The following is a 132,732-nucleotide window of genomic DNA, read 5'->3' as shown; positions in this document are numbered from 1 at the left end:
AAAAACATCGAATCGCCTTTGGTAACGTATCTGGTAAAATATAAGTAATAATTTTAGTTGTGTATGAATTAATGAATATCACCTGTTTAATTATTTACCTTATGAATTGATGTAAAAATGAATGATGTATAAGCCCAAATTAACCATTTTAAACATTGTACGTAATATTTAAACTATGAAATGTAGTCGAAAAGAGCCCAAAATGTGAAAGCTGAGTTCTTCATTCACAGAATAATCTCATCTTACGTCTAAATGTATTTATCCATCTGAATATAAATATTCATTAAGTTTTGATGGATAATGCAAACAAGGTTTAAAAAATATATTTTTGCAGGCACATAGAAGGAAGTAGGTACAGTCTCTATGAGCTCGATATACTAAAAAGTTGTTTGGCCTATGGTAACGTATTTGGCTCACCCCTTTTAATGAAAATGAATAAATAATTGTTCAACTTATCAATGAATCTTGAGTAGTTCTTCATATATGCTGAAAAACACTAGAATAAATATGCATCAGAACACTGAAACTTTTCTCGGAAGCTTTTCATAAACTACTTTTTACTCTTTCAAAGTTTGGTAACGTATCTGGCGTACCGTAAATGAATCTGTCGGTGAAGTTACAGAGCAATTTCTACTGAATATTCTTCATTTGAACATAACTTTAATTTTTTATGGAAGTGTCATTCTATGCAGAATATTTTTATGAACACGTTGTTTTACATAACATTATTTGTCACCGTGGGTGCCCTGAATTATACGTAACGTATCTGCTAAATCTGAAAAGCAAAAAACTGATATGCTGAATCATAGCTTCGTCTTGTAAAATAAACGTTCAAAGTTGTTGCATAGAATATGAAAGTGGCTGGGTTTTATAGAATAGAACTTTGGAGTTTGTGAGCACACAACGATTTGTTTGTCAAAACATTTACAATTTTTTTTCAGCATTTTGATTATGTGGTAACGTATCTGTCGGAAAACTTGGCATTAAGTTGTGAGACACTGACGCAGAAAGAAAAATCATGTGGAAGCGTTGCTCCTTTTCACCTCTATGTCCTTTTGGTGTAAGAATATAATCCTGAGGTCCAACAAAACGAAGCATGTAATGTGTAGGGATGAATTTTGACCAGATTTGATCCCCTGAAAGCACAAGACCAATGAGCAAAATTCGGTCACGTATCTGCGGTAACGTATCTGTGGTAACGTATATGGTCGATCATATTATGAGAGCGATATCTACCAAATATTTCTCACTTGTACTAAACTTTAATGTTGAATCGATGCGTCATTCCGTGGAGTAATGTATAACATACAATTTGTCTGACATTTCAATATCTGTCACAGTGGGTGGCGTGAAATGTATGTAATGTATCTGTCCAAATAAAAATGTAGAAAACCGATATTTCAAACATTGTACCGTATTCTCAATAAATAGCTGTTGCACATAAATCTAAGTACTTGCAATGTACGAAGCATATCCTCAGGGTTTCATATACACAGGGTCATTGCATAGCCTTGTTAATTTCGCAATGCTGTAACACTAAAGAAACTGGTAACGTATCTGGCGGTGAACTTTGCGACAGGTTTCAAACGGCTATAAAAGAAGAAGTCAATAAAAATTTTGGAACTTTTCGAGTATTGTGATTAGCACATATGATATGCTCATCGTCCATGAAAATGATATTTGGAAAGTGTGTTTGTAGATGGAGAGGAGCAATTAAACATAATTCTAAAATAGCCGGCGACACTGCGTTTTGGGGGTCTTAACGAAGTTCAACAGCAAAATTTTATACAAAAAGGCAGACAACCGCATTTGATCGGGTTTACTTTTAACAAATAAGGTCCTCGTGATATATTATAAACATTTAAATAGTATCTAGAGCTAATGGGTTTCAGGGAACCGCAAACTGTCATGGAATGTCGGCGACACCAAAATTCTGTATTTGAACGCTTTTACTGAGAATGGGCCATGTATCAATGGTGTCTGTCTAAGAAGCGAAAAACTGACCCAGCAAATGTCATTACTATAAATGACAAGTTTTTCGCGGGATTAGACATACTTGTCGGTCAAATAGCGCCCTTATTGTACTTTGTAGCTGCGCCACTTTGTTCAGGCCAGCTGACTGGTGATGACCCGGGCCGGGCTGTGTATGACATGACTGCAGGTGCACCATGTTCACTGCACCAATCATCCGAGTTTAGTCTATCCAGCAAGCTACAGCTTGTAACAATAGGAACAACACATTCAACTCCAAGTTCAAGATTCATTATTTTGTTTGTGACGAGAGTACATCGCACCGTCATGGCAAATACGTACAAATGTACTAATTTAAGTTAACAAGTTATTAGTATTATTTTCATCTACACTACTGCACACGCCAGACAAAATAGAAGTCGGACACGCTTGACCCCTTATTCCGCATGAAACCATACACAACAAGCTGCTACGAAGTATCATCAACACAGTCACGAATATAATCGTAAAACCAACCAGAATTAGCATTTCTAACGCAAGGATCTTACCTTTCTTCTTGGCATGGTGATACCTTTTCTAAAATACCTGGATTGCACGTGTAATCTGTAAGGAACAAACCGAAGAGCGAGAGGGAGATCTCGATTTATATGACGTACGTTGGAACAAAGAATTCTTGTCACTGCTTGTCTGATCATTGGGCTGTAAGCTGTGCTGGATGAATATGCGACCGTATATCAAAGCGCTGTGCAACCAAGGAGGTATGAGAGTGTGCAACTAGAGCAAGCGTAGCACGTGCAGTTACTGCACCGAGAAATTGACATAGAGCTAGAGCTGTATTTACGTATAATACAGCTCTATGGAAATTGACTAGTCTTAAAATAAACTTTTAATATGAAAATTCATTTAAAAGTGTTAAAATTTGGTACAAATGTTCATATTTTGACTCAAAAAAACTTTTAATATTTATTAAAAATATTTTGCTAAATCTCCTTTATTTGACGCTACAAAAAAGGTAGAAAATACGAAATATTTCTAGTAGATTCATAAGTGTAATCTAAGTATTCCCAGGGCACGGACTTCCTGTAGTTGTTTCACGTACAACGTGGATCCGAATCATTCACCTCCCTGGGTACACGGATTGAGACCACTCGCGAGACACAACATGAGCCTACACAGATAATTATCTAAAATATACAACTATGCTTATGACGTCACATACTGTTCTTTTATTTAGAAATCCAGGGAAAAAGACAGGGGGAGGGGGGTATGCATCCCCCCAGCTCACAAGGTGGGGATGATGTAATGTATAATCATCCCCCACCCGCCCCCCCCCCCCGTTTCGAAAGAATATATAGGGCATATTATGTATTATGTATTACCTCAGTATGTATGTATATACTGTATATATATATATATATATATATATATATATATATATACTGTATATATATATATATATATATATATATATATATATATATATATATATATATTCTATTTAGAAATCCAGGGGAATAGACAGGAGGGGGGGGGGGGGTATGCATCCCCCAGCTCACAATGTGGAGATGATGTCATAGTGTATAATCATCCCACCCACCCGCCCCCTCCCCCCGTTTCGGAAGAATATATAGGGCATATTATGTTTTATGTATTACTTCAGTATGTGTGTATATATATATATATATATATATATATATATATATATATATACCTATATAGTGAGTTTTTTTAAAAAAAAAAAAAAAAAAAAGGTAATGTCAGGTTCAAAAGGGACCTGAGCTTTCGATCATCCAACTTTGGAAGGCCACTAGGTCAGCTATGGAGAGCGCAGTGTTGGTTGTGAGGAAAGAGAAACTCGTTCTCTTTTCATTGATGCCTATAATTATGTTGACAAATGTCATGCATGATATCCGTTTTCCTTCAGTTATATATCCCAGTTGTATTGTATCATTGTTGTTTTTGTGATTTTACGGTGAATAAATAAACAAACAAACAAACAAACTGAGCACATGAACTTTAAAAAACAACAATGACAATGCACTTTTTCCAAGTTTGAGTGTTATCGTGAAGGAGCAATGAATGTCTCACTGAATGGATGAGATATGTCAATGAAAGTGGTCAAATGACTAGGCCAGCCTGCACGACTGCAGCTTATCTTTTTATGGTCATATACTCCAGCATGGCCATCAGCACGTTGTCGATAACTTCGTCACTCCCATAACCCTAACCCATGAACCATTTTTCTCTCTGCATGTTCAAGACATGATCTGTTGCTGCAAGCTGTGTTGAATATGAACAGATAAAAATGCACCGTGTGGGTTGGCCTTTGTGGGAGTGCTCAAGTTATCAGACAGGTGGCCATGTTAAAGGTTATAGGGATCATAAAATGTTAGAAGAAACCCTAAACACAAATCCTAATATAAACACAAATCTGCATTCGTATAGGCAGGTCTATTCATTTGGACACTTTCATCGACAGATCTCATCCATTCAGTGAGACATTCATTGTTCCTTCATGTGACTTTCAACTGACACAACTTGGAGAAAGTGCAATTTGTCATTGTATGTCTTTAAAGTTAATGTGCTCAGTCATGCATGACATTTGTCAACATATAACTAGGCACAAGACGAAGAGTTTTTCTTTCCTCAGAACTAACACTCTCCTGTCCATTGCAAACAATAATGAAATAGTAACCCTCCAAAGTTGGATTACTTTTTTTTTTTATATACTCACTGTATTTATATTTTAGTGCGGTATTTTTTTTTTGCGTGATTATGATTATCACTCTTCTTTCTCTTCCTCTTAACATTTTCACTTTGATAACCATCATCATCATCATTATCATCATCATCATCATCATCATCATCACCATCATCATTATCATCATCATCATCATTATCATCACCATCATCATCATCATCATCATTATCATCATCATTAGTTTTATAGTTATTATTATCGTTGTAATATTTGTCACCTCGTCTTTATTTCCATATTTAATCCCTATAAACAATAATATTTCTTCTGCCTCTAATGGGACGGTGTCATTAAATATTCATCAAGAGGATAGATTCATACAACGAGGATAGAGTAAATACATAAATCTTACTGTAACAGTAACAATAACAGTTATTGTTACCATTAGGATCTTTGTCTTGTAATCTTGAAACTAGAACATATTGCCAATGGGATCGCCTTTGTCAATGTTCAGGGCGTGTCAGCGCTTGCTCTTAAACGGCATTGCACAACACTGAGCAGTTTGGTTGCCATATCACTACTATTTCTTATACTTTCTTCATTGAAAACTTTATCGAAATTCCATCGAAAGAGTGCACCATATCATTGAATTACAATTCTAAAAACGCAAAATTTCCCTAGTGCGGGAGGAGGGATGTTGAATATGTTATTCCCCTCCCCCCCCCCCCATAAAATAAAATGAATAAAAGCTGGACTGCCACTTTTTCTATGGATACGCATGTTCATGTGTGTGCGCGCGTGTGTGTGCGTGTGTGTCGTTATTATTTGAAGAAACAATGTTGTGATCTTTGGGCCGCAAATCATACCCCCCCCCCCAGGTCTGAGGACCTGAAAGTTGGTGGAAGTTAAAAAACAACAACAACAAGAACATTTTCATTATTAGTCGAGTTTGGGGGGGGGGGGGACAGCCTTAAAGTCCTCTAGATAAAGTGCCAGCAGCTAAGAGTCATACCCATCCAGGTAGATATCAACGGGCGCCACGAGATACAAGAGTTTTACAAAGGGAGTTAACAAATTTAAGTCTCCATTATGTGCCTATTACTGCATGAGGCGGACAAACCGAGTATGAACACGAAGCAAATAAAACACACAAGTTATGTTCTCATCCATGACATAAAATGATACAGCTGGAGTTATACAATGCAAGTGTCAAGACAATAGTTAATAGAAAAAAGAGTTAAAGTTTCTTATTATTATATTTTTGTCGACTTTCAATTAAAGGAGCTCTGGAATCCAAATGCATGTTGATTTGTGTTGATTTATGATACCCTCTACAGCACTTTTGCAGTGAAACAAACATCTAAAAACATTCCATATATGAAGAGTTTGTTTGCAAAAACCGATAAGTCCATATTTGCCAAATGGAGATGTTTGCGATTAAAGGTCAAGAAAAATAAAGAGAATAATAAGAAAATTTTTGCTTCTTTTGACCATATCTTCAAAAATATAGCTTTATATGTAGTAACCAATATATCATTTAAAAGGTATTATTTTGTACTTTATGACAGAGATCTTACTTCAAAATCTTCAAAAATGGACTTATCGGTTTTTGCAAACAAACTCTTCATATTTTCAACGATTTTTTCTTCTATTTTTCTTCAGATTACTTGGGAACGCCCACAAAAGATCCTTCCAAACCAATATTCTGGCGATGACCTCATCTCTCAATCATTGCTAAAGTACTGAAATGTTTAACAAAAGACAATGGAATGCACCTTCCCTCGACTCAGCATAACTTGCATGTTCCCTCGCCATGTCTTTTGTTAGTCACATTAATATCACAGAAACATGCAAGTTATGCTAAGTCCAGAGGAAGTTGCATTCCAAGGTCTTTTGTGAAACATTTCAGTACTTTAGCAATGATTGAGAGATGAGGTCATCGCCAGAATATTGGTTTGGAAGGATTTTTTTTTTTTTTTTTTTTTGTGAGCGTTCCCAAGTAATCTGAAGAAAAATAGAAAAAAAAATCGTTGAAAATATATGGAATGTTTCTAGATGTTTGTTTCACTGCAAAAGTGCTGTTGAGGGTATCATAAATCAACACAAATCAACATGCATTTGGATTCCTGAGCTCCTTTAATGGCTCTTCATTTTGGTTCTTCCTGCGGTGGCAGAACTTATTTTCAATTCTTTAGTCAGTCAAACAGGTGTTTGGAAAGCGCCATCACCGCTCATTTTGGCTCCTAAATGCTCACACGCTTTGTGTGATTTGAGAAAAAAAAATAAATCTTGAGTGTTTGACTGGTGTTGTTACTGGACTGTGTGTTTGTGTATGTATGTACGTTATTACGAGCTGTGCTGCATAGACCAGTCTGAACACAAACTAACTGACTAGCACAGGTCGACAATGGCTTCATGAAATTCTTGAACTTATTTGTGGAGACATGTAATTCAAAGTGGGCCACTTTTTTCCATTCTGATATTTACTTTTTACTTCTAAGTATAAATCGACATTTTGGTTATTTTAGGAAATTGCATGTACCCTCTAGTTTATCATACTTCATGATAATTCAATTATGGTTTTTTGGTGTGTTTTTTGGTTTTTTGGTTTTTTTTTTTTTTTTTTTTTTTTTTTTTTTTTTTTACAAAATAACAAAATAATATTGTGTAATGTATAGGCCTGCTTTGATTTCTGCTACGGTCCTTGTGGATGAATAGAAATAAATTTCAATTCAACAATTTGAACAAATCTTGAAAGAAAAATTGTAAATTAAGCAAAAAACAAAAACAAAAACGGTTAGAATATACCAAAATACACAGAGCCTTCAGGAAGACCAGAAAAGCTCTGTATTAATGTGCCAACCATTAAAGCAGCAAATCCAAAAATGTAAGATATTCACGGAAATTGGAGGAAATAATCTCATAATATAGAAGAGTGCTATTCATTCTTTATATCTGGGTGGGTAGTCATTTAATCTCGCCATAGTGCAGTGAAGGGCAGGTGCTGAACTGAAGTGAAAATACCACATTGGTTTGTGACAATAGCACCATTTTAATGAAATTACTCCAGATGGCAGATGTCTCTATTTATTCAGAAAATATTATATCTGTGAATGCTTCATCGCATATTGACCCTAAATAATCGGACAACGAAATGTTGGCTGAAAGCACATGGATGCATTGTGTCCACACGAAATGATGGGAAATACCACTTATTGGCTTGAACGCAGGCTATTCTCAATCCACCCAAATTTAGTGACCATACGTGTGTACAATGCTGGGCATCGGTACAATACAAATAATAAAGACTCCAATCACTGACAATGACTTATTCTTACAACGTATAGACGTATATTTTCCTTAAGTCTGTCTTTCTTGGAGTATAGATCACGCATAGTGTGTTACAAGAGCTAAGTGGAGGCATTTACTGTGTACGAACGAGACACATTAAGTTATCATTTCACCAAAGAAACGGTTTTTATCACCTAATAAGATGAGATTTGATGATATTCTTTCGACTCTAGGGAACTTTGGGCGTTATCAACGGCAAGTATATGCCTTGGTTTGTATCGTCGTTTTCACCAACTCATGGATGTCGATGATCCAGGTCTTTATAAGTGCGGATGTCGACCACTGGTGTGCCGTAAGTAACAAAACATAATGCCTTTATCAGATAATTTCTTTTGAAGGTAATTCTGCGATTCATGGAAAACATGTTCGAAGTGTTTTGTTTTTTGTTTTTTTTTTTTACGGAACGATGAGAATGTCTCCATTCTACGCTTTGATAATGATAGGAGTTTTCTGCGTGCTGTTGTCTTTTCTGATTTTCATATATCTAAATGTCAACTTAAAAGAAAAGTTTTCGAAAATATAATTGATGTAGAGATTGCACAAGGATTGGGACACACCCAGTAAAAGTTTGAGGCTGATATAACAGTCCTTACGATGATAATGAACTCGTAAAGTTTTGGTTAATATTGTATTATGCCGCTCTATCTAGACTGAAACACTTTTTGTGACGACAAAGTAGAGAACATATGAAGAAAATAACGAAATACTTTCGACAACCACCCCCCCCCCCTCATTCAAATAATTGTAGAGACATTAATGATCCTATGGAATGGTCAGTGCCCATAGGTAAATAACTATCATAGTATTTGAATATGCTATGAGCTAGATAAACTTTCCATCTATAACACTATGTAGAATGTACCAGTCACCTATTACACTGGTCAGAAGCAAGCATACAATGCCCAAAAGGAAAGATAAAACACACAAACACACACACACACACACACACACACACACACATGCAATACTAAATCATACACACAGAATTATTGTAGATATTGATAACAAACTATTAGACAAATCAAAGTTCATATGTTTGCAGACCATTGTAAGGCACGGGAAGATATAACATCGCATCAGCAACAGTTTGTTATACGACCAGCATGGTCAAATCTATCAGATTAATCACTTGTTTTGTTTTGTCTTGTTTTATTTTTATTATTTTTTTTTGGTATTTTTCCCCATTTTTTCCTTAAGGATAAAAGTTGATAGATGCATTACTTGCAGTGTTTAATTCTCAAAACCCAAGAAATAAAATATGCTTTTGCTCCTAGGTTTCTATGAAACTTTGTCAGAGATAAGCTTAAATGTGTGATCCTATAATTATTATGCAGTTTAATCTGCTTCATGCATTAAATTGATTGTCTTTGTTGAATGTAAGAAATATACATCAATTGGACATAATGATTGGATAGTAATTGGAGGGAGCAAATTGGAAATATGGAGAGAACTCTCTAAATTCCATACATTGGAAATCAATCTATAAGATTGTATAGTTAGGGAAAAATCCAAATTTAAATTGAGAAAAATAAATTGACTTCAAACTCTATAAGAGTGAGATTTTCAATCTGATTTTTCATTTGTTCCTCACCTCAGTCTAAGAAATTTAAAAGAAAATAAATGATATTCAACCAGTTTTAAGAGTTAGAAGGGACATGTCAAAGTTGTGATTAAAAGTATAAGTCAGCTTTTCAAATGCTGCACCTATAGGCCCTGCCACATGCACTACACGAGTAAAATCATTAAAATCTTCTGCTGCAGGGATCTGTTTTACGCGATAAAACACAGCAAAAAGATGTACAATACGAAATCTTCACGAAACATTCAAAGCAAAAACCTAATTCTGTGATTATGATGTGCACATTAAATCTGTTGTAATTTAACACGCATCAGGTGAAGTCTTGTCGCAACACGGAAGAAATCTCAAACGGTTCCTATTTGGCCATCAGCTTTGCAATGTCTCTATGAAAGAGGGTGTAACCTGTTTTAAAACCAATTGATCTCTTCGGCTCTGTTTTGTTGTGGTGGTTATTTTGCGTTAGTATAAGTAAGTAATTTCTGTTTCGATATCTATCCGTGAAAAAAAAAAACCAACAAACGCCTTCTAGCTCGCCTGACTTTACAATCATGATATAAGTATATCTAACGATGAATTCCACTACTCTTATAGTGTGATTTATGTAATAATCACACTAACGATTTCATTTTTTTTTTCGATTAAAAAATGCCTGTCTGTAACTCCTGTTTTATATGAATTCGGTTAATGTAAGTCAATTTGATGTTTCACCTGTGACTTTAAAGTGTTTTGGTTGTTGACCAACAGTGGATCTTTGTGTTCAAAGATTCTTCCTCTGATAATACTGGTTATTAGTATGATTAGCAACCAGCTTATCTCCATCGATACTACTTGGCCTCTGGAGATTTTCTGCTGTTCTCCCTAGATTAAGGACGACGATAAACTCCCCCATAACTTCATTCATTATTTTTTCTATACACAACTAGAACATGATCATCGCATGTAACGTCTCGATCATAGTTGACGTTGTCATTTGTCTGCATTTAGCACATAGTCTCGCAATGTTGTTGTTGTTGATGATGTTTTCTTTTTAGTTTGGTTGGTTAGGTCAAGGGTCAGTGTTTTTCTCCTCCCCTTCAATGGGAATACGTCGTTTTGTTCTTGTTTATGTTTTCTAAGAGCCATGCAATCGTGGAGGGGAGGGACCTGCATGACTGCACTCCCCGGTCCCGTGGTCTCAGCCGGACCTTCGATTGAGAGTCTAATCAGAGCTCATTGCTAATTATCCGTACTTTACACTGTGATTAGAACTCTCCTGATATCTCTGGGTGATTATAGTAGTTCACTTCGAACCATATCAGACAACGCTTCAGCACAGATAATGACGAAGACCAATAGGCTGACCGACGATGGTTTAACCATATGGATTAGTAGCAAACTGGTCTTTTCAAAGTTTTCCATTTTCATAGAATATTCAAGTTTGATTTGAATAAGAGAGCAACCTCGAACGTAATATTACAGGCTTCATGAAAGATATGTTATGGCAACTTATCGTATAGAAATGTGATGGTAGTAATTAAAAACCACTCTCATATCACAGAAGATGAGGTGATTAATAGTCTCACAAGAAAAAAAAAAGAAGGGGAAATAAAAAGAAAACCTATGTATTTCGCACCATTTGTTGTTGTTGTCGTCGTCGTTTTTTGCTTGTTTGTTTGGATTGTTTTTTGTTTTTTTTGCACTAACGATGATTCTATACCACGTTGCTTGCAACCAAAATTATCACGCTGTGAAAAACTCGACAAGCTATAGAATTCCATAACATTATTAGGTTAGTTCTGATTTTGAACTTTTACGGTTCTGTTCTTCTGACTTTCTGTTCTTCTGACTGTACTCCTGATCTTATACTCAATTATAGCATGGAGGGATTTCACTTAAAGACACTCTACTTTGAGAGAACTTTGAACTCCGAGGAGAGCATGCACCCCATTATGATTACTGATTGATTACAAACCATAAACCTTGCATAGAATTGGGGATAGGTGAGCAATACAGAAGACAACTGTGGTTTGTCCTTGACCTGTGGGTTAACTTAGTAACATTACATAAGGAGCTTATTTATTCTCAGTTCTCACATATTATACAGACCAACATGCTGGACTACGGCTGACTGGCAACTGTCGTAGCCCCGAAGACATCGCTTAGGAATATCCAAATTGATTTGGCGTACGACATAGTAGCATACACATTATGTCATGTATGCCCCAACAAGTACTTGGGGGAGTTTACATGTATGCATTGTAAAATGCAAATTTGGATTTGAAGTTTGACGGGTAGAGAAGTGAGTCAACTGAGTCTCTCTCACTCAGTCTGCATTCATGCTGCTCCATTACTATCAGTACGTCTGGTGAAATGACAGACCGAGAGATTGGAAATATTGCAATAATTACGGCCAAGACTAAGATGCACCATGCAGTTCGAGGACTTACTCAAGATCTTGGGGGAGTTTGGACGCTACCAGCGATTGGTGTACTCCCTCGTCTGTTTCCTGATGTTCTTTACACCCTGGGAGGACTACATCCTCGTCTTCCAGAGCGCACCTGTTGACCACTGGTGTGCGGTATGGTCCGATTTTCTTCTCTTAACATAGTAGGCCTATGACACTGCTCGTTCGTGGGTCCAAATGAAAATATTGCTATCTACTACTTCCTCCACAAAATCTGGTACTGCTAAAGTGCTGTGGGGTTTTGCGGTCCAAGTTAAATTGATATTGCATTCATTCAATAAGGAAGGTTCTGATCATATCGCTGTTAACACAGCGGTTTTTGTCTTATGAATTATGCTTTCAATTCGTGTTATTTGTATTCATGTCAATTAGATGTAAAAAAAAAAATGCCATTCAATTAGAAAAAGAAATACTCCGGCTTCACGAAGTGGCCATTCTATCTAGCGAGAGACGGTATGATATTGCGCAATATCTCAGCATTCAAATTTGTTTCGGATCAATCTAAAGCAATCAAATCAGCTGTTTGGTGTGTTCTCATTGTTATCATATAATTGTTTTTGTTATTACCCTCATTGTGTGCTTTATCATTTCCTTGTCGTGTCGTTAAGTCGCATTTCAGCCTTTACAATCATTACATGGAAACTCACAATTACAATAAAATGCTCATTTTCTTTTGCGACCACACGAAATGGATCGAAAACCCCATCCTCATACACTGTAACTCTACAAATGCCAATATCGAAGTAGTTTTTTTTTTTTTTTTTTTTTTTAAGCCCAGTTTCGTCAAAATTGTATCCGATTTAACGAAGCTATCTTTCAATTTCAAATGAAATTGAAAGATTACCACAACCAAAATTCAAAAAGCCAGGTAGATCATCAAATTTTATTTTATTAGCGTGCGATTTCATGATTTTTTTTTTCATAATTTTAAACATTAATGTATAAAGCGCGATCAAATTAAAGATTGATTAATTTCGAAAGATTTGGTTTTTTTTATTTTTGGATTAACGATTAACGTGCCTTCGGAATTAGGAACCTTGGAAATAACGAACTGTAGTCTGTTATTCCGAATGTTCATAAGTAAGTAAGGTTCGTTAGTATGCAGATTCTTTCATTTTGGGACTATCGAACCTTAATTATTTCTTTTTCAGTTTAGCAAACCTTCGGAATAACGAACTTTGGATACACGTAACTAAACAAATGTTCGGATTTTTCTGATTAAGAAACAAAGGGAACCTTATTTCATTTTCGTATCAACAAACCTCCGAAAGTAACGAACATCACCCTTTTATTTCATATCTTTCGGCAAGCATGCTCGAATTGTTTCCTCGAAAAATCTGCAAGCCAACATCAAAGGAAAAATATTCAGTTGAAATGGGAAAACCACCGATGTAAGGGCATGGGTTAGCAATTCGACCATCGAACACGTTGTCAAAGGGCGGTGTGATCGCAAAGATGTACTAATCCAAATACTAAGTAGTCTACACTTTCTGCCCCATGCGTCTTGGAAGATGAATATTGCACCAAAATTTGAGATTTTTTTTTCTTGTACATGTTGGACAGTATAGCTGAAATGATGTGTAGGAGAAAAACTTTTAACTTTTTATCAAATATACGGCCAATTTTTTAATCGCCAAACTGTGCGATCACAAAATAATGACAGTACAATTTACATGATTTACCGCATGGAAACATTCTACCAATAAGGTCTTGCTCATTTGCAACATCTATGTACATTGCTCGAATGACAGCTTGAATCCCACCGATATACCACTGACGGTTTTGTGTGACGAAATGATAAAATTTGAAAGACAAACTTTCTGATGGGGTTTGTTGACTGATAAAGAAGAGACTGGTACAAGGAAGCACAACATAAACTCCTCCCACAGGGGGAAAAAGAACTTGACAGCGATAAAATAATAATTTACGATCGTTTTTTTTACGACGTGTGCTAACAGTCGTGTACTAAATGATCTTGCATAAGTATGACAACTTTGAGTGTCAAAGTTTGACTTCAGAATGAATCAAAGATTTCCAATGAATGACGATATACGTGTGTGGTAGGAACATAAGATTGAGCTATAGGCCTATACCTATAAGGATGGGTGGGGAGCTAGTGGGTACATCAGAAGTGAGAGCTATTTAGCTAATCCCCTACCCTGATAAACTAAGATAAGAATTTAAAATGATATAATTTTTCTTGCTCGGACACTGCTTTGCCGGGGATGAGACAGGAGAATATAGGCGGAATTCATGACTCATATATCTAAAACTGACTTATTATGATCCCATGTCTAAGACTGTCACTCAATTCATTTGTCAGTGCAAAGGTAAATGACATGCAGTATATATGGCTATGGGTTCCCTTGAAATAAAATGGCACTCCATGTTCATATATATCATGGCATCACGTTACAACTCCCCTTTTCGGCTTTATTCCCCCCCCCCCTCCCCCTCCCCATCCTACACATAAAGAAAAGAGGAAGAAAGGTTTATTATGAGACATAACTTTTTGTCAGTTTTATATTACTCGACGATTACAGTCAATGTGAACACGGAGTTCATTAATATTAGGGAGGCATGTTTACTCAAACGCATGGTGTGTTTAGCGATGTCACACTTTGTCTGTAATTTCGTTGTAATTTAGACGCGATTCCATGAGTCTGTTTTAAGGAGAGATATGGGTATTAAACAGATAAAAAACGACCTTACTAAAACATCTTCCACAGGTGTACAGGGTAATGGAACAGTGATGCTATAGTGGACTTCAGACTTAAGATTCCAATGATTAGTATCAGATGTAGTATTATTCCCAGTTTGTCCCACACAAATAAAAACGAACGCAATACAAGCATGACATGTATGAAAAACAATACCAGTACGAGCTGAGCAAACTTTGTATCACTATCCTTGAATATCGCTTGAAAGACAATAATGTATAATCACATAACTATGTTGTCCCCCGCTAAATCCAGAGACAACTTCGGCAGCATGGTGAATACTTCACAATATTACGATTTTGCATTATCAAAAAGTGATTATCAAAAAGTGATTATCAAAAAGTATGAATTGAACTAGCCAATTTCGAAGCGCACAGCAATCCCGCACCGCCCCATAACGAATTTTGTTATGAATGTGTTGACACGTCATCTTAAATTATGAAGAATTAAATACTTTGCATAAAAAGTGGTAAAGCGATGATTTTAGGGGTAAAGGACATGGATAATACAGTTGCCCCCTCCCCTCCCCGCACTAGAGAAAATTCCCTCCCCCGTACGATGTATTTGCTGACATTTATGAGGTCATAATGCCACATAAATAATAAAGTGTATATCATTTCTTTTCCATTCACTAAGCAGTGTAACCTCCTCCCCCTTTACGAACCATAAAAGTTGCTCAAATCAATTAAGTTTTAACGATAGATTCGATAACTTAAACCATAAATGGAGCGTTATGATTTTACCACAAATCAGTCAAAGCGATCATAAATGAAATAACTGTAAACGTAATAAATTCTTTAAAGAGTTAACTTCGGTTACCTAAGTATAGCATTAATTGGTCGTATAGAGGTTACACCTCGAAAAGCTTTGTCAGTAACTTTTTGTCCGACCTTATCAATCTTTGCCGTCAAAACCTTTCCTACTGGCATGACTGGTCACGAAGTGGTGGAGTGTATTGGCTCCTAGTGCTCTCCCGTTGTAAAGAAGTCCTCGGGACCGGTGATTATCTTTCGATATATCGAAATTTCGTTACAGCCGAACAGTATAAAAAGTACATAAAAAAATATATAGATGATAATATTGAGACCTGAATTCTTACTTCGTTGAAACTAGAGTTTCGCTATAACCATGTCCGTTGTAACGGGAGTGCACTGTATCCGTATTATTGGGTTAGTGTGTGTTTTTATTTGTGTTTTTGTTTCGAACCACCCTCGGACTTCGAACTCGGAGAGTGATGACTTGTATTCGACACAGATCAGGATGAGATTATGGAGTCGAATCTAACGCTAATATGACAAATTAAATAACAGCAATGACAATGACAATATATTGCCGGGCTGTGACCTGTATACTTATGAACTGCCCATGATAGGAGAGCCAAATCTATTCCTTTTACGTGTACTTAGTAATTGATTGTTCAACAATCCTGGTTGATTTCGATTTTCACACTTTGGGTTTGATAATATTTCATTTCTGGATGAAATGTTCGTTTCATATATTTTCATAGTTTTCACTTCTCTGCTTATAAATTACTTGCCTATAAACATCACACTTGTCATGCTTATGCTTTTGGATTACATTCTTATGAGGCAGGTTGTGGAAGACACACCCCATTCACGCCATAAGAGCTTTTTGGTCAAATGTTAATCATATTGCGACGTCATTTAATCCATGTCTTGTGGAATTCCGTGAGAATTTTACCTTTTTCCCCTTTTTGGTATGCAAGTATAGGCATGCACGGCTTACATTGAATGACTCAATGAGCCTCATTACGCCGTATCTCGTATTCTTTTGACTTCAGTAAAATTTAAAAGAAGATTTGGCAAGACCAGTGGCGTATGGGGGGGGGGGGGCAAGGGGGGCACGTGCCCCGGGCGCCACTCCTTAGGGGCGCCAAAAAACGAAAAAATCGGAGAAAAAAAAACGAAGAAGAAGAAGAAGAAGAAGAAGAAGAAGAAGAAGAAGAAAACCTGACCCAGACGGGGGGAGGGAGAATGGGGGGGGGGGGGGGGCAGAAAACCAAATCAAACAAGATATAAACAAAACATGATGATGACGCGGACAAAATGACAATGTCTATTGTGTTCACACATGTCATTTTATATTTAGCAGGCAAAATGTTACACGGAGCAGCGGCTGCAATTTCATTCCTTTTGAAGCGATCGCCGATTGGATCAAAAGAGGGCGTCAATGGTTTCGAACATACGGGAGGGGGGCGCAAAAAAAAAACCCCCAACCAATCAAACAAGCTAAGAACAAAACGTAATGATGACGCGGAAATATACAAATTTCGGCTCACTCGCTCGTACTAATTTAGAGTATTTTTTCAAGTCCTCAGTTTGTTGGTATAAATCGTTATCTATAAGGCCATCACTATTGATTAGAATTGTAAGATTCTAATAAGTAAAAAATGACAAGAATTCCATGTTTTGTAAGCTGAAATACAAAAATTTTCGGCTCGCTCGCTGCGCTCGCTCGCCAAGATTTATCCAAAAAAAAAAAAAAGAAGAAGATAAGAACAAAGAGGGCGCCAATGGTTTCGAACATATACGGGGGGGGGGGGGGCGCCAAAAAAACCCCCCACAAGATAAGAACAAAACGTAATGGTGGCGCGGAAATATACAAATTTCGGCTCACTCGCTCGTATGATTTAGAGTATTTTTTCAAGTCCTCGGTTTGTTGGTATAAATCGTTATCTATAAGGCCGTCACTATATATCTTGATTAGAATTGTAAATTTGATAAGCAAAAAATGACAAGAATTCCATGTTTTGTAAGCTGAAATACAAAAATGTTCGGCTCGCTCGCCAAAATTTATCAAAAGAAAAAATATATAAGAACAAAACGTGATGATGACGCGGATAAAAATTAATGACAATGTCTATTATGTTCACTCATGTCATTTTATATTTAGCAGGCAAAATGTTACACGGAGCAGCGGCTGCAATTTCTTTCGTTCTGGAGCGATCGCCGATTGGATCAAAAGAGGGCGTCAATGGTTTCGAACATACAGGGGGGGGGGGGGGGGGGCGCAAAAAACAACAAATCAAACAAGATAAGAACAAAACGTAATGATGACGCGGAAATATACAAATTTCGGCTCACTCGCTCGTACTAATTAGGTGATACGCTATCAGCGTATCACCTATTGTGATTGTCAAAATCTCTCTTTATTAGGTGATACGCTATCAGCGTATCACCTATTGTAATTGTCAAAATTTCTCTTTTTAGGTGATACGCTATCAGCGTATCACCTATTGTAATTGTCAAAATTTCTCTTTTTTTTTATTCTTCTTTCTTTCTGCCACATTTTGTGTCGTCAATATCTCAACAATGACATCACGGAATGACATGACATTTTCAGTCAACATGTCTCATAACAATATCTAGCCACAATAAGGTTTTCATGACAGTAACGTATCTATGACGTCATCTAGGCGCCATTTTGTGATTTTCGGACCTTGTCACATGATCAATCATAACTTCATAACTAGATGTCATTTCTGTATCATTTTCGCTGGACATAAAGTTCAGGTCACGCTCTATCTTACTTTCTAACGCTAGTTACCCAGGTCATCATTAGGCGCGCGTAAGCGCGCGTCAAAATTTTAAAAGGCTCAAAACGACTTCCCAATGGGAAATCTCGAAGTTTCAGACAATTATAAGCGTTTCAAACATTTTCTCGCGTGCGCGTCCGTCCGCGCAATTTCGCGCGCAGAGCGCTTAAGAAACATGGAAATGCAATTTTTTTGACTGATTTGGATTCCTGATACTTTGAGTAACAGTATCCATTGATTTCCGATCGATTTCGACCCATAACAAAGGAATGCACAGGCGTCAAAGTTGAAATTCCGCACGCGCGTCTTTCTGCAAATATAGTGAAAAAACATGTCTTTGTTTATTTCGTCATAGCTCTTTAAATCGTCCGTTGACCCTATATTTCTATTGCATATTACAAAAGCATATGAATTGTAAATAACATTCCAAGTATCAATATTGCCAGAGAAACGCGATGACGTCATCAAATCGTCATTTTATATAAAAAAAGTGGAATTGATTTTTTTGAGGTACTGTTTCTGACATTCATTTGCTCGTATCTCTGTTGTTTAAGCTCAATATTATCCCAAATTCAGATATGTTGTACTTTGAACATTTGCCTCTCAAGTCCATGTGATGGTTTTGATATATGATGACGTCATCATACTAGAAATTGTGATTAAAGGTAAAGACTCAAAATCAGACAAGTTTACGTGTTATGTCTATGGGAGGTGATTTTTTTTCAAACCATGCATTGACTTGACAACGTTTAAGCACCTTTACCTCATCTGATTTTGCTCCATTTCCTCTGAAACATAAATATGTTGTAGCTGAGACAATAAGCTGCAGTCATCATGCATTTTATATTTTCAAATCTCCTCGTCAGGTCGACAATTTTGTAGTTAAAAACTGAAAATGAGAATGCAATCTGTACGGAATGATTCCCGATTGTTCTTTGCAACTGTATATTGGTCGAATCCACGCGGCCACTTGTGGGAAGTTGAATAGCGCCATCTCAGTCAGCACTGTCACGACAGTATAATCATACATTTAAGTTTCGCATAGAATCTCCAGGACAGCCATATGGCGTAATCGCTTAGCGCGCTGGGTGTTCATAACGCCATACCGGAAGGCGAGAAGTTCGACTCCCGCGGAAGTTTTCTCTTTCTTTTTTTTTTTTTTTCCGGCTATTCAGCTTTACTCCGATGTCATTTATCGTATTATTTTACCAAGTATACGTAACCCATGAACACGGCTGCTCTATTTCCCTCGTTTTGTATTGGAGTTTGGAGATTGGGTTTGCTTCATTAATTTTGTCACACTTAATGTTGTAAATTGCCCCTTGTTACAGTGTCCCGCTTGCCACCTTTCGTTTGCTCTTTCCTTTTCTCTTCATTGGTTCTTGTAATATTGTAACAGGATAGGTAGGAACATGTACGTTTAGATAACTGGCAGGAATGGGAGCTGAATTGATTAACTCTAGTCCAGGTGTATGGCGTCTCGCTCATCTCTTTGAAATTCCAGGTTGTTATTGTTTGACCCAATAACGGAGTTGTAGACAGGTTTTATGTTGCTATAGAGGTATCTTGTGCCACATGAATGGAAGGCATCACTGTTTAGTAGTAGTAATGAACTTTTTCATGTTGTAAATGATATAAAGATATGAATTTCACATCCAATCTTCGGGACAGCCGTGTGGCTTTATAGTCGCTTAGCGCGCTGCATGGTCATTATGCACTACCTTAGGACGAGATGTTCGGGACCCGCAGGACGCTATTATTTTTTTTCTCTCTCTCTCTTTCTTTGTTTTTCTTTTGGCAGTTCAGCCTCATTCCGATGTCATTACCCCACGACACACAGTCACTCAAGTTCCCTTTTTTTTTTTTTTTTTGGTCGGAGGCCGGAGGTTGGATTTGCTTCATTTATCATACGTAATGTTGTAAATTGCCCTTGATATACAGTGCCCCGCTTGCCACCTTTCGTTTTCTCTTTCCTTTTCTCTACGTTTGTTCCTGTTACACTGCACAAGACAGGTCGGAAAATAATTTACATAACTCAACTGGAGCAGGAATGGCAACTGAATAAATTAACTCTAGGACAGGTGTATGGCGTCTCGCTCGTCTCTTTGAAATTCCAGGTTGCTATTGTTTGACCCAATAACGGAATTGTAGACAGGTTTTATGCTGCTATAGAGGTATCTTGTGCCACATGAGTAGAAGGCATCACTGTTTAGTAGTAGTAATGAACTTTTTCATGTCCCTCCATGTCAATTATAGTGTGTTCAAAGGGGTTGTGTGTCTATCTGCCAAAGAAAAGGAAAACCTTATTTTCGCCATGGCTATTTCTCTATACGTAACCGTAGGTGATGAGTGTTGTTGGTATCTGAGCAGTGAATAACACAACATCAGGCTAAAATCCCCCTTTTATACGCGCTAAGCGTTCAATTTGATATATCTTTATTTATGTAGTCAATCACTGCTAATGGCGTTACAGAATTATGTTATAACACCTTTCACTGAAAGTTTATAAAGCAAAGTTTATGGACAAGCAAGCAATTGTGCATGAATAATACCAATGATTTCAGAGGGAAATTATGGTATACCTAAATGTAAGGGTATCATTGCTTTGGAATTGCTGAAACAATATCTTGGCACGAGGTCTTCCACCTCTAATAACTGATCCCTTTAAAGATGTGTCGGTCACGGGTGATCGTCATGATTCATCTTTCACGTAGAAGCTTCCGTTCCACACTCTTAGTTCGAGAAGACTTACCATCATACTTCAAATTGTGATTAAAGGTAAAGACTCAAAATCAGACAAGTTGACGTGTTATGTCTAAGGGAGGTGATTTTTTTTTTTAAACCATGCATTGACTTGACAACGTTTCACCACCTTTATTTCAGCTGATTTTCCTCTGAAACTTAAGTATGTGGTAGCTCAGACAATAAGCTGCAGTAATCATGCATTTTATTTTTTCAAATCTCCTCATCAGGTTGATAATTTTGCAGCTAAAAACTGAAAATGCGAATGGAATGTGGACGAAACGATTCCTGATTCATCTTTCACATACATAAGTTTACATTCCTCATATTTTCTCGTCGAGACGTATGGCCGAGAGGATAAAGGCGACGTCACAAGATACGTGAGGTTGCACACGTACGGGTTCGAACCCCATAAGAACACGAAACAAAATACTTACATCTTTTGCTTTTTTTCTTTTATGGAGTATTCACCTTCGTCCATGTAGAAATCACGTTTTCATGTAAACGTACACACACACACACACACACACACACACACACACACAATATCCCTTTGTTTTGTGTTGGAGACCACATTGCTTTGACTGGCAACTTGGACTTGAAATTACAAATGTTAAAGTGAAAATGGCTCTTAAAAGACCGCATGGCCATGTTTGACTTTTTTTTTTTTACAATATAAAGACCTATTGGTAAATATTCATTCACATATCCTTTCCAATCAACTTACTTGGACACGCCGACACCACACGAAATTTTCAATTGGTTGCATGACAGAAACAATTTCATCTGAATTATGTAGGACTGCATAAAGAATTGGACTTCACGAATATTTCTCAATATTATATTATACTTCAAGTCGCTACTTAACATTATTTTCGTTGTCGATCACTGAAAATGAGAATGGAATCTGGTCGAAACGATTCCCGATTTATCTTTGTAACTGTATATTGATCGAATCCACGCGGCCACTCGTGGGAAGTTGAACAGCGCTATCAGTCACTTGACGTATATCGCCAAAAAACTGAATATCAATGTAAATTTGTGTTGTGTATAGCATACATAGATAGATTTAAGTTTCGCACAGGATCTTCGGATCTTCCGTGTGGCAGAATCGCTTAGCACGCTGCGTGTTTATAATGCCCGACCGGAAGGAGAGAAGTTAATCGAGTCCCGCAGGACTTTTTCCTTTTATTTCTTTTTTCTTTTCTTTTTTTCAGCAGTTCAGCTTCACTCTGATGTCATGAACACAGCTACTCTATTTCCCTTGTTTTGTATTGGAGTTTGGAGGTTGGGTTTGCTTCATTAATTTTGTCACGCGTAATGTTGTAAATTGCCCCTTGAAACAGTGCCACGCTTGCTACCATTCTTTTTCTCTTTCCTTTTCTCTTCATTTAGATTTTGTTCTTGTTATACTGTAGCAGGATATTTAGGAACGTGTACGTTTACATAACTAACAGGAATGGGAACTGAATTAATTAACTCTAGTCCAGGTGTATGGCGTCTCGCTTATCTGTTTAGAATTCCAGGTTGTTATTGTTTGACAAAAACGGAGTTAAAGACAGGCAGGGAAGGAAGTGACTTGATATTGCTTCATATTATATGAGGAATTTCGGGCAATACCTTTCCAATTAGTGTAGTGATTTTGACAGGGTTCTCTGTCGTTTATTTTCGTCATGGCTGTTTCACTAGTTTAGCCATAGGTGATATGTGTTGTTGGCATCTGGGAGAATAGAACAGATCAGTACCAAACTGGAATAGCCCTATAGCAATGTGGTAAGCATTCAATTTGTTGCATTATCTTTCTTCTTTAAAGTCAATCACTACTGATCGAATTACACCATATAATATGGCACGTTTCACTGGTAGTTTAGGAAAAGGGAGCTAATTCAATGCAAGATACAATGATATGTGCTACCATTGATTTTAGAGACGTCATTGTGGTGTGGTGCTGGTGGTGGTAAGGGAATCATTGCTTTTAAATTAATGAGACAATCCTTGGAACTTTGCATCAAGAATATAATGCATGTTCGTGCGGCGTTTTTTTTTTTTAATCCTGACGTGGACATTATTTTTCTTTATCTTGTTTTTAATTCAAGAATGTTATATCTGAATATGTTCGATTTAGTTACGGTTTCAATGCATCTTGTTTACCATCTTCTCTGACATTAAATTGATGGTTTTTAAATTTGACATTGTCTGTCTATTTGTCTGTTTATGCTCATAAAACACTGCTATAACAACTAAAACATTTGTTTCACTTGTCACACGCAATGCTATGGATTGCAGTTGTGCATGCAGTTTTCCTTTTGCCACCTCTCGTTTTTCTCTCCCCTTTTCCCTCACTTTGGTTTTGTTATACTGCAGATGGGAATGATTACAATAACATAACCCAACTTGAAGTAGGAATGAGAACTGAATAAATTAACTCTAGGCCAGGTGTATATAGCGTCTCGCTCATCTCTTTGAAATTTCAGGTTGTCATTGTTCTATCAACGGAGTTGAAGACAGGCTTTATGTTGCTATAGAGGTATCTAGCTCCACATGAATGGAATGCATACGCTGTTTAGTATTAGTAATGAACTTTTTCATGTCCATCCCTGCCAAGAAAAGTGTGTTTGACGGGGTTCTGTGTCATTGTGCCTATGAGAAAGCAAAGTTTTATTTTCGCCATGGCTGTTTCTCTATGCGTAGCCGTGAGTGATGGATGTTGTTGGCATCTAGCTGGGCAGTAAAAAACCGAGTATCATGCTATAATACCCCCCCCCCCCGTTAGGTTCTAAGCGTTCAATGTGATATATATTTCTTCTTCATTATGTCAATCACTGCTGATGGAATTACAGAATTATGCTATGACACGTTTCACTCAAAGCTTAAAAAGCAAAGTTTATGCACTATACAAGTAATGGTGCATGAATCCTATAGACCATTGATTTTAGATGAGAAATTATGATATGCCTATAGTAGGGATGTCATTGATTGGGAATTAATGACACGATTAAGCATTTTCATAATCCTTATCCTTCACTCTAACCTCCGTGAAAATATCATATTTGAATTCAACCAATAAGATGGTAAAAAATGCATGCATTCATGTTTTATCAATATACAATGTATGGACTTTCCAAACATTCAACAGCGATTATCTCAAAATGAACATTGTGTGGGTTAGCACTATATTGCATCGACCCCTTCAATTGTCTATCAAGTTCATGTCGATGTTTTCTAATTTGATGACGTCATCATACTAGAAGTTGTGATTAAAGGCAAGATATCAAAATCAGCGAAGATTACTAATCGCTGCCTCATGTTCCTGTGTTTGATCGTCCAGTCAATACCAAACTGACGACATACGTTGAATATGTTATACTTTGAACAATTGTCTATCAAGTCCATGTCGATGTTTTCTAATTTGATGACGTCATCATACTAGAAGTTGTGATTAAAGGCAAGATATCAAAATCAGCGAAGATTATGTGTTATGTCTATGGGGGGATTTTTTTTTTTTTTAACCATGCATAGACGATAACGCTCAAGCACTTTTACCTCACTTGATTTTGCTTCATTTCCTCTGAAACTTAAGTATGTTGTAGCTGAGACAATAAGCTGCAGTAATCATACATTTTATTTTTTTTCAAATCTTCTCATCAGGTTGACAATTTTGCAGCTTAAAACTGAAAATGAGAATGGAAGGTGGACGAAACGATTCCTGATTCATCTTTCACATACATAAGTTTACGTTCCTCATATTTTCTCGTCGAGACGTATGGCCGAGTGGTTAAAGGCGACGTCTCAGAGACGTGAGGTTGCACACATTCATTCATTCATTCATTTTCATTTTCATTTCATTTATTTCATTCCTTCTTTCTTTTTCGTCAAACATAACACGAAATGTATCAGAAGATATAACATAGGCATGTATTCGACTTTACATGGTAGATAATGGTTAACAAATACGAAATTATACATGCATACCGGCAAAATACAAAGTTATGTTTGGAGGATAAAAAAAAAAGAAAGAACTGAGAGGTTCACTGAAAAGCATGCTTGTAAATTGTGAACCACTCAAAAGGATTCTTGTGAATACATTAAACTTTTTTTTTTTTTTTTTTTTTTTTTTTTTTTTTTTTTACAAAGACAGGAGAGAACAAGACAGTAGAAACACAACGACATTACATGACTTTACAGTAGGGTATACCATGACACATGCGGGTTCGAACCCCACAAGATCACGAAACAAAATACTTAGCCATTTTACTTTTTTTTTCTTCAGTGGTGTATTACATATTCGTCCATGTAGAAATCACGTTCGTATAGAAACGCACCTATACACACACACACACACACAATATCCCTCTTTCTTGTGTTGGAGACCACATTGCTTCGATTGCTGCAAAATTTTGCAGGCTGACTTTATCAAACCGATTATAGTATAAGTAATGACGACTACGGAGGTGTTGTACTTTGAACAATTGTCTTTCAAGACCATGTCATTGTTTTGTACTTTGATGACGTCATCACACTGAAAATTGTGATTAGAGGTAAAGACGCAAAATTGGACAAGTTTACGTGTTATGTCTATGGGAGGTGATTTTTCTTTTAAACCATGCATTGACTTGACAACGTTTAAGCACCTTTATCTCAGCTGATTTTGCTTCGTTTCCTCTGAAACTAAAGTATGTTGTAGCTGAGACAATAAGCTGCAGTAATCATGCATTTTATTCTTTGAAATCTCCTCATCAGGTTGACAATTTTGCAGTTTAAAACTGAAAATGAGAATGGAATGTGGACGAAACGATTCCTGATTCATCTTTCACACACATAAGTTTACGTTCGTCATATTTTCTCGTCGAGACGTATGGCCGAGTGATTAAAGGCGACGTCTCAGAGAAGTGAGGTTGCATACGTGCGGGTTCGAACCCCACAAGATGACGAAACAAAATACTTTGCTATTTTACTTTTTTTTCTTCAATGGTGTATTACATATTCGTCCATGTAGAAGTCAAGTTCGTATATAAACGCACCTATACACACACACACACACACACACACACACACACACAATATCCCTCTTTTTTGTGTTGGAGACCACATTGCTTCGACTGCTGCAAACTTTTGCAGGCTGACTTTGTCAAACCGATCATAGTATGTAATGACGACGACGGAGGTGTTGTACTTTGAAAAATTGTCTTTCAAGACCATGTCAATAAGCCAGTTCGGGGTTAGCTCATGGGCACATGGGTACAAATGACCTTTCTTCTTTCTCAGTTGATTAGGCACTCCACTAGTTTCAAGCGACAGAAGGCATGAGCTTGCCCAACGTAACAATTTATGGAATTCATCAGTCATGTTCAAACAAAGGATGAACTTGCATAGACCAGGTGACCAGAATGATCCTTCCATTGACATTTTGGAAAGCATCCATTTCATTATTTTGCACTGAATGTATTAACAATCTCTTTCTATTGATATTGTCAGACACCGCTTTTGCTGTCATGTGGATGTGCTGGCAAGCACCACTTATAGGGATCAGTTGAATAATCATTACATTACAGATGCTTATCTCAGTGAATTTAAAAACCACCATGCTCTGCTGGTACAGATGACCTTTTTCTGCTCATGCTCAAAGTGGAACCCCGAACTGGCTTATTGTTTCGTACTTTGATGACGTCATCACACTGAAAATTGTGATTAAAGGCAAGGTATCAAAACCAGCCGATTATAGGTTTTATGTCTACGGCACGTATTTTTCCCAAGTCGCCAGAAATGGCATAGCGACATCAGTCGTTACAAGGCCGCATTTCCGTCTAGCAATGCAATACATGTTCACGCGGCCCCGTTTGTTGAGTGGGCATTGACTTTTTCCCCCTGTAATATCTATACATTTTTTTTTTTTTGCCTAACCATTTCCGTGGATGTCCCGTGGCCGAGTGGTTAGAGAAACGGATTTGCATGCACGCTGAATAATTTCAAGGTGCCTATATCACATTCTTTTCTTTGTCGATCACAGATGACCGACATCTGATAACCCCAAGCGTATCACCTAACTCGTCAGTCTGACGAGTTTCATATCTCGTTTTTTATTCTTCTTTCTTTCTGCCACATTTTGTGTCGTCAATATCTCAACAATGACATCACGGAATGACATGACATTTTCAGTCAACATGTCTCATAACAATATCTAGCCACAATAAGGTTTTCATGACAGTAACATATCTATGACGTCATCTAGGCGCCATTTTGTGATTTTCGGACCTTGTCACATGATCAATCATAACTTCATAACTAGATGTCATTTCTGTATCATTTTCGCTGGACATAAAGTTCAGGTCACGCTCTATCTTACTTTCTAACGCTAGTTACCCAGGTCATCATTAGGCGCGCGTAAGCGCGCGTCAAAATTTTAAAAGGCTCAAAACGACTTCCCAATGGGAAATCTCGAAGTTTCAGACAATTATAAGCGTTTCAAACATTTTCTCGCGTGCGCGTCCGTCCGCGCAATTTCGCGCGCAGAGCGCTTAAGAAACATGGAAATGCAATTTTTTTGACTGATTTGGATTCCTGATACTTTAAGTAACAGTATCCATTGATTTCCGATCGATTTCGACCCATAAAAAAGGAATGCACAGGCGTCAAAGTTGAAATTCCGCACGCGCGTCTTTCTGCAAATATAGTGAAAAAACATGTCTTTGTTTATTTCGTCATAGCTCTTTAAATCGTCCGTTGACCCTATATTTCTATTGCATATTACAAAAGCATATGAATTGTAAATAACATTCCAAGTATCAATATTGCCAGAGAAACGCGATGACGTCATCAAATCGTCATTTTATATAAAAAAAGTGGAATTGATTTTTTTGAGGTACTGTTTCTGACATTCATTTGCTCGTATCTCTGTTGTTTAGGCTCAATATTATCCCAAATTCAGATATGTTGTACTTTGAACATTTACCTCTCAAGTCCATGTGATGGTTTTGATATATGATGACGTCATCATACTAGAAATTGTGATTAAAGGTAAAGACTCAAAATCAGACAAGTTTACGTGTTATGTCTATGGGAGGTGATTTTTTTTCAAACCATGCATTGACTTGACAACGTTTAAGCACCTTTACCTCATCTGATTTTGCTCCATTTCCTCTGAAACATAAATATGTTGTAGCTGAAACAATAAGCTGCAGTCATCATGCATTTTATATTTTCAAATCTCCTCATCAGGTCGACAATTTTGTAGTTAAAAACTGAAAATGAGAATGCAATCTGTACGGAATGATTCCCGATTGTTCTTTGCAACTGTATATTGGTCGAATCCACGCGGCCACTTGTGGGAAGTTGAATAGCGCCATCTCAGTCAGCACTGTCACGACAGTATAATCATACATTTAAGTTTCGCATAGAATCTCCAGGACAGCCATATGGCGTAATCGCTTAGCGCGCTGGGTGTTCATAACGCCATACCGGAAGGCGAGAAGTTCGACTCCCGCGGAAGTTTTCTCTTTTTTTTTTTTTTTTTTTCCGGCAATTCAGCTTTACTCCGATGTCATTTATCGTATTATTTTACCAAGTATACGTAACCCGTGAACACGGCTGCTCTATTTCCCTCGTTTTGTATTGGAGTTTGGAGATTGGGTTTGCTTCATTAATTTTGTCACACTTAATGTTGTAAATTGCCCCTTGTTACAGTGTCCCGCTTGCCACCTTTCGTTTGCTCTTTCCTTTTCTCTTCATTGGTTCTTGTAATATTGTAACAGGATAGGTAGGAACATGTCTGTACGTTTAGATAACTGGCAGGAATGGGAGCTGAATTGATTAACTCTAGTCCAGGTGTATGGCGTCTCGCTCATCTCTTTGAAATTCCAGGTTGTTATTGTTTGACCCAATAACGGAGTTGTAGACAGGTTTTATGTTGCTATAGAGGTATCTTGTGCCACATGAATGGAAGGCATCACTGTTTAGTAGTAGTAATGAACTTTTTCATGTTGTAAATGATATAAAGATATGAATTTCACATCCAATCTTCGGGACAGCCGTGTGGCTTTATAGTCGCTTAGCGCGCTGCATGGTCATTATGCACTACCTTAGGACGAGATGTTCGGGACCCGCAGGACGCTATTATTTTTTTTTCTCTCTCTCTCTTTCTTTGTTTTTCTTTTGGCAGTTCAGCCTCATTCCGATGTCATTACCCCACGACACACAGTCACTCAAGTTCCCTTTTTTTTTTTTTGTCGGAGGCTGGAGGTTGGATTTGCTTCATTTATCATACGTAATGTTGTAAATTGCCCTTGATATACAGTGCCCCGCTTGCCACCTTTCGTTTTCTCTTTCCTTTTCTCTACGTTTGTTCCTGTTACACTGCACAAGACAGGTCGGAAAATAATTTACATAACTCAACTGGAGCAGGAATGGCAACTGAATAAATTAACTCTAGGACAGGTGTATGGCGTCTCGCTCGTCTCTTTGAAATTCCAGGTTGCTATTGTTTGACCCAATAACGGAATTGTAGACAGGTTTTATGCTGCTATAGAGGTATCTTGTGCCACATGAGTAGAAGGCATCACTGTTTAGTAGTAGTAATGAACTTTTTCATGTCCCTCCATGTCAATTATAGTGTGTTCAAAGGGGTTGTGTGTCTATCTGCCAAAGAAAAGGAAAACCTTATTTTCGCCATGGCTATTTCTCTATACGTAACCGTAGGTGATGAGTGTTGTTGGTATCTGAGCAGTGAATAACACAACATCAGGCTAAAATCCCCCTTTTATACGCGCTAAGCGTTCAATTTGATATATCTTTATTTATGTAGTCAATCACTGCTAATGGCGTTACAGAATTATGTTATAACACCTTTCACTGAAAGTTTATAAAGCAAAGTTTATGGACAAGGCAAGCAATTGTACATGAATAATACCAATGATTTCAGAGGGAAATTATGGTATACCTAAATGTAAGGGTATCATTGCTTTAGAATTGCTGAAACAATATCTTGGCACGAGGTCTTCCACCTCTAATAACTGATCCCTTTAAAGATGTGTCGGTCACGGGTGATCGTCATGATTCATCTTTCACGTAGAAGCTTCCGTTCCACACTCTTAGTTCGAGAAGACTTACCATCATACTTCAAATTGTGATTAAAGGTAAAGACTCAAAATCAGACAAGTTGACGTGTTATGTCTAAGGGAGGTGATTTTTTTTTTTAAAACCATGCATTGACTTGACAACGTTTCACCACCTTTATTTCAGCTGATTTTGCTCCATTTCCTCTGACAATAAGCTGCAGTAATCATGCATTTTATTTTTTCAAATCTCCTCATCAGGTTGATAATTTTGCAGCTAAAAACTGAAAATGCGAATGGAATGTGGACGAAACGATTCCTGATTCATCTTTCACATACATAAGTTTACATTCCTCATATTTTCTCGTCGAGACGTATGGCCGAGAGGATAAAGGCGACGTCACAAGATACGTGAGGTGGCACACGTACGGGTTCGAACCCCATAAGAACACGAAACAAAATACTTACATCTTTTGCTTTTTTTCTTTTGTGGAGTATTCACCTTCGTCCATGTAGAAATCACGTTTTCATGTAAACGTACACACACACACACACACACACACACACACAATATCCCTTTGTTTTGTGTTGGAGACCACATTGCTTTGACTGGCAACTTGGACTTGAAATTACAAATGTTAAAGTGAAGATGGCTCTTAAAAGACCGCATGGCCATGTTTGATTTTTTTTTTTTACAATATAAAGACCTATTGGTAAATATTCATTCACATATCCTTTCCAATCAACTTACTTGGACACGCCGACACCACACGAAATTTTCAATTGGTTGCATGACAGAAACAATTTCATCTGAATTATGTAGGACTGCATAAAGAATTGGACTTCACGAATATTTCTCAATATTATATTATACTTCAAGTCGCTACTTAACATTATTTTCGTTGTCGATCACTGAAAATGAGAATGGAATCTGGTCGAAACGATTCCCGATTTATCTTTGTAACTGTATATTGATCGAATCCACGCGGCCACTCGTGGGAAGTTGAACAGCGCTATCAGTCACTTGACGTATATCGCCAAAAAACTGAATATCAATGTAAATTTGTGTTGTGTATAGCATACATAGATAGATTTAAGTTTCGCACAGGATCTTCGGATCTTCCGTGTGGCAGAATCGCTTAGCACGCTGCGTGTTTATAATGCCCGACCGGAAGGAGAGAAGTTAATCGAGTCCCGCAGGACTTTTTCCTTTTATTTCTTTTTTCTTTTCTTTTTTTCAGCAGTTCAGCTTCACTCTGATGTCATGAACACAGCTACTCTATTTCCCTTGTTTTGTATTGGAGTTTGGAGGTTGGGTTTGCTTCATTAATTTTGTCACGCGTAATGTTGTAAATTGCCCCTTGAAACAGTGCCACGCTTGCTACCATTCTTTTTCTCTTTCCTTTTCTCTTCATTTAGATTTTGTTCTTGTTATACTGTAGCAGGATATTTAGGAACGTGTACGTTTACATAACTAACAGGAATGGGAACTGAATTAATTAACTCTAGTCCAGGTGTATGGCGTCTCGCTTATCTGTTTAGAATTCCAGGTTGTTATTGTTTGACAAAAACGGAGTTAAAGACAGGCAGGGAAGGAAGTGACTTGATATTGCTTCATATTATATGAGGAATTTCGGGCAATACCTTTCCAATTAGTGTAGTGATTTTGACAGGGTTCTCTGTCGTTTATTTTCGTCATGGCTGTTTCACTAGTTTAGCCATAGGTGATATGTGTTGTTGGCATCTGGGAGAATAGAACAGATCAGTACCAAACTGGAATAGCCCTATAAGCAATGTGGTAAGCATTCAATTTGTTGCATTATCTTTCTTCTTTAAAGTCAATCACTACTGATCGAATTACACCATATAATATGGCACGTTTCACTGGTAGTTTAGGAAAAGGGAGCTAATTCAATGCAAGATACAATGATATGTGCTACCATTGATTTTAGAGACGTCATTGTGGTGTGGTGCTGGTGGTGGTAAGGGAATCATTGCTTTTAAATTAATGAGACAATCCTTGGAACTTTGCATCAAGAATATAATGCATGTTCGTGCGGAGTTTTTTTTTTTTTAATCCTGACGTGGACATTATTTTTCTTTATCTTGTTTTTAATTCAAGAATGTTATATCTGAATATGTTCGATTTAGTTACGGTTTCAATGCATCTTGTTTACCATCTTCTCTGACATTAAATTGATGGTTTTTAAATTTGACATTGTCTGTCTATTTGTCTGTTTATGCTCATAAAACACTGCTATAACAACTAAAACATTTGTTTCACTTGTCACACGCAATGCTATGGATTGCAGTTGTGCATGCAGTTTTCCTTTTGCCACCTCTCGTTTTTCTCTCCCCTTTTCCCTCACTTTGGTTTTGTTATACTGCAGATGGGAATGATTACAATAACATAACCCAACTTGAAGTAGGAATGAGAACTGAATAAATTAACTCTAGGCCAGGTGTATATAGCGTCTCGCTCATCTCTTTGAAATTTCAGGTTGTCATTGTTCTATCAACGGAGTTGAAGACAGGCTTTATGTTGCTATAGAGGTATCTAGCTCCACATGAATGGAATGCATACGCTGTTTAGTATTAGTAATGAACTTTTTCATGTCCATCCCTGCCAAGAAAAGTGTGTTTGACGGGGTTCTGTGTCATTGTGCCTATGAGAAAGCAAAGTTTTATTTTCGCCATGGCTGTTTCTCTATGCGTAGCCGTGAGTGATGGATGTTGTTGGCATCTAGCTGGGCAGTAAAAAACCGAGTATCATGCTATAATACCCCCCCCCCCCGTTAGGTTCTAAGCGTTCAATGTGATATATATTTCTTCTTCATTATGTCAATCACTGCTGATGGAATTACAGAATTATGCTATGACACGTTTCACTCAAAGCTTAAAAAGCAAAGTTTATGCACTATACAAGTAATGGTGCATGAATCCTATAGACCATTGATTTTAGATGAGAAATTATGATATGCCTATAGTAGGGATGTCATTGATTGGGAATTAATGACACGATTAAGCATTTTCATAATCCTTATCCTTCACTCTAACCTCCGTGAAAATATCATATTTGAATTCAACCAATAAGATGGTAAAAAATGCATGCATTCATGTTTTATCAATATACAATGTATGGACTTTCCAAACATTCAACAGCGATTATCTCAAAATGAACATTGTGTGGGTTAGCACTATATTGCATCGACCCCTTCAATTGTCTATCAAGTTCATGTCGATGTTTTCTAATTTGATGACGTCATCATACTAGAAGTTGTGATTAAAGGCAAGATATCAAAATCAGCGAAGATTACTAATCGCTGCCTCATGTTCCTGTGTTTGATCGTCCAGTCAATACCAAACTGACGACATACGTTGAATATGTTATACTTTGAACAATTGTCTATCAAGTCCATGTCGATGTTTTCTAATTTGATGACGTCATCATACTAGAAGTTGTGATTAAAGGCAAGATATCAAAATCAGCGAAGATTATGTGTTATGTCTATGGGGGGATTTTTTTTTTTTTAACCATGCATAAACGATAACGCTCAAGCACTTTTACCTCACTTGATTTTGCTTCATTTCCTCTGAAACTTAAGTATGTTGTAGCTGAGACAATAAGCTGCAGTAATCATACATTTTATTTTTTTTTCAAATCTTCTCATCAGGTTGACAATTTTGCAGCTTAAAACTGAAAATGAGAATGGAAGGTGGACGAAACGATTCCTGATTCATCTTTCACATACATAAGTTTACGTTCCTCATATTTTCTCGTCGAGACGTATGGCCGAGTGGTTAAAGGCGACGTCTCAGAGACGTGAGGTTGCACACATTCATTCATTCATTCATTTTCATTTTCATTTCATTTATTTCATTCCTTCTTTCTTTTTCGTCAAACATAACACGAAATGTATCAGAAGATATAACATAGGCATGTATTCGACTTTACATGGTAGATAATGGTTAACAAATACGAAATTATACATGCATACCGGCAAAATACAAAGTTATGTTTGGAGGATAAAAAAAAAAAGAAAGAACTGAGAGGTTCACTGAAAAGCATGCTTGTAAATTGTGAACCACTCAAAAGGATTCTTGTGAATACATTAAACTTTTTTTTTTTTTTTTTTTTTTTTTTTTTTTTTTTTTTTTTTTTTTTTTTACAAAGACAGGAGAGAACAAGACAGTAGAAACACAACGACATTACATGACTTTACAGTAGGGTATACCATGACACATGCGGGTTCGAACCCCACAAGATCACGAAACAAAATACTTAGCCATTTTACTTTTTTTTTTCTTCAGTGGTGTATTACATATTCGTCCATGTAGAAATCACGTTCGTATAGAAACGCACCTATACACACACACACACAATATCCCTCTTTCTTGTGTTGGAGACCACATTGCTTCGATTGCTGCAAAATTTTGCAGGCTGACTTTATCAAACCGATTATAGTATAAGTAATGACGACTACGGAGGTGTTGTACTTTGAACAATTGTCTTTCAAGACCATGTCATTGTTTTGTACTTTGATGACGTCATCACACTGAAAATTGTGATTAGAGGTAAAGACGCAAAATCGGACAAGTTTACGTGTTATGTCTATGGGAGGTGATTTTTCTTTTAAACCATGCATTGACTTGACAACGTTTAAGCACCTTTATCTCAGCTGATTTTGCTTCGTTTCCTCTGAAACTAAAGTATGTTGTAGCTGAGACAATACAGTCAGTCCGCAGCACCCGATAATTCGCTCGTATTTATTCAACTCGTATGCAAGCCCGCTCTAGGCTTGCATACGTAATAAGCTGCGTAAGGGGATTTTGTCCTTGGGCTTTCGGCCTCAAAAATACACCTTATGTTCACAAATTTGATATCAAATTCAAGGAAAATATGTAAACTATCGTCACATGTTACTCAAATTATTGTAAATGAAAAATATCATAGCGTAATTTGAGCTTGAAAAATGATGAAAAAAGTAATTCGTGCAGTACACGTTCAAGACGTCAAAAAAATACCAAATTCACCTTGCGTCTCAATGAAAATGCTTTATTTGGTAGTCCATCTCCTAATCTTTGTATCCATGTAAATATCTTGACAATTTGTTGCTTAATCCGGTCAGGAACCAGTAAAATATACATCGATGTCAGTGCTGATCAGCTTGAAACCGTGCAATCTCAAGAGTAAGCTCTCTCATTGGACAGCGCTTGCATTCAGCGCTTGCATTACGTCATTACACTGCTACATAACGGTTTCATGCCACTTGCGGTTTCTTGGCACGCGTGTAGTTCAAGCGCTGAATGCAAGCACTGTCCAATGAGAGAGCTCTTTCGCGCCACTGTACACTTTGTGTGGAGCATACTTCCGGCTTAGGAGTGAATTTTACAGACATTTCAAAACGGAAAAACTAGTATAAATCATGCTTGCGTCTCCTTGACTCCAATATATGATGAGCATCTAAGTTTCCTCTCTACGAAAAAGCCAGAATTAGAAACAACAGTTTCTTAATCCGGTCAGGAACCAAAAAAGAACTTTAGACGACAAAATCTCCCGTGAAAAGCAGGTAAAATTTAGGCAAATTCAACTGATTATATAGTCATGATAAGATCCGATGTTATACGCAAATTTAGTATCAAAATAAAGATCAAAGTCTGGAGAACAATATTTACCGTGACTTGTAGCCATGACGAATGTATGTACAAGTCGCTACAATGTGAAAACCATAGCCCTATCAAAGTCTCGCAAAATCTCGCTCGACGAGACACCTTTCGAACGCAAAGATCGTCAACGAGAGTGCTGAATAAATCTTGCCGGATCGGCTCATTAGCATACGTGCTGCGGACTGACTGAATAAGCTGCAGTAATCATGCATTTTATTCTTTGAAATCTCCTCATCAGGTTGACAATTTTGCAGTTTAAAACTGAAAATGAGAATGGAATGTGGACGAAACGATTCCTGATTCATCTTTCACACACATAAGTTTACGTTCGTCATATTTTCTCGTCGAGACGTATGGCCGAGTGATTAAAGGCGACGTCTCAGAGAAGTGAGGTTGCATACGTGCGGGTTCGAACCCCACAAGATCACGAAACAAAATACTTTGCTATTTTACTTTTTTTTTCTTCAATGGTGTATTACATATTCGTCCATGTAGAAGTCAAGTTCGTATATAAACGCACCTATACACACACACACACACACACACACACAATATCCCTCTTTTTTGTGTTGGAGACCACATTGCTTCGACTGCTGCAAACTTTTGCAGGCTGACTTTGTCAAACCGATCATAGTATGTAATGACGACGACGGAGGTGTTGTACTTTGAAAAATTGTCTTTCAAGACCATGTCAATAAGCCAGTTCGGGGTTAGCTCATGGGCACATGGGTACAAATGACCTTTCTTCTTTCTCAGTTGATTAGGCACTCCACTAGTTTCAAGCGACAGAAGGCATGAGCTTGCCCAACGTAACAATTTATGGAATTCATCAGTCATGTTCAAACAAAGGATGAACTTGCATAGACCAGGTGACCAGAATGATCCTTCCATTGACATTTTGGAAAGCATCCATTTCATTATTTTGCATTGAATGTATTAACAATCTCTTTCTATTGATATTGTCAGACACCGCTTTTGCTGTCATGTGGATGTGCTGGCAAGCACCACTTATAGGGATCAGTTGAATAATCATTACATTACAGATGCTTATCTCAGTGAATTTAAAAACCACCATGCTCTGCTGGTACAGATGACCCTTTTCTGCTCATGCTCAAAGTGGAACCCCGAACTGGCTTATTGTTTCGTACTTTGATGACGTCATCACACTGAAAATTGTGATTAAAGGCAAGGTATCAAAACCAGCCGATTGTAGGTTTTATGTCTACGGCACGTATTTTTCCCAAGTCGCCAGAAATGGCATAGCGACATCAGTCGTTACAAGGCCGCATTTCCGTCTAGCAATGCAATACATGTTCACGCGGCCCCGTTTGTTGAGTGGGCATTGACTTTTTCCCCCTGTAATATCTATACATTTTTTTTTTTTTGCCTAACCATTTCCGTGGATGTCCCGTGGCCGAGTGGTTAGAGAAACGGATTTGCATGCACGCTGAATAATTTCAAGGTGCCTATATCACATTCTTTTCTTTGTCGATCACGGATGACCGACATCTGATGACCCCAAGCGTATCACCTAACTCGTCCTTAGTGTGACGAGTTTCATATCTCGTTTTTTTTTATTCTTCTTTCTTTCTGGACAATTTTGTGTCGTCAATATCTCAACAATGACATTACGGAATAACATGACATTTTCAGTCAACATGTCTCATGACAAAATCTAGCCACAATAAGGTTTTCATGACAGTAACATATCTATGACGTCATCTAGGCGCCATTTTGTGATTTTCGGACCTTGTCACATGATCGATCATAACTTCCTAACTAGATGTCATTTCTGTATCATTTTCGCTGGACATAAAGTTCAGGTCACGCTCTATCTTACTTTTTAACGCTAGTTACCCAGGTCATCATTAGGCGCGCGTAAGCGCGCGTCAAAATTTTAAAAGGCTCAAAACGACTTCCCAATGGGAAATCTCGAAGTTTCAGACAATTTTAAGCGTTTCAAACATTTTCTCGCGTGCGCGTCCGTCCGCGCAATTTCGCGCGCAGAGCGCGTCAGCAACATGAAAATGCAATTTTTTTGACTGATTTGGATTCCTGATACTTTGAGTAACAATATCCATTGATTTCCGATCGATTTCGACCCATAACAAAGGAATGCACAGGCGTCAAAGTTGAAATTCCGCACGCGCGTCTTTCTGCAAATATAGTGAAAAAACATGTCTTTGTTTATTTCGTCATTGCTCTTTAAATCGTCCGTTGACCCTATATTTCTATTACATATTACAAAAGCATATGAATTGTAAATAACATTCCAAGTATCAATATTGCCAGGAAAACGCGATGACGTCATCATATCGTCATTTTATATAAAAAAAATGGAATTGATTTTTTTGAGGTACTGTTTCTGACATTCATTTGCTCGTATCTCTGTTGTTTAACCTCAATATTATCCCAAATTCAGATATGTTGTACTTTGAACATTTGCCTCTCAAGTCCATGTGATGGTTTTGAAATATGATGACGTCATCATACTAGAAATTGTGATTAAAGGTAAAGACTCAAAATCGGACAAGTTTACGTGTTATGTCTATGGGAGGTGATATTTTTTTCAAACCATGCATTGACTTGACAACGTTTAAGCACCTTTACCTCATCTGATTTTGCTCCATTTCCTCTGAAACATGAATATGTTGTAGCTGAGACAAGAAGCTTTAGTAATCATGCATTTTATGTTTTCAAATCTCCTCATCAGGTTGATAATTTTGTAGTTTAAAACTGAAAATGAGAATGCAATCTGTACGGAACGATTCCCAATTTTTCTTTGCAACTGTATATTGATCGAATCCACGCTGCCACTTGTAGGAAGTTGAATAGCGCCATCACAAGTCAACACTGTCACGATAGTATTTAGATTTAAGTTTCGCACTCGATCTTCAGGACAGCCATGTGGCATAATCAGTTAGCGCGCTGGTTGTTCATAACGCCATACCGGAAGGCGAGAGGTTCGACTCCCGCAGGACTGTTATCCGTTCTTTTTTTTTCTCTCTCTTTTTTTCGGCAGTTCAGCTTTACTCCGATGTCATTTATCGTATTATTTTATCAAGTGTACGTAACCCGTGAACACAGCTGCTCTATTTCATTTGTTTTGTATTGGAGTTTGGAGATTGGGTTTGCTTCATTAATTTTGTCACACTTAATGTTGTAAATTGCCCCTTGTTACAGTGTCCCGCTTGCCACCTTTCGTTTGCTCTTTCCTTTTCTCTTCATTGGTTATTGTTATACTGTAACAGGATAGGTAGGACATGTACGTTTAAATAACTTGCAGGAATGGGAGCTGAATTGATTAACTCTAGTCCAGGTGTATGGGGTCTCGCTCATCTCTTTGAAATTCCAGGTTGTTATTGTTTGACCCAACAACGGAGTTGTAGACAGGTTATATGTTGCTATAGAGGTATCTTGTGCCACATGAGTGGAAAGCATCACTGTTTAGTAGTAGTAGTAATGAACTTTTTCATGTTGTAAATGGTATAAAGATTTAAGATAAATATATATATATAAATAAAAAATATCAAAGATACATTTCACATCCAATCTTCGGTACAGCCGTGTGGCTTTATAGTCGCTTATCGCGCTGCATGGTCATTATGCACTACCTTATAAGGTCTCGAACATCTCGTCCTATAGGACGAGATGTTCGAGACCCGAAGGACGCTATCATTTTTTCTCTCTCTCTTTCTTTGTTTTTCTTTTGGCAGTTCAGCTTTATTCCGATCGATGTCATTTATCGTATTATCTTATCAATTATACTACCCCACGACACACAGTCACTCAAGTTCCTTTTTTTTTTGTCGGAGGCTGGAGGTTGGATTTGCTTCATTTATCATACGTAATGTTGTAAATTGCCCTTGGTATACAGTGCCCCGCTTGCCACCTTTCCTTTTCTCTTTCCTTTTCTCTAATTACGTTTGTTCCTGTTACACTGTCACAAGACAGGTCGGAAAATAATTTACATAACTCAACTGGAGCAGGAATGGCAACTGAATGAATTAACTCTAGGCCAGGTGTATGGCGTCTCGCTAATCTCTTTGAAATTCCAGGATGTTATTGTTTGACGCAATAACGGAGTTGTAGACAGGTTTTATGTTGCTATAGAGGTATCTTGTGCCACATGAGTAGAAGGCATCACTGTTTAGTAGTAGTAATGAACTTTTTCATGTCCCTCCATGTCAATTATAGTGTGGTTTAAAGGGGTTGTGTGTCTATCTGCCAAAGAAAAGGAAAAACTTATTTTCGTCATAGCTGTTTCTTTATACGTAGCCGTAGGTAATGAGTGTTGTTGGTATCTGAGCAGTGAAGAACAGAGCATCAGGCTAAAATCCCCCTTAGTTATACGCGCTAAGCGTTCAATTTGATATATCTTTCTTTATGTAGTCAATCACTGCTAATGGAGTTACAGAATTGTGTTATGACACGTTTCACTGAAAGTTTGTAAAGCAAAGTTTATGGACAAGGCAAGCAATTGTACATGAATAATACCTACCATTGATTTCAGAGGGAAATTATGGTATGCCTAAATGTAAGGGTATCATTGCTTTGGAATTGCTGAGACAATATGCTTGGCAAGAGGGCTTCCACTTCTAATAACTGATCCCTTTGAAGATGTGTCGGTCACGGGTGATCGTCATGATTCATCTTTCACGTAGAAGCTTACGTTTCACACCCTTGGTTCGAGAAGACTTACCATCATACTTCAAATTGTTATTAAAGGTAAAGACTCTAAATCAGACAAGTTTACGTGTTATGTCTATGGGAGGTGATTTTTTTTTATGTGCATTGACTTGACAACGTTTAAGCACCTTTATCTCAGCTGATTTTGCTCCATTTCCTCTGTAACTTAAGTATGTGGTAACTGAGACAATAAGCTGCAGTAATCATGCATTTTATTCTTTGAAATCTCATCAGTTTGACAATTTTGCAGTTTAAAACTGAAAATGAGAATGGAATGTGGACAAAACGATTCCTGATTCATCTTTCACATACATAAGTTTACGTTCCTCATATTTTCTCGTCGAGACGTATGGCCGAGTGGTTAAAGGCGACGTCTCAGAGACGTGAGGTTGCACACGTGCGGGTTCGAACCCCACAAGATCACGAAACAAAATACCTAGCTATTTTACTTTTTTTCTTCAATTTTGTATTACATGTTCGTCCATGTAGAAATCACATTCGTATATAAACGCACCTATACACACACACAGACACACACACACACACACACACACACACACACACACACACCATATCCCTCTTTTTTGTGTTGGAGACCATATTGCTTCGACTGCTGCAAAATTTTGCAGGCTGACTTTGTCAAACCGATCATAGTATGTAATGACGACGACGGAGGTGTTGTGCTTTGAACAATTGTCTTTCAAGACCATGTCATTGTTTTGTACTTTGATGACGTCATCACACTGAAAATTGTGATCAAAGCCTAAAGGCAAGGTATCAAATCCAGCCGATTATAGGTTTTATGTTTACGGCACGTATTTTGCCAGAAATGGCATAGCGACATCAGTAGTTACAAGGCCGCATTTCCGTCTAGCAATGCAATACATGTTCACGCGGCCACGTTGGTTGAGTGGGCATTGACTTTTCTCCCTGTAATATCTATACATTTCTTTTTTGCCTTACCATTTCCGTGGATGTCCCGTGGCCGAGAGGTTAGAGAAACGGTTTTGCATGCACGCTCAATATAACTTCAATGTGCCTATATCACATTCTTTTCTTTGTCGATCGCAGATGACCGACATCTGATGACCCCAAGCGTATCACCTAACTCGTCAGTCTGACGAGTTTCATCTCTCGTTCAGAGTATTTTTTAAGTCCTCAGTTTGTTGGTATAAATCGTTATCTATAAGGCCGTCACTATATCTTGATTAGAATTGTAAGATTTAATAAGCAAAAAATGACAAGAATTCCATGTTTTTTAAGCTGAAATACAAAAATTTTCGGATCACTCGCTGCGCTCGCTCGCCAAAATTTATCAAAATTTATTACATTTAAATCACCCTCAAAAGATCCCTTTTAAGTGCTTGAAAAAGCATATCATAAAGTCCCTACCGGCATGGGGTTGGGGTTGAACACTTTTTCAGAAATTAGGGGCGCAATTTTCGCGCTTGCCCCGGAGGCCGTTTTCCCTAGATACGTCACTGGGCAAGACGCCGGAGAAAAATCTTGCAAACATTCCATTGTTTACATGAAAAGAGGAATCCCAAAGTAACACGCACGCAAGTAGGGATTACGTTGACTGAATATACATAAAAACCACTTTATCTATACTGTCAAATGTTTCAATAGAGAAAATCGATATCATTTTTCTCTATTGTTATCCCCTCTTGCGTTTATTCTAAATGCGCAGTAAAAAAAAAAAAAAACAAAAAAAAACACCGAATTTGTCCCATACTTGGACTGTCCATGCGCGTCCTGTGCTTGTATTCGGGTCACAATCACCTTATATCGGGCAGACTTTGTTAAATTATTCTTTATAATCGTTCATTAGATAATTTGCTTAACTGAAGTCTCCCAACATTTAAGATTACTCATATAGTGATTACATTCTAAATTTATTTTCTACAATGGTATCAGATCGTATGTCAAGGTGGTATCTCAGTGGGTAAAAATGTGAGGAAGAAAACATCTCTCATTCTCTCTAGTCCCCTTTGATCTTTTCCTCGACTACCCCAGACACCAGAGTGGGATGCGGGATGTGCAGACTACCACCTGTCGGAGGACGCCTGTGAGATGGCCCAGAAGGAGGGAAGTATTCCTGCAAACTACTCCACCAGCGGTGAGCTCGAGTACCAACAGTGTGCTAAGTATAACGTGACAGGAGTCCCCTTTTGGCCGGGTATCGACCCTTCGAACTACACCGATGGAGACATGGAGACCATTCCATGTGACCAGGGTTGGGTTTACGACGACAGTCAGTATGAATCCACTACAGTGACAAGCGTGAGAATCTTCCTTCATATATAATATTTTCTTCCTTTACACTATATACAACCTATAGTAGTAATGTATAGAGTGCACGTGCCCTGACAAACAAATACCACAATGGATTGAAATGGATGTGGCGCTATAGCACACAAGCACTTAAGTTGACCATGTTGAGACATGATCACGTTCTAACTAATTGTTTATTCTTGATATTGATGTGTTTCTACTATTCATTGATTTAGTCTTTTTTTACACGAAAATTATATTATATGTTATTAATTTTTTAGCTCTAATCTTCAAATTTTGTAATCTACGATGCGCTAATACGTTGAATATATTGAATATTTATTTTAGTGACTTTTCCTATTTCCTGGTTTGATGACACTGGTGTCCGAACCTATAGATAACTACTGGCATGCGATAACAATTACCACGATTTTTCTGTCACGACAACATCAAAATTCAGTTCGTTTCTTCCTTTCAAGTATAATTCCACACCATGTTGGTTCTATGTTGGTTTAAGATCAGAGAATAAAATGGTATATAGAATATTGAACTTGAAGGTTTAAATTTTGCCTTTTCTCTTCTCTTTAAAGATAGTCTTACCATAGTTATACATGCACGCCTCTTTGACTGCATAACATATTTTCGTGATGCTCCAGTGCTTATCATATTTTTGTGATATATCACGTGATAATTCATTAGAATAGTCAAATAATCAGTCTCTCTTCTGCTAAATCTTAACAAGGTGATAGTAATATGCGCAATATTGAGTAATCTTAGTATATGTTTCTTTTCAAAATATCTAAAAGTTTACGGATAAAACTGTGTTTGAAAGAAAAGAAAAGAAAAGGAAAAGGAAAACAATTTATGCAAATTATGGATCTACTCATGTAGTTGTGTAAATATTGCATCACGAACATTGAGAAGAGTTGTAGAATCCTTTAAAGATTTGTGCAAACTTATGCATAGGTTTTGTAATTTGGCAATACGCTTCATATTCCGCTGGCTTCAAGTCACTCTTCCATAGAGTTTGATTACGGTGACCAAAGAAATCGTTCTAAAATGAAATAGTTGACATTCAATCATCCTGCGCACATATTTGCGCATAATTCTGTTCACCAGAACTTAAGTGTTAAATTTGCTGAATTAAGTAAAATGTTGTATTGAATGGGACAGGGACATATACTGTCTACGTCTGGTGTGAGTTAAGAAAATAATATGCATGCTAAAAGAGAAGTACTCACTTAACTGCGACAGAGCGCATAACTATGGTTTCTGGTTTCTTCTCCGGCTATATCTATAACACCTCCCTGAACAAATTATTCTGTTGTTTGTGTACATACATATTGCCTACTGTGTATTTTTGATAAGGTTGATATAAAAGTTTGTTTTACTTGACCCTAGTTCAATTTAGTGTGTGGCAAGGATGATCTTTCGGACGTGTCTCAGACAGTCTTCTACGGTGGCTATCTCGTTGGCTCACTCGTCTTTGGCATCTTGTCAGATATGTATGTATATGTATGTATTTACACTACTTCTCTCGCTCTCTTCTCTCAATGTAAAAAAAAACAAACAAACACACACACACACACACACACACACACACACACACATAGATATATATATATATATATATATATATATATATATTGTATGATTCTGTTTGTAGTCCACGTGTTGGTACCAGCACAGAAAAGATGATGAAGTAGGATAGTAATGTATTTTAGTCCATCAGTGCTATTTATTCAAACCAAAATTTTGACGCATATAGTTCACTTTCATACATTTTTGCTCTCTCCATCTCTCTAATATTCATCTCTTTATCATCTCTTTGTCTGACCTTATCATGCTTATAGCATAGCATTCAGTCTGACTTCTGTCTGTCTGTCTATCATGTCCGTCTCTTGTCATTTACATAATTTTCCTGTTATCTTATTCATCTTGTTGATTGTGAAACCATTAAGATTCTTTTGAATTGTTCTCTTAGCTTGCGTTCATACTGCATTCTATTCCCAACATCACGCGACAGTAATTGAAGTTATACATTTTTGTTTGTTTCTCAACCCTAGGATCGGTCGATGGTGGACACTTCTGATATGTATCGTCTTCAGACTCCTGTTTGGGATGCTCCTTGCTTTCTCCCCAAGCTGGTGGGTCTTCACTGTCGTGCGATTCTTCCAAGGGATGGGATCCATAGCAACGTACATCATCCTCTTTATCATCGGTACGTGACGTCACAGGCTCGAACTTACAGTGAACCGAAATATACATTAGGAACATGCTAACAAACAAGCTCTGAGCTATAATAAATTAATGCAGTGTATTACAGAAAGCAAAAATACAGCGTAGCCATTGATAACTGTTTATATATATATATATATATATATATATATATATATATATATATTAATTTCCATGGATTTAGGTGCTTCGGGTTGGTATATGATGTGATTGCGCTTGATGTCGAGGTCCATTATCAAGTTCTGTACATCTCTAAGAATAGCTAAGCATCCTCTCATAAGAATAACAATAAATATGATTCAAAAAGCGTTTATTACTAAAGTTTCTAAGCGCTAGCGTCATGTGATGGAGAAGAATTTAGGAGAAATTTAAATTAAGAAGGAAAAGTAGCAAGCATAACTGAAAACTGACTACCCATAAACATAAGGAGATGTTTGTTTTATTGTGTAAAAAAAAAGAGAAACTTTACATACACCAGAGCTGGCCTGTATACTTCCAAAGTGGTTATACCAAACATCGTTACCATGGTTACAGTATCATGAGCCATAAGATACAGCAACTTACAACGATTTGCTGATAGGAGGATGCGAGTTGAAATAACTTAATGTGTTCGTCAGAGATAACGAGACATTATTATTGTATTCACCCAATCTAATAACATAACATCACCTTCAAGCTGCTGTTATGATTAAGATTGATTCTGACAGGCGCGTTCTTTTCCTCTCTATTTATTTTGATCAAGGTACCGAGTACGTGGGACCTACCAAGAGAAATATCGCAGGGATTTTGTTTTGTATTCCCTTCTCACTTGGCTACATGTTCCTGGCGCTCATTGCATTCTTTGTGCGGGAATGGAGAACCTTACAAATAGTAGTGACGGCACCAACCGCCATCTTCTTTTTAGTCTTGTGGTGAGCATTGAAACATCGGTAATCGTATATAGACAGCAGAGCTTATTAGCAAAACCAAAAAAAAAAAAAAAAAAAAAAAAAAAACCAACACTGATATGACAAGCTAAAATGAATGCCGTAATAGTTTGACTTTATCATATTGATAAAATGAAATTCACTTCGTGTCTGCCCTATGTATGTCCCGTATCACTGTAACTTCTGAAACTCAGAAGATGGTATCCATGTGGTATCGATACCTTGTTGCATAATATTTAACACAACTTAACAGGGTTACTTAGATGTCCACACCAGCGGTATTGCAATAATGTAAACACGAAACTATGAGAAGTCTGGCATGAATAAATAAAATGTGAAGTTATGTAAGACGCCGACTATGATACGTTACTTTCAGTTGTCATGGATACTATCATGACTATACTCATCCATCTCACCACTGCAATATTCATTATAACCATTGTCAATCTATTGGACACCTTGAACAAAACATCCCATCCCGGTTCATCCCAAACTTATGACTTCTCAGAATATTCTCCTATATTTTATGTGACAATGTCACTTGCAGATATCTAATCATCATCTCTCTTTGGTGTCATTGCAGGTTCATGCCAGAATCAGCAAGATGGCTCATTTCTGTTGGAAGGTACGATAAAGCTGAGAAAATCATTGCTCGCATTGCCAAGGTTAACAAAGTAGCAGCACCGGATCCTATATTCACTGAGGAATTCAAGAAGGAGCAGGTTGGTGAATACAAGTCCAGCAAGGTCAATTCAGAATATGCTAATTACATAACAATATTTGATATCATAAACAGCGCTGTCTCATCGTTGCACAAAAAGATAAAAAACCTGAAATATTCAGAAATAATCATTTATAAGTCAGCGGCATAGTGTGAGGTTATAGGTAGCCTAGCACAGATATGAATGGTTATTGTAACAATAATAATTGATTCTGAACGTACCGACAAACAGCTCATGCTCTTATTAATCAGTAATCAGCAATACATTACATAATATGCAATTTAGTCGATATCGATTTAATGAAAAGGTTCTACCTTTTGTGTCCACAGAGATGGCGCTTAAGTCTTATTAAGAAATTGTTACAAAAAACAACAACAACAACAGCAATAACAACAACAACATATATTAATGCAACGTTGCATAGAATATAGAAGTATAGTGCTTCAGTGGGGCTGGTATCTGTTACACCCTGAAGACTAATAGGCGTAAATGGTAATCATTGATGTGTCTCAACCCCTTTATTTGCGCATCTTTGATAACACCAGAGATTTATTGAAGGGTAACAACTTGGTATGTAACTTGCTTATCATAACTTTATCCTGTAGGAAGCGATACGACAGGAGAATAAGCCAACAGCTTTAGATCTCTTTAGAACCAGGTCTATGTGTCTACGAACCCTGAATCTAATCTTCAACTGGTAAGTCAACTCCCCCTCCATCCCCATCTCTCCCGCAATAGATGTATCTGTGACGGAAACACTAATCTGAAAACAGTGACAATCTTTGTTTATTATGAATATAATATTTCCAATACTCGTATTGCCATCTTTCCCCGTCAGAAAATGAGTGAATTGAAGGAAGTCTGCTGAGAGTTGAGAGATTTGACAAGTATCATAATTCCTTTGTGGAATCAACAGATAAACAGGCATTTTTTAGCAAGAATTATTACTTTGCATGAAATCGATAACGTTAAACATATACTGGTGTAAAGAAAGTTAAAGAGTATGAATATCAATGATTTCTTTAAAATTGCAAGTTGGGGAACCAGACATGAGCCTTTTGGAGATTTCTCTCTCTCTCTCTCTCTCTCTCTCTCTCTCGGTGAGCTTGCTTTTTTGCTTGTATCGAAATCCTTGCATAACTCAAATACAAAAAGGACCAAAATGTATGATCATAACGCAGAAGAAAATAAATCAAATCAAATCAAATCAAATTAAATCAAATGAAAAATCAAATAAAAATTGTTATCCACGGTTGTGTAGGATGGTGAACACGATGGTCTACAGTGGTCTGTCTCTAAACTCGTCCAACCTTGGATCCAATGACTACGTGGCGTTTGCCATCTCTGGTGCCGTAGAGATCCCAGCCTACCTCCTCAGTATCTTCACACTGGAGTACTTCGGCCGGAAACCATCACTGTGTGCCTTGCTCCTACTCGGGGGCGTCGCCTGCTTGTGCACGGCTGTAATTCGTAAGGGACTTTACGGTTATAATTCGTAAGGGGCTAGATTCTATGCGGCTGTAATTCGTAAGGGGATATCTGGAGTCTAGCATCATCATTTAAATTGATGATCGCATTCTTGTTGATGATAATGATGATAACAATGACAAACAGAAGGAATAAAAAAAAAATGCCCAACTCCACCCATCAAAATACCAACCGGACAAGGATCTGATACTGTAGGGAAAATTAGTCTACCAATGATATCCCACATGTACCCAAAATACGTTGCCATTCCTGACTGATAATGCTTGAGAGGATGAACACCACTAGAACAACAGCATCCGTATTACTGTACATTAAGAAGAGATTTATTTGGTGCACTTACTAACTTAAAATGAAAATAAAACAAATTGTTGATTCCCCGTGTACTCGAGTTATCTTTGAACTTATTTCACGGTTTTAAGAATGCTCATGAACGATTTCTTTGATTAGCCTCGGGCGTGTGGCTAACAACGGTTGCTATGGTCGGGAAATTCGGCATTTCTGGATCACTTGCCGTACTGTACCTCTATACAGCTGAACTTTATCCAACAAACATCAGGTAAGACTCATAAAAACATATCATAAACGTACATGTATATAATGGGTGAGTGTATCACAGTACATCACCCAATTCAATCAGTCGTAGGGGAAGATGGTGTTTGTAACGTACCTTTGTAATGACTTTGTGCTGCTTTTTTAGAATAAGGATAGGATGGAAGGACAGAATTGATGGCACTTGTATTATCCACTCAGACGACATGTGCTTTCCTTAACTCTTATTGGTGCTGTCACCATGGTTACAACGTGTCTGTGTTACCGTTACCGGACAGAATGCTATACTTTGTGAGCCTATTTTAGCAGGGATCTATAATACGCTGATGTTGTATTTACGTTTTCCTGGTTTTTTTTTTAACGTTCATATGAATCAACAATCATGATGAAATTTTTATGGACATGCAATGATGTTTCCGATCAAACGCCATCTATTGTTTCCTATACATTAAAACAGAGAGTTGTTCCTGTTCCGTCACACCCCGATCATCCTATCTTTGTTTTATGTCTTCCAAGGACCGTGGCAGTGGGGACGTGTTCTATGTTTGCTCGAGTAGCTACTATGTTGGCTCCACTCATCCTCACATTGGATAAGTTCTGGACACCAATGCCGCTGGTCATCTTTGGGTCAGTGGCCGTCCTAGCCGGCTTCTTCACACTCTTCCTTCCAGAGACTCGAGGCCAACATTTACCCGAGACAAGAGCTGACAGCGAAAACGTCGGAAAGTAAGCAATTTACTGTCTTGTTTTGGGGGAAATCAAAGACACAGTGAGAGTGAAATAGTAATATTGGGATGATAGCTTTACAATCATAATCATTGTCTAAGTTTGAGTCAGGTCGATGTAGATTAGGTCTGGCATCACAATGGTATAGGCGCTACCAGCCCTTTTAGTCAGCTTTTTACCTAAAGGAAGAAAAATTAAATGATAATAAAAGAAGGAAATTAATAGAACATTAGGTCTGCGTGATAATGAAAATGAAAACGATAATGAAATGAATAAGAAAATGTTTGCACGGAGAGCAAGATTGCATAATTTTTATGGAAATCGGGTTTTAATACCGGTCTCATATAAGGACATTGGTTAGTCATGGTTTGTGATGGCACCTAACACAGGTAACTTTTAATAGTGTAATTCTGCGTTCTATGTGCTATACATTCTTTTGCGAAATGTACCTCACTTGTTTTGGAGAATTAAGGGTCTTCCCAATGTTAGCGTACAGGAGTTACAGCCTTACCTTATAATCTGGCAGCAATGCGATATATTTGAAGTTTTTGCCAATTCTCCATTGTTTGTAAATCTTCGAAGTTGTTGGAGATAAAGGAGACGATACATTCTTGTCCCACCTATTCCTTTTTCTGTAGGGTGACTAATCCATCCGAGGACTATGAGCAAAACAATGCAGAGAAAACCGAGAAGAGACTCCCAGAAGGAGAATGCTTCTCGAATTCTGCGTATACCAACGTCGCCTACAGCTCCTGTGAATAGATCCATTGCTTTGTGATGCTGATATCACCACGAAGCGTTTGTCTGATAGAGAACTCTCTTAGGGATCAGTCTGTTGTGACTTTAAAGAATAATTTTAGTCAAGAATTTCATGCACGCCGAGACAATCCGATGTTTACAATTAACATTTAAACAATAAAGAGTGCAGAAATGTCTGACCATTGTGTTAATAAGATGTATGGAAATACCGTTGTTTATGAGCGTTGATAACGAATCTATATTTAACTGCAGCTGAGATTTTGTAGAGAGTGTACCTTGATACAAACCCATATTCGAGGGCATTTACGCCATAGTATACCATGTCAGTATCACGAACAGTCCAAAGTGGACATGGTGGACGTAAATGAATTAGCATAATTAATTTTATTTGTATGTTTTATATAGGTACTTAAATCTATAGATATAGATATAAGTTGAAAATGTAGAGTGTAAAAGGGAAAGACGAAATCTAACATTTTCTGATAAGTGCGTATTTTACACAGAATTCCATTCGAAGTAGTACGCTATCAGCAGCCCTTTTTGGCAAAATGCCGTAAATCTCTACATTCGTTGATAACAGTGACAAAATGTGTAAGCAAAACAAATGATAGCTGTTTTTGATAACAATAAGAAGCTACATGCTTTTCGTCCGTCTTATTCATTTTAATCGGTGTCTGTAACCTACATATCTATTGAAAGTTTGCCAGAAATGTTGATAGGTATTCGACAAATCAAGTATGCTTGCGCCCTCTTTTGACTAATAAAAGATATTTTTATCCATCTGTCTGTTGTGACTTTAAAGAATGATTTTAGTCAAGAGAAAAAAAAAAAAAGATCAGCTTTATAGCTTTATTTCCTTCAAAAGATATTTCCTCGTCACGTTGTACTGCCGCCATGATGACTCAGTCAAATAGTTTGTGTGTCTGCATGTTTACAAATACAATGTATAAACATTATTTTTCGTGTAAGAAATGTAGTTGCAACAGTGATCCAGCTATATACAGGATGCAGTGTTGCTTACCTATTCAAGAAAGCAATGTTTGTTATGTAATGCCATTTTCTCATTCAAAGTTTTTACGCCATGTTTCCGTCAGAATTGTTAGTCAGTAATTCGCTTTTATAATGAAAAGAAAATCGTCAAACGGGTTAAGCGCCATGTTTGCATATTTTGGAGTAAGTCCATTATTAGAACATTTCAAAACCTTTCCCATGATACCTCACTTTTTGCATATAGGACATTCTTTATCGAAAATATCTCATAATTATGTTCTTATTATGTTCTTTGATTTGTAGCAGCTTTGATCGCGAGTATCTCATGTTAACGAGAACGGAGTTAATTCGATTTGTGGTCTTCATTTATAAATTTGGCTCTATCATGTCTATTAATGGCAAAACTCTTTGCTTTCCGCACTGCAGCACAACATCTAAAAACATGAAAAAGATTCGCATTTATACTATCGGACAATCTATTAGAAAGCCATCAGGCCATGGCACGTTCGTATGCTGTTTTACAGTTCTGTATGTCATATCAATAAAGACTAACAGTTATACAAGTTAATTTTAGCCAACATTCTTTGCCATCCATGCAAGTCAATCAACCAAGTTGAACCATTATTCACTCCCCCAAATAACGTTTTCTGCTCAAACTATAGAATTTGGAGTGAAACCGATCAAACCAATCGCATTGATGCCAAACGTGATGATTTGGTAAAGACCCTTACTAGGATAAGTTGATGATGTAAGATGAAAAGAGGATTAAGTGATGCCATAAATACCTCATTGTCAATGTCCTGAACTAGGTATTGAAAAAGAAAGTGTGAGTGAGCCGAAGAGTTGAAAAAACTCTGCAAAAGTGAAACTCTTGAAGTCCGGATATGAACGTGGAAGTCATTGAGTGCCATTCATGGTTCATGCGAGTAAAAGAGAATAACATTTTCTATACACGTGTTTTACTTTGATTCCACTTGGACTATTTTGTTTTTCTTTCTCATCTTCCTCAGTGTGCTTGGTGACAAAATAGCATTATCTGTTCCATAATAGTCACATGGGAGTGGTGTGTTTGTGATTGTGAATCAAAACTTATCCACCATGAAGTGCAGCTCAGGTACCAGTTTGTAGTGATTATCAATTGACGTTACATGTTAAAAATTGACGTGCTGATTTAATAATGTACGTAAGATGCGTAATGTAGGTGAAAAGTAGCACACATCCTTCGTTTATTCTTTCAAAAAACCAATAAACAAACAGGGTGTTGACAATAAAGGGGATTGTGGACTGTTGTTTAGACTTTATTGATTGCAATTTTCGTCGTTTTAGATAATTATAATAATATGAATTACCCCACAACTTAGTAAATAGCTTGAAACAGTAACAAAGATTGTCACATTCATGCGTTTCTTTGTAAAATTATGATATAGCTTGTAATGATCGACCATTCTTCATGAGAAATAAATTTTCATGCAATGGTGTTAAGTTAGAATTATGATATTTCTCTCCGGGATACTAATCCGAGATGAGAAAGAGAGGTTTGCAGTAACACAATGTGTAGCCCTATGCAGAGAGGTGGAAAGAGGTGTTTTTCCGCCTACCTGGTATATCCCCGACAGTCCTCGAAAAAACCCCCACTGTTGGTTGACAAAAGAAGACCCAAGATGAGAGGAGAGTAAAGGAGGGAAACACATAGGGAGAGTTTAAAGGGATGGTCCAGTAGAGAGTTTAAAGGGATGGTCCAGTATCGGTTAAGATGGGGCTTCAGGTTTCCAACGGTTTTTTTTTAAATGATTTTTGTGATAATGAAAAACTTGGTATGAAATGTGAAAGAACATAATAATTCAAGAACATAAAATTCTACAAGGAATTCAAAGTTTATTTCATGAAAATTGGTTTCGAAATGGCTGAGATATCCAAAACACAGTGATTTAAATAAAAGGAGGGACCGACCTTTTTGTTCGGATTGCTTTGTTTTTACTTTGTGTTTGGTTATCTCAGCCATTCCAAAACTGATTTTTATCAAAGGAACTTAAAAGTCCTCTTACAATTGTATGCTCTTTAACATTTCATTAAGTGGTTTCTATAAGATCTCGCAAAAAGTCAAAAGCTGAATCCTTACTTCAACCAATACTATACCACCAATTTAAGGAAGGTAAATAGAGGTAAATAGTGAGAGTCAAAGGGCAGTGGTGTGCTGTGAGGTTGTCCTGAGGGGAGATGGGGCAGATATTGTGATTATTCTCATTATTTCAAGAAAATCTGAGAACCCTTAAGAAGAGAGCGATGAAGGAGACAAAAGGACAAATATCATGAAAAGATAGAATTAAGCTTCATAAATGGAGAAAACCATTCAATATTAAGAGCGTTCATCAGACTCTGTTACAGCTTGTTTTCAGAAATATGGTAATCTTAATATTCAGCTGTTGTGAAGTCAATCACATTGCTTAAGGTTATATTACCAATAAAGTTCATCTTATATTTCGATGCATCACAAACTTTAAATATCAAAATCAAGTGCAGGACCAGTTCTGGTTGGCACAACGATGGCCTAGTCACAGTCTCTGTCATGCCTATATACCTGATTCTTACTCGTTTTTTTTTTTCTCTACAGTCACATCATTTTTGCTTCTTTGTCCCTTGTTTTAGATTTACGTACAATGAGGCTGAAGACTTTGACCCCGTGCATCGTCCTGCTCTTTTTATCTCGGCGTCTTTGAGACTGGCTTGGATGTAGAATGGGATGTGGATTCCTTCAGGTCCTTAGTAGGTTTGGGATTTGCTCTTTTAGTCTGTGGAGGGATGCTCATGATTTCTTCCTTTTCACTTGTTAACATACTCCAAAGACCAGTCTTCTCCAGGGTGCATGGTGCGGACAGTCCTCAAGACCCTTTTAGAAAAAAAAGGTCCAGCTTAGGCAACCATTGTTTAACGCTATTTAAGCTCGTGAGTGGATGGTTGTTCGAATCAAATCCCCGTCACTGCATTATAGGAAGGCTTCCTGGTGTCTGAAACTTGTTTCTAATAACCTCAAGGAATGATCTCTGGTATATAATCGTCACTGGTTGTCGAGAGAGCTCAAAGTTGACTCCTGGTTTGGTTTGATCCTTAAGTTAAGAGCCATTGCGCTTCAATTATCTGATCTTTTTGTCGCTTTCGCTCTCTCCCACGCGCTTATCCAGTAAGGTTAAGATAATCTGGCTGATCTATGATCATAGGATTGTCGTTGGATACTTGAAATAATAATGAAGATGAAACTAGTTGAAATGAGTGTTTTCCTTTCTGTTCCTTTGTCCACCCCACACCCACTCCCACTTCATCAATGGTACTCTATTTCTTTTATTTTTTCATTTTATGTACGTGTCTGTAAACGAGGGCAGATTTTTGCATCCATACACTGCATTACCCATGTGTCTTTTTTTTTATTTTATTTTTTTACCCTGCCTCCTTCATCTGTTTTATGGCAGCACGGAAGCAGCATGGTATATCTGACCAAGGATTTGTAAACAGAAGGCCTGGGGTTCGAATCCTGCTTTGCATGCGTTCATCCTTGTACTAAATTTTCCTCATCTTGACCCATCAGGTGTATTAATGGATACCTGACAATGCTGGGGGTAATGCAGGGCCCTCGGAGACTACAGTGACTACCCTGGGTGATTACGACCATATCACTGTTCCTTCTATAGCAGTCAAAGTGTCTCTTGCTACTCCCTTTGTTTTAAGAGCACTAATGGTAGGACGATGTGAAATAGACATAGTTTGATATTATCAACGTGATGAGGAGAACAAGAACTATTCCTGCCTAAAAGCGATTGAGAAAAAGACACTGCTTGTCATTTGGCTTGATTATCGTTACATCTGGGTCAGTGGGAAGGACAAGGTGTCATCACCAGTAGCCAATTTTGATCTTATTGACCTACTTTCATCTAATTTACCTAGTAGATTTACGGTAAAAGGTGCATTATAGATTTCATAACATTTGAAAAGTAAATTTCTGTCTGTCATCATGGTCATGTTTAGTCATTAAGGCACAACTTTTTGTTTTTATGTTTCATATAATCATACACTTCTCATTATGATTTTTCTTGCGATTTTGTACTTCATTGTTAACTCTAAAATAATGCTGGGTATATTTTGCTTGTTTATTCATAAAATGACTACAACTTCACTACACATTACTGTGCGTGTGTTTTGAGATGACCTGAAGTATGTTTTGAGATACTCTTCCTTAGATTTCTGCAGTTCCATCAATTATCCACTTTCAAGACGCACGTTGTAGGCATACTCGCACAGATGTTTTGCTTGACATAATATTGGCAGAACACATGTTCAAGTTCCGGCTGTAACTTGCAGGAAATCAAAGTATTAATTAAGTTAGCTTGACCCTGCTCGGAAAACTCGCTGCCGTCTACTCAAATATTGATATCTAGCCATCACTCATCGTGAAATAAAGTACAGATGTTAATTATCAAAAGATTTATAAGGGGCTCTATTTTGGAACATTGAACATTAATGTGTGTTTTGAGGTGACCTGAAGTGTATGGTTTGAGAGGCCCTGCGTGACACCGGGTGACCATATACTAACCAGGACGCCCGCAGTCCCTTGACCAATATCTGTACTTCCCATTTTTGTCAAAGAAAAAAAAAGAAGAAAGAAACTAAAGTATTTTTTGGCCTAAAAAGAAATTTGAAATAAAATTAGCTGTAATGACATACATTGATAAATAGAAAGTGTTGTGAAATACCAGGAAGTATTTTGAGATATACAATCGCTGTGGAACGATCCTTTTTATATGTGCGTGGTAAAAAAAACAAAAAAAACAAAAAACAAAAAAACAAAAAAAAAAAAATCCATCAAAAAATAAAAATCAAATCGTTTTCTGGCCTCACACTGCCCCACATTGTTCAGTGGCGAATATACAGGGGGGGGGGGGGGTCCGGGGATTAAACCCCCTCCTTGGGCTGCCGAGTAAAAAAAAAAGAAAAAAAGAAAGAAAGAACATACAAACAAACAACAAATAAGTAATCAATTATTTCAAGACCGAAATGAACATAAAGGCACTTTTCTTGTCTAAAAGTCGTCAATTTCACAACTGAAAATGCAAAATTTTCGTCCTTAACGGGGCGAAAATTATAATACACTAACAATATAGGCCTACATTATCATATCTATACACTGATATTTACATATGAGTAAATTTAGTGTATATCAAGATGGTAGCCCCGCGTCCTCGAGTGTGCCCCGTGGAACATACCTTTAGTAAACCCTACATTTTTCCTTTTCTTCTACGCTTTCTAGTAATATAAGAATAACAATGCGATTACGTTAAATGAATACATTAGAGACGAATGGCAAAGTGAGAGTGGCTCGCTCGCTCTGTCCGTACTTATAGTAAAATGAATAGTTTACATGTTATGATCATAGTTCCTTGGTTCAAAGGGAATATTTAGGAATGTCGTGACTCTACAATCTCTTGAACCTCCTTGTTGGTTTCTTGTTCATTGCACCAGAGAGGCTCAAAAGGTTGGTCTGTTGGAACGAGTGTTGTGTGGCGTTCAATGATAGCAACTTGAATTTTACGATCTTAGTCTAAAGCCCTACTTTTAATTCAAGGAAAGACACTAGATATTCATTCACTCAGTCTCACCGCCCGATGAATGTCAATGACGTCATGCCATGCATGCTATCAAGCGAGACGAGGGTAACGCCCATTATACTACCCAGTCTAATCTTCACTTCTTCCTGAATTACTTCCAAACAGTATCTTCTAAGGCGCGTCTGTAATGGCTGTTAAAGTGGGCTGAGATAAAGATTGAAGAGAGGATTACTGAGGATAAGATTGGAGCACAGTCTCAGATTTCGTAAGAGGGTTATCAGAGAACAAGAGAACTTTAACAACTGACAAGTTCGGATGGATTTTGAGATTTCTTTCTCTCTTTTTTTTTTTTTTTTTGGGGGGGGGGGGTCACTTTCAACAACCTACGTAATCTGTGAGAGCTGAAGAGTACAACTGATACCGTGTGAAGGGATCCTTCTCTAACCAAGCGATTTTTTTTTAGCTGGTTTGTACTTTGTATTGACTTCTTTACTGTTATAGCAAAGAGATATCATATCATAATACCATGTATAAAGATATATTCAACACGAAAGTACACAGTTTTCACGGACAGACCTAAACAAAACACTAAAGGAGAAGGAACGAATAATGAAATAATAAATGCAAAAATTCTGTCCCATCCATGTTAGTTACAGTCACTGACAGTTAGTCTTTCTTTATCAACTGGTCAAGAGAGAAGGGAGTACATGGGGAAAAAGGACAATACCTGAATTTATGATCTAACCTTTCAAAATTTGGTGGGAATATTTTAGCGTGAAGCTTTGTTACGGCCATTATAGTATATATTTCACTCTGTGTTTTTTAAATGATTGGGAGAAGTAAGGAAATATCAACTTTCCTTGGTGAAAGTCTCTGTACAGGTATTACATTAAGCATTGTTAAGTCTGTGACTAAACTTTCGTTTGTGTATATTTATTTTAAAAGTCACGGGGTTAAATGCCCTCAATCAACCAAGAAGCTTTTTTTTTTTTTAGCCATGAAAAAAAACCAGGGAGGTGTTACAGAGATGGAGTGGCAACTCTTCGTAATTCATGCAAACATATGTTTGGGTTCAAGGCGTTACAATGGGATATCTAGCATTCCATTACGCTTTGAAGTCATGCTCGGCACCGCTCTAGTTGCAAGACGAAGTTCGGAGACGAAGAACGCATTTCACCTTTCGTTGAATTACAAGCTTTATTTCACCGCAAAATTTTTTATGAAATATTCTAATTGATTTAGAATAGTTTAGGAAAGAATTCAATATTATTAACATGTTTCTTCGTAATTCGCAAATCGAAAGGAAATGAAAATTAGGCCCTCTTAAAAACCTAATTTTTTCTATAATGCGCACATATCCGCATATTTAATTTTCTATCTTTTAATAAGGGATATTTTGACCTTTCAAATAAAGTACTCCGTTAAAGCGTGTTCCAGCGTGTTTTTAAACTATTTGCTGTTAAAATTGTGGGTTTTACACTGCATTTTGATTCGCTGCTCCAATTCAAGGTACACAAATTCATTGTTGCCATCACATTGAAAGAGAGAGCGAATTGCAGTATATAGGAGCAAATATTTCTAGATGTGAGAGCGCTAGTCCCGATTATTGATGCTCTCTTTTGTCAAAGCACATGGGTAACACCTGTAGTTGAACGCATAACTTTGGCAAAGGGGATTTTTTTTGAAGGTTTTATGACATAAAAATGCATGTTGATTTGTGTTGATTCATCATACCCTTAACACCACTTTTGCTATGAAAGAAATATCTAGAAACAATCCATAAATTTTTGAATTATTTTCATCTATTTTCCTTCAGATTACTTGGATACACACACACACACACACACACAAAAAGACCCTTCCAAACCAAGATTCTGGTTGTGACCTCATCTGTCAACATGGTCAATCATTGCTAAAGTACTAATGTGATCAACAAAAGACATTGGAATGCGCCCTCCCCGAGTTACTTGCATGTTAGCTCGACATGTCTTTTGTTAGTCACATTAATATCACAGAAACATGCAGGTTATGCTAAGCCGAGAGGAAGATGCATTCCAATGCATTCCAATGTCTTTTGTTAATCATATCAGTACTTTAGCAACCAGAATCTTGGTTTGGAAGTTGTCTTTTTGTGTGGGCGTATCCAACTAATCTGAAGGAAAAAAAAAGAGAAGAAAAATTATCTAAAATATATATGGAATGTTTCTAGATATTCGTTTCACCGCAAAAGTTATTTTTAGGGTATCATGAATCAACACAAATCAACATGCATTTGCGTGTCATAAAACCTTTACATTTTTTAATCGTCCAAAACTTTTGTGCGATCAACCTGATTGCGAGACATCTGACCTCAAGATCTGATAAGATCCGATAAAATGCCCACGATTAATCCACGATTAAGACTAAACTTTAATCGTAGCGCATATTGTGAGAGACATAAACAAAAAAAATCCACGATCAGCTACTTAACTCACTGCGAACCATGGCGTGCGTAGGGGATGACTATATGGAACCCAGCATCAATCCGAAAGCTGACGGCATCAAACCCCGAAAGCCAAAAATACAGCTACACCAGTGGATTGTTTTTGTCAATCCCGAAAAAAAAAACAAAAAAACTGCCAGTTGCTTGACTAATTCCAGCCAGCTGGAACTCACGCCCTTGAATCTCTTAAGTTAAAGTCTGGTATTTGGCAATGATGATAGAAAAAGTTTGTTAACCTACTCAGTGCAAAACAATGAAATGGATACTACCAGGAGATAAATGTTTATCATTCTTGTCACTTTGTTTTAGCAAGGAGGTCTTAGACCCCTTTTACAGTGAGCGAAAAGGCCGGGTTCGACCGCGGCCGAGTCCGGCCTTAATTTCAGTGTAAACGCTCAAAAGGCCAAATACGGGGCCAAAATTGGCCGCGCATTTGGCCACGCTCTGAAGGTGTTCTCGGCTGCGGCTCAGTCGCGGTCGAGCCCGGCCTTTTCTCACTGTAAACGCAAACTGGGCCAAATGCGGTACCAAATTTAGTCTGGCTTCCGGACCCTCTGCCTGTACTATTTCGCTATTCAGGATATTAACCCCCTCAACGTCGAAAACTAGTATAGTTAAAGGTGGTTTTGTCCTTGCAAAGGATTTTTCCTTCGGTAAAGGCCTTTGCCGAACGGCGACTTCGTCGCCACGGAATCCAGTTGGCAAAGGGTCTGAAAACCAGACTATGCCAAATTTCGTTTATTTACAAGCATAGCGCCACTACGACAAAATATTGAAAGGTTTGAATTAAAAGCCCGGGCCGACCGGGCCGAGCCCGGCAGTGTAAACGGACAGCATTGCGGGGCTGGGCCGAGCCGCGGCCGAGCCCCGCAATTCCAGTTTGCGTCTACAGTGAGAAAAGCCCGGGCTCGGCCGCGGCTCGGCCGCGGCCGAGACTACCTCCAGAGCGTGACCAAATGCGCGTCCAATTTTGGCTCCGCATTTGGTCTTTTGCGCGTTTACACTGAAATGAAGGCCGGGCTCGACCGCGGCTCGGTCGCTCGGGCTCGGTCGCTCACTGTAAACGGGGTCATATACAGAGCTGGAATTAAACTGGTTATAATTTTTTTCAAGCAAATGTCAGTTTTCTGGAGCCATCGCACGAGCTAGACACCCACAAGTCAAACGGCCTACAATTACATAAACATCGTTGAAAAAAAGGTCCATGATTCATGCACCCACGAGTCATTACAGCCCTCAAGGGACGCCAATAAATTTAGGTCCACAAGCTCGACACAATAGGCAAAAAGGTCTATCAGTTCGAAACTACGTTATTCAAACCCCGTGATCGAAAGTAGAGCTCGAGGGCCTATTTGCCCAGGGATGCCAAGTTCAAAACATTTTTGTGAGTGAGATTTTCGTGACTCGGCATCTCGGCGAGCGAATGTGCACGCGAGCGAGGGTGTGGGAGGGTTTTTTCCACCTGTGGCCTCTCACGGTAGGGAGCTTTTTCAATTTTTAGCTCTAATGGTGCGATCAGGTGCTTACTTAAGTGACTATTTTTTACTTATTTTGAAAGACAAAAGGAAAATATACCTTCAATTGTAACTATCACTTTAATCCTTTGAGCTATGCTCCTTATTATAGGCCCAAATTGCAGACTTCGCCCGATGCGTGAGAAAAATGGGTGCCATGCGTGAGATCGTGAGACAGCCCCTAAATGCTTGAGTCTCACTCAGAATGCGTGAGACTTGGTAGCTCTGTTTGCCTCGTGTTAAGCTCGTGGGACTTGTTCACTGTCTACCTCGTAGCCCGTATGACTCCAGTGGGCTGTATAACTCGTGGGCTGTATGACTCGCAGCCCGTATGACTCGTGGGCTTAATGCCTTAAGGCCGTGTCACACCACATAACGCGGGCTTGTGGCGAGGAGGTAGTTTCCAGCACGTAGAAGATTTTCAGCGGGCGAACAAGAATGTTTGCAATTTTCATTCATGCCTTGTCATACCGTACGGGGGAACTTCTGCGGCTTGACTTGCGGGGAAACAAATTTACTCCAAGAAGCTCTCCGCAGTTGGTCCGCACCTGACAGTATCTAGCGCGTAGTTGCCCGGAGGTGCTCACGCAAGTCCGATTTAACCGCAGCCAAGTTTTGTGCATGACCAAAACTTTTTCCGGGTGAGTCGCGGGAATGCCCGTAGAGATCCACGCAGAACGCCAGTAGGAGACCCTTAGCGGCAGTACTTCCCAGGCAATTCCCACGCAGGTACTTCGCAGTCCCGTATGCAGCCAAGATAATGAAATTCTGTGAGATTTCAGCCATTCCATTAGAGGATCAGCCCCCACACGACTGGTACAAAGGTCACACAGTATACTCGCAAGTATAACGCGTCAAGCAAGTAAGACGCATGCGCTGACTCGCACAAATCCTTTTCCGCCCTCATGAATGTCCGGTATGCTAGAAAATCCCTACACGTAACAAGCCCGAGTAGCTTGCCCGGAAAGGTGTGACAGGGCCTAAACACGGTTGCGGGTAAAGTTTTCTAGAGATCAATCTTTGCACAATTTCAATCTTCGCTGTACCGTTCATCATAGGATGGTGAAAAGTAATCACCATCATAAAGACATATCGTCCTTTGAGAGCGGATGGTTGTTATGCAATGAAACATGAGTAAATCGTCTATCTGGAGGCAGATCCAGTTGGGTACATATTTTTGCGTGTCGCAATGAATTTTAGGTTTCGTCAGGGTGCGTAAACAGTTGCTATCAAATTCGCAAACAGTTTTTAAAATCTGTTCAAAATTGTTTTGAGACAAGAAAAAAAATGTTTGCGACAATGAAAACTGTTTGGGAATTTGACGGCAACTGTTTACGAATTTGATTAACTGTCTACACGAACCCCCACTAAACCTGAATCTCGCTGCGTTTACAAACATTTGCAAACATTCGCCGCCTTAGAAGCAAGTTCAGGCTCTGCTTGACATAAATTCCAGAAATTGTTACGCCGGCAAGCTTATGCATTATACGTTGCTTTGGAAACGAGTGAAATCCTTAACTGAGAGAAAAATAGAAAGGTATTTTGGGAACTGTGTACATGAGCGGCGAACAGGTTTGTGTGGCAAGTCCCGTTGATGAACGTAAGAATGTTTAAAAAAATTCACACCTAGGGGCAAGAAAAAACGTATAGGCCTACACAGTGATTTTAGACAATTTGGACTAAAACATGAAAGAGAATACGTAGAACTGTAGAAGTCAGTTTGTGGGGAATTGGAGGGGAGAGCTTACCCCCTTTGACTTTGACAACTAACTCTTATAGGTCTGGAAACAGGTGATGAGTTTTGCTGACTGTATAGGTAAACAATATTTTTATGAGGATTAATTGAATGATATTTCTTGAGCGTAATTTCCCTTGACTTCCGCTACAGACTTTCCTTCGTAGTATTTCATGCTCCTCGTGTGGGACATTCTGAATGCTGCAATCCCCCGTCATTCAATCATATTGACAATAATCACTCATATTGTTCCGTTAAACATGGCCGCTGTTCAATCAAGAGCGGCATCACGTCGCCTGTCATGACTGCGCAAAACGTATCGTTCTCTGTCCCCCTGTGGATCATCCGTGGACCCAGCAATAACACATCTATACGTGAAATGTAACCACAAGAAAAAGTTATCATGAGATATTTAATCCCAGGCAAGCGCCTCAGCAGCTAGGCCTATTCAGTTCTCATCTTTCAAAATACACGCTGAATCCAGGATGCATTGTAGCTGTTGGTATTTGGGACACAGCTTAAGAAAGCTCTGGTTGCCAGAAACAGCTTTTATCACACAGGAGTGCATAAATGTGAATATGCCAGTGACCTCGTTTATTGTGAAGATGACCAAACCCAGCAGACGAGCACACTGCCGCCCGGTAAACCCTGCGCTTTTGACATTTTGGAGCGCTACCCTGTTGGGAGCGTGTTAAGTATGCTTTGATACTTTGTTGGGAGCGTGTTTAGTAGGCTTTCATATTTAACAGCGGTATTCATGCGTACGATTCTGACAGGAGGCACCGCCAAGCTGGAGTGGACCGTCATTCGTCATCGGAGCAAAGGGCGAGTTTGAGGTGAAGTTCGTACACGAGATTTATAGGAGCAAAGACACTAACTTTCGTACCGTGCTCCAGGGAGCGTCGATGTGCTGAAGATGGCCTCAAACTTTAAACTTGATGATTTTCTCAAGAAATATGGCGAATTTGGCCCTTTTCAGTGGCGGATATTTGCCATTAATTCTTTCATCACCTTCTTTAGTGCCTACGTTTCGATGATTGTAGTTTTCCTGGGTGCTGTTACTGATCACTGGTGTGCGGTAAGTTTCACCCTCTTCCGAATTCCGTAGCTCCTGTCAAGAGAGCAGTCCGCTCTTTGGACATTGTTTTCCGTAGCTGTGAACATTTTGAACTCACCATTGTAGAGAAACTATATACAGTCAACCTCGCGTAAGTCGACATAATCGGGACTGAGCAAAACACGTCGACTTACGCGAATGTCGACTTACGCGTAAGTCGACATTTTGTCGACTTATAAATGAAAACTAATTTCCCCTGTACAGAGTAAGTTTGGATCACGATGCGAATCTCTACCCAAATATTACTCCTTTTGCCGCCAAAACATGCCTACTGACATCAGCAACAAAAATGTTTTAGTTCATGCATAAATCTCGCGCGGGTTAGTAACGACAACGCAAAATTCCCAAATCTCTAAAGAGATTTTGAGAGAGCGGGATGGGAAACCTGGGCCCGTTTCTAGACACTTTACGTTTTAAACTTGATTTGAAATATTAAACGCAAATTCCCCCAAATTGCATTAAACTTTGCGATTTAAATTCAAGTGCGTTGCTACGAAGATATGCGTGTGATTTCGCATGATTCTGTCGAGATAATTTTTCAGTGCCGACTGAGTTGAAATATGTGTCGCCATATTTGTTCTGTTTAAATTTGTATTGCCATACTCTGAAAATGAATTGTTCTCGCGCTCCGATTCGCAACATACCGCTCTGTACGGCGCGGGCCCGTCTGAAATAAAAAGAAGAAGAAAAGTTTGTTTGAAAACGACATCTTTCGGACTACTATAACCTCCGTAAAAACAAACCTCTTTCCTTTGTCGGACTAATTTAACTTTGGACTGAGATTTAAACCTTCGGCATAGCGAACTTTAACAATAATTCGATGTCATTTTTTCATTGACATTTTGTGAAGCAGCATGCGTTTCGGCAGTTTGAAACGTGTGAATGTTGCAATGTCGTTCCCCTGAAGTGCAGACTAAGTTCGGTCACGGCGAAAGTTCCGTTACGAAATAAAAAATAATGCGAGCCTTTTCAACCATAACGCACTTCCGTAAATTTTTATGCGTTTAAACGCAGTTTCTGGTTTCGGACAAAACCTGCAAGTCTTTTCTGCAACGCTCTTGCTTTTTAAATACAGCGTTGCTTGTGATTTGACGGACTTGCATTTGATTTTTAGAGTTGCGTTTAAACGCAATTGAGTTTAAATTTCATACAATTTTCTAGTTTCGTATGATTATGAAAGTCTTTTCAGCGTTCCGTGTGATTTGATGGACTTGCATTTGATTTTCAGAATTGCGTTTGATTTTTAATTTTGCTTACGAAATGAAAAATAATGCGTCTTTTAAAAAATAACACACTTCCGCAGATGTTTAGAGATGCGTTTAAACGCAGTTTCTTATAGTTTCGTACAAAAACCGCAAGTCTTTTCTGCAACGCTCTTGCGTTTGAATACAGGGTTATGTGTGATTTGATGGACTTGCATTTGATTTTTAGAGTTGCGTTTAAACGCAGTTGAGTTTAAATTTCCTACAATTTTCTAGTTTCGTATGATTATCAAACGCAAGTCTTTTCAGCGTTCCGTGTGATTTGATTTTCAGAGTTGCGTTTGATTTCTTATTTTGCTTACGAAATAAAAAAATAATGCAAGTCTTTTAAACAATAACACAACTCCGTAGATGTTTAGAGATGCGTTTAAACGCAGTTTCTTATAGTTCCGTACAAAAACCGCAAGTCTTCTCTGCACTGCTCTTGCGTTTAAATACAGCGTTACGTGTGATTTGATGGACTTGCATTTGATTTTTAGAGTTGCGTTTAAACGCAGTTGAGTTTAAATTTCCTACAATTTTCTAGTTTCGTATGATTATCAAACGCAAGTCTTTTCAGCGTTCCGTGTGATTTGATTTTCAGAGTTGCGTTTGATTTCTTATTTTGCTTACGAAATAAAAAAATAATGCAAGTCTTTTAAACAATAACACAACTCCGTAGATGTTTAGAGATGCGTTTAAACGCAGTTTCTTATAGTTCCGTACAAAAACCGCAAGTCTTCTCTGCACTGCTCTTGCGTTTAAATACAGCGTTACGTGTGATTTGATGGACTTCCATTTGTTTTTTTAAGAGTTGCATTTAAACGCAATTGAGTTTAAAAAAGTTCCCTACAATTTTCTAGTTTCGTATGATTATCAAACGCACGTCTTTCAGCTTTCCGTGTGATTTGATGGACTTGCATTGGATTTTCAGAATTGCGTTTAATTTCTAATTTTGCTTACGAAATAAAAAAAGTAATGCAAGTCTCTTCAACAATAACGCACTTCCGTAGATGTATAGAGATGTTTTTAAACGCAATTTCTAGTTTCGTACAAAACTGCAACGCTCTTGCTTTTAAATACATCGTTGCGTGTGATTCGATGGACTTGCATTTGATTTTTAGAGTTGCGTTTAAACGCAATTGAGTTTCAGGTTCGTACAATTATTTTCTAGTTTCATTTGACTATCAGACGCAAGTCTTTTCAGCAACGCACTTGCGTTTAAATGCAAAAGTTGCGTGTGATTTGATACACCTGCATTTTATTTTATTTTTTTTTTTTTTAGTTGCATTATTAGTTGCATTGTAATAAATTTTCTAGAAAGGGCCCAGGTTTTAATACCGCTTCGGAATAATTAACGTCAGAATATTCGGATTTACAAAAACATTTCATGGTCGGATAATGAATACCTACCGGGATATAGTTAAGTGTACAAAATTTTTGCGTTTTGGGAAAAACGAGAGGGAGAAAAGGGGTAAAGTGAGCTGCCTTGGGTATTGCATGTAATACTCCAGTGTAAATGAGTGTATGCCCTTTCTATTCTGGCATACAAGACAATAGACGCATGGCGCGAACGCTACCGCTCCGTACACTAGCGAATTACCGAGTAGAACTGCAGCGAATCGGAGCGGGAAAACAATTCTTTTTCAGAGAATGGCGATAAGATTTTGAGCGAAACATTATATTATGTCGACTTAGACGAGGGAATTAACACGTATTTCAGCTCAGTTGGCACTGAAAAATCTGGTCGACTTACGCGAGTTGTCGACTTATAAATGTCGACTAAGACGAGGAAATTTTCAAGGAATAACAAAGGCAAAAATCAGGACTTTTTTATTGTGTCGACTTAAGCGAGTTGTCGACTTATGCGATGTCGACTTAGGCGAGGTCTACTGTAAGTCTAAGAGCATAAGATCTAAATTATGTCATTCAATATTGCATGTTGACTTGCGTTGATTCATGATACCCTCAGCATCACCTATATTTGGCCAAGTTAATATCTAATTCTAAATTTACGTGCATAGAAACTATACTTTCTAACAATAAATGTAAAAGTTTTATTTCTGCTATTTTTCTTGGATACACCCAAAAACCTCCCTTATCGAAGATTCTGCTAGTGACGTCATCTGTCAATCATTGGCAAAGTAGACCTAATAATACGATCTATAGAAGACATTGGAATGCAACTTTCCCAAGGCTGAGCATTTGAAACCAGTTTGTTTAAATGTTACTCCTTATTAAGCCCCGTCTTATGAGACCTCTCTGGACGTTCTCCGGCAAACCGGCGAAGAATCACCCCGTGTTTACTTTCCACAGATTCCATAAAATAATCACGGGTTGAACGATGAGTGTCCCGTTTTAACAGGCATTGCTCGGAAACCTTTTTCCGGGGAAAATACGCTGTCCTTGGCCAGTCAAAAAGCTGGAAATAGAAGCACTTCGCATAATTGTCATTGCAGTGGCATAAATTACATGACTGCGTAATTAACATGCACGTAAATTTACTGTGCACTGATAGAGGCATGTAGGCCCTGTTATCTACAGAGGCGTTTGAATTAGACCTAACTTTTAACTGTTTTTCCTTAAAATATGTTTACAGTTAACCGCGTTTTGTTTCTCTTTTCATGGGGATCTTTCAAAGAGAAAATAAAGTATAATTTATACTTTCTTAATTTTCTCTTTGAAAGATCCCCATGAAAAGAGAAACAAAACGCATCCACATATTATACAATCAAAGAGCCACTGTAAATTACGATACCGTTCAACCCACAGAACTAGATGGGTGTGACGACTGTGATTATGAATTATATGTATGTTCTATGAAAGTCGGGAAAATTTGTCATTTTAAGCCGACACCAATATAGTTAACATCATTTTGTTCTCATTTATTTTGGATGGTTTTAGGCAATAAGTTCTATATTTTCACAGCGGAAGTTAGATTTTTGTATTTTCTATATATGAAATGAATAAGAAATTGTACTGGCATAACATCATCAACTTGCTGATTAGAATATTCATAACGACTGGTCAAGAAGTATTCTCCAAGAAAAAGAAAAAAAGATGTGAAATTTCACAATGTCATAACTCCTTATTTCTTTTATCATTTTTTTGTGCATTTTTCTGCCAAAAAAAAAACATTTCTTATGAAATTTACAAAACTCTACAGTGGATTTCTTCTTTAAATGATGATCTGTGTATTGAATCAAACAAGTAACCTTGCATTTGCACTGCAGAGTCCCTTTAAGCAAACTTTCGCAGTCAAACAATACACTTTCCCTAATCTTTTAGAGTCCGAAGTTCGAACACTTCGAGCATTAATAACTCGTAGAAGAACCCCTTCTGCGTGCGCACATGATCGGCGCATTAATTTTCGTACTTTTTTTTTTTTTAATGGTAATTTCTAACAAGGAGGCTTCAAGTATGCCTAACAAAAGACGATTTATGCACCGGCATAGTAACACACCTGCAGGCATGGCCCATAGCATAACCCATTGACAGTGCTTTTGTTCTTCTTAGTTACGGCCGCCATAAGTTACAGTGCTTTGAAGTCGGTTTCATCTGTAGGCCTAAGATAACTCGCAGACAAGCACACACACACACACACACACACACACACACACACACACACACGCACACACACACACACACATTCTCTCTCTCTCTCTCTCACTCCACTATCGAAGAACTTTTTAGTTGTTGTTGTTTGGTTTTTTATGGTGCGTTTTTTATGTTTGTATGGACTGGTCTATACAGTTGGCCCATCTTCTGATGCTAGAGGATTAAAAGACGTGGTTAAAGTAGCCTATTACGTGAGGTATACGTTTGCTGAATGCCTGGAAACCTAACTAGTGTTCGTGGTATATATACAAGGTAGCCGAAGACTCAATTTAGAAGGAGGTGTTGGAGAAGGAAAAGAAACAAGAATCTTTCTTTTCTACCCATCCCCTGTGCAGCTGAGAAGTTGTGCGCTCTATCGCAGGTGCTAATAAATTGCTTTGACAAAATACAGCACTTCTCTTTTATAAGATGCATCATTCCTAAAATTCAACACACGTAGCCACCAGCAATTGAATTCGCTGTTCCTTCAATATTATCGCCGACAACTGTCTAGTGTACAAAGGGGATAGAAGTCGCGAAGAACCAAAATTTGTACTTCTTTAACTGTAGAACGCTATATAAACACGCAGAAACACGCTTTAGCCAATTACTTAATTCCGACAGGCTTAACATTCAAGTGCTAAACTAATGTAAATCTGGCGAGATGTTTATAACTTTTTTAATGAGTACAAAAGGGGCCTGAGCGTCTGATCTTTTTATGACATATACTTACACACCTTTTCAGTCTGGGGTATCAATAAACACGGAAATTTGAAGAAAAACTTACAGTTCCATATACAGGATTTCAAAATTTAAATACAGCCTAAAATTGTCACAATAGGAACCTTTTCTTTGGTCTCCATATCCAAACTCTATGGGAAAGCGGCTTGGAGCATGGAACATCAAGGCCAGTGAAATGCTAAAAGTTCAACTGTTATGCTATAGAAACTACGCATAAATTTGCATAAATTCCACCACTCCTCTAACCCCCTGCTGTCTGCGAGGAGCTGGGCTGGCATGGAATTCCAGATCCCTCAGCCATTCACGCTTTGAAATGAGTTCAACCAAATTGACCTTTGAAATAGCTTGCCATATTGAATCCAGAACCAACAAACCGAAGACTTTCCATTGATTGGAAGCTCTCGAACTATACGGTTCCCACAAACACTGTGGGTTTCATTTAAAGCTTGTGTGAACACGAGTAACAATAAGTGAAGTTATGTTGAATTCAGAAAGCCTATAGGAATACACAAGTACTTAGTATCTCAAATCTCAAAACATGTACCTTGACCCAAAAACAAAGTGTCGTTATTATAGACGTATATAAGACTATCTTTTATCTTCAGTATTTTTGAATGTCAATATACATTGTTCATAGAAAGCAGCTGCGTACAGATCAGTGTTAACAGACTTTCTACGTTTTTCTTTCGGACATCAGATTAGGTAGATTTTTTTTTTTGCCTCCACTCCGTATAATATCTGAGGCCTTTTTTTCTTTTTAATTGTCCCCCATTCCCTCTCACACATCGTTTCAGAAATTAATTTTCTTTCTCTACTTGGCCCAAGTATGCTGTAAAGGTAAAGATGCGCTGACTAGATATTCTGCAAAAAGCTCTTTGGGTCAATGGTTACTGAACTTTGGCAAAAAAAAAAAAAATCCTACTGCTAATATCTATTGATGATACAATTTGGTAGGAAAGGTACAATGATAAAATACTCGGATCACCTAAAAAGATAGTTATTGAAGTGAAATAATAGAGGTCTAAGTTAGAAAGGTCACCGTTATACCCTAGAAAGTTATTTAAGGTCATTTGCAGTCGTTACTTCAGCTAGGGATTTCTAGTTAATATAAGCTGGTAGACAGCGTAAAAATAAATTGACAGTTACTTTATTTGCATGATTATTGCAGCAAAATGTCAAGAGTCAGAGGTCACAGTACTTTGGTTAAAATATCATTTTGTGCTGGAACTTAAGCTATTACTGACCACTTGTAATATTATGGTAGAAGGATGAAAATTACATTATCAATTAGCTGAAAAGACAGCAATGAAATATCATAGACCAAGGTTAAAGGTTATTCAGATTAAGCTACATTTCATATTCGGACCATATCAATGATACTCGATAGACAGGCATAAGTTCTACACTAATGCCATGTTGGGTAATGGATAGACTCAATAAATCGTAAAATATTCACTTTCAGCAGAGAGGGCATTGGTCAATCTCTTTTCAGTGATCAGGGTTAACAAACTTCACTGAAGACAACCATGATCTTTTGGAAGATTTCGTGAGGCATCTCGGTAGATTGTGAACAACAATCAATTTCCCCTGGTTCACCACAATAAATGCATCTTCCAAAATGTCCTGTAAGCAAATACACGTACGTGTCCTTCCAAAATCTTGTCCTATTTTCTGAACCCAGAAAAAAGGTTCACCATAATTATGCATCTTCCGAAATTTCCTGTAAGCAAATACACGTACTTGTTCTCCCAAAATCTTGTCCAAAATCTTTTGAAATCAGAAAAGGCGCCATCATTATGTGTTATTGATATTAGTTCTGGTCCATTCATGGTAATTGTTTCCTCAGTGAAAATCGGTCCACACTTGAGGATTTTCCCCATGTTTGTTATGTTCACGCTTATAGCAGTAGAGGAAGGTTATTTATTCTTATCATAAAGTATGTTCTGTTTGATTTTTTTCATTGTTTTCTTTATGGTTATCATCATTGTCAATTCATCAGTAGTACTGATGTCAGTACTGTTTCATTTCCCATGGCATTGGTGTTTCTTTGTTACCCCGTGTTGTCTACAGACTCCGGAGTGGAACTGTGATGGTACTAACCTCACGGCGTGGGAATGTGAGCTGGTCAAGAAGAACTGGAGTGTACCGTTCAACTACACTTCTCCCGGAGGTTCCATCCAGTATGATCAGTGCTCCCGCTACAATGTCTCCAGCCTAGAATTCAGGCCAGAATCCGACCCATCCAAGTACCTTAGTGAGGATCTACCGACTATCCCTTGTGATGCTGGTTGGGTCTACGATAGGAGTCAGTACAAGTCTTCCATTGTAACCGATGTAAGTTCACTTATTTTACCTCAACTTGACAATTCTACACTCGTGCCCTCCTTTCCTTCATGCAATTAAATTGATAAGAAAACATATTTTGATGATGTAAATAAAATACTTAACATCCGCGTCTTTCGAACGACGCACGCTTTTCATGATACTAAGAGCGAGAAAATGTGTTCAAAGGTCATTCAATATATACCCCGTGCCTTATAAAAATATTTTATTCCCCCATCTCTAAATTCTGGAAATGAGGAATGTCAAAGACGTAGAGTTGCTTTATGGCAGGCAAACATTGCACATAATAATTGTTTCCTTTGCACTCAATCAAAAGGTTGCAGTCAAATGGATGAAGTATTTTATCGCACAATACAGTTATTCTCATCTTGCAGACGCACACATGTCATGAATATGAGACTCATCCATATGTCCAAATTTGTTTTTAATTCAGAAGAAGAGAAAACGGGATTCGGGAGAGACATATTTAACTGAACTTTGCAAACTTGACAAATCTCCAATCTTAACTTTGTCGAATATTCTAGAATTCTGCCAAGGCATATGTACACAGAAAGACCCCTGTTTGTCAATTAGGATATAGTAAAGGCTATCACGGTGTCTATAGACCACCTTGGATTCATCTCGCGTAATCAGGTTACACCACGTAATAATCAATTCACCTGGATGTGATCGCGTTGAGGCACATGCAATATGCATTGTAAGCATTTTACACGCATAGTTTTGAATGTGTAAATCCTGTTGTACTTACAAGGTCGTACATTCAAACATTCATTGCAAATGAACTTTGCATTCATCAGATACCAACAATATTATTGTATCCTTTCATTTTAGTATCATCCATGCATGTTCGTGCCATGATTATTCATGCTCGTGTATTGAACACATCAACGCATACACGTGCTTGGTGTCTGGCATAATTTCAAGTTCTTCAAGTTCAAATTTATTTTTATTTCCATCAAATAAACAGAGAAAATTATATACAATAAAGAAAAAAAGCAGAACATATATGTAAATTAACAAAATGCGTGTGATAAGTAGAAATGAAGAAAATGTAATTTTAATATGTATAAAAAGAATAAACATTGTAAAAAAAAAATCAAATCAGGATGGAATGGAAATGGAGGGTCCCACTAAAAAGCAAAGAATGTACGATATGGGACCCTCAAAAAGTACATGAGAGAACGAATAATGAATTCATGAAACTACAAACATATATAAAACAAATCCAAATGAACACGTGTCAACTGATATGAAATCAAAGGAAAAAAAGAGGAAAGAAAAAAAAGACAAAATGAAAGTACAGCACGTGCCATCGTGTTGCAGTTTAGAAGTTTCCTCGTGTGCAATAATTCTTCTTTTCTTCGAGCCTTCGACTAGCTAGTATAATATGCAAAAAAAAAAAAATGGTGAGTATGAGTTTCTTTGAGCTGTCTTGAGATACCAACAACAGAAATCTATTGAATTCATCATTTACTATGTAGTTATTCGTGGTTTTCGAATTTATAGTGCATTCACACGCATGGAAAATCCAGTCCAAATATTACTCAGTCTGATAGAAAAGAGTAACACCTTACGAGTTCAACGATAACAATTTGACTGAAATCGGATGAAAAATAAGAAGTTATGACATTTTGATGTTTTGCGAATTTCTGCAAAACAGTTCTTGTACAATAATTAAAATGTGAGAGCTAACCATGTCTATGATACCCTCACAATTTTCCATTGATCGTGTACAAAAAAAAAAAAAAAAAAATGACGAAAATTCAATGTGTCTGTCATTGAAGTTTGAAACATGATACCTGGTTGAATAACTTCAGAATAGTGATCAGTTGGATATACCAGGATTTGAGCCTCGGGCAAATCATTGCATTTCAATGAAAAATGGAAATTTCAAAATTTTATGCACAAACTGTATGGCAAGTCGTGAGGGAATGACATGCTCACTTTGTCATTTGCATATTCATATTGACCGTTCAAGAACAGTTATCTAAAAAATTAGCGAAAATTGGAAATGTCATATAACTTCCTTATTTTTCCCCCGATTTCGATCAAAATTTTACCGTTGAACTCGAAATATTTTACTCTTTTTTATCAGACAAACTTATATTTGGACTGGATTTCCCCTTTAATGTTAGACAGACCTGCTCGTGGGAATTAGAGAGGACTCTGGATTCTTTGTGGAACCAGATTTCTGTCTGAAGTATCAAAAGTAGCGGAATAAGAGACTTTTCCTGTATTTTCTTTTGTTCCCCTCTCTGATCCAGTTTGATTTGGTGTGTGGAAACGAAGACCTTCCACAGGTATCTCAGTCGTTTTTCTATGGCGGCTATCTGGTTGGCTCTCTGGTATTTGGTGTTCTTGCTGACGTGTAAGTGTACATCTTTTCTACACTATGGGCTTATATTTCTTCAGGTCGCCCTGTAGTTGGCAATGAACTCTTGTGACTTCCGATGAGATATTAGGAATCAATGAAACGTTGAGCTTATGTCGCACAGAGTGGGCTTGCAGCGCTGTTAAATTCTATGAAGCTATAATTCAATCATTGCATCAACTTGCGTCGTGCATGAGTAATGACAATACATCATTCCTGACATTTGACCTAAGCTGGTAGAATAGGTTTTACTGAGCCTTATTACCAAATGGTCACGGGCTTGTGCCTATCCACTGACGGACAATATCTCTTACTCCATCTAACAAAAACTGTACTCGTGAACAGCGTATAGTAACCAATAGGAAATATCTGTAAATATGCACCTTTATTATGCTTTATTATGGCAAAATCCTTTGTGGAATACACAACAGTAATACGATTTACCCCACACTATTCAAGAGAATTCAATTTTCCTGCAAGCTGGCGTCATTAAAAAAAAAAGATACAGGTACAAAACGTACCACGTATCAACTTAGAAATAGCCATCAAAATTGAAATGTATGACTTTTTGTGTGCAAAGATATCTAAGGGGATGATTGACTCTGCTATGGAAATGTATCACATCGAAAGTTCTCGAATGCCTTTAAATATTCCTCTCCACTGCTCGAGCATGATCATGAAGGCGTTGTAGGATGGATTGTTTACGACAAGAGAAATAGGCAATGGTTCTCAGTTTACATCGATTATAAAGATATGGCTCTCTTAAAAGTGTGCCTTTATACGTCTACTTTGATCAAAGTCCGTCCTCGTCTGCGATTTGATATTACGTCTGCATTCATCAAAATTCGTAATATTGATATAAATCAGATACAAAACAGGATTTCTGCAAGTGAGTGTCGTATATCACCCAAGGCCGACGTGAAATACATTTTACTTCCAACGGACAAAGCTGTTGCTCAGTAATATGAGTTCACAATCGACATTAGTTCTCTGAGTTATAGTGTATTCCGGTCTCTTGTAAAAGCATTGAGCTTCTATAAAGATTATAAATCGTGTTTTTACCCTTGATGTCTTCGTTATGCTTGTGTCATTATTGATAGCCATTGCATTTGCCAACTATATACTGTAATATTATTGCTCTGGGAGCATATCTGCAGGGGAGCAATAGATTCAAGTGATTTAATGGTTGTGAAGTATAGAAACTTGTGAAATAATTCCCGCATAATTCATTGAATTAACCCTGTCAAGCTCAGCACCCATATATTACCACGAAGTTGACAATTCAGTACGAGGCAGTGGTTAAAATGTCAGTATCTATCTATTAAGAGGGTCCTTATTTCTCTTTTTTATTATTATTTTATTTTCCTTTTAAAGGATTCGCCCACAGACGGGTATAATGATTTAATTGCATTTGTCTTTAATTGCTTGATTTTGGTAATGATCTCTCTAAAAATACAAATTTTACAAAATTTCACTTCGATATATGAATGAATGAATAAAACCAAGGCATATTCTCTGTTTTGCTCATCAGCATTGGTCGTTGGTGGACGCTGCTGATACTGCTGCTCATTCGGCTGGGCTCTGGTCTCGGGCTCGCCTTCTCTCCCACCTGGTGGGTGTTTTCAGCTCTAAGGTTCCTCCAGGGGTGCGCCAATATCACCATCTACATCGTCGCATTCGTCATTGGTAAGATGGCTTTGAGACCAGGATGAAAAAGAAAAAAGATTAAGTGGTGTTTTCTGAAGGGCCTACTAGGTTTGAAATTTTACTAGTTTGCTTGATTGAAATCAATTTGACATAAGAAACAAATGGTTAGAAAAGTTCCTCGCTGGAAAAAAAAAATCCAGCCTGGAGGAAAAACCAGTGATTTCCTGTTTGGTTTTGCTTTACATCAAGCAAAATGTTCTCCAGCAGATGAATGCTCAATGAAACACTGTTGACTTTAACTATTCACTCAATCGAGGAAACATAATATCACAGCTAAGGTGAAAGGTAAAGACCAATCATAAATTTTTAATGGAGTATTTTAGAGGTTTGCTTACTTCCGATCGAACTTGACATTATGAGCCATAATGGCTTAGATTGATTGCCATCAGTGTGCTTTAGCCATGTTAGCGATCTGTATGCTAGCGAGGTATGCCATCGAGAATATTACATATTATGAGGCTCTGCACTGTGGCTGTAGGTTCTCGTCATGTTTTTTTAATCAAGCCTAACGACCCAATTCGATGGATTTAAAGTACGATTCTCTCCGTCTTCACAACTCTATTGCATTTTACAGTACGTATGTTTATCTCAGTTTAGCTAAGTTTGACAGTCTCACTTTGCTTGGCCTTGTGCTAATAATGAATTCTGTCAGATTCTCACCTGAAAAAGTCCTTTATGGGAGCTGTCATCCATTGCGTGATTTTCTTTTACCAAGCTTACAAATCAAACAAGTTAACAATATTTGACCATTTACCAGTGTAGGATTTTGGTCTACGTCATACTAGGTCTACTATGCTTTTTATACGGTCATAATGTTCTTAATAACCTTGCAAGTAATATCAACAATACTTCTAGATGATGTTGGAGGCAACACAGGTATAACTATGTTCAGCAAAGTTGCTATGATGAATGTAAGATGCATTTTTTTGTATAGCTATGCTAGACCATTTTTATTTGAATGATATTTGCCCACTTCCAGCTAATGAATTCACGGGACTATCAAGACGTAATATCTCAGGCATTCTCATCGCCGTCCCGTTCGCCGTGGGCTACATGACCCTAGCTCTGGTGGCCTACTTCTTGCGATACTGGAGAACTCTGGAGATTGTAGCCACACTTCCTACGTTCGGCATGATTGCTTTGATGTAGTATGTCCACATTTCTCTCTTTTTTTTTCTTTGTGTATGTCACGTTTTTTTCTCGCATCGTTAACCTTTCGACATATCTATCTTTCGTGATTGCACTTGGCACTTGCACTGACCCTTTCCATTCACAACACTTGCAAGATTTTGAGACACTAACGTGTATCATCAAATTTTAAATTTTCATGAATACGCCCACGATTTAAAAATGATTTCGGCGACATGAAAGTCATCGTCGTTAGGATTGCTTGAATTGATTCACGATTAACTTTCATACCTGATGTGATCAAAGTGTAAATGACATGCAGAGAGTGTTTCATTCAAGAATGAATAATCGTAAATTTAGATGTTAATGACCTTTCTCCGTAATTTTTAATATTAAGAAGTTAAGTGTCACTACTTTTTTCGGGCGGGGGTGGAGTCTCTGGACATTGGTGCCTATATTTTCCTTCTTGACTAAACGGCATTTTTAAAGTTTTTTTTTTTTAATTTCTTAGTTTTATCTCTCCTTCTGTCTGTCTGTCTGTCAATCTATCGTTGATAAAAAAGATTCATTGTACAAATTTGTGTATGTCATGTGTTACTAGTATAATATTATGCGCGTTGTGTCTTTGTGACAGTTTTCTCCCCGAGTCGGTTCGATGGCAGATCTCTAAGGGGAAGTACGCTGCAGCGGAAAAGACTCTCAAGACCGTGGTTGAATACAATGGGAAGGAGTACTATGGTCCCATCCTACCAACCTCATTGGAGGAGGAAAAGGTGACGTCACTTGCCATAGATAGATAAAGTTTAAAGCTGCATGTAATTTCGTATTATTAAATTTGTATGTAATTTTCATCATCGCACATCATTGAAACAATGCGTGAATTTCTATTACGGTTCTACGTTCTGGTTTCTTTTCGTGAGTGTTGTTTTGTCTTGTTTTGTTTGCTTGTTTGATTGCCTGTTGATTCTTTTTTTAAACTTTTTTTTTTTACAGCCCGCTTTAAGTTTCAATGAATCTGATTTCTATGGAGTTCTTAGCTTTTATCTGTGGTAACAATGTTCAGCACTGAGTGCGAATCTCGGTGTACCTCAGTAAGTCTCCCTTTTCACGCAGATCGATGACTGAACAGGTCAGCCTTACTACGTTGTGGTGTTGCTTTCTGAAATGACCTCTACAGCTCGAATTCGTTTTGTTGACGATAATTGTTAACTACTTGTTGCAGACACCCTTGAAGAACGAAAGGGGAAAATGCTGGCCAGAAAGGAAGAGAAATAGAAACTTGTTTTTTCTCAGTATTGACACTAGACCTATTCATCTTTCTGTAGTGCTTGGGTGTGGAATTTTGTTATTCATGCTATTACAACCGACCCATTCTATAACAGTGATTATTGCACACATGCATGCTCACCTATGCAGTTAAGTCATAGGGCCTACTATATCTGTGTTTTCTTCAACTTCTACATCCATCGGTACGTGTAGCTATATATTTTTGTGTTGTTGCCATACCAATGCAATTTTCGAGGCGGAGACGGAGCAGCTTATCTGAGGTGCAAACCTCTGAGTGTAGACAAAATGCAACAGAACACACCGTATTTGTATAAGAAGCCTGCTTAGGTCGTTCCGTTCTCTATACAATGCATGCTAGTAATTATTTTGTTCAAAAAGTTTATGCAATCCATGGCGAAAGCAAGATACGTGTTTGTTCAGGTGATGAATTAGCCTAAAACCACCCTGTGTGTCAAACTGGGAGTCACACCGTGACTTTTTTTTTCTTTCATTCTAAGAGTTAGGATTTGTTACGGGACAACATATTACTTTCTGTGTATACGACATGGCAGAAAAAAGACTTTCTAATGATTGAGAACCTCTTTTCACTATAGGTTACTTGAATCGTTTGCTTTTCAATAGGTCTGAGCCGTGTGAACAGAGACCATATGGGTTTGTATAAATGGCACATTTATGGGAACGTTGAAACCAAAGAAATTGATTAACTTGCTACACCTTGCTATGTCATTAAAAAGATCTGGTTTTGAACCATTTCATTTTGTATCTTTATTCATTTGGGAGAGGGGGCGGAGGGCGCAAAGGTAAAAATAGCATAATGGAATGGCTAAAAAGTGGTAACTATAATAGTTTACGTATAAACGGTTCCATGACATTTGCTCCTGCGACAATCACGGATTGCTCCCATGAAACATCTGCACGCTAAGCCAAGCATAAATTCTACCCACAACATAATTCTAACCCTAATCCTAATCCTCACATCAAACTAAAACCTAAAACCCTATCACAACAGTAAGTCCTTAGAGAATATAAGACCGGATCAACTGTCGCAGGAGCGTATATATCGTGTCACCTTAAACATTTATATCAGTATACTACAGGCATTCCAACAGAACTGTATTAAACATAATCTTTTTTCTTTAAGTATGCTGTTTTTCGTGATTAAGGCAAGGAGTTATGACGGTGCAGAATATCCTCAACTATATGTGGTACTTTTCCAAAATGTTGCATTAAAAATTGCCTTTTCCATATGGTAACGGATTTTCCATTTACAGTTTTGACGACACTCCCTAATAAACACGTATCAAGAAAAAGTGTGACCTTTTACATGACAAGAATTATTTGAAGGCATTCCCAAAAATAATTGTCCTGAATATTCTACATATACACCTGTGTGTGTGTGTGTGTGTGTGTGTGTGTGTGTGTGTGTGTGTGTGTGTGAGTATGTGTATGTGTGTTTGTGTGTGTGAGAGAGTGAGAGACATCATGGCGCCTATGCTTATTCTATTTTCATATTGATGATAAAAGATAAAAAAAGGCATGACGTGGGAAAGGAAAGAAAAGGCATTTTTTTGTGTGTCATTTGAGGGACATTTTGTAAACTGGTAACGAGTCTCTCGAGGGCAACTTTAGTGGGCGCTGTACATTTAAATTATTACAACATTATATAATGGTGTGAGAGACATGTATTTTCCTCCAGTCCTGTGATATGATACTGAATGTATTAGTTTAAAAAAAAAGAAACGATGATGTTCAGAATTTTCATGTGTGTGACTAAATTTCCCATTGCTCAAGTGATAGTGGTAATAGAAAGTCATTTTGTGTGGATCTATAAGATCTAATAACAACGTCAAAATCATATGATGTTATCTCGCATGACATGAAACACGATAGAAGAACATTCTAAGCTTGTACAATTATGTGATATATCTTCTACATCACTTTTAATACTATTCTTTTTTTTCCAAACTTGTTTGTGCCGTTTGACAGATTACTGAAGTCAAAGAAAAGCAAGCTAGTGCGCTGGATTTGTTTCGCACCCGTAAGATGATCTGTCAGAGTGCTATTGTTGCTCTATGCTGGTAAGCCAATTCAGTCATTTTGTTCCACTTCGATCGTCTCAGTCTGTATATCTAATGTAGCAGGTCTTTTTTTTTGTCGCACGAATAGTCAAGGATTAGCTCCTACTCCTTTCTTACATTGAAGACTGATTGATATTTTGCAAAATTACGTGGACATAATTCTTACCGCTTATACTGATGTCATTATCTCCCTCCTCAAAACTTGTTTTGTATACGACTACGCTTTGGGTTCTATTCAGGAGTTCTCATCGAGACAATGATTATTGTGTGTCATGTTGTCTGATATCATTACACATTTTTATTTTCATTTCGCACTGTTTCGTCTCATAAGTGAAAACATTTACCTTATAAGGAAAGCGCGGAGAAAGATTTTAACATTGATACACGTATATTGTCCATGTTTAGGCAAATCCACGTATCTGTGTTTCGGCATATTCGACACGGTTCGAGATTAATATTTCACAAAAATTAGTCCTGTATCTTAACATTTACCTTTTTTTTGGTACGACAGGCTAACTACACGTGCCTAATGTAATTATTTTAGTATTTCCACACACACACAAAAAAAAAAGGTCGTAAAACTTGTCTGATTGTTTTTTTTTTTTCCAAGATTTTATCGAGATGTGTGGTTTTTCCAACAGAATCAAAGTCATTTCGCTTTGCATTGCTTTGGTTAAAACCTCGTTTCTCGAGGAGAAACCCTTTTCGTTCCAAGCGTTGCTTTGGCAAAACCACGTGTCTCTTGCCCGATATGCGTGGTTTAAAAGAAGAAAATCATGTCTCAAGAGATACGTAAATTTGTCAAAATCAGATGGCAGCTCGGACGAGAACTGTTATCATTGTACAAAGCCACGTATCTTAAAAGAACAGGAAGGTGTGGTTTTACGAAATTCTTTTGAACAATATTGCATTGAAAACTGCCAAAACTGAAGTTCACATGAAAACTGAAAAATTGGAATTGAAGCCCCAAGACAAAGCATAAAACGTATAAAAGGAAAAGTTGAAAACCTGGAAGGGCCAAAACATGAAATGGTGTCGGGCTTTCCATAGCTCAGTCGGTAAGGGAGCCGGACGGGTCTGACAATCCGAAGGTCTCGGATTCAAATCCCGATGGAATTTCATTTTCTTTGCTCATTTCTATTCATATCATAAAAAATTTCCGGTCAGTTTCCGTGTTTGTTTGAATATATCAAACTTGATACAATGTTACATTCTGCCCCCCCCCCCCCCCACACACACACCAGTCGTTGCGTAAAAATACCAGTGCGAGAAGACATTTACGACAACAAAGTCGAGACACAGCTCTTAGTAATACACGACTTTTTTTTTCAAGAGGGCAGCAGACTGACCTGAATCATTGCTTTACTAGAGATATCTTTTTAGCTCTGAACATTAATTGTTTGGTGGTTGCAGGATGATCAACTCCGTCGTGTATCACGGACTGTCGCTCAACACATCCAACCTCGGGGTCAATGACTACGTGGCTTTCGCCGTCTCTGGCGGGGTCGAGATTCCTGCCTACGTGGTCAGTTCCGTGCTCATTGAGGTAATCGGAAGGTCCCGTAGTGTGTGTGGTCTCTTGCTCCTCAGCGGCGTCTCACTGCTCGTTACCTGTGTCTGTCGTAAGTCTCATAACGCCCTCTATTGTCAGAGCTTGCTAGTCCGTTCCTTCGTCGGGGCAAGAAGTAGAAGTAGAGGAACAAGGAGATTGTATACTAGCCAGTCTTTTTGGAAAGGGATTACTTTGTCATCTTGGTTACAAGCTAGACGAAGGTTTGCTGATAACCTTGTGTCTGACATTATGATTTATTGTTGTACAGCAGCACATGAGACTGGCCTTGCATGATGATTGCACATTGCTGCTTAAAGTAGGTAGCATTTTACTGCAATGTTGTTATGTTAACTGCTGCCAACAGGGACAGAATGTTCGTTCATGACTTTCCGCAGTAGTGTGAGTTGGGTCAATTTGATATGTTATCCTAATCACAATTTAAAAAACAAAAAGAAATTCCAGCCTCCCCTCTCTACTTCAAAAAATAAGATTAATTCCTTGTTTGGGTATCCTCAAGTCTGTAAGTCTATGCCAATACTTTTGTGGGGTCCAAATACTTGAAGGTGGAAATCTTATCCTAGCTTATCCTTGGACTGGCAAAAACTGTCAGTTTTGAGAATTGACTCCCTCACATTTTTCGTTGAAAAAAAATCTTGTGAAAAAAGGAAATAAGTGAAGTGGAGTGATTTAAACAGATCCTCTTAATTTATTGTTCTGTATGATTGAATCTTATATGATTCCATATTATCCTGACCCTGCTAGCAAGCATGTATCACTAATGAACCTAGACAAACTACAGAAAAGTATCACCATCCTAAAGGAATTCTGTGGGTGTGTTGTCCAATGCACGCTAATGTCTATCATCATTTACTGAGCCAATACCTTTCATATCACATTGCAGCCTGCGGCCAGTCTGTACCACGGCTCTAAAATCTTTAATGTTACGGGTTCTTTTCTGTATCTCTCATCTCTTTCGTCATTGACTCCACAAGCTCTCGGTGTTCCCCTGACGATTGTTGCTATGATAGGCAAGTTTGGTGTGGCGGCAGCTTTTGCCGTCGTGTATCTCTACACCACCGAGCTCTATCCGACCAAAATAAGGTGAGTCTATCTATCAGTGGACATTGTATATCATTTGACATTAATCGAAAATCGTCAGTACTTCCCTTAAAGTATTGTTTACCTCTGGGAGCAATGATTTGAACAATATTCGAGTTATCACATTTGATGCATTTTATGTGTTGATCAGTTGTATTACAAAACATCCATATTATACAAATTTCCCAATAAAGCCTAGAAAATAAGGAGATGCCACTATTTTTCTCAATAAACCCTAACTGTAGACAAGTTTATTGTTCACATTTTGAACATTTAACAACACTTAACCTTGATTATACTGGTTAACATTTTTATGTTGGGTGTTCCATCCCTGACTCACATTTCAGAACTATTTTGAAGCCGCTGAAGCTGGGTTTTTGTTTCATCTATAATGGTATAAATGCCCTTTAAAAAATTTGCTTGATTTCCCCTCCTCCTCCCCATCCTCCTCCCCAGAGCCGCTGCCATGGGAATGTTCTCCATGGTGAGTCGGATAGCTGGTATCGTGGCTCCACCCATCTTGACCCTGGCCAAGTATTGGAAACCTCTTCCCTTGCTCATCTTCGGTGTGTCTGGAGTAGTAGCTGGTCTCTTGACTCTCTTCCTACCGGAAACACGTGGTCAAAAACTGCCTGACACGTATGAAGAAGGAGAAAACATTGGAGAGTATGTATGACAGGACCTGGTGTAAGCTAACGCCATTTAAGGTGCAAACCTGACGACATTGGTACATTGAGAACGTAGCCTCTTAATCAGTTTCCTTAAATACAAAATAGAAAAAACAAAACAAAAAACGAATCGAAACAAATAAGGTTGAAATCCAAGACATACCCCTTAGCCTGCCAAGTTGAGATAGTCTCGCCTAGTAGCTTTTATTAAATGGCGCCCTCTAATGAAATTCTTATTTGATTAGGTTCCTCACAAGTCTAAGCTCTTACACCAAAATTATTGCACGTGTTTCTAGAACACACACCGAGAAATAAAGCATGTTCAGCCTCCGATTGGGATATGTTTTGAAGTGGATTACATCCCCGTCAACCGCTAGTTCTTACTAAGCTGGTGATGTTTCATTATACCACGTTGGCCCGCCACACGTAGTGTGCGAAGGGGGTATATAGGAATCACCGCGATGTTGGTCGGGCGGGCGGTCGGGCGGTCGGGCGGTCGGTCGGTCGGTCTGTTGCAAAATCTTGCGTCGCGAACTCCTCCTACAGTTTTGAAGCAATTTAAATGAAACTTAGGGTAAATGATGATATTGAGGTATAGATGTGCAAGACATGTTTTTTGTGTTTGTCGGACAATGCGTTGCCATGGTAACCATAATTTTACCAAACCCTTGTGGATTGAATAACTTCCACAGTATTTAAGCAATCAATTTCAAAATTGGTATCTATGATGATCTATTGGTGTAGTTATGCAAGACACTCTTTGTGTTTGTACTTGACAAAGCGTTGCCATGGTAACCGCATGTTTTCTTCGAAATCTTGTGGAGTGAACTTCTTCCGCAGTTTTCAAGCAATTGAAACCAAATTCGGTGGGCATTATGGCCCTGAGGTATAGATGTGGAACACGTAATTTTTGTGTTTGTCACACAAACCGTTGCCATGGTAACCACAATTTTACCAAAACCTTGCAGATCGAATAACTTTTCCATCATTCACGCAATTAAAGTCAAATTTAGTATGTATCATGATCTATAGGTGTAGTTTTTGCAAGACACCAATGTGTTAGTTTAAGGAAAATGTGTTGCCATGGTAACCACTCATTTTTGTATCAAAATAAACCATTCAAGCTATGAAGGTCAAATTTGGTGTGTATGATGGTCTTTAAGTGTAGTGATGCTGGGGGAAAGCATGTTTCCATTTGCTGTAAGTTTTATACTCAGTGTCAACTCTGGAATTGTACAGTAAACTAAAATTATTCTGTTTCCAATTCGACAAGTGCACAAACTTGGTATTAACGTCATTGCCCTCATGACATCACATACTATAAAGCAACACTATGGGCGGGGGTATTAATCACCATCAGTGATAATTCTAGTTTGTCGTGTTTTTCCCCCCAATCTATTTTGATAAAAAAGAATGGGACTCGAGAATGTTGGTCCACTCTATTTACAATACACGTAGTGCAAGACCTAAAGATCTTAGTTTATTAACGAGATGGGACTAGGCATGATAGTGGTGTAGCCGGGGGGGGGGGGGGGGGCGATGGGGGCGGTCGCCCCCCCCCCCCCTAAGATTTGGACCGGGGATTTGGGAGGCGGAAAAAAAAAATGCGTGTATACTGTTTGCATGCACATGAAGCGGGTCTCCTTTGCAACCTTTCATCAAATAAGATATTTTTTTGAATATTTCACTCAAAGTGTGCACCAGATCGTTGAATTTCAATTCAAAATATGCAAAATTTCTCGTGCTTGGGAGGGGGTATCCCCCTTTCAAACCCTCCCCCTCTGTGCCTCTTTCCCTAGCTTAGTACACTTTTTAGATTTACACACACACACAAAATATGAATAATTCTGAGTGCACATGCAAGACTTATCACTTATATTCCGAAAACTCAAGGTTCCCTCATGTATAAGGGGAATTTCCCCTTTTAATCGACCCTTTCCTCCCTCAGCCCCCCCCCCCCCCCATCAGTTTTTTTTTTTTTTTTTTGTGATTTCCCAAATGTTGATTCCATCAATTATGCGTATACGAGATATCTCAATTTCAGGCAAAAGCTCCATCGGAAGGGAAGGGTGGAGATAACACTCGCCCACGCCTTCTCCCTGCTCGCCCGCCCCTCCCCCCCCCCCCCCTTCCGCCATGCATAAAAGTAGACTGTGGCTATACCCAGATCGCTTTATTTCAATTCTAAAAACGCAAAAGCTCCGCGAGCGGGAGGGGAATCCCCCTTCCCCTAAGCTCTACCTCACTAGACTTTATACATACACACAGATGGTGCACATTCGGAATAAGAGCTAAATTCCGTGATTTTAACACTTCGATGAAAAAGTATAATATTGCACCAAAAATTTGCACCAGATCGCTGAATTTCAGGTCTGAAAACGCAAAAACACCTTCGTGTGGGAGGGGATATGCCCCTATCTACACCCTCGTGTGCATGCTTTTTCTGTTTGATTGCTGAACTGCAGACAGCGTTCATGATATTCAGTGTAAGAATTAATACAAGAAGATTATTTAAATGATATACCATTTTATAGGCAAATTGTTCAATAATAATCTACGCTAAAATATACTGCAACCTCAAACAAGTGGGACTGTTTCAACTCGTTGAAACACGCAAAAACATGCATCAAATTGCACCATTTGCAACATCAAAATGCAAAAAGTTCTCACCGTGGGAGGGGGGACACCCCCCTCCCACACCCTCCAATCCCCCTTCGCTCGCTCCGCTCGCTCGGGTTCAGTCGCGTTCATGATATTCAGTGAAAAGAATTAATATTGAGAAGTGTGTTTAAATTATACCATTTTATAGGCAAATTGTTCAATAATAATCTACACTAAAATATACTGCTACCTTAAACAAGTAGGACTGTTTCACGTTGATAAAACGAGCAAAAACATGCATCAAATTGCACCATTTGCAACATCAAAATGCAAAAAGTTCTTACCGTGGGAGGGGGGACACCCCCCTCCCACACCCTCCCCTCCCCCTCGCTCTCTCCGCTCGCTCGGGTTCAGTCGCGTTCATGATATTCAGTGAAAAGTATTAATACAAGAAGTGTATTTAAAAATATACCATTTTACAGGCAAATTGTTCAATATAATCTACACTAAAATATACTGCTACCTTAAACAAGTGGGACTGTTTCACGTCGATAAAACGCGCAATAACATGCATCAAATTGCACCATTTACAACATCAAAATGCAAAAAAGTTCTTACCGTGGGAGGGGGGACGCCCCCTCCCACACCCTCCCCTCCCCCCTCTCTCGCTCCACTCGCTCGGGTTCAGTCGCGTTCATGATATTCAGTGAAAAGAATTAATACAAGAAGTGTATATATAAATATATATAATTTTACAGGCAAATTGTTCAATAATAATCTACACTAAAATATACTGCTACCTTAAACAAGTGGGACTGTTTCACGTCGATAAAACGCGCATTAACATGCATCAAATTGCACCATTTACAACATCAAAATGCAAAAAAGTTCTTACCGTGGGAGGGGGGACACCCCCTCCCACACCCTCCCCTCCCCCCTCTCTCGCTCCGCTCGCTCGGGTTCAGTCGCGTTCATGATATTCAGTGAAAAGAATTAACACAAGAAGTGTATTTAAATTGTACCATTTGATAGGCAAATTGTTCAATAATAATCTACATCAAAATATACTGCTACCTTAAACAAGTGGGACTGTTTCTCGCAGATAAAACGCGCAAAACATGCATCAAATTGCACCATTTACAACATCAAAATGCAAAAAGTTCTTACCGTGGGTGGGGGGACACCCCCCTCCCACACCCTCCCCCCTCGCTCGCTCCGCTCGCTCGGGTTCAGTCGCGTTCATGATATTCAGTGAAAAGAATTAATATTGAGAAGTGTGTTTAAATTATACCATTTTATAGGCAAATTGTTCAATAATAATCTACACTAAAATATACTGCTACCTTAAACAAGTGGGACTGTTTCTCGTCGATAAAACGCGCAAAACATGCATCAAATTGCACCATTTACAACATCAAAATGCAAAAAGTTCTTACCGTGGGAGGGGGGACACCCCCCTCCCACACCCTCCCCCCCCCCCCCCTCGCTGGCTCCGCTCGCTCGGGCTCGGTCGCTTCGCTCCCTCGCAGACTAACCGCCCCCCCCCCCCCTAAGATCAAATCCTGGCTACGCCGTTGCATGATACTAAAGGTTATCACAAATGACGTCACATTTTCCGTACAGAAGAAGATAACACTGACATTATAATAGAGCTCTGCGTAAAGCAGCAGGCGTGCGTCAGTAAAACAATTTACCTATAAAGGGTCATTTGGAAGAGAAAAAGTCTAAATTTAGGACAAACAGGAGACTGCTGCACGAACAAACAAACAAAAAACACTTAATATTGTTGTGAGATTTGATGGAATTATTTCTTATCAGCGCTTGAAATTGATAATTATCACTGATTATTATTTCTCCATCCAGACCAAAAGAAGACAGGGCGATGGCCGGGGGAACAGATGACCAGTCGGGATACAAGCGAGTTCCTGAAAAAGAGGCTGAAATTAAAGTCTAACCACTTATCATTACTGTCCAGCTTGAACCAACCATGAGTGGAGGTATATAAAAAAGAATGGAGGTATAAAAATCGTTTAATTTGTGTGTTGATATAATGCAAAATAACGACCTCGGCTGCCCTTTTTCCTTTCTTATTTGGTCTTGTTTTCTTTAGTGCTTTAAGGAATTTATTATTCCTTCTTAAATGTGCTTCCAAACCAAGAAAAAAAGGTTTGTTATTACTGCTTTTGTATTGATCATGGTGATGATATACATCGTAAGAGAACCATTATACTGTAAGCATTGAATCTTGCGTCTTAGTGTAGAACTGTGTATGACATGGGAGATTCACCTCCCTGGTATGACGCAATGTGTGCCTTATGACTGGATATTGCCATGTTTTTTCTTCTTTGTTTGTGATTCGTCTGTCCATAGACTTCGTATTTTGAAGAGTTTCAGGTCATTTTGAACCGAAGTCCTGGTAGATAAATAATTTTGACTGTTCACAAATTGTGCTCTGGGAGAGTCATAAACCTATGCAAGAAGAACTTACACCAGACCAGAATGACACTTTTTCATAAGATAAGCGTTATTTCTATACCACCGGACATTTGTTTGTATTTGCACACTTTTTCTTATATAATGCACGAATATATTCATGCCTCTCTCTTATAAGAGCTGTTTGGGTGTTTTTGGATAAGATGTTTGTAGAAGACTACTCTGTTTGTACGAAGGTCAGTAGACGATACTGAAGTTGAGTTTTTATGACTGAAGATTGTTTTAGGATCGGAGAGATTGTACTTTGTTCATTAAATGCATAACACCAAAAGGAAACGAACAAATTGTAGCTTTTGTGTTAAAGTTGAGCTGAATCATTTTCAGGTAATGTTTTACGAGTAAAATCTCTCATTCACAAGCTACTTACGAAGACATGTATATGTAGTCTCCAACGTTATCAATCAGAAGAAGTTTTCAAAACTTTCTCTCGAACTACATCCTTATTGCCAAATATATAAAAACATATAAATACATTGTCCCCACAAGGTCTGTATAATTTTGACATACAGTCGTTCACGAAATCTATTAGGTATGCCAGTAGTTCCCAGCTACAATATTTATAAGCCTATTAGTCCTCTTAGTACATGTTGGCGACATGTAATCGCCTCTGCGTAAACGCATGATATTGTGTAGAAGGCAATTGTGGGGGATATATGGAAGAGGGAAATAAAGAATACTGAAAATGAACCAATCTTACCGTTTGTGGAGTTTGATCTCTTGTTTGTTTTTTATTCTCTTTGCAGCACACTGTCACAGTTTGTTGCTTTGTTTGGGTTTGTTTTCGGGATTATTGTTTAAAAATGTTCACTATGTGTGGAACGGTGTAACAATGCTCTTGCTGCTGATTTCAATCTTCGATACATACTGGAACTAGGGTGTGTTGGACACAGCTATCCTTTTGTTGATCTGTCGTTAGCCTTCTACTTCCGGGTTGTTTCTGAATGTCCCGTATGTGTGTGCGTGTGTGTCCGCGCGCGTGAATTTAAATATTTTAATATTAAGATACAAGTTAATATCACTTTTGTGTACATGGTGGGATTTAAAAAAAATTGTATTGTATATTGAAAAAATAATGTGATTTAGCAGCATACAAGTGAAAAGAATGCAGCTGCTTATTTTTGTTCATATACTAATTTCATTTTGAAAATGAGCCTGATATTGGATGAAATTCAAATAAAGAATATCGTTAAAAAGTGTGTGTGTGTGTGTGTATGTGTATATATATATATATATATATGTGTGTGTGTGTGTGTGTGTGTGTGTGTGCGCGCGCATGTGTTTTGTTCGTATAGGGCAATATCTTTGGTGGATATGGAAGCCTAATGTGTTGTATACTGAGTCTGCTTTGATTTTAGAATTTCTAAGGAAACGAGCTTACAATAAACATTTTGATGTGTATAGTGCTCCTGCAGATACAGGCGGCTATCTATTGTCTGTGGTTGAACGAGGCAAGTCAAGCATTCTTAATTGATCCAAGAGGGTTACACTTAGTCAACAAGCCTTTAGGGATGGTCATGCTATTTGCTGTACTAACATTCACTAGATTCAAAACATTTACCGTCTTCTTGGAAATACGTATCTCAATCAACGTATAACTTTGATGTGACTCGAAATGACATCGCTCGTGGTAATATAAGCGTCAGTAAGATTACTACAACGTGAATACATACCAAATGGATAATACATGTCATGGATCACTTTACCTTTACCTTATTTTCTAATTATCTATCCAGAACAACCTTTTAAAGGCATAATTTACCATTTGCAGATGAAACAAAAACCCAGCATTAGTGCTTTGAAATATTTCTAAAATGTGAGTTAGGGATAGAAACAACCACAGTAAAAATTTGAATCCGTATAATCGATGTTAAGTGTTGTTAAATACACAAAATGTGAACAATAGTTATAATAAAAATGTTTCCAAAATAAACCGTCTACAGTTACGGTTTATTGAGAAAAACACTGATATCTCCTTATATTTCAGGCTCTATTGCAAAAATCTTATATGGTAGGATGTTTTGTGATACAACTGACCTACACATATGCATCAAATGTGATATCTTGAACATTTTTGAAATCACTGCTCCCAAAGGTAAACTGGACCTTTAAGAAAGATTTCATATTTTGCAGTCTGAACTCCAATTCTGTCCATTCTGCCGACGACGCTCCACCGAATCTCGTACTTAGTAACTTAGCAGTCAGTGTGAGCAGCCAGCGGTGGAGCTATTAACACATCATGTTTAACGGTAAATCCTACAATGCGAAATCCGAGACAACCTTCAGTACATGGTTAACAAATATTTGTCCAATTCTTATCTAACCTTCGATACCCAGCTCAAACAAGAGGAACAAAAAGAAATTATTCCACTAGCCATCTTCAACTAGATAGTTATACAGCAGGTTTATCATAATATCTGAAAGACGCGTTACCTTATCAAAAGTATAACCTTTATAACGCAGTAAAGTGAAACAGTTTACAACCAACGCGAATGTTCTCAGGAAGATATGACTCAATAAAATGATAAACATTAAGTAGGATCTGCTTATAAAGTGGACTTTAAATAGTGGCACTTCTTTCAATCGAAAGGGGAGGCTGAAAATGTGTCAACTAAGCCTTCCAGACAATTCTTGAAGTCAACCCTATATCAACTTTTGATCTTCTATTCGAGGACCAGACACAATGCATTAACAGAAAGCGAAAGTTAGTAAGCAAATAATCAACTTTTGTGAAGGTGATGGGACAAACTATCACTTCCGAGGCGATCCGGATCTAGCTTTGTTTTCGAAGCGAAGCAGCTGAGGAAAGATTGCGTACATATACCAGACATGCCAGATACAAGTAAAGATGTTCAAATTCATGAAGTTCTTCCGTCGAGATGTTTTCATTGCAACTGATTGACAAAGTGCCCTACATCGACGTAAATAAGCACTAAATTGATCAGTGTTTAGGAGTGGCCATGATAAAAAAAAAAAAAAAAATCATGGGCGTACCTACTCGAGCAGGATTCGAACCTCCGACCTTCTGATCACCGGACAGGCGTCATCTCCACAAGACCACCGAGATTGATCAGTGTTTAGTAGTAGCCATGATAACCCCCCCCCCCCCCAATAATTCAGTGCTTATTTACGTCGGTGTAGGGCAATTTGTCAATCAGTTGCAATGAAAACATCTCGCCGGAAGAATATCATGAATTTAAATAATTACGCAGTACTCGCTGCATGCTGCAAGGATTAGAACCAACACCTTATACTGTCGGGCGAAAGCTTGGTGGTCTAGTGGAGCTGACGCCTGTCCGGTGATCAGGAGGTCGTAGGTTCGAATCCTGCTCGAGTATATGTACGCCTATGATTTTTTTTTTATCATGGCTACTTCTTAACACTGATTGTACGTTGATGTGGGGCAATTTGTCAATCAGTTGCAAGTAAAGATGATTCTGAAGATAACGTTAAACTATTATAGGGAAGTCCCTCTTTCTCCTTATTCAGTTTGTCCTAAAAAATACAATGGCTTAAACAATCAAAGACGAGAGAACTATTATTTTCATAATAAATTCTACATTCTCGAAGTCATAATCTAGCAGCCATCACAAAACTCAAGTAAAGCTAAATTCATATTGCTTTGCATATCTTCTCCAACTGTATAGATACGAAAGAAAACACTTATATGAATCAATTTGAATGATAGATAAATGAAATGGCGATAAGAATAGAATTGCATAAAATGAACACCTTGATGACCTTGTAAGCAGATTGGGAAAGAGCTCTGTTTAATTCTACAGAAAGATTTTCATTCTGCAAAACGATAAGTAAAACAAGAAATAAGACGTTGTCAGAACAAGAAAATCAATTTTCATCATAACCATCGCTTTTGTTTTGTTTTCCTATTCGAAAGAGAATCTACGATAATAACCCCGCCCCCTTTAGTAAACACACTCAACCAATGATAGAGAAGCACCAGTTTATATGGTCACTTTTATTGTACAAACTCGAGTGAGAGAAAACACACTCATACACACACACACACACGCACACACACACACACACGCACACACACACACACATACACATACACACACACACAAAGAAAAAACTCTATCGAAGATTAAAAACATTAAATAACGCTCGATGGTACAAGATTAGGCGAAAGCAATAATTCTTGCGGGCAAGGTAAGAATACATCAAGAGTTTGATGCAAACAAAAGATATAAGTGGCACAAATCTCCGAGTGCTGTAGTTGTTCAAAACCACTTCACAATATTGTACGACTCCGCCAAAAGACAGCGGATGGTATAAATTTCTCCTCGTCCGATACCGGCAGGTTGACAATTTTCTTATCTATTACATGACGTTTTGTTATATACTCTGGTGCGTACAACAAATTGTTGTCATGCATCTTCTCTGATATCTCACCTATTTATATCGTCTTTTTTTTTTTTTGAAGTTACACCCAGATTCTGAGTTAAAAAAAAAAAGAAGAAAAGAAACCAGCGTATCTCGTATGCGAAATTGGTGCGGATTCTTGTCAAGTAGATTTTCATCTCCCCATCATTCGGTGAGAAGCACTACTCTGCGACGGGACATCGAGCCTTGTTACTCTTGGATTGGACAGACTCTACTCGACATCGGAGTCAACCATGATTAACTTGGATGATATCCTGAAAGATGTCGGTGAATTCGGGCCGTACCAGAAGCGCGTATTCGCCCTCGTATGCACTATGGTCTTCAGTAACTCTTGGATGTCGATGATTACGGTCTTCCTCGCAGCTTCAATGGACCACTGGTGTAAAGTACGTATAAACCAAATCCCTTATACTGCTTCCCTGAAATGCCTCCTTGGTAATGTAACAGTATCTAAAATTTTGCTTTTATGAAACAAGAGCTGACGCTTTAGACATGTTTAAAGCCATTATTTACCATTTGCACATTACAGAAAAAATAACAGCTTTAATGCTTCAAAACGGTTCTACATGTCGGTTCGGGACAGAAACAAACAATATAAATAAAAAAGATAATCAGTACAATCAAAGTTAAGTTAATCAGTATGATTAGTGTTAAGTTTTGTTAAATATAAAACATGTGAACAACAGTTTTTATCGAAATCGCTTGTCGTAAACCTTCTACAGTTACGGCTTATTGAAAAAAAAAATAGTGATATCTCCTTTTAATTTGGGGGGCTTTATCGTTTATTGCGAAATTCTTACATGGTATAGGATATTTTTTTATACAACTGGACTACACATATGCTTCAAATGTAATAAGTCGAATGTTTTAATCACTGCTTCCAATTATAAACAGTGGCTTTTAACAGAACGTTACTACATCCCAGCGATACAAAAACGAGTAAATCGATATAATAGACATTTCAATCGTTGTAGCAGTCTTTTCACAGCGTGAGAAAGCAAAATATCTTTCATTTCATTGTTATTTCATTTCATCTTTTATTTCCACAACTTATACAACTCCGAAAAAAGAATGGAAAATACAAAAAGATAAAGATTGTAACTAACACCAAGACAAAACAATACATAACATAACAAAACAAAAACTATTGATATCCATAGTAGCATCAATAATTGGTCAATCAAAAGAAGTCACCAATGCACATATTTTACGATATGTTCTCCATGTTTTCTCTTGAACATATAGTATTGAATGAAGACATTATTAATATCATCTGGAAGACCATTCCACATATGAGGGCCGATCGATCTTATTGTGGATCGCGAAAACTCTTACTTTAAGTTGGTTAATCTATAATCATTTAGTTACCAAATGTACATAGGGTTGTCTTGGTGGTAAATAAAGGGATCGATTCTAGGTCATTGCAAAGGGGCTGATTGATTAATACTAAGGAAACTCAATACTGCATGACGTGAGTGGTAATAAACCGTTTTCTTTGTCATTTACGGCCTTGTAAAAAACAGGGCGTTTTGTTTGAAGTTCAAGATGAGCGGATCTTTGATTATATTTTCTGGAAGGATTTCAGCAATCTGGCCCTCTCATCACGTGGGTTTTCCTATCACCATCATTACTATTTTTACGACCGATTTATTAAATAGTGAGATAAGTATAACTTGTATACGATTGGTAAGCAGCCATAATTATGTGTTATTATTCTTTGAAGAGACCGGCGTTTTCCATCATCCCAAGTCGGTTGGTTCTCTCATAGGAAATGATCGTGATGATTATGACTAATGAGCTTAAATTTCACATCAATTATTCATGTTGATATGTCATTATGTCATATATTCTTCAAAGATGCAATACGTTTGTAGCATATCTTTTATGAAAAGGATGATAAGGACAATTTTCTACACGAGTAATGATACTCTGCGGAATTCAAAACTTCCTTACTACCATTTTCCCGTCTTAGCTCCACATCTTTTGATTTTCAATGAATAGGAACAGGTGTGATCCATAACGCCTTTGATGACGAAATGACAAGTAATGGTTTGTCAAATTTTCGACAAAGTCTACACAATACACGAAATGTCAATGATTCAGAGATACAGAAGTGTAATTTCTCATGACATGTTTTATATTTTTCATGTATAGGCCTGCATACTTAAAGGGAACTGCCGGACAAGGACTTTGCTTGCTTCGCTTTATAACAGATAACCCCCTCATAAACATATATCTCAACTATGTTCATTTCAAACATTCGTACCGACTCCACAAAGGACGACATTATTTGTCATGTTTGTACACACTTTTCCCGGCTTGACGCTCTCTGATAACCAATATCGATACTTAACTCGATGCAATCGATGAAACACAGAGCGATGCGATAACGCCAGCCCCTGAATACATGTATTACTAATAGTCGCAACCATCGCGCGTGCGTGCGTGATGATGCTGCACGACTATACAGGAAATGCTTTAAATAATGGTTTATTGTTAACACCACACCAGGGGTAGTATTTGATAAACCGCTTAAACACGTTTAATTCAACAAATCTTGGCAGTTTGCTCATTTTCCCGTTAAGACAACATTCTTAGACGATCTCGGTATTACTCCAAAAATTAGGGGTTGCGAATGCATTTTAATTCAGAGTTTATTGAATACTGAACCAGGACAATACATGCCGTAAACATGCGTTCATGCGGCTGTTGCTTTACTTTTCTATACGTTACTTGGATTTTTCTTCCCAAAAATTTATATCTAAGCTATGGTGTAGGTATTACATTGATTTGTCTTTTAACAAAAGTAGATAAACAAAGGTCTTCCTTATAGCCCAGTGGTCCCCTTTAAAATAGCTTCCACAACATCAGTCGCTTTGAAAATTAAAATGGAAGTAGCGTCATATTTTTCAACGATTCTGGAAAGATTTTGATAGTTATCATTTCGTAAAGAGAAATATTTAAGTGTGTTACATATTTAATCCTACAAGCTTGATTCACTGAGTAAACTGCTTATAGCGTATAGGACAATCAAATCATCTAAGCAACTGTTATATATAAATATTTTGTTCTACGCGAGATAATCATTAAAGCCCCCGTTCCACTATGCCGTTCTCGCTACGATTTGACAATTTTCTCAGGTCGGGTAGAATCGGGTAAAACCTGAGCCGATCTGGACACAGTACGATGTTAGAACGCTCTCTGCAGTTACGACTACCAAGTGCTTGCTACGCTCTTACTACGATGATCGGGAATTAGACATTGCGATCTCTGCCGCTGCCGGTACGCTTTAGAACGATGTAGCTACGCTGTTAGTGCGATGTTGCCGTTGTTATCCGATCAATGCACGCTGTATCTACGCTCTGAACGATCTATACGATCTTATCACGCTGTTACCCCGTTCAGAGAGTTGAAAAGTGCCCGATGTGCCCCGATGTACCCCGATTCGACTGTGGGTCAGCAGTCAGTCAACTTATTAGCATGCAGAACCGAAGAAATATACTGTGGAACTCGAAGATTCATTCTTCTTTTTTTACTTTTGATTTTCAATTCTCACTACTCTTTCTTCATCAGCGAGCCCGTGCTTCTGTGCCTCCAGTGCCCTGGTTATGACCCACCATTTCCCTCTCCTCTCCCCTCTTCCCCCCCCCCCCTTGTCCACGTCGGACTTACTACCTTCTTCACTACTATATCTTTCTATCCTCTCATCAATTTTTTCCTTACAAGAGAGCCGCCATGTGTTTGTTAATGTGCGTCCGTATGTGTGCATGTATGTGTGTATTACTCTGTCTGTCTTTTTTTTTTTTTTTTTTTGCTACCGCTTAGGATAATTAATTGTTGTTGCTGTTTTTTGCAATTATATATTTTTCTCTATGAGGGGACTGCATGCTAATACTACAAGCTCTGCTTTCTAGCAGTCCCCTCCATTTCCAGCAATATTTTGTATGCATTTACCACAGTGACGTAACGGTTATTTGTATCTCTGTTGATAATTTGCCTGTATCTCTTTTACAATGTTATTCTGTTCATCGCATTGTGGTACTGATTTCATGACGTCTGTGTATATGAGCGTTTCTTAGTATTCTTTATTATTTGTTTGTTGGAAGTGAAATAAATCAACTTGAACTTGAACTTGAAGAGCCTCCTCAACTCACGGTTCTTTTGCAGCAATGCATTGTATAAAAAAAGACGTGCTGATTTTTCAAAGGATTTTTCTTGATGTCCTTGCTTTTATAGTCCGTCTTCCTCCAGTTGTAGATTATTTCATATTCTTCAGAATTCCACTATGTCCTCTTCTTCCTCCTCTTTCAGCATCACGTGCAGTCTCTCTTTCTTCGCCTTTTGGGTAGCTGCTTCGCTGCTTTCTTCTCTTCTTTTTCTTCATCTCTTCTTCTTCTTCGAAAATTACAGCTAAATTTACTTCGCGTTCTTGTGCCGATGTTACTACACTCAGAAAGACCTTGTTACGCTCATCCCGCTGCGTTTACGCCGTCATTACGCTCTCCCCGCTGCGTTTACGCTGTCACTACGCTCTCCCCGCTTGCCGTACGATTAAAAATATGTCAATTTTGATCGGGGAGATCGGGAAGAAATTTTGAACCGGTTCAAAATTTCTTCCCGATCTGAAAAACTGCTCGCTCCAACCCCGACCTCCACACGCTGCTGCTACGCTTTTGCCGCTCTCTCCCGATCTGCTAGATCGGGACAGATCGGGGTCCAAATCGTGATAGTGGAACGGGGGCTTAAGTTACTATTTTGTTTTAATGATTGTTCAAACACGTTATTCAAAGGACTGTTACTATTTTGCAAAACTCGCAATCATTGTTTATGTCATAGACATTAACAAGAAGCGGAAAATGTATATTTTATTATCGACCCACTCGTCTATGTACAGGTAGCTTCATGGGAAGACTTTGACTGCAGTGCGTACGACTTGGACGCAGAGACGTGTAAGGAGGAGATGAAGGTGGCTAGCATCCCGGCAAACTACAGCGCAGATGGTCAGCTCGTTTACGAACAGTGTCAGATGTTCAATGTGTCTGGAGTTCCCTTCACACCACACATCGATCCAACCAACTATAACTCCCGTCCATACATACCTTGTCCAGATGGCTGGGTCTATGATACATCGCAGTATAAATCATCCATTGTCTCGGAGGTATTCTTATAACAAATCACATTTTATTCAATTTTCGGAAGAATGAACCTCATTTCATTTTCGGATTAACGAACCTTATTTTGTTCTTGGACTAACTAACCTTCGGAATAACTAACCTTCGGAATAACGCCCCAAATGTTCGAATTTACGAAGGTTCCCTTTTTCATTTTCGGATTGACGAGAAGCATTGCCAAGTATAGGAAATGTGTGTGTTTCGGAATAATGATCATCTCCCGAAATGATTATGATACTGATGATAGTGATATATGAGTGTCTGCATTATAATCATTATTATCAGTATTAATCGTGGTCATTATCATTATTGTTGTCACTGTCATCATTCTTCTTACTTTTCATATACTGCTGTCGTTACTTATATGGTCGACAAACATCTCGAAAAATGTGAAGAACTGGTGAAGGCAATAATTGTGAGTCAGTTTCTTTTGTGTATCTTAGTTTGACCTGGTGTGTGGTTCAGAAGACCTGACAGACGTATCCCAATCAGTGTTTTACGGCGGTTATCTGGCTGGATCAATCATATTTGGCACTTTAGGAGATCTGTAAGTAAACACCCAGATCGAACTTTATATACATAATGTATTATCTCCCATCTGTTTAGTGCAAAATCATCATTTCCGGTTCGTAATCAACAAGCCATGACATTTAACAGAATGAAAATAGCCACACGTTTAAATGCGATGAAACATTTACTATAGCAAGACAATAATGGTCCAAGTACAGAAATTATGCAACCAACAATCACAATGAAATCGATAAAAATAATCTCTCGGTCTTGAAATCGTCTGCAAGGGAAATAATGTCAAGCATATAATTCTAAATATTGCCGTCTGCATCACAGAGAGCTTAGATAGGGCAATAAATATGGACTGCGATCATCTTTTATTATCATATCATAATATGAAATACAGAAGAGATTAATCCTATAATCAAATTGTTAGTTGAGAGCTTACTCAAGGCATATATTTTTTGCCTATTATACGTAATTTTGCTTGTGACCGGTCACATGTGAAGTATAACGCAGGGGCAGGGGAACGTTGTTGTTTTTTTTTTTTTTTTTTGGGGGGGGGGTGAAGGGGTCTGCGGGAAAATGGGGTAGAGGTCAAGGATCAATACACATTAATAATACACCAACTCCCTTCCCTTTGATGAAAAGAATCATCTGACCGAACTTTCGGATCTAACGTCAGATCTAAGTTAGATGTAGATTTAGTAACATTGGGACTTTGAGATGAGAGTAGTTTATCAAACGACAAGGATCTGCTTCATCATTCCTATCAAACGAATAGTACACACCATTAGGGGTCATCCCACGAGACTTACGCCCACGAGTCATACAGCCCACGGGCCATAAGACTCATGAGCTCTATTCTAGGCAAATAAGGCCCACAAGTTCGACATTAAGCAAAACAGGCCCACGAGTTCGACACTGAGTTAAAAGACCCACGAGCTGACATTGCATCGCAGTACCTATATGGTCTTGTGGGCTTTGTTTGGCTACATAGTGTCGGACTCATGGACCCTATTTGATTAGTGTCGAACTCATGGGCTGTATTTGTGGGCTGTATAACTCGTGGACTGTATAACTCGCGGGTGTAGAACTCATGGCGTGTACTCTTGTTTGGGCATTAATATAATTACTGACACTCTCATCTTAGAAATGGTCCAAACACCAACGGATATCGCCACGGATGTGTTAGACTGTTCCAAAATTTCCTTGTGTGATGGGTATAATTTCTGCTAATGCCCTTACTGATGTGTACTATTTGTATCAAAATGTTACATAGGATCGGTCGCTGGAAGACTTTGATGCTATGTCACATCATTCGTCTGATCACTGGAGTGGCCATGGCATTCTCACCCAGCTGGTGGGTCTTCACCGTCATTCGATTCTTCCAGGGCGTTGCCTCCATCTCTACTTTTATCATCACATTTATCATCGGTGAGTGGCAAATGAAGCATCCTAGTCGCATTGACGAATCATCACAATCAATAGCCCCCCCCCACACATTAAAACAATGAACAAAATGAATTATATTTTCGAAAAACGATTACGCAACTAATGAAAAAGTCAAAAGCCTAATGATATCACTGGAGGTATATAAAAAAGTAAAGACGATAGAATAATGTAACGACACAAATACAACGAAGATGTCGATGCACGGATGTTAACAAAACTATAATTACAACAGTAACAATGAAAACAGAAGAAGGAATAAAAGGAGATAACTTATTACCATTTTACAAACTTGCCTCATTTAATCTCGAGTCTGAATGATGTATGCTCATCACAATCTCCCGTCCGCTTTACGTGAAAGTGCGGGTTGCCCTGTATGCAAAGTGGATCGGTAAGTGTATGGGTTTGTATGGTATACTAAGTAGTTTGCAGGTAGAGAATCAGATTACCACATATTGTTTGTGAGTCATGTCATTAGCAAGGAGTAAATGGATTAGAAACAGCCACTGAGCACAGCCTATCTGAATGGTGTGTGAAGGAATACTTGTTATAAGTACTCCACGAACAAGACAGATAAGAGAGAAAGTTGATATACTGCCATGGCTGCGAGTAAGAGCGCGTGCAACCTGGTCGGTTGACACCTGCGCCGAGTGAGGCGGAAGTAACTGGTAGATTTGTTAGCGTGGTAATCACAGCTATCACTTCAAGCATTTTAATATTTCCAGGATAGTCATAAGATGCATGTGGATTACATCTCATAACCTCGTCCTTTTCCTTGTTTGTTTGTGTGTTTTTTTTTGGGGGGGGGGAGGGAGGTGCATGTTTCATGTTTCTTTAGTTTGTTTCGTCGAGAGTCGTTTGGTAATGAATTGTTTCTCCTGTTCTCTGCAGGCACTGAGTTTGTTGGTCCGTCTAAGAGGAGTCTGGTGGGGCTTCTCTTCAACGTACCCTTCTCCTTCGGCTACATGACTCTGGCTCTCATTGCATACTTCATTCCTTACTGGAAGACGTTGGAACTCGTAGTTACCAGTGCGGCTGTCTTCTATATTGCCATCATGTTGTAAGACAATATCCTACTGTCTCACGCCTCCTCTCCACCCCTCCTTTCCTAAGCATAAAGACACACACACACAAAAAAAAAAAAACACTAAGCAGATATTGTTAATGTTGTGTACTGTATTATGTTGTATATTGATCGATAAAGTGTTTCCATTAATAATAAAATGATCCATAAAAATGTTTGTAAGACAATAGCTTAATATTTCAAGTCTTCTTTCGTCTCTGTTTTTATAATGTATTCATTTAGTTTCCATGGACTTGTCGAAATGAAAAAAATTTGTGCTCTCGGTGGTTTATAACAGTCAGTCTGCTTAGCTACGATGAAAATAATATTGATCATAGTATTATTTATGATTATAAATTATAACGACAAAAATGAAAATGATAATAGCAATAACAGTCAGATATGTACGGCTGTACATAAAGGCAGATAGACAGAAAGATAGATAGATAGATAGATAGATAGATGATAGATAGATAGATAGATAGATAGATAGATAGATAGAAGATAGATAAGTAGATAGATAGATAGATAGATAGATAGATAGATAGATAGATCAGTGTAGATAGATAGATAGATAGAAGATAGATAGATAGAATATAGATAGATAGATAGATAGATAGATAGATAGATAGATAGAAGATAGATTGATTGATTGATGAAAGAAGACCAGCTTCGATGATTTCATTAACTTGATATGTCTGTCTAGACTGGTATAATGCCAAGTCAACCAATGAAGCAGCTATCTGAATCTTTTTGTTTTCATAATTTTTTCATTCATGTGACATACCATGCTTCCAAGCATTTTACCCTATGTCCACTCTCTCAACAGCCTTCTACCGGAGTCTGTCCGATGGCAGATCTCTGTCCGGAAGTACGATAAGGCGGAAGTCACACTAGCCAAGATCGCCCGGGCGAACAAGAAGCCCGTACCCGATAGGTTCATTTCCGAAGAAGACATCAAGAAGTTGGTAAGATTCTTAGATCTCACATTTACATCTGCTAGAACATGTCCATTCTGTGTCGAGAATATATTCATCTCTCCATGATAAATATTTGACATCTTACAGATATTTAGACTCTCTCAGTCAAACTGTTAAAATCATGTTCCGCTTAATATCTGCAAATATTCAATGAAGCTAAAAAAAAAAAGATATGACTTATTATTTGATCTTTCCTTACTTATATAGGAAGAGGCTCCCAAAGAAAGACCAAAGACTGGATTTGACCTTTTTCGAACTCCTCGTATGAGGATTCGAACCATCAACCTGATTTTCCTCTGGTATGTATCCCTGCGATGTTATTTAGAGTATTTAAAGATACACTTGTACAATGATTATTATGATATGATCTTCCATTCCATTGACTTGGAGGTAAATACAATGCAATATATAGATAAAGTATTAAGTCTGTGTCTTAGAATAGTTCAAATAGACATGGTCATAATAACAACTCCTCTCACACCTCACAGATCTTTAACCTCACTATTCAAATCACTGATATGAATATACGTGTTTACAGTAGCAGGAATGACTTGGATGAGAGGTGGATTTAGTCACAGAATACAGAGAATGATTTAGGCCCTATCAAACTTTAGGAATACAAGAAATAGAAAAATAATCAACAGTATAAAACAATAACGAATAAGATGTCTAGTTTAACCCAAGCACATAAGCAATGCAATGATTCTTATAACTTCTTTTATATTTGCGACCTTCCCGATGTGACTCATACGTCACAAGGATGGTGAATTCTTTGGTATATCATGGATTGTCACTGAACACGTCCAACCTCGGTGTCAATGACTACGTGGCCTTCGCAGTGTCTGGGGCAGTCGAGACGCCAGCTTACATCTTAGCCTCATTCCTCGTCGATATCATTGGCCGGAAGTACAGCCTTGCCAGCTTCCTATTGTCGGGCGGGGTTGCCTGTCTATGCACATCGTTTATCCGTGAGTCGAAGGGCCCCCTCCCCCATCTCTATATATCTTTCTGTCCCCCCCCCCCCCCCCCTCTCTACCTGCCTCTTTCTTTATTTCTCTTTGGTCAAATAAAATGAAAAGTAGAAATTTTAATCCAATCAGGCCTTGCCAATCCATTTTAGATGTCGCCAGTTAAAATAACTCATCAAAGACATTCACATTTCTAAAGACAATGTTTGGTGAAATATTTGCATTGATTTATGGAATGTGTACGTATGAACACTTACTCTGATGTGTTTTATAGAGAAGCTATAATGCTAAAGACCGTTTACTCGTTTTGTCCCAAGAAATGCAGCCTCTTGGTTTTAGCAAGGAGGTTTTATACATTGGAGTTCCAACTGGCTGTGATTATTCAAACAGTTGTCAGATTTCAATTGATGTACAAAGGAATTCCACAGGTGCACTTGTGCCTTTGACGATCGATGTTCCTTGCCCCCGTCTTGCTTAGCGTTCTGAAGATTAATTTTGAACGTTTTCATAATTTTGGCCATATTTTGCTTATCTATTTATCAAATGAAATGAAATTTCAATTAATGATAAAGCATGTAAAACAAAAGACATTTCCGTCCAGAAAATGTAAATCTGAGCTGTATCATGTGAAAATGTTTACAACTGTACCATCCTGGAAAGCTGGTTTTATCACTTTTCCGCTTAGTTTCCACAAATGAGACTAATATGGAATAATCTTCAAGTATAATTCTTTATTGATAGATATATCAGATTAGTGCCCGCATATGCCCAGTCGAGTAATTTTCGTCTTCATTTCAGCATTTTTTGCTCAATTTCTATTCGCGCATCCTCATGTCTGTACCACCTACCTTTTATAAGAATGGATAGCGAAAAGTAATTACCATCACAAAGAAATATCTTCCTTTGAAAGTGGCTAGTGATTATGCAATGAGACACGAGTCAATTGTCTTCCTATCCGCGCGGCAGATCCTGTTTTGCACATGCTTCAAATATTTTTGAGCGGCGGCTTCGAACATCTAGCAAAGGAAATAAGACGGTTGTGACTCCATTCTCTAGAACCTCCTTGGTTTTAGAGACACCGTGAAATGGAGTTAATTTTCTTGTTTTCTTCACGTTATTACTCGAACTACAGCTCCTGGGGTGGCCCTCACGGTAGTGGCTATGATTGGTAAATTTGGCATCGCAGCATCCTTCGGTACCACATATCTCTTCACAGCAGAACTCTTCCCTACTGATGTTAGGTTAGGATCTTTTCTTGTTGTTGTTGTTGTTGTTGTTGTTGTTGTTGTTGATGTTGTTGTTGTTGTTGTTGTTGTTATCACGTGACACAGAACTACACTCAAAGAAAGCTAAAGGTTGTTGACATCAGTTCTTCTATTCCTCTAGCTATTTATACCCCTTGACCTTCCTCTTGACTTCTACACGTTGGCTCTAAAAAGTTATCTTGCATGACCCGAGTAGTTATATATACATCCATGATGAACTTAGTGTACACATCAGCCAATACATGGTTAAGCAAACATGACGTCTTGTATTGTATAGTTGACAGTGACTAATGCGTACAATAAATTTCTTATTTTTAGCGTTTATCTACAATGTTTTATGACACTTCATGAAAGGTTTGTCGTAAAAGTAATCATGCTGCAGTGAATTTCACCTCCCCCTTCGATTATCCCAGTTTTGAGAGAGGGGTCACTGCCACGTGGACCTTGATATTTCTCTTAATCATGTGGCATAGTGGATAAGACTCCCGACTCCCGATCGGAGGACTCGAGTTCGAATCCCGTTCAGTGCTTACGTCCTTGGACAAGATATTTTTACCCACTATGTCCCTCTCGACTCAGGTGTATAAATGGGTACCTGTCAACTCTGGGGTAATAATGATGGCAGGGCCCTCTGGTATAGAGCAGTGGCAACACTGAAGAGGCTACCCTGGATAAATAAGACCTTATTATTATAATTATCATCATCATAATTATCCAAGGTGCCCTCTGTTACCCCTAATTGCCAGCCCACTACACCTCCTGCAGTGATATCCTACGGCATCATGGTTGAATACAGCGACATAGTTGAAAAGAGCAGGAGCAGTTTAATCAACGTTAGAGGATAAGAATATTTGCTGGTTTTCAATATTTGATTCAACACTTCATGGAAAGAGTGAATTAGATATCAAGATTCCATTTGTCATGAAGGCGAAATGACAGATTAAAAAGTGTATGTCGTTAAAAGTGTTTCTCTTTACCCCCCCCCCCCATCACCTGTATGTTTCTCGCTGTCGCTGCCACTGTCTATGTTTTTATTCTTATTGTCACTGTCTATGTTTTTATTCTTATTCACATCATGCTATCTCCCTGTGTCTGTCCAGGGGTGCGGCTATCGGCACCTGTTCGATGTTTTCCCGAGTGGCAGGCATCATCGCCCCCCTCATCCTGACTCTAGATAAGATTTGGCAACCTCTACCTCTCGTGATCTACGGAGCCTCGTCCGTGGCAGCAGGACTCCTCTCATTCTTCTACCCAGAAACCCGGGGAAGGCAGCTCCCAGTCACCATGGAAGAAGCCGAAAATTTCAGAAGGTAACAGACTAAAATCCAGTGGGGATTTCTCGTGTGTGTGTGTGTGTGTGTGTTTTTGTGTGTGTGATCTTCTCTTAGTACTTTTCATAATTATGTTTTCATCCTCAAAAATATCTTTTCACTTTTTGATTACCATCACTATTGATCAATATAATCATTACTTTTTTATTTTGTTATAATTGTTATTATTATTTTTATTGTTATCATTATTATTATTACTATCATTTCTTATACCATATCACTACCATTACTATATAATCATCATTATTTCAATCATCTTCATTGTCATTATCATTGATATCATCTTCAGCGGCGACGTAATTACATTGCTAATGGTACTGATAATATCAAACTGTCATACTACCATAACTACGGTTGCTTCTACAAATTGCTGTGTTTGTTGCACTGCTGGTAATTTCTTTTTACTGCCACATTACAATATTTTTGATTATTGTGAAATCAAATTATGGTTAATATTATCTTTAGAAATCGATAATTTTGTCTGTGTGTTTATTTGTTTGTTTGTTTGTTATTTTCCAGGAGGCAGCCCAGTGATGGTTCGGAGACCAAAGAGAAATACGCGGCAGACGACTGTGATAATGTCGAAGATACAAAGGAAATCACCAAAGAAAAGAAAGGGGCGTTACCTTCAACTGACTTCACCAATCCTGTCTTTACCATTTCAGACGAACTTGCACTATCCACTCCTGGTACATACACTCAGATTGATCTCGACGCATCCAAATAACGGCTCCAGACTCGCGATCGAAATAATCATTGATGCCCATTATATACAACTGTACTGCCAAACAGTGGCGTAACTACGGGGGGCATGGGGGGGGGGGGGGCACGTGCCCCCCCCCCCCCCAATCCGCTGGTAAAAAAAAAAAAACAAAAAAAAAAACTATGTACCAAAATGGTAATTCAAGGGCTAGTATAAACTGCTTTTGAAATCGACATGAAAGGGTGATCAAGAAAAAAGATATTTTTCTAAGATTTCTTTTAACCATATAACTAAAGAGGTATAGTGAAACATTGTTCAAAAAGCCCGCAGACGACAAAAGATTGTGATTCAACTTGATTCCTGGTTGGCATTTTGAATATAAGCAGGATGTGCGCAGTGTACTCAGAACATCGGAACGGCAAAAAGAGTCGCTGCAATGTTGCGCAATGTGATGTAGGTTGTACACATTTGCTATCAAAGCTGGATCATTGATTTTGCAGTGTTGCTTTACATACTAGTCTATATTAAAATGCCTTGCATTGCCAATAATAAGACTTGACCTTGGCTATTTCCTAACTTTTCCATCTATATGAAACACACACACTCACAAACACAGACAATTAGGGGACGCTCTACATAAAGTACACATTTTGGACATCCTTCTCCCGCTTGGTCACTTCGACGCCCCCTCTCTGGCTATACCTCCCCCAATCATGAACATAAACGGACACCCTTGACTACCAGTGGCGGATCCAGGGGGCGACATGACTTAAATTTTCAAGATCGCTCGCTGCGCTCGCTCGCATTCAATCGTTATGCCATTCTCCTGATGTTGCTGTCAGTAATTGCCAGCAGTTGCGCCCGGTGCGCCCCCTCCCCTTAATTTCCAAAACGAAAAAATGTAGCTACAAACGGCAGTTTGGGGACTGTAAAATGTCAAAATTTTCAAGTTCGCTCGCTTCGCTCGCTCGCATTCAATCGTTATGCCATTCTCCTGATGTTGCTGTCAGTAATTGCCAGCAGTTGCGCCCGGTGCGCCCCCTCCCCTTAATTTTCAAAACGAAAAAATGTAGCTACAAACGGCAGTTTGGGGACTGTAAAATGTCAAAATTTTCAAGCTCGCATTTAATCGTTATGCCATTCTTTTGATGTTGCTGTCAGTAACTGCCAGCAGTTGCGCCCGGTGCGCCCCCTCCCCTTAATTTCCAAAGCGAAAAAACTTAGCTACAAACGGCAGTTTTTGGGCTGTAAAATGTCATAATTTTCACGCTCGCTCGCTTCGCTCGCTCGCATTTAAACGTTATGCCATTCTCCTGATGCTGCTGTCAGTAATTGCCAGCAGTTGCGCCCGGTGCGCCCCCTCCCCTTAATTTCCAAAGCGAAAAAATATAGCTACAAACGGCGGTTTGGGGACTGTAAAATGTCAAAATTTTCAAGCTCGCTCGCTTCGCTCGCTCGCATTTAATCGTTATGCCATTCTCCTGATGTTACTGCCAGCAATTGCCAGCAGTTGCGCCCGGTGTAAGCCCCTTAATGTCCAAAGCAAAAAAAAAAAAATAATAATAATAATATATATATAAATATATAATATATATATATATATATATATATATATATATATATATATATATATGTATATATATATATATATATATATATATATATATATATATGTATGTATATATATATATATATATATATATATATATATATGTATATATATATATATATATATATATATATATATATATATATATATATATAAAATATATATATATATTTATATATATGTAGCTACAAACGGCAGTTTGGGGACTGTAAAATGTCAAAATTTTCAAGCTCGCTCACTCCGCTCGCTCGCATTTAATTGTACCGTTATGCAATTCTGATGTTGCCGCCATGAGGTGCCCCCCCCCCCCATGTCTTGACCCACGGTACGCCACTGCTGCCAAAGATACTTATTACAGTTGATTTGACGTTATTCTTTGTAAATTTAGGGTTGGTTTCCACACATCACATCTCATAAAGCGTTTATATTGTATCCTTTTATACAATCGTCATTTCTATCAAATTAAGTCATACGGGATGCAAAACAAAATCCCACGAAATCATTTTTCGAAGAGAAGTTACAGGTTAAGATATAACTGTCTGTCTTTTTTATATAAAATATGCAGTTGAGATGTACCCATATTGTGTCTTGTTATATTTCATGTGTCTTCACAGTTTCTCGTCAATTAATCTTCTGACATCAATTATTATATCAGAACTACTGCTTCATCTAAGAAACATATTATATCCAGTATTTTGTTTCATCTGTATACAAAGAATCTACGTTCTGTAACAAGAAAGAATATGTTGTGTAGGGCTAAATAGATCATCTTACTCATTCAAAATAAGGATATCAATTTCCTGTGAAAATTTAAAGGCTGAACTCCAGACATACCTGATGATGATAATTGGTATGACGTTTTTATGTAAAAATGATGTATTTGTAAATGAATAATCTTTATGGCCGCGCCTAATATGATAACAAGACATGTATCTATTTTGTTGTGCTTTCAAACCTGTACACTGTATCATAATGTACACAGTTTAAACATGTATACGCGCATAATTATATTCATAAACAATGTACACAAACTGAGCTAAACGGAATGCGCTAAAATCATGAATTTCATGAAAAATAAAAGGTTTTTTTTGTTTTGTTTCTCATCCATGTTTTTGCTCAAAGTTTTGTATATCAAAATCATTTCAGGGTAAAGTTTTATTTTTCCCTGGTTGAATTTGGGGCATGTTTGGTTGATATGGCGACGATGATTTGGTACTTACAACTAAAAAAACCAAAACAAACAAAAAACAAACAAACAAACAAACAAACAAATAAACAAACAAACAAACGAGCAGAAAGAAGTCTTCTGTTGCAGTGCAGTAAAGAGAATAGCTGTGCTATGAAATGAGTATCATAATTGTTATTTTATCGTTATTACTATCATTATAGCATTATCATTACTATCACCATTATTATCATTATTGTAACTATTATCATCATTATCAACTGGTATTATATTGAAGTTTTTGCAACGATGATGATGGAGTTATCAATCTTCAAAATGGAAAGCTCGGAATTGTATGCATTTTGAATTTTAATTTCATCAAGTCATCGTATAATAAGGCACTTAAAACGGCCCGTAAGTTCAAAATCAACGAGTTTTAGATATTTAGATGTTACAGTTCCGGTGAAGTCTACCTTTGATTTCTTTGTGCTTTGCGTTTTAAGACAAGTGCTGTTCAGCACTATGACAGTATAATTTTGAGCAATATATAATACTAAAATACTTCTTCTTTCATTGTGTGTTGAAGTACTCTGTTGATGGCGTTTGCGTTGATCGCATTACCGTGTATACAGCGAAGTTCTAAAAGAAAAACTTGCATATTGAAGACAACCATAAGATATGTGTGCATGTATATGTTATATACTATAGTTATCCTTTAATATGAAAGCATTTTGGATTTTGAGTGAATGTATTAAACAGTTAAAGAGCATAAGTTCAAACACGAATTTATCAGTTACTTTTTTCCCATGTGTTTCTCCTTTTCTATACCTATTAGAACTCAACAATGCTCAATGTCGAGTCAATTGACAATTATGTTCCACGGACATAAAAAGGATCATGACTAAAATGTTTTCAATAAATGGAAAGCTATTATAACTTTAGAGGAGCTATCAACAACAAAGAATGAGATATCACATTCTTCAGGTCAGAAAGCTCGTACAATTTCTTAAATGAATAATTCCTTTACCGGAAAAGCAAACAACGGACAAAACAGAACACACATCACACTCATACATACATACCCACACTCAATAACGTCTACACAACAAATTCATTCTGTGTTCATCGTCAATAGTTTTAGAAAATATGATTTTTGTGGTTCTGTATAGGCCACATACCTTTAAATGTATTGATTAACTAAAGTGTTGCTTTGATATCCGAGAGATACGTATACGTTATTATTCCCTCCAACCTCGTCCAATGTATATAATCTCATGTTATTGATATCATGGTATTATGACTGAGGGTAGTTATCAAATTAATGGGCAAGTCTTTACTTCGTTATGTAACTAATTTGATATGCATGGGCTTTTTACTTACCCCTTTTTTTGCCCCCGCCCCTCCTTATTTGTTCACTGCTTAATGGTACATAAAGTTACAACACCCACTTTAAAGGCATAATTTACCATTTGCAGATGAAACAAAAACCCAGCATTAGTGCTTTAAAATAGTTCTAAAATGTGAGTTAGGGATAGAAACAACCACTGTCAAAATTTGAATTCGTATAATCGATGTTAAGTGTTGTTAAATACACAAAATGTGAACAATAGTTATAATAAAAATGTTTATTGTAGTTTTGTAAGCTATGTATTAAAGGACAAGTTCACCTTCATATACATGTGGGTTGAGTGAATGCAGCAATATTAATAGAACACATCAGTGAGAGTTTGAGCAAAATCGGACAATCCGTTAAAAGTTATGAATTTTTTAAGTTTCTGCTCAGTCGGGGCTGGATGAAAAGACTACTATAGCTTGTGATGTCACATGAGTACAACGACATAAAGAAAGAATAAAGAAAATTCAACATGTTTCCATTTTTCTTGCGTAACAAAAGAACACTCGACTTCTCTCTTTCAGAAGGCAGGGGGAATAATATTACCCTTAATATACGTCAGTAGCAAGTCGAAGAAATGTGCACTTTATTAAAAAAAGTAAAGTTTTGTGAAATTCTCTTTTTATTTTCCTTATATAGTTGTACGCATGTGACATCATACACTGTAGTAGTCTTCTCTTCCAGCAGTGACTGCGCATATACTTAAAATATTCGTAACTTTTGAACGGATTGTCCAATTTTCCTCAAACTATCACTGATGTGTTCTACTAATATTGCTGCATTCTCTCAATCCTTATGTTTATGAAGGTGGACTTGTCCTTTAATTTATTGTAGTAATGTAACGAGAGTAAGTGAGGGGACTGCACAATTCAAGTTCGCTTTTTAGCAGCCCCTCAATTTTCATTTCCACCAAGTCCTTTATGAAACAAGATTTATTATAATTATGTTACAAGATATATTATCATTTGACGTTTGTATTACCTATGTATATTGATTAGAAATGAATATAAAAACATAAATGAATAAATGAATTGGCACAGTAGGGCGAGATCAATTTACTAGGAGAATGTTTACGTTCCGTATTCTAATATACTGTGGCCCTCCTGTACGGTTACTCATTACTAACTGGGAATATCAATTTTGCTATAGTTGTGATCTCATTTTATTTAACCCTTTAAAAAAGCTACGCTAATGCCTGTATTGGAGTATGAAAACGTGCATATGAAATATCTGAGCTCTGTCATAGGCAAATAGATAATGATGTTTCATTTGGTATTTATTCTGCAAACTATTCTGCTACATTTCAGATTTGTGTATTTTTCTCCAGTGTACGTATTATCTATGAGTACAGCCTATGTTATAGATCGCGATGTCGTGTCCACAAATAAATTTTGCACAGAACAATAAACCTTCACATTTAGGGTCATTTAGGGTCATTTAGGGTCATAGAAGTGGACCCGCCATAGATGGCGTAGAATGTGGACAACAGGGTGTGCATCGATAGCTATAAATGAATGAACAGTGAAATGAAAAAAAAACACACAGACACGCACACACACACACACAAATGTGAGCAAGCACAAGGTAGAAATAAGAATACAAACTTATATGGAACAATCCAAATAGAGTAGGACATCAGCTTATATTAAATTGGTTAGTCAAATACCGGTTAGTGATTGGCTAAACAGAGTCACCTGATGGAGGTACATTCGTTATGTTCTCCCATGGGTGAACATTCTTTGTAATGTTCTCCCATGGGAAAACATTTCCACGTAACAAATGACAGAAGGCCTAGGACCGCGCGCGCACATTGAATTTGGCTCTGCGCGAGCGAGCGATCGAGTGTGTTGTGCTCAAAGAGGTTCTATATACCTCTTTGGCTGTGCTATAGCTGCATGCTAGGTTGGTGGCCGTGGTTGCAAAGATCTTACACTGAATCTCTACGATCTTTGGTGGTTGACGTTGACGTATTTGACTAACCCATATAATATAACAGATGATGACTTTTGTTGTCGGGAACATGTACCAAACGTTCCAACCTCAGGGTTTGAAATGCTATTTCGGGAGGCTATAAGTCCCTCGACTTCGTCTCGGGACTTATAACCTCCCTCAATAGCATTTCAAACTCTTCGGGTGGAACAGTCGGTATGTTCCCTCCCCCGCCAGTCATCATCTATAAAATGATTATTTCTACTTCAAAATATACAACAGTGGTGGATCCAGAGGGGGCGCCCCCTCTTTATTTAATCTTTTTTTAAACAAAAGAAGTCAGAAAAACAAAATGGGAGGGGGACGTGCGCCCTTCTCCCCTAATTTTGTAACTGGTGTCTTCCCTTTACGGGATTCCTGGATCCGCCCCTGCACACACACACACACACACACACACACACACACGCACACACACACACACACACACACAAACACACACACACACACAAACACATATACACAAACCATTAAGAAAAATAATGTGCAAACGGTGTATTAATACCAACGGCGTAAATCCATACTGAGGAGTGGGGGGGGGGGGATGATCGGCGATAGTCACCATCACCACGATTACAAGCCCATAACCGAACCGGCGCAGCCTTGAGGGGGACGGGGGGTGAGAGAAGCTTGGTAACCCCCCCCCCCCCCCACACACACACACACACACACACTTTACAGGGATCGGATGTCTCACTCTTTTGCATGAAATATAAAGTGGGAGGAGAGTGATATATTTCTGACAAACTGTTACAAGCGAGCTTGAAAATTTTGACATTTTACAGTCCCAAAACTGCAGTTTGTGACTGTATTTTCTCCGCTTTGGAAATTAAGGGGGGGGCACCGGGTGAAACTGCCGGCAATTACTGACAGCAACATCAAGAGAATGGCATAACAATTAAATGCGAGCGAGCGAAGCGAGCGAGCTTGAAAGTTTTGACATTTTACAGTAAAAAAAAACTGCCGTTTTGGGCTGTATTTTTTCGCTTTGGAAATTAAGGGGGGCGCACAGGGCGCAACTGCTGGCAGTTCGTACTGGCAGCAACATCAGGAGAATGGCATAACGATTAAATGCGAGCGAGCGAAGCGAGAGAGCTTGACAATTTTGACATTTTACAGTCCCAAAACTGCCGTTTGTAGCTTTACTTTTAGTTTTGGAAATTAAGGGGGAGCACCGGGCGAAAACTGGTGGCAATTACTGGCAGCAACATCATGAGAATGGCATAATGATTAAATGCGAGTGTGCGAAGCGAGCGAGCTTGAAAATTTTGACATCTTACAGTCCCCAAAACTGCCATTGGTAGTTATATTTTTCGCTTTGGAAATTAAAGAGGACGCACCGGGCGAAAACTGCTGGCAATTACTGGCAGCAACATCAGGAGAATGGCATAATGATTGAGCGAGTGAGCGGAGCAAGCGAGCTTCAAAATTTTGACTTATTACAGTCCCAAAACTGCCGTTTGTAGCTTTATTTTTAGCTTTGGAAATTAAGGGGGACGCACCGGGCACAACTGCTGGCAATTACTCACAGTAACATCAAGAGAATGGCATAACAATAAAATGCGAGCGAGCAAAGCGACCAAGCTTGAAAATTTTGGCATTTTACAGTAAAAAACTGCCGTTTTGGGCTGTATTTTTTCGCTTTGGAAATTAAGGGGGCGCACAGGGCGCAACTGCTGGCAGTTCGTACTGGCAGCAACATCAGGAGAATGGCATAACGATTAAATGCGAGCGAGCGAAGCGAGTGAGCTTGAAAATTTTGACATTTTACAGTCCCCCAAACTGTCGTTTGTGGCTGTATCTTTTCGCTTTGGAAATTAAGGGGGAGCACCGGGCGAAAACTGCTGGCAATTACTGGCAGCAACATCAGGAGAATGGCATAATGATTAAATGCGAGTGAGTGAAGCGAGCTTCAAAATTTTGACATCTTACAGTCCCAAAACTGCCGTTTGTAGCTATGTTTTTCGCTGTGGAGATTAAGGGGGGAGCACCGGGCGAAAACTGCTGACAATTACTGGCAGCAACATCATGAGAATGGCATAATGATTAAATGCGAGTGTGCGAAGCGAGCGAGCTTGAAAATTTTAACATCTTACAGTCCCCAAAACTGCCATTTGTAGCTATATTTTTCGCTTTGGAAATTAAAGGGGACGCACCGGGCAAAAACTGCTGGCAATTACTGGCAGCAACATCAGGAGAATGGCGTAATGATTAAATCCGAGCGAGCGGAGCGAGCGAGCTTCAAAATTTCGACTTATTACAGTCCCAAAACTGCGGTTTGTAGCTTTATTTTTAGCTTTGGAAATTAAGGGGGAGCACCGGGCGAAAACTGCTGGCAATTTATGGCAGCAACATCATGAGAATGGCATAATGATTAAATGCGAGTGTGCGCAGCGAGCGAGCTTGAAAAAATTTGACATCTTACAGTCCCCAAAACTGCCATTTGTAGCTATATTTTTTGCTTTGGAGATTAGGGGGGGGGGGGGCGCACCGGGCGCAACTGCTGTCAATCACTGGTAGCAACATCCGGGGAATGGCTTAGCGCTTAAATGCGAGCGAGCGGAGCGAGCGAGCTTTAAAATTTTGACATTTTACACCCCAAAAACTGCCGTTTTTAGCTATATTTTTGCGATTTGGTTTGTCCCACTTTTATGGGGGAACCATCCCCCCCCATCGACGCCTCTGCATATGAGGGAGTTTCTGTTAAGTGAAAGATATGCTGCACACTCTTTGACAAATTAGGGAAATACACGTCAATCTCAACAGTATACTTATTGAAAGGGATCCAGTATAGCGGAGCTTTTGCATGTTTATGATTGCAATTCAACGATTTGGTGCATAGTTCTGGCGGTATTTGGACAATAATTCCATTAAGAAAGTTCGAAATTTGTCCTCATCTCGGAAATTGCTTGGGGGATAAATGATTTGCCTGCCTAAACACTTTCGTAGGGGCGGGGCAAATGCCCTTTGCCCCCCCCCCCCAGATATTTTCGACGCCCCTGATCTTCCCTGTAATATAGATGTATGTTGACTGAATTATCAGTCACTGTCGTTCCTCATGAATGATTCAGGAAATGGAGGGGGTTCAATTATGGCAATATAGTTTTGTTATTGTTTGTTTGTTTTCGTACATATTTTGCAGATGGTCCCAAGTTACTCTCGTCTTAGCATGTTTACATGTAGGCCTACACTATTTGACGTTGTCAACATCTGAGCCATACCTTACAGTGTATGTATATGTCCGCGAGCGAAGCGGGCGAGCGCTTGAGAAAATTATGCAAACTGCCGTTTGTAGCTTTATTTTTAGCTTTGGAAATTAAGGGGGGGGGGCACCGGGTGAAACTGCTGGCAATTACTGACAGTAACATCAAGAGAATGGCATAACAATAAAATGCGAGCGAGCGAAGCGAGCAAGCTTAAAAATTTTGGCATTTTACAGTAAAAAAACTGCCGTTTTGGGCTGTATTTTTTCGCTTTGGAAATTAAGGGGGCGCACAGGGCGCAACTGCTGGCAGTTCGTACTGGCAGCAACATCAGGAGAATGGCATAACGATTAAATGCGAGCGAGCGAAGCGAGTGAGCTTGAAAATTTCGACATTTTACAGTCCCCCAAACTGTCGTTTGTGGCTGTATTTTTTCGCTTTGGAAATTAAGGGGGAGCACCGGGCGAAAACTGCTGGCAATTACTGGCAGCAACATCAGGAGAATGGCATAATGATTAAATGCGAGTGAGTGAAGCGAGCTTCAAAATTTTGACATCTTACAGACTTACAGTCCCAAAACTGCCGTTTGTAGCTATGTTTTTCGCTGTGGAGATTAAGGGGGGAGCACCGGGCGAAAACTGCTGGCAATTACTGGCAGCAACATCATGAGAATGGCATAATGATTAAATGCGAGTGTGCGAAGCGAGCGAGCTTGAAAATTTCAACATCTTACAGTCCCCAAAACTGCCATTTGTAGCTATATTTTTCGAATTGGAAATTAAAGGGGACGCACCGGGCACAACTGCTGTCAATCACTGGCAGCAACATCAGGAGAATGCCATAGCGATTAAATGCGAGCGAGCGGAGCAAGCGAGCCTTAAAATTTTGACATTTTGCAATCCCAGAAAATGTCGTTTGTAGCTGTATTTTTTCGCTTTGGAAATTAAGGGGAGGCACACCGGGCGAAAACTGCTGGCAATTACTGGCAGCAACATCAGGAGAATGGCATAATGATTAAATCCGAGCGAGCGGAGCGAGCGAGCTTCAAAATTTCGACTTATTACAGTCCCAAAACTGCCGTTTGTAGCTTTATTTTCAGCTTTGGAAATTAAGGGGGAGCACTGGGCGAAAACTGCTGGGGGGGGGGGGGTTCAATTATGGCAATATAGTTTTGTTATTGTTTGTTTGTTTGTTTTCGTACATATTTTGCAGATGGTCCCAAGTTACTCTCGTCTTAGCATGTTTACATGTAGGCCTACACTATTTGACGTTGTCAACGTCTGAGCCATACCTTACAGTGTATGCCCATGTCCGCGAGCGAGCGAAGCGAGCGAGCGCTTGAGAAAATTATGCATTCGATTTCCTACAAGATAGAATATTGTTCAGCTCTGTTACCTATCTGAAGGCCGGCGTACAAACGTCATGCAATGTGCCAAAATTGATACAATCACATTTCTGCTTCCTCCATTTTTTTTCTTCAAAATTCAGGGGGGGGGGGGATGATTGTACAGGCCATCCCCCCTCCTCCATTTCAGGGGGGGGGGGATATATCCCCCCCATCCCCCCCCCCCCCCGGATTTACGCCCATGGTTCAGACGCAACCTTTATAAAGATCAGAAATTCACTAAAAATTTAGAGGCACCATTTAAGTTTCAATTGAAACACGGAGGCCTACACTAGAAAATGTTTACAATTTGAAGAGACACGCTGTCTATCTTTATATAAGGAGCCCTAACAGCTAGTGATTACAAATCCTCCTTTTAAAATAGTGATGTACGAACAAGAAAAAAAAATCCCTCTTGTGTTAATTTCTCAAACCTTTTTGATTTCTTATTTGCATTGCTTTTCACAATGTGCTCCCTCGCTTCTTGAATGTTTATAGATTTTTTTTTTTTTAATCCCAGCATTCCTTTACATTGTTGTCCCTTTCAAAAAGAGTCAGCTTCCCATTCTAGGTCACGGTGTTGCTGCCTACGGCAACGTGAATGGCTGATTTTTTTTTACTATTTTTTTTTCAGTCATGTTACCGTCTTGCTATTGTTGTTCGTATTTCAGATAATTTCGTGCAAGTTTTATTTATTCCAGTTAACAAAGTTACAGTGAGCCACACCTGTATCATTATCTCGGCTGTAACAAGTTGTTGCCATTCAGAAGTATCAGTAAAGAACGCAATATCATGAGAGAACACATAGGTATGGATACGGTTTACGATGTTCGTAAAAAATCACAATGCAAACATTCTCAGGTACATTTACAAGGTCCCCACTCCCACTGTGTTACAAGACTTACACTACCCCATCCAGGGCGAGCAAGGGTCAATTGTCAACTTCAAAACCGCCTGAGCAAGAGACAACATAGATAACATTAGACATATTGTCGATTGCATTGGTAAGGATAAACTCCCATCATGGGAATCTTTTCATAAAATTTTACTGTATACCTGTGAAGAGAAACCTGCAAAATTCGTGTAGACTGTATGAAGTCCACATCTAAAGTTACAGGATACTATTTTGCTGGGTGCGAGATTGTAGCTTGAATAATGGTTTATAATGGCAAATATTCTTTGTATCAATATGACCGATTCGCAAATGAACTTTTTTCCAATATTAAGATTATAGAAAAAAAGTATATATAAAGTAAAATGATATATTATTTGATGTCATGGATGTATCTTTTTGTTCTTGAGTGTTAAATTTTTTTCTGTGTTATTTTTATGCAATGTGTGTTGTTATCTTCTGTGTTTCATTTTGAAATACCCTGTGGATGTATATGTATGCCGCTTGATTCATAAGGACCTTCCATTTCATTGACAATAAAAGAATTAATTAAAATGAATGTTACATTACCAAGAAACTGTACATAAAGTTGATTCAGTTATTGATAAAGCTTCAGGGGGAAATAGACTGTACAGCTTAGTCACTGATGAAGCAACCCTTTTCATCATGCTATGTACTGTACTATTAATGAGCTCCATTATAGGTAGACACTGTCAAACATATTGCAGTATTAATTGTATGCACATTTTCACGTTTTATAGGTGGACACTGTCAAACATATTGCAGTATTAATTGTATGCACATTTTCACGTTTTAAGTAATATCAAGATTATGATCGTGTAGATTTCTGGAAGGTATATTTGTTGTTCCAAGGCATGTAATAAACATTTTTTGTTTGCGTTTACGTACTTCAAGGCTAGACATCAGATATGAGCATATTTGCATACTTTGTATACGTGTACAAACCATGACATTGTTGTTGTTTTTTTTAGGCTTCCACCAGATAAAGCTATGACTCAAATACAAAGAATTGAAGACCTAGGATATTTATATCAACATTTTATCGTGCGTTGTGTTTGCGGTTCAATAAAGCACTTAACCTTAGACGCATATTTACCTCATACACGCGTATACCGTCTTTTAGAACCTTGTCATTGTTTTTATGAAGTTTATCTTGACAAATTTATAACTCATATACAAAGCAGTAAATACCTATGAAACTTATGTGAACATTTCACTGTGTGGTGATTTATAGTCTTCTACTGTTGAATGTATTCCTTTACCAAGATATAGCTCAAAGCAAACCATTAAGCCCAACTATAGCTTTATAGACATTTTCACCGTATCAAAGTTAAATAAACCGCTACTCGCTTAAATAATTATGGTATTAAACTAACATTATATCTCGAAACAAAAAAACACCTAGAAGAGTTTTGTAGGTAATATTTACCCTGCTTATAACTGCTTATTTCTAGACTTTTACCTATTTGTCGTTTTTCTTTTAATTTGTTTATAGCTGGTAATAAAGCTATAGAATTGGCAATACTGTTCCTTTGTGCGTTCATATTCAAAATTAAATCTGGGATAATTGAAAACAGAGAAATAAGGTCTGATAGACGTTGTCATAAAGTTGGTTTGTGTTTGTCAGTATTCTTATGTTTGCGCTCTTCAATGACTCTGACAACTCATATGACGAAATACATCCACATTTACATCCTACATTTATACAACGGCAAATGATTTACTAGTAAGCACTGAGTTACAAGACAAAGGCTGAATTTGTACTTGTGTCTAGTCAGTAAAATGGAAAAAAAAAAAGATACCAGTCCCCTGATGTCCATGTCTCCTTTGAGAAGGAAGTGAAGGGTTTGTTTGCAAAAACCGATAAGTCCATTTTTGAAGATTTTGAAGTACGATCTTTGTCATAAAGTACAAAATAATACCTTTCAAGTGATATATTGGTCACTACATATAAAGGTATATTTTTGAAGTTAGAGTCAAAAGAAGCAAACATTTTCTTATTATTCTCTTTATATTTCTTGACCTTTAATCGCAAATATCTCCTTTTGGCAAATATGGACTTATCGGTTTTTGCAAACAAACTCTTCAAGTACACATTGTTTTCTTTCTAAGTAAGATAACAAAGCCGAGGGCACATCCATCCATTCATTCGTTCGTTCGTTCATGCATTCATTCATTCATTCATTCATTCATTCATTCATTCATTCATTCATTCATTCATTCATTCATTCATTCATTCATTCATTCATTCATTCATTAATGTTTTATTTTCATTTCCAAACAATATACATCGGTAAAATTAAGGTCAAAATGATGGAAAATCATTAACATAATAATAAAAAAGTAACGGTCCCAGCATGCCCAGTGTACTTGCTTGTAGAACGCCACAACCAAATGGACTCATAGAAGATTTTTTCATTGTTTAAAAAAAACCCAAATTGCCTTCTGTCTTTCAAATAGCTTCTGAATCACTCCAAGGCCTTCCCACGTCAACCATAATGATTAAGTTTGTAAAAAGGAATGTCGTGGTAATGATTAAGTATACGTAACACCAAGATGAGGTCGGGTTTTCTTATTATTAGTCTATTGTTTGCTTTATCAGGGTTGAAATGGATTGGCCGTAGAGAAAAATAAATAGATAGCTTAATAGGATGACAATGAGGTCAACAAACATCAAAGATGCTATGCAATGTATATCATTTTGACCACAATTGGACGAAATGAAGAAAAAAATAACCCATCAAAACATAAAATACTCATGTGCTTTTTCGTTAAAAAAAGACATGTAGCCCCTATCATGTCGAATGAAATGTCATCCTCCTTTTCTGTTTTTTTTTCTAGAGACAAAAGGTATGACGTAAATCACAATCTCGAAGAAACTGCATAATTATGATTTGTGATAAAATGAGATGATAAATATATTTGTTGTCCAAGTTACTGGTCATATCATTTTTCTTGCGTTTGCGGACTTTTTAAGGTCCAGTTTACCTTTGGGAGCAGTGATTTAAAAAAAAATGTTCAAAGATGCTTATGTAACAGGTCTGTTGTATCACAAAACATCTTACCATATAAAATTGTCTCAAAAAAAGCCTAAAATATAAGGAGATATCAGTGGGGGTTTTTTTCTCAATAAACCGTAACTGTAGACAGTTTAGTTTGGAAACAGTTTTATCATAACTAGCGTTCACATTTTCTGTATTTAACAACTCTTAACATCTATTTTACGGACTCAAATTTTTACAGTGGTTGCTTCTATCCATAACTCTTTACAATTATTTTAAAGCACTATAGCTGGGTTCTTGTTTCATCTGCAAATGGTAAACTATGGACTCAAAGTTTATTTCACTTCAGAAAATAAGTACGTGTCATCAGCAATATTCAAATTTCTGTGTTCATCTTTTGAAACCGTGTCAGAGAAGCCATCAGTGTTCTCGATCGGTGTAACTGGTCTCGACCATGTTGCATTTATAGGTCGAGATCCGAGCCTTTTGTAATTCGAACAAGACTCTGGGCTATTCAATCCATGAAAAGTGTAACTCTAGGAACCCGATACGATACAAACAGACGCAAACATGCACGACAGACATCATGTAAACACACACACGCAAATGCATACATATGCACTTATGTACATATACACAGGAGTATAGAAACTACAATGTATTTAATAAAGTATACCTGCGTGCATACATAGTAAATACAAGAGGATAGTTTGTGTTCGTTAATTTCTGAAATATAAACAAGACCAATACAAAATGGTATAATCGGTTGTCAACACAATAAACAACTAATGTTTATGATTCTGACCACAAAGGGAAATAAGCAAGAATGATGGGATTATAGGGGCATATTCAGAGAGAAAACGATAACTTGGCAATTTGATATAATCAGCGTAGTACGAAAGACAAACTGGGAAATGGGTGTTTCCCATGACATCGATGATCCCGATGGACACCGCGTGGAGCGTTCACGGTACCACTGGGTTTCTAGACAAACTGCAACTATCTCTATTTTTGGTTCATCATATTCATCAATGAGTTTCTGTGCCCTGACCGGAGTCATTGATTCCACAGTTTGAATGTAATTTAACAGTCGCAAAAACAGTGTTTTAACTGAACCGATGAAGTTGTCGGCCCCTCACAACAGACAAATATCTCCCACTTCTTCTACTGTGCGGACTTAGATGTCCGACAAGGACAATTCGGAAATGGGGTAGATTCCCCTTTGCGATCACAAAACTTGGCATGTCTTTGATATAGTCAGGAACTCTAATGATCGCCTACAAGACGCTGCAGACGCGTTAAAATCATTAAAGGACAAGTTCACCTTCATTGAAATGTGGGTTGAGTGAATGCAGCAATATTAGTAGAACACATCAGTGAGAGTTTGAGCAAAATCGGACAATCCGTTCAAAAGTCACGGCTGAATGAGAAGACTACTATAGCTTGTGATGTCATATGAGTACAACTGTCTAAAGAAAGTATAACGAAAATTCAAGATATTCTCACTTTTCTCAGATAATAAAAGAACGCTCGACTTCTCTCTTTCAGAAGTCAGGGGAAATAATATTACCCCTAACATAAGTCAGTGACATGTCGAAGAAATATGCACTTTATTCAAAAAGTCAAGTTTTGTGACATTCTCTTATCATTTTCCTTATTATTGTTGTACGCATGTGACATCATACACTGTAGTAGTCTTCTCCTCCAGCAGTGATTGCACAGATACTTTAAAAATTCATAACTTTTGAACGTATTGTTGGATTTTCCCCAAACTTTCACTGATGTGTTCTACTAATATCGTTGCCTTCACTCAATCCACATGTATATGAAGGTGAGCTTGTCCTTTAGACTCGCGTATGCGCGGATAGATCACATAGGGTAACAGTACGGAAAGTCCGCATAGCAAAGAGAAAGGTAGATATCTGAGCGTTGTTATAGGCCGACCGTATTACCGACTTAACAGTTACAAACAGGAGACCACCGAACAAGAGACCGATTTCTTGGTCTATGTTGGAGCATACTTTGTACGAACTGATAACTCGACTGATTTATCTGAATCAGAAGTTACACATTCGTGTATCTTTTTTAATTTTTTCATCACATTGCCATTTAAATATGAAAGCATTGGGCCCTATAGCCCAGCTACTTTGGAAAAATTTTGTCTCTAGGATTAACAGACAACTTATAATCAGATACATTTTATCGCATATATCCTTTTCATGGGTTTCCTTATGACTTAACACAATCCAAGGAAACAATACACAGCTTTAGTTAATAAATCTTTAAAGAGAGAAAGAGTCTTTTTGATAAACAACGAAAACTGGCAGGTTGCGTAAATGACTAGTCTACCAAGAAGTTCCGTGACCGTGACAGAAAAAACTAAAGATATCATAAACATCATGATATTCAAGTGCAAAAATATAATATTTCAAATGTTCGAATATGACTGCATTTTCTAAAGAAAACTTAAATAGACTGACATATCCATTCATAAATTACTCATGGATGAAGATAATTATGATTTTTGACCAAAAAAGTCAGTTTCAATGTTGTCTTCTTATATCATCAACACTGATTGAGAAATTGGTAACATTAAGGACTTGTGCTCATATTGATTAGACTGATTTAGAAGAGAAATGCCATTCTGCTTCTAGACATTGTCGTAGCTCAAAATCGATACTACACGCTGCACCAGCTAACTAAATAGCATAAAGGTTGCATTCTTTGTTAAGTGGCATTAAGTTGACAATTGCAACACGAAATTTAAAGACGACACATAAACAATTATAATAAACTATTAACACTATGATGAATATACGAAACCTGCGCTGATTGATCACCAACTGATCACTTTGAGCGAGGGGAAAAAATCAGTTGCACTTTCTGAAGGAAAAGGAAGGTACACAGCAGGGCTTATAGAGGCTTAATTGCGTGCTCCTGATGATATATGTACAAATCAAACAATACAATACAATAATTATTAACATTAGATAGGTAAAAAAGAATGCGCCTCATTACATGCACTACAAATACAAGTCTCTTTCAAAACACAATTTTGCACATGAGTAATTACAACTGTACTTGAAATTCGCTGATTTAGAATATGAAGAAACACAAATATACTTACAGATGTATACATTCATATGAATATATATATATATACACATTTATATTATTGTTATTATCAACGTTATTACTATCATTATTATTATCATTATTAGTTTATATAGTACACCATACGACTATAAGAACATTTAACAAATTTAATATCAAATACTAAAAACCTACATTTTTAGTAAATATCTATATACTATTTCCTTTAAAAAAGTGCTTTACGCGTCAATCAAAAAATACCAGTCCTACTCGCAAAACTTCTAATCGACTGCTCAAAAAATTAGAGTAGTCAGCCATATCAGCTAGGAATTTGTACAATGTTCAATACAAGTAAGATGAAGAAAGAGAATGCTGCCATCATGGCAACACCTCGCTCAACAATGACAAAAGTCAAAGCACATTGACCCACTACAATACAAAATCACAAATGCCAAGTGTGAAGTTTCAATTTGAAGCTTAAATTTCATTTTAAATTGATTTTCATATTTCTCAGTAACAAACAAAAAATCACCAAATGTATAATGAAATGAGACATTATCATCCAGCTAAGAAGCACACCAGAATATTTGAAACTTATAGAATATGGTGGTCATGTACAATTGTAAGAAAGTTGGAATCTGAGGTTAATGGAAAAGAAGACAGAAGAAGATGCACCATGGCAACACAAGTGCAGTGACATGCCTGGCTTAAAACTTACACCATCGGATTGATTGCAAATACAGCGTCATCTGCTCCTCTGAAGTCGTAAAAGAAAAATTATGATTCGAATAATTCAGAGAAAGAAATGTTTTTACTCTCCTTGTCTCTTTTAATTCTAATGTATGAATTTTCCTCGTAATATTGGGATAACAATTACGGCAGCGTCCTACAGAAGATCAGTGCTAGCACTGCAGATGTTGTTCTATTGCTAGGACCAACGTAATCATATAGGGGATGGTACAGTTTTGGCTGAGGACTGGGATTCAGTTTTCAACTTTTGCGAGATGATTAAAACCACTTATGAAATATCATAAATTATTTCATTTCATTGAGAAATGCAAACTTAAGTTACTTAATTCTTTTTAATGGCTTATTTTATTATGAAAAAAAAAGGCAATCAAAGTTGTACTAGCAAATTATGGGTCCTACGTATATTAGTACTAGGACTGTTTTTTTCCGGATATGTCACCCATTTCAAAGCCAATTGTTATCAAATAAACTTTGAATTCTTCCTGGAAGTGTGTGCTCTTTCATATTTTATAAGAGTTTCTTCATTTCCTCCCAAAAGAATTTAACACGTGCATGACGCCCCATTTCAACTAAAACTGTACTATGCCAGTACTAACAGTACAAGGTGAAAATTAGAAAAAAAAAAGTTTCATTAATTTTGTCTTTTTAGACTGTAACACGCAGGGCCGGCTACGCGTTTCCAATTTTTTTTTTTTTTTTTTTTTTTTTTGGGGGGGGGGGGGGGCAACTTCCGAGTTTCATGAACTTAGAAGCAAAAAATAAAACAAGAGGTCTTCAGCCCAACTTCTGGTGCCCCGGGGGGGGGGGGGGGGTCTTCAGCGCAAAAACAAAGCCTTACCGCTCTCACACTTCAAGATCTGTTTATTTCTTTCTAGTGCCACCTTATCCACTTCTGGGGTATAAAAAAAAAAAAGAGTGGGGGCCAAAGTGGTGACACCTAATGCCACTTATGTATTCCTTTGTATGGTGCAAAAAAAAATAATAATAATAATTGGGGACCCGAGCGCCCCACCCCCCGGTCTGCCGGCCATGACAGTCTGCATGACACGTATCCCTATTTACTGACACCACTAACGCGAGGAAAGAATTTCCATAGCATACATTCTTTCTTCCGGGTCAGGATACAAATCGTAGGAGTGGTTTGACTGCCTGAGATGTGGAATGACTGTGAACTGGCTTTTTTCTCCGTAACCTTGAAGAACGTACAGAGTTTCACCAGCCACGGCAATGTCAGTGATGGCGTTACGATAACGAAGTCTGAACACAGGTTTCCAACTAGCTTCGAAGGCCGTGGAATTCGTTAAAACAATGTAACCGAGCGAATTCCATTCAGCAGCGAAGATAAGGAGACGCCCTGTCAAAGATGACAAAGCGTTAGATATGAGAGGGTGGTCAAGTGAATATTATGACCAATGAATCGTGACGCAATCGATAAGATTACTTACAAATGCCCATTTAGAATAGTAATCGTTCGAATTTTTCGCAAAATATAGCAATGCCGCCGATCCCAGATTCTCACTTCAGTCAATCATCTTCTGGCAGGGGCCGCGGAAGCGGGGGGGGGGGGGGGGGGGGGCTGCAGCCCCCACCCCCCCCCCCCCCTCCCCCCACACACACACTTTTTAATCGTGAAAAAAAAAAGATAAGAAATAAAAAGAAAGAAAGGGGAAAAATCGGGGGAAAAGTCACAGTACCCGAATTTCTCACAAAAAGTGTGCTTCAGATCACTTTCCGTAGAGCCTCCCCTTCTACCTCATTAGACTTTGTACATACGCAGTCATGATGAAAACGCGGAATAAGAGCTAAATGTCGTGATTTTGCCATTAAGACTTTTCCTGAAAAAAGTCCGAATTATTTCCATAATTGTTTTTTTTTTTTTTTTTTTGATGGGGGGTGGGGGAGCTAGAAAAATATACAAGATTGCACCAAAAGTTTGCACCAGATCGCTGAATTTCAGGTCTGAAAATGTAAAATCACCTTCGTGTGGGAGGAGAAATATCCCTTTTGTATCCTATATACACCCTCGTGAGCATTCCTTTTCTGTTTGATAGCTTAACAGACAACGTTCATGAAATTAATTGTAACAATAAATCAATACAAGAGGTTTATGCTACCACTTTATAGGCAAATTGTTCAATAATAATCCCCATCAAAATATCCTGCTACCTTAAACAAGTGGGGCCGTTTCAAGTCGATAAAAGACGGAAAAACATGCAGGAAATTGCACCATTTACAACATAAAAATGCAAAAATTTCTCATCGTGGGAGGGGGAACACCCCCCTCCCACACCACCCCCCTCCCCCTTTCCCTCCTCCGGCGCTGGGGCCCGGTCGCTTCGCTCCCTCGCATAGTAACTACCGCCCCTCCCAATATCACAAGATCATTATCCAGAGTACGCCGGTGCATCTAAGCGGGGGTTTCAAGTCGATAAGAGATGCAAAAAGATGCAGCAAATTGCACCATTTACAACATCAAAATGCAACAAGTTCTCCCCGTGGGAGGGGGAGTAACCACCGCCGCATAGTAACCACCGCCCTCCCAAGATCACAAGATCATTATCCAGGCTACGCCGGGGGGGGGGGGGTTGACCTTGATACCCCTGTAGAGCCCACTAATGTCAAAATCGACCACTAATGTCAAAACAACCACTAATGTCATAACACGTCGACGACAAATGTCATAACAACCACTAATGTCATAACACGTCGACGACAAATGTCATAACAACCACTAATGTCATAACACGTCGACGACAAATGTCATAATGACCACTAATGTCATAACACGTCGACGACAAATGTCAAAATCGGATTAACCACTAATGTCATAACACGTCGACGACAAATGTCAAAATTCCATTTTTACTGCAAATGTCATAACACGTCGACGACAAATGTCAAAATCGGATTAACCACTAATGTCATACACGTCGAGGCAAATGTCAAAATCTCCAAATTTTACTACAAATGTCATAACGCGTCACAGGGGCATATCCAGGAATTCCGTAAAGGGGAGGCGCCTTTACAAAATCAAAGGCTGGCGAGACCCTCCCCCCCCCCCCCATTTTCTTATTTATATTTCTGTTGCGTTAACAAAATATAGACAGGGGGCACCAGAGGGGGATGCGCCCCTCTCGATCCCCGATTGCGTCAATCGCAAATGTCAAAATTGGGTTAATCACAATAACACGTCGACCACAAATGTCAAAACGCGTCACAGGGGCGGATCCGCGAATTCCGTAAAGGGGAAGTGCCTTTACAAACTCAAAGGCCAGCGAAAACCCTCCCTTTCTTTTTCTTTTTCTTTTTTCTTTCTTTTGTTTAACAAAAACAGAGACGAGGAGGAGCCGCCGCGCCCCTCTAGATCAGCCACTGTGTCAACCACAAGTTAATGTCAAAACCCATCATTTGCATGATAGAGGCGGATCCAGGAATTCTGTAAAAGGGAGGCGCCTTTACAAAATCAAAGGCTGGCGAGACCCTTCCCCCCCCCCCCATTTTCTTATTTTTATTTCTGTTGCGTTAACAAAATATAGACAGGGGCACCAGAGGGAGATGCGCCCCTCTCGATCCGCGATTGCGTCAACCGCAATGTCAAAATTGGGTTAATCACAAATGTCATAACACGTCGACCACAAATGTCATAACGCGTCACAGGGGCGGATCCAGGAATTCCGTAAAGGGGAAGTGCCTTTACAAACTCAAAGGCCAGCGAAACCCCTCCCCTTTCTTTTTCTTTTTTCTTTCTTTTGTTTTAACAAAAACAGAGATGGGGAGGGGCCGCCGCACCCCCTCTAGATCCGCCACTGCGTCAACCACAAGTTAATGTCAAAACCCATCATTTGCATTACAGAGACGGATCCAGGAATTCCGTAAAAGGGAGGAGCCTTTACAAAGTCAAAGGCTTCCACACCCCTTTCCCATTTTTTTTTCTTTTCATTTATGTTGTAAAAAAAATAGAAGGGGGCACCATAAGGGGATGCGTGCCCTCTCCATCCATGATTGCGTTAACCACAAATGTCAAAACTCATTGCTTGCATTACAGGGCCGGATCCAGGAATTCCGTAAAGGGGAGGCGCTTTTACAAAATCAAAGCTGCCGCACCCCTCCCCCCCCCCATTTTCCCCTTTTTAGTTTTATTATTTTAACTAAAGAGAGAGAGAGAGGGGGGGGGGTACCAGAGGGCGATGCGCCCCCTTTTTGATCCGCGATTGCGTCAACCACAAATGTCAAAACTAATAAATTGCTTGCATTACAGGGGCGGATCCAGGAATTCCGTAAAGGGGAGGCGCCTTTACAAAATTAAAGCTGCCGCACCCCACCCTCATTTTCCCCTTTTTATTTTTATTGTTTTAACTAGAGAGAGAGGGGGGGGGGGGCCACCAGAGGGGGATGCGCCCCCTTCTCGATCCGCGATTGAGCAAACCACAAATGTCAAAACTCACTACTTGTAATACAGGGGCGGATCCAGGAATTACGTAAAGGGGGGGGGGGCACCTTTACTAAAGCCTGGCGCACCCCCCCCCCAATCTTTTTGTTATTATTTATGTTGTTTTGAAGATTTTTTTTTCTTTTTATTTATGTTGGGTTGTTGGGTTTCTTTAAAGAAAGGGGGCACATGAGAGGGATCCGCCCCCTCACGATCCATGATTGCCTCAACCAGAAATGTCATAATTCCTGGATCCAAGAATTCCGTATAGGGGAGGCGCCTTAACAAAATTAAAGCTGCCGTACCCCCTCCCCATTTTCCCCTTTTTAGTTTTATTGTTTTAACTGAAAGAGAGAGAGAGAGAAGGGGGGGGGGGCACCAGAGAGGATGCGCCCCCTTCTCGATCCGCGATTGCGTCAACCACAAATGTCAAAACGTATTGCTTGTAAAACATGGGCGGATCCAGGATTACGTAAAGGGGGGGGGGGTGGGGGCACCTTTACATAATAAAAGCTGGCGCACCTCCATCTTTTTGTTATTATTTATGTTGTTTTGAAGAAAAAAAAGAGGGGGGGGGCACCAGAGGGAGATGCGCCCGTCTCGATCCCCATTGCCTCAACCACAATGTCAAAACTCATTGCTTGCATTACAGGGGCGGATCCAGGAATTCCGTAAAGGGAGGCGCCTTTACAAAATTAAAACATGCAGCCCCCCTATTTTTTTTTTTCATTTCATTTCTGTTGTTTTAACGACAACAAAAAAATAGATAGGGGGCACAAGAGGGGATGCTCCCCTCTCGATCCGCGATTGCGTCAACGACAAATGTCAAAACTCATTGCCTGCATTACAGGGGCCGCGGCGGCGGGTCCAGGAAGTCCGCAGAAATAAATAAGTTGTGGGGTATACGCCAGCCTTTCATTTTGAAAAGACGTCTTTGCGGAATTCCTGGACCCGCCCCTGTAATGTAAGCAATGAGTTTTGACATTTGTGGTTGACGCAATCGCGGATCGAGAGGGGACTCATACCTCTCTGGTGCCCCCTTTCTATATAGTTTTGTTGTTGTTAAAACATAGACATAAAAAGAAAAAAAATAGGGGTGCGGTAGCTATTTTGTTGTTGTGTAAAATCAACACAAATGAAATGAAAAAAAAAGTAGGGGGTGCGGCAGGTTTTAATTTTGTAAAGGCGCCTCCCCTTTACGGAATTCCTGGATCCGCCCCTGTAATGCAAGCAATGAGCTTTGACATTTTGTGGTTGATGCAATCGCGGATCGAGACGGCGCATCCCCCCTCTGGTGCCCCTCCCCCCTTAAAAAACAACATAAATAAAAAGAAAAAATTCTTTAAAACAACATAAATAATAACAAAAAGATGGGGATGCGCCAGGCTTTAGTCAAGGTGCCCCCCCCCCCCCCTTTACGCAATTCCTGGATCCGCCCCTGTATTACAAGCAATGAGTTTTGACATTTGTGGTTTACACAGTCGCGGATCGAGAAGGGGGCGCGCACCCCCTCTGGTGCCCCCCTCTCTCTCTTTCTCTCTCTTTAGTTAAAACAATAAAACTAAAAAGGGGAGATATGGGGGTGGGGTGCGGCAGCTTTAGTTTTGTAAAGGCGCCTCCCTTTATGGAAATCCTGGATCCGCCTCTGTAATGCAAGCAATGAATTTTGACATTTGTGGTCGACGTAATCGCGGATCGAGACGGGCGCATCCCCCTCTGATGCCCCTGTCTTTTTTTCCCCCTTCAAAACAACATAAGTAATAAGAAAAAGATGGGGGGATGCGCCACGCTTTAATTATATAAAGGTGCCCCCCCCCTTTAACGAAATTCCTGGATCCGCCCCTGTATTACAAGCAATGAGTTTTGACATTAAAGTGTGGTTGACGCAATCGCGGATCGAGAAGGGGGCGCATCCTCTCTGGTGCCCCCCTTCTCTCTCTCTCTCTCTCTTTCATTTAAAACAATAAAACTAAAAAGGGGAAAATGGGAAGGGGGTACGGCAGCTTTAATTTTGCAAAGGCGCCTCCCCTTTACGGAATTCCTGGATCCGCCCCAGTAATGCAAGCAATGAGTTTTGACATTTGTGGTTAACGCAATCATGGATGGAGAGGGCACGCATCCCCTTATGGTGCCCCCCTTCTATTTTTTTAACAACATAAATAAAAAGAAAAAAAACGGGGAGGGGGTGTGGAAGCCTTTGACTTTGTAAAGGCGCCTCCCTTTACGGAATTCCTGGATCCGTCTCTGTAATGCAAATGATGGGTTTTGACATTGACTTGTGGTTGACGCAGAGGCGGATCTAGAGGGGGCGCTGCGGCCCCTCCTCGTCTCTGTTTTTGTTAAAACAAAAGAAAGAAAAAAGAAAAAGAAAGGGGAGGGGTTTTGCTGGCCTTTGAGTTTGTAAAGGCACCTCCCCTTTACGGAATTATAAAAATAAGAAAATGGGGGGGGGGGGGGGTCTCGACAGCCTTTGATTTTGTAAAGGCGCCTCCCCTTGACGGAATTTCTGGATATGCCCCTGTGACGCGTTATGACATTTGCAGTAAAATTTGGAAATTTTGACATTTGTCGTCGACGTGTTATGACATAAGTGGTTAATCCGATTTTGACATTTGTCGTCGACGTGTTATGACATTTGCAGTAAAAATGGAAATTTTGACATTTGTCGTCGACGTGTTATGACATTAGTGGTCATTATGACATTTGTCGTCGACGTGTTATGACATTAGTGGTCATTATGACATTTGTCGTCGAGGTGTTATGACATTAGTGGTTGTTATGACATTTGTCGTCGACGTGTTATGACATTAGTGGTTGTTTTGACATTAGTGGTCGATTTTGACATTAGTGGGCTCTACAACCCCCAACCAGCGCGGTGCCAGGTAAAAATGGCAGAGGTAAAAATGGCAAGGGTAAAAATGGCAGAGGTAAAAATAGCAGGGGTAAAAATGGCAGGGGTAAAAACGGCAGAGGTAAAAATGGCAGGGGTAAAAATGGCAGGGGTAGAAATGGCAGAGGTAAAAATGGCACAGGTAAAAATGGCAGAGGTAAAAATGGCAGAGGTAATAATGGCAGAGGTAAAAATGGTAGAGGTAAAAATGGCAGAGGTAAAAATGGCAGAGGTAAAAATGGCAGAAGTAAAATGTCAGAAGTAATGAAAGCGATTTCGTCAGATATAAACGTATGAAGAGGTCTTGAATGATATCCTAGTCAGAGCAAACTGTATTTCTCGAATTAACAAATCCAAATTGCAGATTTGAAGAATATTGATTTAATTATGTTTTAAAAAGAGGAAAGAACTCTCATTATTCTGAGTTTGATTCAAGTGCTGTGGCGTAATCTGTCTGTGTGTAGAGAAATAATAAACCAGCTAAGAGCCTAGTAGGCCTATGGGAAATTATTTTCATTATTCAGTATTATTATTATTATTATTATTATTATTATTATTATTATTATTATTATTATTATTATCATTATTA

General features: G+C 38.3%; 3 protein-coding genes across 3 annotated transcripts; all 3 read left to right on the top strand.

The window, feature by feature from the left end:
- The first annotated feature begins 12,006 nt into the window (after window positions 1–12,006).
- Window positions 12,007–49,390, top strand: LOC140242471 (organic cation transporter protein-like). Its single transcript, XM_072322205.1, has 10 exons — window positions 12,007–12,156; window positions 42,480–42,746; window positions 44,139–44,242; window positions 44,804–44,958; window positions 45,718–45,886; window positions 46,485–46,623; window positions 47,229–47,320; window positions 47,885–48,093; window positions 48,559–48,667; window positions 49,177–49,390. Exons 1-10 carry the CDS (start codon window positions 12,007–12,009, stop codon window positions 49,388–49,390), a joined length of 1,608 nt encoding a protein of 535 aa, XP_072178306.1.
- A 13,906-nt stretch (window positions 49,391–63,296) lies between these two features.
- On the top strand, window positions 63,297–89,173 carry LOC140242812 (organic cation transporter protein-like). Its single transcript, XM_072322568.1, has 11 exons — window positions 63,297–63,538; window positions 71,227–71,490; window positions 73,764–73,867; window positions 75,402–75,556; window positions 76,557–76,725; window positions 77,340–77,478; window positions 79,979–80,070; window positions 81,484–81,692; window positions 82,615–82,723; window positions 83,177–83,386; window positions 87,853–89,173. Exons 1-11 carry the CDS (start codon window positions 63,377–63,379, stop codon window positions 87,941–87,943), a joined length of 1,704 nt encoding a protein of 567 aa, XP_072178669.1. The 5' UTR covers window positions 63,297–63,376; the 3' UTR covers window positions 87,944–89,173.
- Window positions 89,174–93,116: 3,943 nt separating this feature from the next.
- On the top strand, window positions 93,117–106,350 carry LOC140242470 (organic cation transporter protein-like). Its single transcript, XM_072322204.1, has 11 exons — window positions 93,117–93,269; window positions 97,778–98,041; window positions 98,498–98,601; window positions 99,847–100,001; window positions 100,908–101,076; window positions 101,909–102,047; window positions 102,267–102,358; window positions 102,819–103,027; window positions 104,160–104,268; window positions 105,393–105,602; window positions 106,143–106,350. Exons 1-11 carry the CDS (start codon window positions 93,117–93,119, stop codon window positions 106,348–106,350), a joined length of 1,812 nt encoding a protein of 603 aa, XP_072178305.1.
- The last annotated feature ends 26,382 nt before the right edge of the window (window positions 106,351–132,732 follow it).

The sequence above is a fragment of the Diadema setosum genome, chromosome 19 (genome assembly GCF_964275005.1).
Source record: "Diadema setosum chromosome 19, eeDiaSeto1, whole genome shotgun sequence".
Taxonomy (NCBI): domain Eukaryota; kingdom Metazoa; phylum Echinodermata; class Echinoidea; order Diadematoida; family Diadematidae; genus Diadema; species Diadema setosum.
This window is presented reverse-complemented; position numbering and strand designations above follow the sequence as displayed.

Excerpts from the sequence above, each read along its gene's own strand:
- LOC140242471 (XM_072322205.1), top strand. The coding sequence starts at position 12,007 with ATGCAGTTCGAGGACTTACTCAAGATCTTGGGGGAGTTTGGACGCTAC. Across the intron at positions 45,887-46,484 it reads ATCTTCTTTTTAGTCTTGTG|GTTCATGCCAGAATCAGCAA; the intron begins GTGAGCATTGAA and ends GTGTCATTGCAG. Across the intron at positions 46,624-47,228 it reads AGGAATTCAAGAAGGAGCAG|GAAGCGATACGACAGGAGAA; the intron begins GTTGGTGAATAC and ends TTTATCCTGTAG.
- LOC140242812 (XM_072322568.1), top strand. The coding sequence starts at position 63,377 with ATGGCCTCAAACTTTAAACTTGATGATTTTCTCAAGAAATATGGCGAA. Across the intron at positions 75,557-76,556 it reads CATCGTCGCATTCGTCATTG|CTAATGAATTCACGGGACTA; the intron begins GTAAGATGGCTT and ends GCCCACTTCCAG. Across the intron at positions 81,693-82,614 it reads GCTCGTTACCTGTGTCTGTC|CTCTCGGTGTTCCCCTGACG; the intron begins GTAAGTCTCATA and ends TGACTCCACAAG.
- LOC140242470 (XM_072322204.1), top strand. The coding sequence starts at position 93,117 with ATGATTAACTTGGATGATATCCTGAAAGATGTCGGTGAATTCGGGCCG. Across the intron at positions 100,002-100,907 it reads TATCATCACATTTATCATCG|GCACTGAGTTTGTTGGTCCG; the intron begins GTGAGTGGCAAA and ends TGTTCTCTGCAG. Across the intron at positions 105,603-106,142 it reads GAAGCCGAAAATTTCAGAAG|GAGGCAGCCCAGTGATGGTT; the intron begins GTAACAGACTAA and ends GTTATTTTCCAG.